We start from the raw sequence: 144,179 nt of genomic DNA on the forward strand, positions 1-144,179 counted from the left end.
GCAAATTCCAGCAGTAATCTGCAAGCATGGGGGGGCTCCACTTTCCCTTGTATCTGCTTTCCATTGTGGCAATACTCTGATAAAAGCGCTCGCCATTTTCATCATATACATCTCCATTGACAGAGAAGAAGGAAAGATGGGAATGAAGAAAGTGGAGCTTCAGCGACATGTTACAACCCAGTTGTTGATAGGATGCAATTAATCTGTCTACCAAATCAGCGTAATTTGGTGCAATATGTTTTCCAAGAAATCCCTGGCACACCCGTTTGAATGCATCCCATGCTGCAAGTTCATATTGATCCATCATTCCCGAAAATGTTTCATCCAGCATCAGTTCTCGTATTTGGGGCCCCACAAAAATGCCCTCTTTAATTTTGGCGTCACTGATTTTAGGAAATTTGGTCTGCAAATACTGAAATGCTGGTTTGTCCTAATCTAACGTCTTTACAAACTGTTTCATGATTCCAAGCTTGATGTGAAGATTGGGCAAGATGATCTTCTCTTTATCCACAAGAGGTTCATGAATGACGTTATGAGAACCAACCTCAAATGTTTCTTGTTGTGGCCAACATTTCCTCATATAATATTCTGATTTCATCCTGCTATCCCACTTGCAGAGGAAACACATGTACTTTGTAAAACCAGCCTACAATCCATTTAGTATAGCAACAACTTTCAAATCTGCACATATGGACCATCTGTGATCTCTGTATTTAATTCTGTCCATAATAAGTGGTATATTCACATAGCTTTCCCTCAGGGTTACCGAATGTGCTATGGGAATGGAAGGCAGCACATTTCCAGTATGCAGTAATACTGCCTTAATACTATAAAGTGATGCGTCAATAAACAAATTCCACATAGATGAATCGTATTGTATTCCTAGATCATCAAACAATCCACTGATGTCATTACAGAAGCAAAGTTCTTCATCCATAGAGAAGTATTGCTGCAGTTCCCGTGATTGCTTTCTAAATGACGACACTCTTGCATCACCAGCCAACAGATGCCACTCCTGGAGACGTGAAGCCAGTAATTCACTCTGTTGCTTTGTTAAATACAAATCTCAAACAAGATTTTTCAGGTCAGATCCTGTTATGAAGTGGGGTTTACGCTCTGTATCTTCTGGCAACTCGTAACTATCATCATCATCAGTATCCTTGTCTGAATCAGAACTGTCTGTGTTTCCGATGGAGGTTCAGGAACAGGGAGTTTAGCCGAATGAGGAACAGGACGAATAGCTGAAGGTAGATTTGGGTACACTATAGCTTTCTTACCCTTAGAATTGCGACCTGATATGTTAACAGAACAAAAATAGCAATCTGAGCAATGATTTTGGGGTTCACGCCACATCATTGGCACCCCAAATGTTGGTCCTCCACCAGTCCTGTTCGCCCACGATGATAGTGAACTAACGCACCTCACACAGCATGCATGAGGCGCCCAGTTCTTATCCTGGTTGCCGACTTTGCAACCAAAGTATAGTTCATACAGTTTTTTCACATGTGGTGTCAATCTTCGTCTGCATCTTTTTAAAGTCAGTTCGCCACAAATGTAGCAAAAGTTGTCGGCTTGATTTTTACAAGTTCTGGGCATTTCTTGTTTCAATATACACTGTATTATATCTATATATTACTTGGCTAACTGTAGTTTATCTAAAATAAAACAGACTTACATTTAGTCTAATACAAGGTTAAACAAATGCAAATAGGTATATGATAAAGAAATGCTAATAAATAAATCATAAACAACTGCTAATAAATATATTAAAAATCTCATTAACAACTTTCATAGTGAAAATCGAAAATTTGAAAATGAGAATTTAACCAAAATTGGTGGGTCACACAACAAAACGGACATCATTTTCGTAATCTCCAAATCAAAATACATAAGGTAGTGTCAATGGCATTTCCGTTTTTTTTTCGTTGTTGTACAGTGTTATCTTTGATGACGTTTTCTTTTTGGCACATTTAAGATTTTGAATCATGGCGGCTTTTGTATGAACATCAACGCAGGGATCAAAAAAGCCAAGCCAATCAAATGTTCTGAAAAATACCATGGGTGTCTTTTGAAGGCTGTCATTGCTGCATTTCTAACAACATTGTTGCAGGTATAATCATTCAAAAGTCTCAACAGTCTCAAGTCATTATATGGGGCTCTTTCTGCCAAGCAAGCATCATGCCAAAATTTTCCTTAGACTAGAGTCTAAGGAAAAGTCAGAACTTTTCTTTCATGAGCAGTGAGAGTCACTTGATTTTCGAAAAGAAGGATTTTGATGGAATAGATGCCCTTTGCCATCCACCTGGCGTGGTGCATTGCTCCAGGTACTCGAAATTGCTCTTCTTCTTTTGGGCAATCACTAAGAAAGATGAGGCACAATTGTCGAAGCTCACCATAGTCTTGGTGAGCTTTTTTTTCTTTCTTGGCAATAGTGATGGCTTTTTACAGCTTCTTTGTAGTATAGAACCATTTCATCATGGAGATCAGTCATGGATTCACTGAAGAGCGGTTTCATCAGCAGCATTATATTTGCTTTGGTCAAATGTTGGCCATTCTTTTTGAAATCGTATGTATAAACCAACATCAGGTCCAGTGGTATCTCCAAGATATGTGGATGCAAATACGCTGGAAAGCATAACTTCAAAAACATGGTGGCGACATGCTATCTACACAATGTCTTTCTTGAGAGTTTTTTCAATAATTGTGCAAGCTCCAGATTTTAAGCCAGTGTTTGAGGGTGTTGTATCGAACACAAGCCCACATATTTTGTCTTTGAGATCCCAATTATCCAATAGTTCAAGGCAGGCACTAACTTGCTCCTCGCCTGTTCCCCTTATGATTTTGGGAACTTCAAGTAACTTTTCTTCTCCAGCTCTAGAAACTAGGATTGCAATTCTGTCTACCATTACATTTGTCTGGACAATATCTAGTAGGAGTTTTCCATCCCAGTGCAACAGAAGTGGTACCTGGGTTGAATATGATTTTTGGTCCTTGACTGCCTTGGATTTGCATGTATCCATTCTAGAATGACAGATAATGCTGCAAGAAACTGAAATGCTATCCAGATCATATCCAAGGGTTTGAGCAGCTGTTGCAATAACATAAGTAGCTTGCCGATCACTAATGTTAATGCAATCAAGTGTGAGGTTCAAGTCTGGAGTCAGAATGTTGTTCCTTGCCCTTTTTGGAGCTGAGTTAGGTAACCTTGTGGAAATGCTCAAAAGTTCATCATCAGATACAAACTCAGTTTTAGAAGCGGAAGAGCTGGAAGAATGTTGAAGCGGCCACTTCTTTGTTTTTCCTGGCATCTTTAGCATCCCTTTCTTTTTGTTTTTCTGCTCGTTTAATTTTTTGAGATTCCTGTTGGGCTAAATGCTTATCCATACCTTCAAAACTGGAACTGGAGAGATCTTCTTGCTGGGATACCAGAAACGCTTTGTCTTCCTCATTGTGCATAATCTGCAATGCATCTGATCTTGCTACATCAAAAAGTTCATGTAAATCATTTTTGAAAACTTCCTATTTCATTCTGTATCCCTCGAAATTTTTAGTGCAATTTTTTTAATGACTTGTCGACATTATGTAACTTCAGCAATTTTTTGGCAACATATCTAACTGGCGTAGTCAGTATCCTAGCCTTTTCCCAGTAACGAAAGACGGATAACATGGTAATATTGGCACTTGAGTTTAATAATTTTTTTTCTTCCTTGTGATAGTTGAGGTTTGGCAGTACTTGTTGGTTTGAAGGAAGTCTGGAGCTTTCCAACTTTTTAGTTGATTTTCCAGTTAACCGCACACTGGCAGAACTCGTTGTTGGAGCTTTTGCCATTTTTACCTAAACAATGAACCAACAACCATTGCCTAGAGTTTACCAGTTATGTTCATGTTATAGAAAACTTCTGTTTTATGCAAACATTAAAAAAAAAAAATTAATGAATAATTGAAATAACCTAGTACTACTACTACTAGTCTACTACAGAATGATAATTTTTAGTTTAATAATAATGCAGTTTTCAGTTTGAACAATGAATATATAAATATTTAACTTAATTTTAAAAATATAATTCACTTTGGAATCTTTGTAGAATTCATATTAGAGACAACTGTGTGTGATATAATAATTAATTACTAAGTTATAATTGACTTAATCAATAATCAATAATCATATTAATAATAGTTGAGACTCATGCAGGAAATACAAACATGGGAAGAAGTGAAAGCAACTAAAAGTTGCCTTAAATTAAAATTAAGTAAGTAAGCAAAAAAGGTTGCTATACAAATAATATCTTTCTTTTTAAAATCTCATTTTACAGATTAATATATTTAATTTATTATAAAATTATTATATTTATTATATTTATTATATTTCACATGAACTAAAACTTCCATTACTTAGTACTTACTCTCACACTTAAATGTTAAAATATATAAAATGAAACCACTGAACAAAACAAAAAAAAAACTCAATATATATATATATATATATATATATATATATATATATATATATATATATATATATATATATATATATTTATGTATATATATATATATATATATATATATATATATATATATATATATATATATATATATATATATGTATTTATATATATGTATTTATATATATATATATATATATATATATATATATATATATATATATATATATATATATATATATATATATATATATATATATATATATATATATATATAGTAGCTAAATGGAATGCAAAAATATTTTTATTTATTGATGAAAATTTTTCCAAATTTCCCAAGAATCAAGCTGGAAACAGCTGCTACATATAGTCTGGTTTAAAATTTGTGGAACACAAGAAGTCCACTTTCAATGACTTGTTCCTGAAATAGTTGGAGAATACAGATAGGGAAATAAAAAATGATCATTGTAATTAGTAAGTGAGCAAGGCCCTGTCCCCAGCTAAAAATGAGACTTCTTTCAAACCCAGCCCCAGCAAAACTATAGGACTTAGCTGAATAAGAAGCTGAGCAAAATTGAGTTTTGGTTTATCGTAGTAGAGATGATAGCTCATTTGAGCATTGACCACATGGTGTTTGTAGAAAAAAAAAAAAAAAAAGCAACCTTACAACAATGGGAGAGTGGCTCAAGCTTGGCAGATAAAGCAGGTCTAATTACATTTACAATGTGCTTTTAGACTTTGTCTGAGAGTAAGAGGGTTGTTATTCATTAATATAGGAATGCCAACATTATTCAATATTTTCAGTAAATAAATGAGTTTTGTTGTCTAACAAAAGTTGTAGATTTTAAGTCCAGAATATAAATCCATAACCTACTGCGAGCATTAGACTGTAAAAGAAGAGAGATTAAAATTTTTCTTTCAAGACAAGAGTATAAAGATGATTCGTCAGGAAATAAAACTAATTAATAAAGTTATCTTTGTCAATTTAGTTCAATTGACAAGGATAATTTTATATGCCTTTTTATCACAATAGTTTATTACAGTTATTTACCTACTTTATTAAAATATTACTATGATAAATTAAATAAGTCACTTTAGATGTAATATTTTCATGAAGATTGATATTGTAGATAAGAAAAAATACAGAAACAAAGACAGAGCCTTGTGGTACCCCTAAAGTTACTTAAAATAAAGAATAGTGTAAGTCTTCAAAAATAACTTTAGTACTGCAGTTAGAAAGAAATGATTAAATAATCTCAAAACCTTTATATAAAGAAACTAATAACAGAGTAAAGACTAATCGTAAGATAGGTGGAGAGGCCAAAGTGTTTTCTAGGGTTTTTAAAAATTAGTTCTAGGGTTTTTAAAAATTAGAACCACTTATTTAGCGTTTTTTTAAAATTTAGCAAAAATTGAAGAGAGTTTTAAAGAAAACTTTTTCAAGGCTATGATGGAAATCTTGTCTGAAGCACAAACTGTAGAAGTATTTAATTGAGAATTAGCTTTAGCATTGGAAGCCAGAGGGATTTATTTGTTTAACAATGGGTTAATCTGTTTAACTGGCAGGAAGAGTATGGCCATTAGATTCAAGAGTCAAATTAGGGTAAGATTTCTTTGCAAATAACTGCTTTATTCTGGGGAGAAGTTAAAAGATCAGACCCATGAATTAGAGATTAAATGTTAGACTTATTTTAGTTAATGACATTGTTGAAGACTAACCAAAAATCTCTAGAACCTAACATCTGAGATAAGATACAAGACTTAGTAAACTGAGAATAACAGAGCTTAACATCAGACAGGACCTTTTTACATTGGCTTCTGGGAATAATAAAAGTACATTTGTTTTTAAGAGAGATGTTCTTGTAGAAAAAAATTAAAAAAAAGATTAAAGTTTAATAAAGCAACTGCTCAAGATAGTGAAAAATATGAAGTAGAATGAGGTTTGACTTAAAATTGAAGAGTGGGATTAAAAGCTTGCAAACTTTTAGTCCAGAAGGAATAAAAACTTCCGAGATTCGCTTTATGCATACATATTATGGATATAAATATATATGTTTTCTATTTATAAACATATATGTTTTCTATTTATAAACATATATATTTTCTATTTATTTAGATGCTGACATGCAATATCTTTTCATGTTTATATAAACTTTTTATATGGTGTAGTATTTATATGGTGTAGTATTTATATGGTGTAGTATTTGCCGAAAGAGAAGATGATAAGATGATCATGATCATGCTTTTAATATATCTAATAATAATGGCTAGAAAATATAACAGATAGACTTCATGCATATCTAGTAAATAGATGACATACTCAAGTTGGCAACTTTAACTTTCCTAAAGTTAAAGGAAAAGATAACAGTTTTTTTCCTGGTCAGAATTTTAATATAAAGTTTGCCAACAGTACAAGACTCTGTCAAATTTAATGGCCATAAACTTTTTCATTTAAGGTTTTGAGAAAGAAAATTGCTTTTAAAAACAAAAACTTTTTAATAAAAAAATAATTAAATAGAACAGAATAAAATAAAATAAAGAAAGGTGTAAATAAAAAAAGGTAAAAAAAAAAGACGAAGAAAAAAGCAAGCATATAAAAGAGAAAATTTAAATATTATGAAAAAAATATATTCACAAATATTTGTAAAAAAGGATAACATAAGAAAATTTGTTAAAATCTTAAAAGTAGTAATAAAAAATCAAAAAAAAATCTTTTCTCATTTTTGTAACAAATTTTTATGAAGTTCTCACTCATTTCTCATAAACTAGTATCTTATGCGGTAAAAGATAGCTACATCTGTCCAACAACATCTGTAGAGTAGTCAAAGATCATCTGTACACTTTTGTTCAAGATCATCTGTATTTTTTTTTACTCTAACAACATCTGTCTAATATCGTCTGGAAATTCGTTGACTCCTAACAACATCTTCAGGAAGATGTTACTATATCTGGTAATTTTTGTCCAAGTTTAATAACATTTGAAAAATTTTTCTCCAGATGTAACTACATCTGAAAAAAAACATATATGTAACTACATCTGATTAAATTAACACATTTATATTTATTGATTTTTTCCAGATGTAGCTACATCTGAAAAAAGCCATATATGTAACAACGTCTGGTTAAAATAATGCATTATAATTTAATAATTTTTTTTTTGATGTAATTACATTTGAAAAAAATCTTGCAGCTATTTTTAATATAACTTAAAAGATGTAACTATATCTGTAGAATTCACAGATGTAGTTGTATAGATGTAGTTATTCTTAATATAATTGAAAAGATGTAACTACATCTATAAAATCTCCAGATGTAGTTGTACAGATGTTGTTATACTCAGATAATTGAAAAGATGTAAATAAATTTGTAGTAAACAAATAATTTTTATGCAGATGTTATTAAACATCAATGAAATTTCAGATGTTGTTGAACAGATGTTACAATAACTCAGTGATTTACAGATGTTGTTGGGCAGATATAATTATACCTCATTATATTTACAGATGTTGTTGGACAGATGTTATTAGACATAGCAAAAACTGATGTTGTTATCCTGACCCTCTTATGCTGTTTGTGTAAATTTCATAAAGTTTTAAAATATTCCCTTTTCCTTGCTCGTATTCATTTTTATCTGTTGTAACGGGTGACAACTAAAAAACGAGACTGGATTTAAAGACACATAAGATTTTAAAAATAGGAAAACTGTTTTGGAAGGTATTTTTATTCTAGTTTTTAAATATTTTATGTGTTTTTATTTTTTATAGAAAAATGAATAAAAAACTAAATTCAAAACAAGAAGAGATCAGAAAACTTGTGTATGAATTTTATTTAAATTACAAAAATGCTGGTAAAAAAGTTCACTTATGACCACTTTAAAGTTGAGAATATACCTAAAAGTACTATCTACAAGATAATTAAACGTGCTGAAAGTGAATCTGGGTACCAAAGAGTTCATAGTGGAGTAAAAGCTAAAAAAATGACCAGGACAAACATTGAAAGGCTCAAACTCTGGCCATAAAGACGGAGTTTCTCAACGACAGGCAGCTAAAAAGTTCAACTGTGCTCAGCAACACATTAGTAAAACATTAAAACAAAGAACAAATATTAAATCAAGAAAAAAAATGACGATTCCAAAACACTCTGACCAGCAAAAAGCAGTAGCTAGAACTAAGTGCAGTCGATTGTGTCAGAAATTCAAAAACCAATCATTGACGATGAGTCTTATTTCACGTTAAATCACTCCAGTATCAATGGAAATGATATATTTTATACAAGTGATGTAAAATCTACTCCATCTACAGTTAAATACCAAACAAAGCAAAAGTTTCAAAAGAAATTACTTTTATGGATTGCTTTTTGTGAAAATGGAATTTCTCAACCTTGTTTTGTACCAAGTGGACTGGCTGTAAATCAAAAAATCTATTTAAACAAATGTATTAAGAAGAGACTTGTTCCATTCATCAATAAGTATCATTCAGATGGTGCATATGTATTCTGGCCAGATTTAGCATCATCTCACTATGCAAAAACAGTAATCATGTACCTAAACAAGGAAAACGTGCATTATGTTGAGAAAGCGGATAACCCTGCAAACTTCCCAGAATGTCGTCCTATCGAAAAATTCTGGAGTATTTTGAAAGACCTTGTCTACAAAAAGAATTAGCATGCAGAAAATCTTAAAAAATTACGTTCTAGAATCAAGTATTGCCTTAATAAAATTGATATTGAGCTCATACGGAGCCTAGCTTAGTCTATACCAGGCCTAGTTGATAAAGTCAGAAGAAATGGTTTAATTGAGAACAACTGATTATATATTTAAAAACTAGAATAAAAATACTTTCTAGAACATTTTCCTTTTTGTTTTATCTTACTTCTTTAAAGAGATATATATCTTTTAAATCCAGTCTTGTTTTTTAGTTGTCACACGTTAATTATAAATTTTTTCTTTGCACATTTATATCTGTTGTAAGTCTTAAAATATTATTTTTGTGAGTGAATTTATATTTATTATCTGTCAGTAATTTTTTTTTTTTTAATTATTTTTTTTTTCGAAGGATCTTTTGTTTGCAATCATTTTATTTTTTAAACCTCATTTTTTAAACTTCATTGTCTTTTTAATACTATTTAATTTCTTTCTTCCTAATAATAATTATGTCATAGTCACGTAGTAGTTATATATTTTGTATATAATTATGTCATAGTCGCCGTAGTAGTTATATTACTAAAATCTTATTAACTGTTTTTTTTTTTTTATAAACAGTTAATAAGGTTTTAGTAATTTTTCTGTAACAGGGTTGCCTATAAAAATTGTTCAGCACTCTCATGAATTTTTATGAGATTTTAATGGAGAAAAAAAAGAATTGACTGATTGCACTTTTTTTTTATTAGAAAAAGCCTGATCATCACACCCTCCACCACGCTCACGATGCCCTATTAATTAAATAAAATTTTGTGGGATGGTTTCCGCTCCCACAAATTGTAATCCTAATTATGGTTATATATAAATTATAATCAATAGAAAAAAACCTTTTTCAAAATTAAATTACCCCCAGGTAAAAAAGGTCTTGTTTAAACTTTATCGAATCTGGCCCTAGAACAAAGGAAACACGTGTGCTATATTTTGACATGCATTTTTTCTTTTTTTAAATTCTTATTTTGTAAACACAGCTGTACGACATCCCATGTTGCATTGTCCATCTTTTCTATAAGCTTTAATACTGTTTTTTGTTTTTTCAACTATATTTTATATTTTTAATATTTGAATAAGAGTTACTAATTTCGTTTTTTTTTTAATTATTTATAAGTAGGAAAATTGTATTTACTTAATAGGGTATTGTGAACGTGGTGGAGGGTGTGATGATCAGGCTTTTTCTGATAAAAAAAGCCTTTATGAGTAAAAACTATTTATAAGTAAGAAATCTCAACCTTTATGAGTAAAAACCTTTATGAGAATTAGTAACATTAATAATAAATTATGCATTAATGATAAAACTTGATAAAAACAATACTGTAAAAATTACTATAATCTGCCACTGCAAATCCGTTTAATTTCCTAAATAAGTAATCTTAAACTGATATCTATACTTCAAAATATAAATCTTTTTTATCTCATTTTAGATTGCGCATAAATACTCATTAAAGAGACTTATTTATATATGTAAAAAAATATATATATACTTGAATTGTCAATATAAAATTGAACTTTTTTACTTGTATTATTTTTTTCAAATAAATGTTTTAGTATCGCTGCAGTATTTTTTAAATTTTAAATCCAATAAAAATGTAAAACATTAAATCCTTTTCCAAAATTTAGAACCTTCATCTTATCCCAACATTTAGAACCTGCATCTTTTCCCAACATTTTAGAACCTGCACCATTTACATTTAGAACCTATAATTGCAAAATTTAGTAATTTTGTCTGCAACATTTAGAATCCCTACCTCCAAGATATTGAAACTCTACCTTCATAATTAAAGCAAGCTATATTATTTGTAGTTTCTTATGCTTACTTGCTGGCAGTTTATGCGATGATTTTGTAGTTAAAATGCTATTTTGAAAAATTTATGCGGGCAGGGTGGGGGGTTTGGGTGGAGGGATTCAGGTTTAGTTTTTAATCCTTATTGTTTTAAATAAACAATATGAAAAGCAAATAAACAACATGAAAAGCAGCTGTATTTAAATAAATATAAAGAGCAGCCGTAACGCAGTGGTAAGCGCGCCTCAGAAACTAGAGATCTGTAGTTCAGGTTTCACATCCCTACTGAAAAACTAGAGATCTGTAGTTCAATGCCACCTTTGCAGAGGTGGCATTGAACCGAGATTATAAATAAAATACGAATACTTCTAATTTTTTTTACTGGACTGAGCTATTTAAAAATGCATAAAAATAAAAGGTTTGAGTTTTTAAAAAATAGCCATGAAACAGGTTTCACATCCCTACTGAAAAAAAAGGTGCCATTGTAAACATGCAGCTTTTTACAAACTTCTTCAAATTAAGTAATCTGTTTAGGACCCATATTATCAATACTTCAAATAGTTTGATATGAAGAATAGAATTGTATTAATAAAATTACAAATAAAGGTCTAAACATTCTGCTGGAAGGGCAAGTTCCTTCTTTGAATGCCAAACATTGCCTCATTGAAGTAATGAGTCTGATGAACAAAGCAATTTTCCCATTAAATTTTCATTAGTAATTTTTCTAAAAAACTTGTAAAATGTTCTCGAAAATTTTTAACATCTTTGTTTCTACTTTCCTGGGCTTCTTCAGATAAGAGGCCAATTGGAACTGACTTGTCTCTTATAACCTGGTGTGAATGGACAATCATCTTGTGCACTCCAGCAGGCATGGGGTACCACTTAAAATGTGCTACATATATCTAAATGTATTTTTGCAATATATTTCTAGTTTATCTGGGTCAATTGGGTGCTTACAGGACAATAACTAAAAAAATAAAGAAATTAATTGCAAATAATTAAGAAGTGTTAAAATGTTTACAAACGCTAAAATGTTTAAGAAACGCTTAAACAAAAATTTTTGAATAAAAAAATAATAATATAAAATTTCATAATTAACATAATCACTAGATGAATTTTTAACATCATCACTTGAATTTCATTGATATAAATAAAGTTTTTATTTGATTGAGCTTACTTTAAAAGAAATATTTAAAGTTGGATGAATTAAAAATGAAAGGATGATTTAAGACGATTACTGCTGTTCAGATCCTGAACAGTAGTATTCATTTTGATACATTCTTAAATTGCTCTAATGTATTCTTGTTTTTGTTGACTACATCTGGGAATTTTTCCCACAAATAAGTTTCGCAGTATTTAATTGAATGGGATGTTAATTTTAAATTATATTTGAGAAAAACAAAGTTGTTATCTGAAAACTTTGTTGAAGTACTTATGATTAATTTTATTAAAACAACTTTCAAAGATTTTTGGGGAAAATCCCATTTTTGTTTTAAACATAAACAATAAAACTTGGCGTTAATTGAGTTTATACACATTTAAAGCACCTAGCGCAAGTAAAAGTGGTTTGCAAAGAGTATTTCTATAGGTTCGAAACACTATTCTGCACGTTTGTTTTTGTTTGTTGTAGATTTTCTTAAGTTTTGTATAGCCTGTACTAACGCACACAATATTACAGTAAGACAAATAACTATGAATAAAGGCAAAATATAACTTTTTCAGAAATGTTACATTTAGAAAAGGTTTAGCCTTAAACATCATTGCGATACTTTTTGAGAGTGTTGTTTTAATTCTATTTATATGTGAATACCACAGTAAAATTTCATCCAGTTTTACTCCTAAAATGTTTACCTATGTTTCCCTTTTATATAAGTATTACTAGTTATAAGGTTTAGTAATTTAAGAGGAATGTTTTCTGATTTATTTACTTTATGGAGAAGTATATATTATTTATCCTCCATTAGTGAAAGTTTTTTACTTACGAACCATTCATATATTTGAAATAGATATTTAAGGAATTTATAACAGTAACAGCTTTGTTATCATACTACAAATCATTTGGTGTTTAGTAATCATTTTAATGTTTTAAAACATGTGCCAGAAAAGATTTTTCCTGTTTTTACATGTTTTTAAAGGATATTTTTTTAACTATTGTATTTCGATAATGAATTTTATTTAAATTTTTTTGAAAGTACATATATTAATATTCTTGAATTTTATTTAAGTATGTTTATAAAATTGTGTACGAGAGAACGAGCGCACTTTGCGTTTTACACTCAGCATCAGCTTTTGCACGGTCGTTTTGGACTTTCTTGGTAGCTCTAATCCATTTATTTTTTAAGTCTTGGATATTTTTAGCTTCTTTTACATTGAACCTTAGCTTTTCTTAGACAATAGCCCAATATTTTTCGAAAGGACGTAGTTCAGGACAATTTGGTTAATGGCAAGTTTGTTTTAACGAAATCAACTTTATGTTCTCTAAGCCAGTTAAAAGTTGTTCAAGAGTAGTAACATGATGATAAATTGTGAAAATAACTCTTTAGCCAAATGAGATCTTAAAAACAGCAAAAGGCGCTTCTTGAGGCATTCTTTGATGTATATTTCGGTGTTAACTGTTCTCGTAGTCACAAAACACGAGCCTCTTTCACCTTACTCTCATATTGTTTGCCAAACTAAGAGCCTTTTACTGAATTTTTTCATTCCAAAATACGCAATATTATGCGATTTTTTGTTTCACGCAATTAATTGCTAAATAATGTCCTGGAAGCGATCGGATTTATGCAGCACAATAAGTTTCATCATTAATAATCAAACAAGATTTTTTTTTTCAAACAAGATTTTTCAGCACCTACTTTTTTATAGTGCCACTTGAGCGACGAATTGTAACATTTTATGCTTTTCTTTACGAGGAGGAACTTTTTTCTTTTTATAAGATTTATAGCCTTAATTTCTCTTTACTTATTGTATAGTGGAAGCATTTGTCTTAAATTTATTTGCTTAAGTTCGAACAGAAATATCCGGGTATCTGTCTAAGGCATCTTTTGCTTTTTAAACAAGATCTCGTCAAACTAAAACATTTTTTTCTTCCACTTCCTGATTTCCTTTTGATTGTACCAGTGTCTTTAAATTGTTTTTACAACGCTTTGAACTATTCTCAAAGCAATCTGCAACTCTTTTGAAATTGTTTTGTTTGATACACCAGGATTTTCAACGAGAAAATGCAAAACTTTTTCTCGCTTCTTACCTTAATTTGATAACATTTTGATTAAAACTAATTGTTTTGATGACAGAGCCATATAAATTTTAAATAACACTAATACAATGATATTTTAAAACAATTAGCTAATAAAAGTAATGCTCGGTATTTGTAAACACCACAAAACAAGCGCAGATTTTTTTTGGTAGATATTTGAAATTAATTGACCAAATTCGCAACTAAAGCATTTATAAATTTTCCATAAAAACTGTTATCTTTATACTTAGTATGTAGCCAACTAGATCCCAAGCCAATCTAAACCCCTAAAATTTTAACAAACTCACGAGATCAGTCTTTAATAAAAAAATTAATAAAATGGAGCAAAAGAGTAAACTACTGAAGTCTTGGTATGAATTAAAAAAAAGATTAAAAAGTAAAAAAGTCTTGGGTGTTTCATATTTTATCATTTTTGAAATTAAACTCGCGAATCGATTTATAAATTGAACATTTATATAAAAATAAGTTTAAGCAAATAAAAAGTATTAAAAAAAGAGATTATTCTACAGAATCTTCTGAAATTGGATAAAAAAAAGACGAAGACGTATCTTAGTTTTTTGAACATGCTCCTTTTATGTAATTAATATTTAACCATCATATATTATTTAAAAAAATAAAAATTTTATAGCATAATTCTTAAGGTCCCCGCAAGGCGTTTAAAACACCCAACATTTTTGCCCAAAATCGAACTGGCGGGGACCATAAAAATTATATATATACTTTTTTTTTGCTGAAACTTATTTTCATAAAAATGATCCATTTATAAATCGATTCGCAAGTTTAGTTTCAAAAATTGATAAAATATGAAACGCACTAGTCTTGGTAGCTAAAGCTTAATTTGATTTTGAAATGAAAAGTACATTGAACTGTTTTAATAGCATATTATTGTTTACTAACGTACCTGAAGCGTGTCCTAAAATTTTACTGTGTTTTATATATATATATTAAAAATCTTCACTTGTAATTGTTTATATTATAATATTTTAGCTTGTAAATTTTATGAAATATTAACGAAATGTTTTAAAATGTAATAAAGGACGATATATATACATATATATACATATATATATATATATATATATATATATATATATATATATATATATATATATATATATATATATATATATATATATATATATATATATATATATATATATATATATATATATTAGAAAATAGGTATTATACAACATTTTATTATGATTATTTTTTAATATACGCTTGTAAAAAGTTTTGACGTTAATATCAATACCGGAAGGCAGGACATTAAAAAGTATTTCTAGAATAGCTTCAAAATCTTTTTTATAATATATAGTATATATTTTTTTTTAATTTTAGAGGAACCGTGCCATTGGAGTAAAGTGGGACAGGTGTGGGGTAAAGTATATATTTTGTATATGTGTATGTATGTGTAAAAAAAAAGTACAGACGAAATTATTTTTGAGACACCAAGTATACTCTGGAGTATGAATAATTCTAATTTTAGCTATTTATCACATATGATATATGATTAATGGTTTTTCTATTTATCACATATGATATATGATTAATGGTTTTTCTATTTATCACATATGATATATGATTAATGGTTTTTCTATTTATCACATATGATATATGATTAATGGTTTTTCTATTTATCACATATGATATATGATTAATGGTTTTTCTATTTATCACATATGATTAATGGTTTTTCTATTTATCACATATGATATATGATTAATGGTTTTTCTAAAATGAGCTAAAGGTTATAAAAGAATTATTTAAATAGAATGTTATATAAATATTAAAATGTGTTATTTTCAAAAATTAGATTATAATATTTTAAATAGCCAAGATATAAATAATCAAGCTACAAGTTTTCCGTTTCTTTATTCCGCTATCTTTCTTTATTTTCTAACGATATCTTTATTTGTAAATGATATCTTTATTTATAATTAATTTAAATTAATGTAAGATAACTTATTATTTTACTTATATTTGTATAAAAACTGTAATTAAGAAGAAAAAAAAAAAGTGGGACAGGTGTGGGGTAAAGTGGGATAAGTGAGTAGTTAACAATATATTAATAAAAGTTGTTATTTAAAAATTATTAATATCGTAAACCACGTAATCTTCTTTAAAACACCTAAGAGGTTTTCACTAGTCTAAAGGACCTGACTTTCCACTAGGGGAAAGTCAGGTCTTGTACACTTAAGGAAAAAATAGATTGTACACGTGTACAAACAGAAAACAAAATGTCGAAAGGCTTTTTTAAAATAATAAACACTTATTTATTGAATTAGAAACAAAAATAGTAATTATTGCGTTCCTTAATAATATACAAAACATTAAAGAAAAACTGTTAAAAAAAAGACATGTTTCAAAATTGGAATGTAGCCACAAACATAATGTAAGCATATAGTTTAACCATGGTTTTACCTCTTTTTTACCTGTGTGACACAAATGTAATATATAATTAATTAGCATTTGAATGTTCTCAACACATTTAAAAATTTACCTATGATATATAAGGAATGAGAAGGAAAATGTCATCGTTAAGAAATATAAACAGCTTTAAGCTTTTTACTAATGAAAATAAATAAACACTTTAAAAAATCTAGATCTTTTAATTGGAATTAAATAAATTATTATTATTGGTTTGTGTATTATATTAAATGTATTACTATTTATATAAAAAAGCTTCCTAATTTTTAGTATGCAAATGGATTAAGTCGTCCGGAACCACCCTCTAAACATATGTCCAAAACCAACCGAAGTCGCCTCATTCACAAAAGTTTTAAAGCCAGTGAATAAAAGTATTAAACAAATTTTTTTTTTAATAAATATTTTAAATAAGATTCTTTAATATGATGATACATCCTTCTTCTGGTGGTGGAAATCAATACCTTGCACTCCCAGCCAATATTTTTGACATATTATGATAGATATTTTGCATATGCCATATTTTTACTCAAATAATGTTTTTATAATACTTAAAATTTTAGAAATTATAGTATTTTTGTGGTAATTTAAAGTCAAATAGCTTCTTTAGTTTAGGCTGTACATCAAACTACACAAATGTGTTGAGGGAAAAATAGGACAACAATTAATTTTCTTTGAACACTTCACCTCTTAAAAAATCTTTTTAGGGGTACTTTTCAAAAGTGGGGTTTTTACTACACGCAAGAAGACAATGAGATTTCGGCTAAATAGAAAGGGGGAAATCTCATTATTTACATTAGATAGCAGTGATTAAGAACCTTTCTTAATTGGAATTTTAGAGATGCCCCAATTCTCCCGCGTCCTTCTTCTCCCTACTTTCTCTCCTACGATCTTCTTTCAGAAACCTTGATTGTAATCAACAAATGTAATCTTAGAATTAAAAAATAATAATAAAAAATAAATATTACACATTAAAACATTCTCAAACCTTCAACCACTTGATTTATAGGCAACGCACTAGATAAACGAGCTTCACGAATTAAAGAAATTAACAAATATTGATATTCCTTAAATATTGCATAAAAAAAGCCAAATGTCATTAGAAATTAATATGCTAACATAATTCACTCTAATTAGAGTGTAATTGGCTTTAAAACCGATCTAAAGTTCAAAACCTGCTTTGGTCATATATGCATCATAGGTAAAAAAGGAGGTCTAAACCTCCTTAAATCCTATTAATTATACTATTAGCGCGGTGTTCTGTGATAAGACTGTTAGAACTACTTGGAGCACCTAAATAGTTATCTGTTATTCTTTTATATATTTATATTGAACTTAATGCTGCCACTGCTGCTGCCGTTACTCATTTGTGCGTGTTTGACACGGAACTCACGACGGTCATTGCACCTTAATTTTTTTTTAATTTTTTTTTCAATTTCTTTTAAACTTTTTAAAATACAAAATAAAACGTTTATAAAGTTGTATAGATATTATATACATAACATGTATAAGATGTTATAATCTATAATAAATGAAAGTGAGAGAATTGTTTAAAAGCTTAAATTTCTAAAAACATTAAAACATCGGGAGAAATTTGTTGTGCGTAAGTCATGATAGAAATACTTATGTTATTAATGTGCTTAGGTTATTAGTTAAGTCTGCATGTTTGACACACATTAAAGAGACAAGTTTATTTCCTAGAGGAAAAAAAATTTTACATTTCAAATTTTCTTTTCTATTTTCTGCAAAATTAAATAACGGGGCGAGGGTCCGAATAAGCTGCGAATGGTCTGAAAAATAAAGTTTAATTAAAACTTGTTTGAAAGTTAAATTAAATATCTTAAGAATTAAGAAATTTAAAAAATTAAAATTAAAAAATTCTAAAAAATTAAGAAAATTTTATTAATTGAGAAATTAATAAAGAAAAAAATTCTCAATAAAGAAAAAACTAATAAGCTCGTTCCCGTTTTTTTTATAGAAGTTTACAATTTTACACTAAGAAGTTATTGAAAATTAATAGTTAACTCAAAACAAAGATTTTAAAGATCTTTTCTACCTCTTACAAAAAAATTATTGATAATAAAGAATATTTATAGAATTGGTCGGTGTGGAATTGACTTACCATAAATCATGGGTACTATAATTACACGGTTTGTTGGTTTTTACGGCAAAAAATTAGGAGGCCAGTTTTTTTTAAAAAAATTATTGAATTTTTCATAAAAAACGCTGGAATTATAAAAATAGAAATTATTAAAATAAATAAACAATTGTTTAAAACTCTTTTTTTTTTAAAGTGATATAAACATAAAATCACAATAAAATTTTAAAATATTGTGAAATTAACAACAACAAATAAATTAATCATTATGCCTTTATTTGGTTCTTTTGGATTTAAAAGAAGCGATCTCGTCTTTTCTTTTTCCACCATTAATAATCTTTTTCTTGTTGTTGAAATATATGCTTATAATTATATTATTAATAAATATTATAGCATTTATAAAATGCTGAGGACACATTAGATGTGTCATTTTTTTGCTGTTTGTTTGCTAAAAGTAAACTTTCCACGTGCTTTTAACTGCATTATTTTACATTCATTAATCCACTTCGAAAAACAATTTAAGATTTCTTTTTTTTTTATCTTCCATCACAACTACATAAACAATATAGTTATTTGAATATTTTGACTTTGAATTCGATATTAATCACCAACTATTACCAAGGTGTAAAAATTCAGTGCAGATAAACCTTGTGGAAAATAAATTTTATTGGCAGCTAACGTAGTCTCATGAAAAACATTCAAAGCAAGAAGAACACTTCCTGGAAGTGTTTTTTTTGCTTATCATTTCCTGGAAGTAAAGTTTGAAATGTGAGTTTATGTGTCTTACGTAAATTACCACTAAATTTTTCATCCTTTTCGTAAATTTTAAGAAGAAGTTATTTCACCAGCAGTAGCTGAAATAGAATCAATAAATCAACGCCAATGGAACACAGGGAGTACAAATCGCTTAGAAATGAAAAGATTATTTCGAATATTTTTTAAGAGATGAACACTATCATACATAAGGTTAATTTTTTTTCTTATAAAATGATCTCCTTCAGATTAACCAGTTTCGAAGCATTTAATTAACTACCCTTAATCTGATACATTTGTCGAATGATTGTCAGCAACTATTGAACGTACATTAAATCCTGCTAATTTTAAAACTGACAAACTTTCTTTAGTTTCAAGGAAAACTGTATTTCCATTTATTTCTGTTGTTGGACAAGACTTTATGACATAAGGGATAGATTATTTTTAACTTACAAGTATAAAAACAAGGATACTTTTTAAAAAGTTGCAATTTTTATTCAAACCAACATACCTACCGCCACTATACTCACTACATTTCTGTACATTTCATCCAACATTAAAATACAGTCTTAAAACAGACAATGACGGTAGAGGTCTTTTTTCTTGTAATTGAATGTATAGCACTGCAGTAATGAAAAACAAAGAACTTCAGATAAATATGGTTTTCTGCCTTTCAGTTTATAATATTGGTTACTATGAATTTCATCTAAAATAGTGTTGGTTTTTTCTGCAACAAAAATCCACATAAATGATGCAAGGCTTTCTAATATGCTAATATTTTAAGTAAATATTGGTTTTGCTTAAACCACTTTGGAAGAGGAATTTGACATCCATTGTGATGCAACTTTACATCAAAGTAATATCAACTTGTATTGGTTCAATACAGAGAGCATTATCAATAGATACCACATTAAAAGTATGATAATATAAAACATGGGAGTCAAATTTTTGGAAAATAAAGCCAACAGGACTTGAAGATGAATCTAATATATTTAGGTTTTTGATAGAATCTTTTCCAATAAAAATATCTAATTCATCTTGAATGCTTTTGACACATCTAGTGGGAGATTTTTTAGATGGACCTGGAATAGATAATAACAAAGAAGGTAAAATTTTTTTATTGCATCATTTTTATAAATAGTCGGTATTGGATTAAGATCATAAATAAGAGTCATTCTAACACCGTGCTTTAGAAATTTTGGATCAAAGTGTGCACTACAAACACCTGAATGCTCTGTAGAAAACCAATTTTTTCTATTAACAAACTTAATTCATTTTTTTCTCAATTCAGGTTTTTTTACAGCATCAGGAAACGCAAAAACACTATTTTCTTTGTTATAAATACTTGGTTCTAAAGTCAATTTAAGAGGATTCGCATTTGTATTTGATTATTTACTTTTGTACCCCCTGCAACAGTATATCACTGCACACTTGTTTGGCGTTGTATTAAGAACTCTTGGTATGAAAATGAAATTTCTTATTTTTTGAAGCACAATAAAAAAAATCTCAAGAGCATAAACGAGTTATAAATGCATCTAATTTAAATATTGTATTTAAGTTATATTACCTGTATTATTTATATTACTTGTACTATTTATATTACTGTAATATTCATATAATTATTACTTAATTAAAATCTTATTTAAAGCATCAAAATTAATAAGTTCCTCGTAATTTAATTCATAACAAAATTCATAAATAATCAAAAAGTATTATATATAACAAGAAAATCAAAGCCTTCTGTTTAAAAATATCGTTTATTAAAACAAATAAAACAAATAAATCCTAATTTTTTGCCGTAAAAATCAACAAACCCAGCCGTGTAATTATAGTAGGCCCGTACTATACGTGTCATGGTAAGTCCATTAATCTACACAATTTTTATATCGATTGTAATTAATCAACACATTTCAAGCGGGTATTCTAAATATTATTTAGACTGGTACTAATATCTGAACAGTTGGTAAATAGCGCAGTGTTTAAAGTTTTTTAAAGTTAATCTTATAAACTTTTTTTTTTCATAACTTTTAAATGTAGACAATATGTATAGTTATTCTATATATATTGCTATTTTTCTTCTATTTTTCTACCGCTTTCTATAAAGTATTGAAGTAAGGAATAAGTATAGAAACGGTCGCTGTCGATAATTGGTAAAATTAGATAAAATAAAAGTTCCGTCAAAAAGTGCATGCGCAAATGCTCAAAATCGGCTTACAATATTCTTAACATTTTGAGTGATTCTGCTTTCACAACAACGTCCTAAAAAAGGTCACGGACTATCACCTCCAATTTTCCAGAATTGAAGATATTTTTACGCCCTATTGGCTAGTGGAGGAGTTTTGTTTCAAAAAATTATTGATCACTTTTTCTTAATGCTATATCCGCTCTTGTTATAACAGTTACAAAATTGCAATATATTTTTTTGGCGCTTGGTGATTATGTTGCTCAGATATCATTTTATATTGATTTTTTCAACTTGCTGTTTAATAAGTATGCCATTTTAAAATTACTTTTTATATCACTATAGAGAAAAAATTATCACAGAACAATATCATGTTATTTTATAGAGAAAATTTATAACTAAATCATATTATATTATGACGCGTTAATTACATAGTATGTGACTTTATTAAAACTGTCAAAATATTGCTCATACTGTTAAAAAAAATTTTTTTAGTTGAGTTGTTTCCCGAGAAGCTTATTCAAAGTTGTTTGCGCTTGTAAATAACACTGCGTAAAAATGCAAATGATTCCCGAGAACGATTTGGGAGTTAGTAATGACGGATACACCGAAATGGAAAGTGGATTTTACACAATAAATAATGGATATACTCCGATGCAATTTACGGTTTTGCAAAATTCAACTAAAATTCAAGCTAGAAACAGTGTAACTTCATTAGTAATTAAAGGAAATTCTTCTGTTACTACTATAAATCAACAAAATACCGAAGCAGATGGAATAACGTTTTATACAACAACTTCTAATGATGGCAGATACAGAGCAAAAAGTCGTCAATATAGAGTTTCAATAACTCCGGCTGACGACGTTTTACCACCCTATACTGCATTATCAGTTAAACCACCTACTTATGAAAAAAAGGTTTACATCGAGGAGGAAGATGAGGTGAGTTAAAAAAACATTTAAAAAATTTATAATAATACTTTTAAAATATTGAAACAAATGGTAATTTACCATAAGTCCTTGGTTTAATGAATTAAACTTTGGTGAATTTAATTATGCGTCTGTTATTTGAATTGGAACTTGGTTTAATTAGTTAAATCTCGGTTTAGTTAATTAAAGTTAGGTTTACTTAGTTAAATTTTGGTTTACATAATTAAACCTATGTTTACTTAATAAAAAGCTCGGTTTACTTAATTAAATCTCGATTTACATAATTAAACCTCTATTTACTTAATTAAATATTTTATTGATTAGTTTTCTGTTTAGTTTTCAACCCTCTTTTGGTAAGTTAGACTTTAGTTTTGTTAATTTAACTTAAGTTTACACAATTAAAATTTAGTTTAATTACTTAGCCATCTGTTTAATTAGTTAAACCTCAGTGTAGTTAGTCAAACCTCGGTTTAGTTAATTAAAATTCAGTTTAATTATAAAATCTCTTGTTTAATTGATTAAATCTCAGTTATCTCGTTACTTTATCCGTTTTATTTGAATTTTTTTTTTTTTTTTAAACCGGTTCAATGAAAAAGTTCCTTTAACAACAAAAGGTATTTTTAATAAGTCTTTATTATATTTAATAAGCTCTTTTTTGTAATGTTATAAATTATTAAAATATATAATAAGCTCCATTTTGGAGTTGAGATTCTCTTAAATTAAATTTGTTTAATTAAAAGAATAAAAAAGTTAAATTGAGCTTAAATCATTTTGTGTTATCATTTAAGTAATATCATTATTTTTATTATTAAATTTAATCTACAACGAAAAAATCCGTGAAACTGGGAAAGCAACCCCCTGGTATGGTAGATTCAGTATAAAAGATTACCAAACAAAAATAAATAAAAATAATCGGTACATAGAGTTAATAACATTCCCAAACGAGAAACAGAGTACGATTATAAATTTTTTTTGAAAGTGAGCCAAATAATCTGTCAAGTTTCTTTTTGAAAGTGTAAATGTTGACAATTTCTGGCACATTTCTATTGAAGGTAATGAGATCAGGTGGTAGTGCACTCCAATCGGCTGCTATACCGTAGCCTAAAAAGGGTTTGCGAGCTACTCATTTAATAATTCCTGGTGCCCGAAAGCGATGGGAAAAACCCCCGAAGATCACCAACTGATCCAGATTGTGCAAGTGCAGGAGCTGGAGATGGTGATTCAATCCACTTGACTTTGCTTATGTCGCGGTAAATCTTAAAATATTGTATAAGATCGTTTAGGCGCTGTCAATTTTTAGGTGATTGGTTACCGATGGCCGAGCAGCGGTCCTTGGCTTTATGACACGAAAATATGGGACAAGTTTTGTGGTTCAATTTTGAACAGCTTCAAGAGCGTTTATATTTTCAATTAAAAAAGGTCCTCATGCTACTAAGCAATACTCAAAAGGCCTTACATAAGAGCTGTAAAGGACGCGGAATAATGTCTAATGTTTGAATGTGCGTTTAAGAATTCCAAGAACATCGATAGATTGTATATACTTTGATATAATTGTATACAATATTGGTTGGAAAACAAACTAACAGATGTAAGAATGGGTTCTATCTCCCGTTTTTTCGTAATTTTGATTTAAGTTTATTATTACTTTTTATACAACTTTTAAAATTGTTTGTTAAGTTCGACTTTATAAAGTTGGAATTAACAGTTGATTTATAAAAAAAAACAATTTTAAAAATTATATAAATAATAATATAAGGTTAATCATAAGACATAAATAACATGAAAAATATATTTTTAATCAGTATAAACAAAACAACTGTAAAACATTTAAATAATGAAAATTGATCTTGATTTTTGATGATATACCCAGTAAAATACTTGTTGCAAATAAAAAAAGTATTAGTAAACCGTTGTTTTATATAGTAAAATTTTCTTTAGATCAAGGGGTATTTCCTGATGTAATAAAATTAGCAAAAGTATTTCCAATATATAAAAATGATGATCATTCTAACGTTTCCAACTACCTGTCCATATTAATGCTTTCAATTTATATTTATTTTATTTTCAAAAATATTCAAAGGTATAATTTACAATAGAATCTTTGATCATTTTACTAAAAACAATTTTTTTTTATTCAAAACAATTTAGATTTCAGAAAAACCATTCAACTGAACTCGCTTGTATTGAATTGTTGTTCAAAATGTTGATCAAATAAATAATGGTTTTAACGAAAACAAATTTACTTCAGGTATATTTTTCGACCTCTCAAAAGCTTTTGACACGGTTGATCATTGTATTTTGTTAGAATAGTTGAAGCATTATGGAGTCTACTGTAGTCTACTATCTACTATTAAATTAAAAGTTACCTCACTGATAGAAAACAATATGTTCTAAATTAGAAACATTGAATACTTTAAATCTCGTGTGGAGTACTGCAAGGATCGATGCTTGGTCCTCTCTTATTCTTAGTTTATGTAAATGACTTAAATAATGCATCAGTAAAGTTAAACCCAATTATGTTTGCAGATAATACAAACCTATTTCTTTCCAACAATAGGATCAAACAACTTTTTGAAGACATGAATTTTGAAAAACAAAGTATACCTTATTTCATAAAAAAATGCAAGAAGAAAATCTTCCCCTTAAATTACCAGACTTATTTTTAAATAACATACAAATAAAAAAGCAAGACAATATTAAGTTTTTAGGAATACTTGTTGACAATAATTTATCTTGGCTTCCCCATATTAAATATGTACAATCAAAAGTTAGCAAAACCATTGATCTTATGTACTGAGTTCGTCCATATGTAAATACAGTTTGTTTAAAGTTAATATACTTTTCTTTAATTCATTGTTTCATTAACTATGCTAATATGACATGGGGTAGTACACAAACAACACAACTTAATAAAATACTTACTTTGCAAAAACATGCATGTAGAATTATTTACGGGAAAAAAAAGAGGGGAGCATACTAAATCCTTAATAAAAAATATAAAAATGATGAATGTATACGAAATAAATGTTTATTAGCACCTAATTTTCATATATAATTATATTAATAACCTAACTCCAGCAAATTTTATTTGTAAGTTTAAGAAAAATGTAAGTCAAAAGTATTTCTTAAAAACAAACCTATCAAGTTGCTTCAAACTCCCAAGAAAATTAAATAAATATACAGAATATTCAATAGCATATCGAGGCCCTAAGTTATGGAATTCTTTTCAAAAAATAATGCAAATATGGTAAAATCATTAAACTCATTTAAGTTTCAAGCAAAAAAACGCATTTTTATTTTGCGAAACAATAATTCCAAAAAATTTTTTTAAATTTATTCAAATGAATTTTACTTATTATTCTTAGTAGTTACTTAAGATATATATGTGTCTTTTAATGTATTAATTATTAAATCTTTGTGTACATGTTTGTATATATTTCTAAATCTTTGAATACCTAAATTTGCAATATAGTTTATTGCAAAATATCTTATATATAAATTGTAAAAAATTTGTTTGCTTTCTTATTATGCCTTTTATTTTATATTTTTTGAGTTTATTTTTGTATTTTTAATAGATTTCTATATATAACTCTTTTTGAAAATATTTTATTATATTAAGGGCTCTATAAAAAGATTGAGGTGGTATTGCATCAACCATACCTTCTTTGAGTCCCCGTCTGTTTTTAAAATGTTTTATTTATTAATATTTACCATTTAAAGCTCATCTGTAATTTATTATAAAATGAACTGAAAAAAGAAAAATTAAAAACCGAAAGTTAAATTCTCTCAACATTATAAAAGGGAGATATCTCCTTGGTATCTCCTTGTGAGGTTTTCAGCTGTAAAAATACCGAAAAAGTGTATAGTTTTTACTCTTTTTATTAGATATTATCGATAAATATAAAAAGGGGTTTCATATGATACCAGTTTTTTTAGGAAAGTGGAAAAAAATCCATTTAGTTTTTTCAATATTTACTATAAAAAAAAAATGTGTCGTCAGCAAATATAAATAAGAAGAGGTCCAAGTAAAGGTCTAACCTTGTGAAACCTTGTGAAACGCCGCAAGTAATATTTAATAAAGTTTAGTGTTTTTAGGTTTCAACGTTTCTGCTTTGTATGCGGCGTCCCTTGAACAAACTATTCCTTTTACCCCTCCCCCGCCTCTATTCGGCACCCCTGATAATGAGCACGATTACTTAAACAACATTTTATCCATTATAAGACGTTTCTCTTAATTCCATATAGTTTGAGCGCTTTCATATGAATTTGGCAATTAGCGGTATTAAATGCTTTAAAAAAGGTGATTCTGTTGATTCTGTGCTATATGTCGCATCCATTAATTTACGCTAACAATTTTGTAAAAAAAAAGATTATATATTATATCGTATCCTTTAAACAACTTAAGTATAAATTTAACAATTTTATCAAAATTCAAAGAAAATTCCTTTTCTAACAGAAGATGAAAAGGTTTTAAACAGAACATTTTCAAATAAATTTGTATGAATTAGTAATGAAGTTTCCATTGATATCATTCAAATGCTTTACTTGGTTTATCTATTTAAATCACTTAAAATAATACATAAAAGGAATTAAGATTTGTTGTTTTTAAAGATGCAAACTCAAAATAACCATTTCTATGTGAAATATTTTTTGCTAGGGTTTTGTCCAGTAGAGATAATGTTTTAAAGATTTTTGCTGTCTATTGGTAATCGATGGGAAAGTCATTTTTTTATGTTTTCAATTTTGGGAAAATTTACTTTATAAACACTATATAATGTTTATAGAAAAGTGTTATAAGCCAAAATTACGTCATTTAAATGGTTACAGGTTGCCGTTGGAGCAAGCGATGAATTTGCTGTATTTTAAATGTGCTTATATAATTTTTTTTGATTTGGTGTTACTTAAGAGTCTACAATTATGAAGGAAAAAAGAGAAGAAAAAATAGGAAAATGATCAGAGACATAGCTTTTTATAATTCTTTTTTCAAGAGACAGGTTAAAAATATCTTTCTTATAACATCAATTAATTAAATTGTCAATTCAGTAAATCCTGTCAGTTTAGCTATGAGCGGAAAAGCTCTGTTTTTAAACAAGCCACAATACGTTTTAACGTTGTATTTAACGCGATACTGCAAACAATACAAATTAAAATCACCGATTAAATAATTTTGTTTGTTTCCGCGGTTACCTTTTTTTTTAAACTGTTTTTTTAAGTAACAAAATATTCAATTATTAAAGATGGTGGGCGATAACAGTAACTTAATAATGTTTTTTGTTATTTTTTTTTGTTCATATTTCGATTGTCGCCGTCAGTAATAGTTAAGTAAAAGTCTTATACAAATGCATATTTTAAAAAATGTAAACAAAAGCTCCTCCTCCCAGCTTTGTTTCTGTTTCTTGCTTCTGCGGAATTATCGTAAAACTAGGCAAAAGTAAATTTGAGTTTAAATTAACGACGACAGAATTAAACCAAGTTTCTGTTATATAACGTCAAAAATATTGAAAGTTTCATATTAGTTTAGTTTAATTCAGTAATCAATATTGTAACACAATATTGTTGTAAGATGTTAATACATTATTATTATATAGAAAACTTTATATTTTGTTAACTTTTGACAAAGCTTAGCGCCAAGCCTTACTATGTTTGATTTGTGTAATTGCCTTATTTGTATATGGGCTGATATTGTAATCAAGGTTTGAAAAAGCTGATCGATTTCGAGTCGGCGGTGTTGCTAGGAAGCGTATTTCATGGTGCACAAGTTCAATTTGTGAAAAAGTCTCTCGATACAACTTGTGGCTGGTTGTGAAATATATAAGCGTGGTTTTGTCTTAGGTGGGGATAACATTGTGGTGATAACAATGCGAGATTTAGAAATTTACTTTTTCAAGGATTTTGATTGATTTGAATTGTTCTATAAGATTATTCTATCTGTTTCCCGTTTCTTCAAAAGTTGTCAATCTAACTGCTTCCAGTCTTATTTCATAAATATGTTGTCTCAGAAAGGTTATCATTTTGTTTGCACCAAGGACATAAGAAGATAAACGTTTAACGCTTAATTATAGATCAGAGGCGCCGTCAATTACTAAAATTCTATTTTTTTAAATAATTTTACAAAATAAACCGATCTTTTTGCTTTGCTAACTTCATTCAGTAAATATTTTATTACCTGTAAAACACCAACTTTTGGGAAATATAATTGCACTTTATGTAATTGAGAATGTCTCATCTGTTTAAAAATATTTTAACTAATATGTAAGCTTTGTTTAAAATATTGAAGAGGTGAGCTTATTTTATCTGGTTCTTAAACTGATGTTCATTTAAGCTCTCAAGATTATCTGAAGTCTTCTTTTATCTTGTTGTGATCGTTTTGCTTTTTTTTAAAATAACTAGCGGTATATCATCATCTTCATTATCGTCATCATCAACATCATCATCAGCAGCAGTACAATTGTCAGTGTTGTCAGTCTCATTGACTAAAAAATCATCTAATAAAACAGATAAAAAAGACAAATCTCCATTAGTTGCAAAATTTATCACATCAGAATATTGACTGACAAATAGCTTGACTCGGAGTGCTGCTACATCGACTGAGGGTTTGGCACGGGGCAGCAATCTTTTCATTCATTATTCTTCGTTTTTTTCTTCTTTTTCTCAAAAATCTGTATCGATTTAGATAAGCAAAAAAAGTGAGTAAGTGCTCACATAAATATAGTATAGTAGATTATATATATATATATATATATATATATATATATATATATATATATATATATATATATATATATATATATATATATATATATATATACATATATATATATATACATATATATATATAGATATAGATATATATATATATATATATATATATATATACTATAAATTTACTTTTACTCAGTCCTATAAATTCAATATTTATGTTTAGTAATCACTGTAATAAAAATTACATCTTTCCTCTACTACTATATTAATCCTCGTGTTTACTTTTTACACAGTATGTTCTACCATTATGCATAGTTTTAGCGTGTGTACACCTTGGTGTTGAATAACAAACAAAAGCATTCTCCTTCTTATAGAATTAAGTAAACTATAGAAGAACTCTTACACCTTATGGCAACACTGGTCCATAAAGGGTTTATAAAAACTTATTTGTAAAAAAACTTTGACGTTAAAAGTAATTTTTTTTTTTTCAAAATGCAACATTTGATATATACATATATAGGGTGAGTACTATAAATAGTAATGAATTTTCTACGTATTGTTGGTCATACCATAGATCATTTATAGATCGAACTAATATATATATATATATATATATATATATATATATATATATATATATATATATATATATATATATATATATATATATATATATAATCTGTAATATATTACTGTAATACATATCTGTAATATATATTACTGTAATATATACCTATAATATATAACTGTAATATATAATATATATATATATATATATATATATATATATATATATATATATATATAATCTGTAATATATTACTGTAATACATATCTGTAATATATATTACTGTAATATATACCTATAATATATAACTGTAATATATAATATATATATATATATATATATATATATATATATATATATATATATATATATAAATATATATATATATATATATATATATATATATATATATATATATATATATATATATATATATATATATATATATATATATATATATATATATATATATATATATATATATATATATATATTGATTCTAAGATATTTTGAAGAAACATAAATTATTTTTTGGGCAGTCTGAAGTTTACGTGTTTACAGATTTTAGACTTGATTTAAAAATGTTGATAGGTTGACTTGATTTAAAAATGATGAGTTCAGTTGCGCTGGTATTAGTACTTAATTAATTAATGTTAATTTTTTTTTAATGATTTGTTCGTTAGGAGTAAGTTGGTGTTGTTAGCGAAACGGTAAGCAATTAAAAACTTTTAAGAAATATTAAGATCCTTTATAAAAATAAGGAAAAGCAATGGCACTAATACAGAACTTCGAGGTGCACTGGCGGAGCATTTTATTGGCAAAGATTTGACATCATGACGGAGATATCAATCTATTAAGAAGGTATGATGATAACAGTTGGAGAGCAATAGCTCGAATACAGTGTTTCAATTTACTTAGGAGGATGGAGTGATCAACAAATTCGTAGTAAGTGTAACTCTTTAAGTCAAGAAACATACTTGACTTAAAGAAGTCATTTGACTCTTTAAGTCAAATATGTTTCTTGACTTAGAGAGTAAAATGACTTCTTTAAGTAAAGAAACATACCACATGCAAAAAGTTTATTAAAACTTAGTCTAGAGCTTTTCTAACAGTCTCAGTTATTTTAATAAGTACATGAGTTGTGGAATGTTTCCTGCGAAAATCATACTGAGGCTTGTAGAGACATTGATTTTTCTCAAAAAAGTTATAAACTCTGTTGTACAATGGTTTTTTTCATATATTTTACTAACTTTAAACAGAAGAAAATTTGGTTGGTACTTAGTGTGGTCTATTAAAGACCCAGTAGGCACAGGACCGTAAAAAAGAGAGCCTTTTAAATAACGTGAGGAATAAGTTAAAGAACACACGAGGAAACACTATTTGGGTATAAAGCTTTATTATTTTGCAGAGTAAATCAGACACTTCTTTTTCAGTCACGGGAATAAAAAAATAGAATTCTTTGAATACTCTGAAAAAACGATTATTATACTTAAGGGTTGACGTATCTTTATAATAGTTGTTAAATATGTTAGCAACAGCTATACTTTCTAAAGCAGTGTTACTATTAGATTTGATGTAAGATTTGTTTGGTTTGATGTTAATGATTTCTTTTATTCTTTTCTATGTACTTTTTGTATGGTTGAAGTTTTTATTAAAGAGGTAGATGTAGTAATGACTTTTTGGAATTAACAATCAATGATTGTTAACTGAGAAAAGAAATTAACAATCAACTGAAGAAAAGAAAGTTATTATGATCTCAATAAAAAAACTCTACCACTAACATGTGAAATGCAAAAACAAGATGAAACAAGTAAAGTTGCAATTTAAAAAATAGTCATAATACTTTCAGGTTTGTGTTACGTTTAGGTTCTTAAACATATTATATTTAAAAAATGACAAGGCTAAAACAAATTCCTTAGGAATTGCAAAACTTTTAATAAAGATGAATTTATTGTATCAAAAAAAAAAGAGAGTCTTAACTGCAATAAAATTCTGGTGGAAGGTTGGTCCTAAATCGAAGGTTAATAAATATTAATTTATTAGTTGTAAACACATCATTCAAAGAAGAGTTATCTGTGTGGTGTGCGTTCTAATTGCATTATGTCTTGGAACATGAAATACCAATTTACTCCTAAAATTTTGATGAAGTACAAAACGTTATTGGTATATCAAGCTGAAGAAAAGATATTTTTTAAAAGATGAGGCAATTTTTATAACAATTTAAAAAATCTTAGCGTCAGTAATGCAGTCCAAAATTTTTAACGTCAGTAATGCAGTCAAAAAATCTAGAGCTATTTATAAAATAAAAACAAGTTTGTGTTGGAATTTACTTTTGGTTTGAATTAACTAATGCACAAGTTCATATAACCGTTTAAACTGTCTTAAAACAGGAACTTTTTAAAAAAAATGTAAATCTATAACTGTTAGCTCATATAAAATTTTAGATATACTCCGGTTTTCTACAGAATTTTTTAAATATATTTTGGTTTTCTACAGAATTTTTTAAATATACACCGGTTTTCTACAGAATTTTTTAAATATACTCCGGCTTTCTACAGAATTTTTTACATTCTAAGCTAGTATAGCTAAACAATCTTTTTGAAGTTTTTTAAAAATTTAATCTTGAGTATAAAGTTTTTTGTTTCTACTCAAAATCTGACTTAATTACTTAGATAATTTAGTAGCTTTTTATTTATATTAGATCTCCATTAGACTATTATTTGTAAGACCAATATTGCATAACAATTTTGACTTTGTTTCATATTTATTTATTTTATTTTAACAGCGATTTTATTTAGAATGTCGATGGAGAAACGTCTACTCAAAAAGACGAAAGACCAAGCAATGAAAGAAAAAAAAAAAGCTATCGAGGAAAAAAAAACAAAAAATGTTGCATTATAATGTGCATTATTCTGTTGTTATTGATTATTTTAATTGGAGGTATACTACTTGTAGTTTACAGCGCAAAATCAATTTTGAGATAATTGTGAAATATTGCAAAAACTTTTTCAAGTATGAATAACATACCTTCTAATATAATGACATTTAATTTGTTGTATAATATAATGGCATCTAACATTATCTAAATAATAAAACCAACAGCTTCAGCGTAATTTAAATAGAGTTCAATCTAGCGTTTCTACGTGATTTTTATCAAGTACTTATTTGCCATTTTTTAAGTAACACTTTGTTTTTTATTTTGGCGCCTATTTATCTTTAGTTAAAAATGTCTGACTTATAACAATGATAATTTTAATACAATTTTTGTAATTTAGAAATCATGGTCTATGATAACAAATTATTAATTTTATCAAACGCCTTTTGTAGCCTGTTCTTATTTATGTATTATTATTAAATATATATATATATGCTTAATATATTAATATATATATTAATACCTATACGTTAAGCGAGATAAAAACTTTTATAGTACAATAAATAACCTTTTACTCGCCCCCTTAATTTAATAATGTTTCTAGAAGAATAAAATTTATTATGCACCCTACTTTTATTTAGAAATTTTTTTTTTTTTTTAGTTTGTTTGTTTTGTTTTGTTCAACAAATTTTTTTTAGTTTTTAAAATAAAGTCAATTTTGTTTTAAAAAAAAAAAAAAGATTAGGTAAAACTTTTCATAATAAAGTACTCCAAAAAGATCTATTGATCTTGGCACAGAGCACTCCAGTATAGCATTTAATGAGGAAGCTTCCTGTTACCTCACGATTCAGGAATCAAAGAAGAGTTTCAATAAACTTAAAAAAATTGTAATCCAAGATCATTTCTCATTTATTGTCTTGTTTTAATAAAATTGCCAAATTAGTTTAAACATTTGTTTCAGATTTTGTTGAATTAGGATATTTTGTTAAGAAAGCATCACACTGTAATGTTTTTTTCTGTATTAATGATTTATTTCTTATCTCGCATATAATCCGAAAAAAAGGTAAAAGATTACATCTGTCCAACAACATCTGTGGAGTAGTCTAATATCATTTGCACACTTTTGTCCAAGATCATCTGTATTTTTTTTTACTCTAACAACATCTGTCCAATATCATCTGAAAATTAGACGACCCCTAATAACATCTTTAGGAAGATGTAACTACATCTGGTAATTTTTTTCCAAGTCCAATAACATCTGGAAGAATTTCAACATCTGGTTAAAATAATGCGTTAATAGTTAATATTTTTTTTCCAGATATAGTTACATCTGAAAAAATTCCTATATGTAACAACATATGGTTAAAATTTAATGCGTTATAAGTTAATATTTTTCTCCCAGATGTAGTCATATATGAAAAAATTCCTATATGTAACTTCATAACGTCGTAACGTCATATTCTAAATAAAATGATAAATAAAATATTAACTTATGTAGTAAGAAATATAAAACTTAAAAAATTAAAAAAGTTAAAAATTAAATGAAAACAAGAATACTTTGTTTTTATTAATATTTTTATTATGTTTGTAACAGTCGTCGATAAGCAATTAAAAACTACAAATTTCTGTCAGATTTAAAAAAATCTTTTTTAAAAGTCTCAATTTCCCTCTTCTCAAAAGTCTCAGTTTCCCCTCCCGCAGTTCCAACCCCTTTTCCCTCTTATGTCACATTCTTTCGCAATTCACTCCACTTTCTAAATGAAATTTAATGACGTCCCTTCGTATAGATTTTTTTAAAATTGCTAATAGTTGCACAAATATCGTTGCAACCGTTACAATCGTATAAAAAACGTTTTTTATTATAAAATTTAACTACACGCTGTAACACTGATGTTTTTACTGTATGTTCAGTGTATTTATATTTTTTTTAAATTTGAATACTTAGTTTTCGTAAGTTTAAACTTTTGTAATTACTTTACTTTTTAATTATCATAAAATTTTTGCAAATAATTGCTTAAACTATGGCATCAAACTGATTTATTTATTATAAAAATAAAACTTCTTTCTAAGTTTTCACTTTCACTTTTTACTTCTTTCTAAGTTTTCATTTTTCAATTCTTCCTAAGCTTTCCATTTTTACTTTTTCTAAGTTTTCTTTATTCACATCTTTTTAAGTTTTCACTTTTCACTTGTACAACAAAATTTATAACCATCTTCCTATAAATAGTATACAGCAATTAATACGGCTTACCAGCTTAGCGATACACGCAGTTCTTCAATTCACTAGAAATTATTTTGACTAGTATTTAATGTCTCAATTTACATTAGGCATTTTAAGTGATCTAATGAAAGCTTTCTGGACTATAGATCACAAAGATCCTTTTAAAAATTAGAGTGGTATAGTAATTTTATCATAAAATTCCTAAATAATCGAACGCAATTTGTTTCGGAAGCATATCATCTGATTTTTTGAATATTACATGTGGAGTTCCTTAATGATCCATATTAGGACTTCTCCTTTTTTAAATTTATATTGATGGTCAATTAAAATATTGACAGCTAACAACATTTATGTTTGTTGATGGTTCTGACTTATTTAATTTTCATTATAGCATTGTGATATTATTTAACAACGTGAACTAATATAAATTTCTGATTGGTTTATATTAAATAGATTATCATTAAACATTGGTAAAACTAAATGGATTCCTTTTTCATTCTTATGGTAAAAAACGATCTACTACCAAGTAATTTTCTAATTTTATCAATGATAATACGTTTTTAAATGAGTTTTAGTGGCATGATTATTTATCAACAAAAAACATGAAAAAACCACATTGTTAACTTATCCTGAAAAATTTCAAAGAGTATAGATATTTTGGTCGATAGAGTACAAATATTAAGGTCGATAAAAACACCTATTGTATATTTAGACGTACAAATTGGATAACTGCATGTTCTGTGGAATTATTATATTTAAAGTTTGATAGTTGTATAAAAAATTATTAGAATGAAGATAATTGTATAATCTATTTTACATAATACGTTCTAGTATTTTTGAAAATGTTGAGAGGACAGAGAGAGGACAGAGATTAACGTCAAAAGCACTGACAGGGATTCTATACATGCTCAACACTGGTAATAATCTGATATTTTAGAGCTGAAGATGGGTTCAGTCTTTTTAAGAGCTACTACAATAAAAAGTCGGGAAACCTTAGTACCAGTCGCCCGCAAAACCATTCATTTGAGGTTTAGAGCTGTACCCTTAATAGGAGAAAACAGAAACAGTTGCGTACCCACTACTAAAGAAGCACAAGCAAAAACTCTACCATTAAGTGGTGTGAAGAAAATCCAGCATTCATTTTCTAGACAGATAGCAAAATAAGAAAGCTTTATATATGCGTCAGCCTACTAGATGCCGAAATCATATATATAGCTTTAAGTAAGAATTTTTTAAAGGATAAAAGCAATATAAAAAAATTTTATTGCAACTATATTAAAGTTTTATTTTTAAAACGTAAAATCTTTGTCTCGATAAAAAGTGAAAATAACCAAATTTTTGTGAAATAATTACTCAAAATATACCGTCATTTTAACACAAAATTTGGAAAATATTTTAAACAAAGTAATTAAATTCATTTGAGAGAAAATAAATGAGATTAAAAGAATATTATAAAAATGGTGCATAAAAAACAAACTAAAAAATTAGGTGAACCAAACAAAATAATAAAACTTCAAGATGAGTTGAAAAAAAAACCTTTTCTCAAATAAATTTTGTTAATAGGAAAAACAAAACTTCAAAATTTCAGCTCTTTTGCATAATTTTTTTAAAAGTAATCGTTTCATAAACAAATTTTACAAATCGTTTCATAAACAAGTTTTACAAATGTTATTTTATATATCGGTTGCTATGGCGTTGTTACGGAAAAATACGTATTTTTAAACGCTAAATCCATACATAAGGTCTGTTTTTGTTTGCAAGCTCTAGTTTTTTTGCAATAACCAATTTATCAATTTTTTAAAAGTTATGGTTTTTATAGGTATTTTTATTCAATAGTTATAAAAAAAAGGTAACCATGCCATTGTTTTTATTAGATCAAATATATAGTGTGATGGCTTCTTCAAATCGACATAGGCGTAAGTATAATCCTAACTCATTCTGTTATATCTGTTGCTGCTATACTCTTGTTCGACAAAGATAAAACATGACTAATTTTGTAAAACTAGCATATAAATCGTATTTTGGTATTAAACTTAGCGACCAAGACAAAAAGTGGGCTTCACATACTTTGTGCCATATTTGTGAAGAAAGTCTTCAAGGTTGGACAAAAGGAAAAAGAAAAAATTTACCTTTTGGAGTCCCCATGGTTTGAAGAGAAACACCAAATCACATTGGCGACTGCTATTTTTGTCTTATTGATATTACTGGTATCGTCAAAATAAAGAGGCAAAAAATAGCTTATCCCAACATTCCCTCTGCTATTAGACCAATTCAACATTCTAACGAAATCCTTTTCCAATTTTTAAAGGTTTATTTTTGTCAGAAGATGAACAAATCATGTCTGCTTCAGAAACAAAAGAATAATTACCAGATTTGGAAGACAATCAATCTAAACAGTTCAATTTGCCTCAGTGTTTTAGTCAGATAGAACTGAATAACTTAGTTTGTGATTTAGGACTTTCTAAGCAAACAGCAGAAATAATTACGTGACGTTTAAAGGAAAAAAAGCCTACTCGATAGCTTTGCAAAAGTTTCTTAATTTAGAACTAGAGATGAAACCTTTATTAAATTTTTTTCAGAAGTCAATTTATTTGTTTACTGCCATGATAGTTCAGGTCTCCTATTACAGTTGAGTATTTCTGTATATAATCCCAACAGAATGAAGACTAATTATCGATAACTCAAAGCGAAGTCTCAAATGCGTCATATTCCACAATGAAAATATTTTTGGTTCTGTACCAATCGGTCATTACGTTTATTTAAAAGAAACTTACGATGACATTAAAATAGTGTTTAAGTTGATTAGGTATCATGAAAATGACTGTATTAGTTGTGTAGATCTAAAAATGGTTAACTTTCTACTTGGTCAGTAGTTTTACAAATTACATGTTATCATCTTTATGTGGGACAGTCAAGAAAGAAATCAACACTTGATACAAAAAGAATGGCCCATTCGCACGACTCTCACAGCGGACATGCACAATATTGTGATTGAACACATTATTGTCGAAATAAAATAGTTTTTCCACCACTCCATCTTAAACTTGGATTCATAAAACAATTTGTTAAAGCACTGAAAACTGATAGTGATTGTTTTCGGTATATAGTTTCATCATTACCAGGTTTGTCAATAAAATAAAAAAAGACAGGAGTTTTTAATGGGCCACAAACTTGCTATCTTATAAAAGATACAGAATTCATTAAAACAATGAATATCAAAGAGAAAACGGCTTGATTGTCATTTGTGGTTGTTGTAAAAAAACTTTCTCGGAAATAAAAAAGCAAAAAAATATTCATATTTAGTTGATAAAATGTTGAAAGCTTTTGTGATCTTGGATGCGAAATGAGTATTAAACTTCATTATATAAATAGTTATCTTGACCAGTTTCCAAATCTTGGAGATGTGAGTGAAGAGCAAAGAAAGCGATTCCATCAAGATCTTAAGAAAATCGAAGATTGTTACCAAGGACTTTGGGACATGCACATGATGGCAGACTACTGTTGGAGCATCAAGCGAGAAAACTCAGGAAATGTTTATAAACGAAAGAGCAACAAGCAAATGTTTCTTCCTGATTAAACAGTTGTAATTAAACATGTAATCTGCTATCTTTTTTAAAACTAAAGTAAAACATGATTTTGTTACTAGTCAATAAAAAGTTGATAACTTTGCTATGACTTGGATATTTATAAAATGTTCATTTTAAACAGTTTCTATTTTATTTTCATCTGTTTTCTGCTTTTGTTTTAGTTTTGTAAACAACTTTTATTGTAAAAAATATATCCTAGCATTCCGAATGAGTTTCAAACCTGTATTTTAGAACTATTTAATGTTTTAAAATAAAAAAAAACATTTGTTGCAAAATTATGTAAGAACAAGTGTCAAATTTAATGCAATAAATTTTTTGTAGACCTGTGTAATACTTGATGTTAAAATGTTAAATTGAAAGCTTTTTTTAACCTGAAAACAAAAGAATGAACTAAATTTAACAAATTTTTTTTTCAAAATTGACTTTAATTTTGGCGTACCACCTTAAGCAGAATATTTTAGCTAGATGCATAATGAATTTCCAACTAATTTATCTAATATGCATAGAATAAACAAAGAAACGAAATAAGAAATGTAAAAAAAAAATAAAGAATTTACCAATAAAGGTAAAGCAAAATAAAAAATCGACTGATAAAACAATAAGCAAGTTAAGAAATAATGATTTTTCGTAAAAAAAAATTGACAACAGCTTTCTTTCTCAGATGATTTTGAACTTCGACTATTTGTTTATTTTTAACTCCATTTTATTTGTCGCCCAAAAAAAAAAAAAAAAAGGAAGAGAAAACAACAACGTATTATAAAAACGCTAGTAAATTTATTAATTCTAGATATAAATAATTTATTTGTACATTCTATATATTCTATTTACAAATAGAAAAAACTAAAAGATTCAAAATAAATATTTGTATATAAATATGAGTATTTGATGTTTATGTAGAAAGATTTCCCAAATTTCTGTTACATATATAAAACGAATTTTTACTGAATATCTTTGGGAAAGAAGCTTGTAATAAAAATGCGGTAAAAAAAGATATAAATTTTATGAAGATTTTGATACTAGATTTAGCTTTATCGTCACAGGATGTATTCAATTTGTGCCGCTCACTTGAACTTCATTAAAAGTTTTCAATTATTAATTGATAGCATCATCTATATACATTTCACCTAACTTATGCAATACCATTAAACAGTATTGGAGACGTTCGTTAATTTCTTCACTACAACCTCTTTTTGAAACATTGTTTAACGTAGTCACGTAGCTTTCACGGCTTTGATTAATATATGTTACAATGTCATTGTTAAGTTCAGGGTTTAAAATAATTTTAGTATGATCCGCTAGAAAGTTTACCTAAAAGAGTTTTGTAAATGTGCTATCACAAAAAGAGTAAGAGTATTGAATGTCTTTCAATTTAATTTATTACCTATGAAATAAAAAATTAAATTTTAACATACTTGAAGTGTGCCATCACTTAAATACATAACCATTGCTTTATCTGTTCGAAACCAAATATCTATAACTGACATTTCTGAAAACACATCATGCGTTTTTGAAGGATCGTCTAAATCGCCGCCCTGTCATAAAAATAAGGATAAAAATTTTTCACGTAGTTATTTTTTGATACTTTTTTTAAAATTGCTACACTTTTTTGGTAAAAAATGTAACAACTTTATGTATTTATTCATCCTTAGTATTGATGTATACTTTTGTTTATTGTAATTTTACTATTATGTATTTATGTATACTCGTAAAAAATGAAACAATTTTATGTTAAAAATTCAAAAATAACTTCTCTTAAAATAACTTAACTTAGTCCATAAGATTGTAAAGTTTATACTTTATTAGTATTTTTTTAATTTTTATAGGTAAGCATATATGTTTTTGACAGAAATTTAAAATGACCGCAATGTTGTAATACATTACTTGCTTTTTCTATTTTATGAAACTTGGTGAACAAGATACAAACCAAAAAATAGTTATGTGAAATTATTAGAAAATATTACAAAAAACTGTGAAGTTTTAAACACTAATAAAATAAATCCTAATGAAATAAGCACAAAATTTGCAACAGTTAAAACCGTCACTACAATATGCAAAATTTAAAAAAAATTTAAGGTGTAACATTTTATCCATAAACTTGCAAGATTCAGAGTAACAGATTTTCGGATCGGAGGTGAATATGTTGCTCAGTATTGTCCTTCATTAATAGGATCAAATCTGACATTATGTCCTTTATTAATAGGATCAAATCTGACATAAGTTTTTAATTAAACAACCATATCATTTGCAAATACATTGCTCACATGACTGCTCAACTTGTTTACAGTTCTTGTTTCCAAGAACTTAGAATTTTATTTTATAGCATATATTTTATTTTATAGCATGTATAAACACTACATAAAAATTATTTCTAGTAAATTTGATTAAAAATTCAAAAATTTTATAATAATTAATATCAATATAATCAAAATGGAACAATTCAACTAAAAAGATTTGTTCTATATTGTAAGATTATTTTCTTTAAGAGGATTGGTTACTGTATTGCAACTTTTTTGTCTGTATTCTGCATTATACTTGATGAAGATACTTTAGATCATAACAAAATTTTAAGTGAATAAATAGTGTTTTTATTAATACTTTAAGTTAAAACTTGTCTCTTAAGGATTAAGGTCAGGGTCTAATCAATGTATTTTCAGGTTCCTCTGCCAATGCTCTTTTAGGGTTAGGATTATTTAAAGTTTCTGTTTAGAAAATCATTTTAATGTTTGAAGTTTTTTATCTTATTTATACCTCCACAAGCCTCGAATTAAGTGATTGTGAATTGTGATATCTAGAAATATTTCTGGTCATCAAATTCTCAGTTTATTAAAAACAGTGAACACTGTTTTAATGAAACGGCCAATTTATCGTATTGCAAAAATTAATGAAAAATAAAAACTATAAATTTACTACTGTAAAAATAATAACAGTCAAAACTTACATATTATTAGTATAATTATATTATATAAAAATTATATATTTATATTATATATAAAAGTTATATTAAAATTATATAAAGTATTGTTTGTTTAAACCAGATAATTTAAGCATAATAAATAAAAGATTTTAGGAAAAAAATTAAAATTACTTAAGGTCCGAAAAATTTGCGCTGAAATTAAAAATTAACCAATATAAAACTATGCTGAAGCTATTTGCGCATTGTATTAAACATTAAAATAAATTTTTGTTCTAAGGGAATTTTAAAGGAATAGACCTCTTCGCAGTTCCAATAATTTTGTGTGCGTGCATATTTAATAGTATGTCATGGTTCCTTATACGCAGAATTGCATGAAAAAAAAAGGTAATATACAGATATATAAAAAAAAGCATTTGTGAAAAAAGACAGTGGTTTTATGAGATTTCCTTTCTTTTTATCATAATAAAGATCTTGCTTTATATAATTGTGCTTTAACCATTTTAAGTCTAAAATTTATACTTTTTATATGTTTGTGTTATTGAATATAAAAGCTCTTAAAAAGTGTGAAAATGCACAATGATAATTTTATATATATATATATATATATATATATATATATATATATATATATATATATATATATATATATATATATATATATATATAATATATCTGATATATATATAATATATCTGATATATATATACAATATATCTGATATATATATATAATAAATATATAATATATATATGTTTTAAAACTCCTAATTATTTTTGTATACATATCATTGATCGGTTATATTTGATTTATAAGAAAATATCAAGTAAAATTTAAATATAGTATAAAAGTATTTTATATCTTATTTCAGAATTTCTTTTATTTAATATATTTGATCACTGCTAAATTTTTTAGATTATTGCGATTTGTGGTTGTTTTTTAATATTACATTGTGCTGTATACTTTATTTTTCTAGTTTCTGCTGATGATTTATCAAATGAATCAAAATATTAAAGTTTAAATCATAATTATTAATAATAAAAATAATAATAATAATAGTAATAAAAATAGTAATAATATGGTTTCATAATAAGATTTTATATCATAATTTCAAGATCAATATAAATATTTTTTGTTGAATAGCAACTACTGAGTTTAGTCATAAAAACAGAGTTCACGGTTTTTAAAAAACTAAAAATTTTAAGACCATAAGCATTTCCAGATATTGCAATTTTGATCACTTAATTGAAGCCTTGCTTCATGGAATAATTGTAGTGAAAGTACAAATCCGGTAAACATAAGATAACAAAACCATGAAAGGGGTCATCCATAAATTAAATGAATGATAAATGGGAATGGTAAGTGGTTTTGTGACGACTTGTACAGGATGTGTTTCAAAAGAGTTATGTTGTGACGAGGGGGTAGGGAATCAAAAATGGTAAAATATTGGGTGAACAACAATTTTTGGACAACAATTTATTAAATTTGTAGACACCAAAACTAAATTGTACTATTTATAAGTTTGTAACATAACTTAAAACATTTATTTAGGTTTATGATCGAATGATAATTTACAAATGGATAAATTGCCACTTACTTTTAGCAAATGTTTATCCATATAGTTTGCAAAGTAGTTTAATAAAGTGACTTTTCGACTTAGATCTTCTGGAATATTGTTTACACTGAAGCGGAATATGTTCTTCTCTTCATCAAAGTACTGTAAACGCCTGTAAAACATCCCATAAACGTTAAGCTCAAAAGTAAAGTGAAATATCTAAAGATTTACATGAAACACATACCTTTTATGGGCATCAACTGCTAGTGTTGTTCCATCATTATATCGAATTACAATACATCCATTAGAGAGTTGAGCCCCGAATCCATATTTATTACTATAATCTACCCATTTAGTAATCCACAAGCGATTATTTTCTACAACTCCTTCACTTATGCTATCCTCTTCAGAATCAGAGGTACCAGTAGAAATTGGATCTGAACAAGCAGTTGTGTGGCAGTCAGGCACAGTATTCAAGCATTTACTTAGTCGATCACACATACTTTGAGGATTATTGTAACTATAGGTGATATCATTAGCATCTATAAAAAAATTAGAGTGGTATATAAAATAATTTTTTATCAAAATCATTTTCAAACATAATTAAATTAGAATGAAAAATACTCCTACCAACTCGAAAGATACCTTCTTCTTCATTACCATTTGAATCTTGACTATCAATTCCACTTTCATGCTGCTCCTCATCAGGCCGTTCATGAATATTAATTTTTGAAAGCGCATCTTTTACAGAACTAACATTGTCCTCATTTTTATTGGATTTATAAATATTATGGTTCACATAATCACATTTCTTATTACGATTTTTTATTGATGTAAATTTAGGAGGTGCAACACAGCATATAGATGGTAATGATTTTGGGAAAAAACCCCTCGTAAAAAATTCATCATTTAACACACGTTCTAAACTTGGCCTATCTTCAGGCCTTTCACTTAAAAGTTTTTGTATCAGTTTTGCTGCTGGACGTGTAACTCTTGATGGAATTGCATATTCATTATTTCTGATCCGCATATATGTATCTTTTAAACAACTCGTTTCAAATGGTGGACGACCAACAAGAAGCGTGTACCTGAAGTAGCATAATGGTACAAAATAATAAAATCAAATAGTTAATAAACAAAAATTTAAAATAATTCTTAAAACTTATTCAAGTCAAAATAATTTATTATATAAAAAGAGCCAACAAATTCAAATGAAATAAATATCTACAAACCAGAAAGTTGCACATTATTTTTTAAAACCTGGAAAAACATCTGTCATTTGGTGAGGTTTAGTGTCAGTCACTGTAAGTACTTCTTCAACAAATCACACTAAATTTTATCCATACAAGCCATCCATATTATAAAAAAGGTTCACAAAAATGCACAAAATAACATAACTCACAACAATTTTTCAAAATAACATTAACTTTTGCTTTTAAGTTCACATTTTTTTATGCAAAAAAAAAAAAAAAAACATTTTATCATTACACCACTAACGCATAATACAAAATAAACAAACAAAACATTTACATACCTTATGATGGTGGAAATAACAAAAACAACATTCAGGACGTACACATGTAAAAAGACATGAAAATACCTGCTAAGAATACTAAAACAGACATTGTCATTGTCAAATACATTCAGTAAATTCAGTTAAAATCTACATTGAGTCAAAAGCAAACTGCATTGTATTTTTTAATGGATTCAAATAAAATTATTTAACAGATTTCTATTATAATCATGAGAATATCAGTAAGAAACCAGATATAATAAAATTGCAAACAGCAAAATTATAAGTTTGTTGAGCTTTTATACAACACTATATTATTAACTTAAAAGCAACAATGTTGGTTTATAATTAACTTTAGTAAAAATTAAGTGAACAATGTTTAAAACAAAATAAAAATAAAAAAATGTTATAAATTTTTTATATTATACTTCTATAATTTATTAAAGAAAGTTTTCTATAAAACAAGTGTGACAAAAACTTTAAACACATTTTGAAAGTTAATTTTGAAAGAAAGCAAAAATAATGAATTGACTTGATTAAACTTTGAAAAAACCAGACAAGAAAATATATTTGGCACCACATGGGAAGGCCACTCAATTTATGGGATGACATATATGTGGGCCATATATGGTTAAGGTATTTTTAATACTTAAGTGGTATAAGTATTATAGCCACATGTGCACCGTACTTGGCTACCACCTATGTGGTATAATTACCATAGCCACACAAGGCCCATATTATGGTCATCCCATAAATCAAGTGTGACTATCATTCTTGTGCTACTCTACTTGGAATTTATGGTTTAGATAAAGCTTATAAAATCACCCAATACAAACAATTACAAATTTAAAAAACTTATTTTTGTCTGTATTAGACGAAAAAAAATAGGTTATTTGAAATAAGGGTAAGATACCATTTGGCATAATCAATATAAAGTCTTTATAAATAAAAAACTTAATACATATATATATATATATTTATATATATATATATATATATATATATATATATATATATATATATATTTATATATATATATATATATATATATATATATTTATATATATATATATATATATTTATATTTATATATATTTATATATATATATTTATATATATATATATATATTTATATATATATATATATATATATTTATATATATATATATTTATATATATATATATATATATATTTATAACATGTATGTATGTATATGTATATATATATATATATGTATATATTTATATATATATATATGTATATATATATATATATATATATATTTATATATATATATATATATATATATATATATATATATATATATATATATATATATATATATATATATATATATATATATATATATATATATATATATATATATATATATACATATATATATATAAAACACCCCTTGCCTTGGGGCTCGTGGTTGAGTAAAGGCTAGAATGTCTCAATAAAAATACTCATCTTGGGCAGATGTTAAATGCATCCGGCTACTGTCTTGCAAAAAGGCCCCTAGGCAAAGACTTAAGGGGTAAACAGATTCTAGTGTTTTATTGGATTAGATGTATTTATAATAAATTGTTTCCAGTTTAGGATGTTAAATGCTGGAACTTCTTGACTCAATGCATGGGTTTTGCTTGTGTCATTGTTTTTATGACTAGGCAACTCATTCTATGATTTCCTAATGAGGATAAAGACTCACTTTTCTCCATGGTTTTCCTCTCATTGTGTTGCTGCAATTTCCATTATTAGCCATTACTTTCATATCTATCAGCAAAACAATTATCCAGAAAACAGAGGTCTGTTTAATATTGCTAGAAACCATTGTAAAAAGGTTTTGTTTAACCCCTAAGCCCGCTATTCCCAGGTCACAAAATCTTGTATTTTTTCTCAAAAATTAGACTCTTGTGATTTCTGGAGAATCTTTAACAGCATTTATAATAAAGGCAAATCTGTTAATTCACCTCTCTTGTATGGTTCAGATTTTTTCACCTCATCTATAGACAAAGCTGAATTGTTTGCTAAGAACTTCTCATAAATATCATCTCTTGATTTCACTAGTCGCATTCTACCTGATATAGCCAAAAAACAGGTTGATCCATTGTTTGAGGCTCATATCACTCAAGCTTCTGTATCTAAAGTGATTTCCTGTTTAGACTCTTCTACAGCTTGTAGTCTAGACATTATAACTGTTATAGTCTTGCAAAAGCATTCTCCGGAGCTGTCAAAACTATTTAACAAGTGCTTGTCAGAGTCTTGTTTTCCAACCTGCTGGAAAACAGCATCTGTTATCCCTGTTTTCGTAAATTCTGGAGAGCAATCTGACTCCTCTAAATACTGCCCCATTAGTCTTCTTCCTATCATAAGCAAGGTTTTTGAGCCTTTAAATAATAAACACTTAATCTCTCATCTTGAATCTAACAACTTGCTTTCTAATCATCAATATGGATTTCATTCTTCTTGTTCTACTACTGATTAGTTAACAATAATAATTGATAGGTTTTATTGTGCATTAGATAGATGCAGAGAGGTTAAGGTTATTGCTCTCCACATTTCTAAAAACTTTGATAAAGTTTAGCATGCTGGTCTTCTCCATAAACTCTCTTCTTACGGTGTATCAGGCAACATCTTTAAGACAATTGAATCCTATAATTCATACTCAGTAACTTCAGAATTTCTCAAGGTTCTATCCTTGGCCCTAAACTCTTTTTAACTTAAATTAACGACCTCCAATAAATTCTCACATTTAAGGTGCCATTGTTTGCTGATGATACTACCAATTATTCTAGTCTTGATAAGAAGCCAACACTCTTTGATTGATTTGCAGGGCATTTGAGCTTGAAAAGGATCTCACTTCTGCTACAGCATGGGGCTCTCAGTGGCTAAAAAAAGTCAGTTTCTTCAGCCAATCTTTTTTGCAATAGTCTAGATCTTCCTATATTTATGAACAATAATGTACTTGATGAGTCATCTATCCTTCGTTTCCTAGGATTAACTTTTACTTCCGATCTTTATTGGAAACCATATATCAAATCGATTGCAAAATTAGCATCTGCTAAGGTTGAATCTCTTTATCCTGCTTGCCACTTTTTTACTCAGGATTCTATTCTTTATCTCTATAAATCTCAAACCCATCCTTGCATAGAACACTATTGCCATATCTAGGGCGGATCTTCCAATGATGTCCTTTCTCTTTTAGACAAGGTGCAAAAAGGCATTGTAAATATAGTTGGACCTGCTCTTGCAACTAACCTACAACCATTATTATTTTGCTGTAATCTTCTCTTTCAATTTTCTATAAATATTATAATGGGCACTGCTCTAAAGACCTTGTGCCTCTTGTGCTATCAACTAAAATTTATTCTCGTGTTACTCGTCATTCAATTTAGTCTCATTCTTTTTCTGTGACTTTTTCTAAGTGCTCCAAAAACTCTAATTTGTCTAGCTTTTTTCCTTAAACATCAGTTCTTTGGAATTTGCTTCCTTCAACTTGTTTTAATGATTCATACAATTTGCAATCTTTTAAGTCGCCTGTTAATCGTTATCTTCCTCTATAAACTTCATCTCTTCTCTTCCACTAACTTCCAACTCTAATAGTGGCTGCTTGCAGCCTTGTTGGAAGTGAAGATGTTAAAGATTTTTAAATAAAGACAAATTAATTACTAGGAATTTTAAAACTTTTTAAGGATTAATAAAAAAGACTTTTCAAAAGGTTAAGGATAAGAAAACTAAGAAAAGGTATAACCTATTAGTCTTTCTTTTTTCTCTAGTGTTATTAATCAAGTTTTACTAGATAATCTTCAAACAAAAGTAATACTCATGTGTATATTGTTTAACTTAATCTGTGATAGTCTAAACATGCTACCATCTTTATTAGGTTTTTCTGTTTCTAATGTCACTGGATTGTGGTATATTGACAACATCTAAACAACTTTCTGCTTGTTGCCTGATTTTTTTGGTTTCACAATATTTGCAGGCTAACATTTTATTGTTTCAATGCAAGTTTGGTAGAATTCAGCAGTGCTTTTCCATATTGCTTGTTCAATATCTTCTTGCTTTGAACTTTTGATTCATGCATATTGTTCTACAGATATAAGTCTTCTTGGACAAAAGATGGCTAACAAAAGAGCTTGTATAGTAACACCTAGTGAACAATATATGCTCTTAAGCTAGAAAAATATCAGTTCTGTAGGTATGCACTGGTTCAAAGGTATTACAGGACTTCTGTCATCATTATACATGCTATTCTGACAGTACATTAGGAAATCAAGTGTAATATCATTAACTATATTCTCGTACAACTATATTCTAAATCATGCTTTTTTAGGTTTTACATTTTGAAAAAATGCAACCCACTTTTGATTGAAAGATATTTGCAAATGTCAACACTGATCATTTTGAGTAATTGCTAACCCCATTGCAATCTTCATTAGGTTCATCAAGATTACAAGCAGAATTATTATTTTTGTTAAAATATAGAAACTTGGAAATAACCTTGAACTTAATGTTTTTTGAAAAGATTGGTGCCCAATATGCAATTGATTAACTACTGTTAAACATTTTAATAATTCACATAGGAATTATTGGCTTTTTTAGGTGACTGCTCATAAATTTGTTGCAGAATTGATCACCTTCAACTAAAACAAGTTCTAAAATATCATTAGTTAAGTAAGCTTCTAAATTGTTAAGAGTAGTGTCTTCTCCCAATCTAACATTTAAACCTTTAGTGAAAAAACTTAAAAGTATAAACCTCTTCATTCTCATTACGTTTGGTTTTCGTATGTTTTTGTGGCTGTAAAATATCGGTAACTGATAAATTTCATAATGTTTTTACTATAACATTTCGTATTCATGTCTCTTGATGTGTACTCATAAATTTCCTTGTCAGTCTTAGATTCAATACTCAGGGCATTATCTGCTTGCTCTTCAGATGCAGAATTATCAATGATCAAACTTTGAGTTTTAGGAGCAATAATGCAATAATTGCTATATATTTCCAAAGTATTTTGAAATATATAGCAATTATTAACCTATATATTCCAATATACTTTTAGAGTTATAGTCACTAAAATCAATATCACTTTCTTCACCACTAACATCAAACAAAAAATCAAGAGCCTTATTTATATTTTTCAAATTAATTTTTGATCTAAAAATGCAATTAACAAGTGGTTTAAAATATCAACTTAATATACTTTTTTTTCTATTTTAGATGCATATGTTAAGTTCTTCCCAACCCCTAATAAAGTTAGGAAAAATTCATAATTATCGATCATCCTAGCACTCACTCAACATTTAGAACCAGATTTTATGTACTGCAGTATGGATCAGTTATTAAAAAAAGTTAATTCAAAAGTGTCATTTAAATATTTGTCATTTCTTTAACTAAACAAAATACAATAATTTATCAAAATACTTAATTTAACCTAATAAGATTTTATTACAAGTATTTAAGGTTATGTATTTATTCATAATTAAAATCTTGTCAAGTGTGACTCTTCATTAAAGTTAGATTGAGACCTTTCTGCAGTTGTTCAAATATTTAAGGTTATGTATTTATTCATAATTAAAATCTTGTCAAGTGTGACTCTTCATTAAAGTTAGATTGAGACCTTTCTGCAGTTGTTCCTACTTGCTTAAAGCTAATACAATTATACATTTTTTGATTTGAACACATATTTCGCTGATTGCTTCTTATTTTGATTACATTTTTACTAACAAAATATGAAACTGTTTTACTATTATCTCAAAAAGATATATATTTCCTCTGAAGCTTCAAGGTTTTTCCAGTGTTAGTGAAAAACAAGATTAAAGAAAAGAGAATATTAGGTGAGATTATATTAGGTATTTATGTGCTTGTAATAAAAATTTAAAGAGTTTACAGAGAGTATATTGCTAGAACAGTATTTATAAATCTTGTACTAAATAAAGCAAAGTAGATAAAACAATTTTATAATTCAAAAATATTTTACAACAAATTAGAAAATGTAAACATTTTATTTTGAGATATTAAAAGTTAAATTATTCTATGACAATAAAAGCAAGAGAAATATATTGCTTTAAAAAATGACAATGGAAAGACATAATTACATGTAAAGTGTAAAAAAACTTTATTGCATTAAATTTATCATATTTCATAGCTAAGTTATAATCACATTATAACTCATCTATAAAAACAATTTTTGCTTTCATAATTAAGTTCGAGAAAATGAAGATCAGTAAAATATTAAAAAAATAGGGTAACATTGGACTAATCAGAACGTGGGGCTAATCTAAAAAGTTTATTTTTTGGGACCTATTTTATGTATTAATCAAAAACTAAGTATCGAATTCTGATTAAACTTGTACTATATAAAGTATAATCGTAGAATCACAATATATAATAATTGTTCTTTCAAAAACACCACAGTTTCACAAAATACTTCCATTTTCTCATAACTGCTAAATTTTGAATTTTTTTAAACGTTTCAACTTTTAAAAAACAACATATTTTTTTATTTTGTATTTTTTTACAAAGATTGCTTTTAATATAGAATTTGCTGGAGTATTCCTTTTTGTAGTATTCTAAACTTTTCCATCGGAATTTTGATATTGAAAAAATGGGGCTAAAAACATTTGCAGAGCTAACCCAAACATTGTTTTAATTGGTCGGTATTCCTATATTTTAGCATTTATTTAATAAGCTATAAGTAAAGTTATAAGTAATTAATTTAATTAAGTTAATTAAACCTCATTCATGTTATAACATAATGATTGTGGTTTCTGCTTGAATAACTTGGCTTCATTTGTTTAGTTGAGAAGATTTCTTGATTTTACTTTTTAACTTTTACTGTATCACTTTTATACTGCGATTGATGGTGATTAACTGTGTTTAAATATGCATTTTACATGGGTTTTTTTATGAATTTTTATTGTTTTCATAATGGTTCATCATTATAAGAAAAGAAAAAACCATCTGCTTCATACATTTCAGAAGATATTGTGCTCGTCATATCAGAAATTCAAGTGGGTCCTTCAATACATGTGGCGTAACCTTTAAGTTTATCATTTTACCCTTTCAATCGTGTAGATAGATATTTTAAGATAAAGCCTGTTACATTGTTGGCTTTATCTTAAAAAACCCAACAATGTAACAGGCTTTATCTTAAATTACTTTTTATTTTATTAAATACTTTCTGCAATTTAGATTTCACTCATTTGCCTACTCTCAAATAGCAGTCACGCTTTACAACCTTTAGACATCGGTTAATTTAAACCAATGAAGCAAATTTGGAGAGACAATTTGGCTGAAAATAAAAAGAAAAATATAGATTCTGGTTTTAGAGTCTCAGATCTATATCCTTTAGATCCATCAAAAGCTGACAAAAAAGTACTGGTGACAACACTGGTTTACTTGACACATAAAATGTAAAACAAAGTTATTGCTAAAGCTAATAAGAAAAAAATTACAAAGCTTTAAACAATGTTTTTATTTGGATTAGCCTTGTGCTACCCTATATATCAAAACCAAAATATGTATAAAAAAAAGTTTATAGGCAACTGTATTTAAGGAGTTCTACCCATTATTTTGTTGTATAACAAGAAAATAACTTTTAAAGACTTTTAAAGTGATTTTTGTATTAAAAAAAAAAAGAAAAGAAATTTATATATATATATATATATATATATATATATATATATATATATATATATATATATATATATATATATATATATGTATACATATATACATATATACATATGTATATATATATATACATATATATAAATATGTTTATATATATATATATATATATATATATATATATATATATATATATATATATATATATATATATTAAATTTCATATTAAATATTGTGTCACAGACTTACATAACACAACCTAAAGCCCAAGTATCAACTTCAAATGAATGACCTGCTTTACTTAAAACTTCTGGAGCAATATAGTTAGGTGTACCACATACTGACCTATATAAAAAAAATTCTATGCATTAGATAGAGCAATAACTTTTCAAAAATGTAAATATAAATATACAAAATAAATAGTGCAATAAACAGTTACATTTCCTTTTTTCCATCTTTATCTGCTTGAACTGCAAGCCCAAAGTCACCAATTCTTATTTCCATGTCATTGTTTATAAATAAATTTCCTAGTTTTATATCTCTATGTATAACACTTTCCTGATGTAGATATTGAACACCTTGAACAGCCTGATGCATAAAATAACGAACTTCTGGTTCCGTTAAAGTTCGTCGCTGTTTAAGGAGTTGAACCATTGACTAAACAAAATAAATTAAAAAAATAATTAGATTTTCAAAATTTATAAATTAGTAAAAAATTCAATGACTTTATGCAAATTCATTTTATCTTAAATGTAATTTAATACAAAATATTATAACAAAATATACCATATAAAATATATCTTAATTAGATTACTAAATGTAGAACTAAATAAACCTTTTTTTATTTATACAATATATAAATAATATTTAAATAAAAATATCCTTTTAAGCTAAAAATATTTTACTATATTATTTAATTTATCAAAGATATTAAAGATATATTTAAGATATCAAAGGATACAAGGTAAGCAGAGTAAAAAGAAATAAGTTAAGCAGAGTGAAAAGAAAATCTCTAATGCCTGTCAAAATGCATTGTAAGTCTAAAACAATAAAATAGATCAAGTTCAATAAAACAATACGATAGATCAAGAACCAATACAATAGGTTCAGGGTGAGGGGGTCATTGCTAGAGTCAGATTGAGAGTCATGGTCTGAATAGGGTCAAGGTAAGGGTCAGATTGTTCTATTTCCAAAATTAACCCTCAAAGCTAAGCCTGACCCACAAATAAATGATTTTTTTTAATCTGTGAAAAAGTGCACTACATCTGACATATTTATTAGAGATATATCAACCCATATGCAAATGTATCTGTTACAAGCCCAAAAAAGAAAATAATTTTATTTTACCTTGCTTAACTGAAGGATTACTGGATACAAAACTTATAGAATTTACTAATAAAAATAAGTTTTTAAAATTTAAGCCTTTTAAAATTTCTTTTGTGCAAAAACTTACATGACTTATTATTTATCAAATAATAACATACTTATTATATATATGAAGTCTGTAGCATATCAAGGGTAAGCTGCTGAGAAATCCCTGCCCTCTTTTTTTCTTAACAAATCCCATAATGAAACAATGTTACAAATTTTTTCAAAATGTAATTTTTTTATTTAATTAATTTTCCCTGCTAATTCTAAAAATGTAAAGATTTTTTGTGCAATTTTAAGTTAAAAGGTTTTTAGCAGCAAACGGCAACCAAAAGCCCATACATTGTCAGTGACTCACAAAACATTTCAAGGGAGGTTGTTAGTGTGCATCTCTCACAGCCTAAGCTTGAATGAGGAAAGAAAAAAGTAGGTTAAAAGACAGATAATAGTATTTATACTGTAAATGAAAAATTATGATATTATTAGGTACTCTAAATAAGGCTTTCCATTTCTGTTTTGTTACTTCCTTTCAAAAAAAATTATAAATAAACATTTAAAGTTTTGCTCAAGACCAAAGAAAATTGTTTTGAAAACATTTTAGGATGTTTTTAAAACAAATTTATGTGTATTTGTTTGTAATGTATTTGTGCTAATTGGGTAAGTTCTGTTCTTCTCATAATGGCTACGAGGCAATGTCAAAACTCTCCTATGTGGATATTATATTGGCAAAAAGCATATAATACATAAACGTGAAAAGTACCTTATTGTGGATAGCATAAGCAAAATATTTTGGAATAATATATGAAAATTCTGCTAAATATTTTGGAATAATATATAGAAATATGCGGAACCAACCAAATTACTCTAGAAGGAAAGTTACAAGGTAGAAGAAAAGCAATGCCTTTTGCTGTTTCCAGAATACGGAGAGAGCTGAAGAACCATTACAACAACTGTTACTTCTGTATGACTGGCATTACAGAAAAGCTAAAGGGAGACAAGCTCTTTAATATCCAGACATAACACCATCTATAACACCTATCCCACATGAAGACTGCAGGACATGTGTGTACTTGAAACAACATAAAGAATTTCAAATTTACTATGACTTCTATAATGATCAAAGTTATTGTAAAGATGTGACTGATTTGACTTCTCTTAGATTTAAACATCCTACACCATGGCTATTGTTTATAGGTAGCTCAAAAGAGAGTCTTAAAACAGTGTTGCTAAACAATGGAAATAAAATTTATTCTCATTGTGGAGCAACACTGCTTTGATATCCATCTTTGAACACTAGGTACAGAAGAAAGAAGACAATGATAATTTCAAAAGAACTTCTTGAACAATTAATTATATATGATAAGAAAAGAAAGAGTAAATAGTAAAAAATTGTATCTAATTGTAAGTTTAAAAATATTTATAGTAAAAAATTGTAATGTTTCTTTTTGTTTTCACTAATGTTTTACCTCCTAAATATCTTTCAATATTTGAAAAAGTGTTGTATGCTAAGTAATTATTTTCAGAATATAAGAATAGATTAATACAATATACTGACTTATAGAAACTTGCACTTATATCAAGAAAATATGAAATTAGGCATAAATAAAGAACTATTGATGTTACATCAAAACAAATAAAATTTTTGAATTCATTGCCAAAAAAAATGCATAAATAAACATTGAAAAATCTAGGTGGGCAAGACCTCTGTTACATTGTGTGAACTATTTGAATGATGAATGCATTGTTATTAATTAGATTTTCAAAAAAAATATGTTTAATGAGCAGGGACACGCACAGGATTTTTTTATGTTTCAGTTATGACACTTTCACATATTTTGCTAACTCTAAACTCAAGTATGCTATTGCCTATGCCAAATGAGGAGGCTTTTAAAAATTGCGATGATAGACACCCAGGAACAAAAATATCCCAAAATTTGTAACCCCTACCCAAATATGAGGGCAGTTATGTAGTAAACTTTACTATCTTATACTAAACTTAAATTCATCAAGGGTCATTCCATGCCAAGTGGTGCAAATTTTAATGAGGTCCCTCATGGACCATCTCAGATTTTATTGAAATTTTTTGATTTTGTACATATATATGTTAAAAGCATGTTTTGAAAATTTTAGATCAATATCTAATATGGTTCTTGAGAAAACGCTATTTAAGTAGTGGGCTATTTTGCATAAAATTTCACTCTACAAGAAAAAAGAGTTTTTTCATCATTTTTAACAGCCAATAACTTTTGAACAAGTTAGTTTTATACTTCAATTATTATAAGATAGCAAGTGTGCTGTGGATACTTTGAAAAAAGAAAAAAATATTATTTCTGGCATCTTAACTTTTTCCATAATGGCGGGCTAAAGTTGATTTTTTTGTTTTAAGAATAAGTTTTTTTGTGATTTTTAAGACCTTAATCTTAAAAACTAGTTACAAAGTTAATACAAATCAAATTGCCTGCTGATCTACATGTGGTGGATAAACATTTTTAAAAAAATCAGTTGATTAAAGAGCTGCATTCAAAAGTTATAGGTCTCCAAAATGAGTCAGATCGAGATTTTCGTAAAATTGATCTGTGATGCAAAGCATCTGTTACCTAAGATGGCACTTTTTTTTTTTTATAAAATTTTTTATACGCATCAATTAAAGACTGTTAATTAATAAAAACCAAAAAAATTAATGGGCGCTTATTTATAACCCCCAAAAGGTAGTCTCTAAAAGTCAGGTAAATTTTCCATAAAAAATTATTACTTTTTAAAAGTTTAGTTATTGTTTCATTTAATTCTATATTACTAGTATGTCAATCTAAAAAGTACTAATAAAACCAAATAAATTGTTGTATTTTAGAACTAATTAATAATAAGTAATATGCCTGAGCTTTCTACTCGCTGTATTGGTAAAGCATTAAATGAACAGTGCTATCTATCTAATAAAAGTAAACGCTACCAAGAACTGTCTAAACTAAACCAAGAGCTTATTTCTTTGAGAAGCAAAATAAATCCCATAGATTTTATTTGTAGCTATCACGAGAAAGTTTACTTGTCGAGGTATGAGAATGAACATCGCAGGTATTGTTGTAATCCGTTGAACAAGCACGCAAAAAATGTGAAAAGTAAGTTTCAATATTTAATATCTTAATTTAATAAAAATACCTTAATAACACTAAATAAATTAAAAAAAATATATTTAATAATTATTTCCGTTATTTTTTAGATTCTCTTAGAGTTATCAGTCTTTCATATGCCAAAGATTTTGGTTTAATACCTGGTCAAAAAATTTGCACTAGTTGCAGAAAAGTTCTGAATTGCAAACATAATACAAAAGAAAATGAACTCCAAGAAAAAGAAATTTATGTTGACAACCATACATTAAAAGAAGATCTTAATTCAAGTATTGCAAGTTTTGAATGCTCACCTCTAAAACTTGTTTCAAAAAAAGATAGAGTTGCATATGGAAAGCGTAAAATTGATGGCGTAAGAGCTCATACACAAAAGGCTGTTGCCAATGTGCTAGGTTTAGAAATAGCTGCACTTTGTGGAATTGAATCACCCTCAAAAAAATGTTCGAAAAAAACAAACACAGATTTAGACAATATTATGACTCAAATTAAGTCAAAATTTGAAAAAACATTGTCAAATTCTGAAAAAATCACACTTCTTACACTCACTCCAGACAGTTGGTCAATAGAGAAAACTCAGAAGTTTTTTTTTACTTCAAAAAGATCTGTAGTACAAGCCAGAAAATTAAGTAAAAAAAGTGGAATACTATCAAAACCATCTCCAAAATCTGGTAGAAAACTAAGCGAAGATGTAATTACAGAGGTTGTTCATTTCTACGAATGCGATGAATATTCAAGGGTTTGTCCAGGAAAAAAAGAGTTTGTTTCAGTTAAAGTAGATAGTAAAAAGCAACATATCCAAAAGCGCCTTCTACTAGTCAATATGAAAGAGCTACATATTGAGTTTAAAAAGAAATATAATTATCTTAAAGTTGGATTTTCAAAATTTTGTGAGCTAAGGCCCAAGTGGTGCATTCCTGTGGGTGGTGCTTCTGGTCTGCATGCAGTTTGTGTTTGCCAGTACCATCAAAATGTAAAGCTCCTTGTACAGAAAATTCCTGGAATTTCTGATTACAAAATCTTATTAAAATTAATGGTTTGTAGCATTGAAAATAGAGATTGTATGCTGCATAGCTGCGATAAATGTCCTGCTAAAAAGGTTTTGTTAGACTACATTGACACTTTGTTTACAGAAAAAGAAATTAGTGAAGTTAACTTTTATCAATGGCAAAAATCAAATTACCAATGTACTTTAGATTGACATGACTGCAGAGTGGCACTTTTTTGCAACATCGCATGGTAAAAGCCCTTGTGATGGTGTTGGTGGAACAGTGAAACGTCTTGTTGCACGAGCCAGTCTACAATCACTAAACGATCCTATTGATACACCAAGCAAAATGTACAGCTGGTGTGTTCAACACGTCAAAGGAATATCTTTTTTTTTTGTTGACAAAGTTTCAATAGAAACACATACTACAAACTTCAATTTGGAAGAGAGATATCGTTCTTGTTCGACAATACCTGGGACACGAAACCACCACAGTTTTATCCCAATGTCACTTACCTCAATAAAAATAAGAAGAGTTTTATTTGATATTATTTGCACTAATGTGGATTTTTCTACTTGCAGAATTTATATTAATAAAATTTCCAGTTACTCACCAGGAGAATATGTGGCCTGCGTTTACAATGCTCAATGGTATTTAGGAAATATTCTTAGTATTTCAGAAGAGCATCAAGATCTTAATATGAAATTCATGAAAAAGTCTTTATGTAACAAGTTTACGTGGCCATGCAGAGATGATCTTTGTTGGGTACCTCTAATGCATATTTTATGCAAAGTGCAATCTCTTAAAGTCCAGTCAAACAGTGGAAGATTTTATAGTATTGACTTAAAAGAAATCAATGAGATTATTTTATTATTTGAGAAATTTAACTTTTTGTAAATTTTATTATTTTTGTTTATTTTCTTAAAAACATTTTGTTTGTTTTTCATTAAAAAAATTATTGTATTATAAAGAGGGGAGGGGACAGAGGGGAGGGGACTTTATCTATTGGGATTTAAAAGTTCTTTATCTAAAGGGATTAAAAGGCTTTAAGCATTGATATTTTTTAATTGATATTTCATAATAAATAACATTATATAATTCAATGCATTTATTTATTATGTCAATTTCAGAATTTTATGGAAAATTTACCTGACTTTTAGAGACTACCTTTTGGGGGTTATAAATAAGCGCCCATTAATTTTTTTGGTTTTTATTAATTAACAGTCTTTAATTGATGCGTATAAAAAATTTTATAAAAAAAAAAAAGTGCCATCTTAGGTAACAGATGCTTTGCATCACAGATCAATTTTACGAAAATCTCGATCTGACTCATTTTGGAGACCTATAACTTTTGAATGCAGCTCTTTAATCAACTGATTTTTTTAAAAATGTTTATCCACCACATGTAGATCAGCAGGCAATTTGATTTGTATTAACTTTGTAACTAGTTTTTAAGATTAAGGTCTTAAAAATCACAAAAAAACTTATTCTTAAAACAAAAAAATCAACTTTAGCCCGCCATTATGGAAAAAGTTAAGATGCCAGAAATAATATTTTTTTCTTTTTTCAAAGTATCCACAGCACACTTGCTATCTTATAATAATTGAAGTATAAAACTAACTTGTTCAAAAGTTATTGGCTGTTAAAAATGATGAAAAAACTCTTTTTTCTTGTAGAGTGAAATTTTATGCAAAATAGCCCACTACTTAAATAGCGTTTTCTCAAGAACCATATTAGATATTGATCTAAAATTTTCAAAACATGCTTTTAACATATATATGTACAAAATCAAAAAATTTCAATAAAATCTGAGATGGTCCATGAGGGACCTCATTAAAATTTGCACCACTTGGCATGGAATGACCCTCAACAGGTTTTAAATTTTATTTAAAAAGATTGTGAATTACAAAAGTTATGACCATGCAAAATTTCCAACCCTCAAAATGAGGAGGCTTCTTATTCAACAAGTTGCATTCTTTTACTGTATTCCTTCATGCTATAAAAATTTTTTATTAATCCAGTTTTTTTTTCTCGCACATCAAAAAAACCTTATAATCTTAACCCAAAAAAATCTAACCCCTCTTCATGCTTTCTTTTTTTAAACAACCTACAACTTTTTAAGTCTTCCATTAACCGTTTCCTAGCTTTTTGACCTATCCTCTATTTTAAAGTAACTCATAACTTAATAGTGGTTGTTTGCAACCTTGCTGGAAGTAAATTAGAGCTTAAAAATATATAAATATATGCCAGTATTTAACAAATAGTAAATGTAAGTATAAAACTATAATATATAAAGAACTATAAAACTTTTTCTAGCTTGGCTATCAACCCCTGCTAAATCTTATAATTTTGCCAGAGCCGGGTTTGCAAAAAGTCTCATTTTTAGCCGGAGTCGGGGCCAAATTTTGGGGTACTTTTAATCCTAGGTCTCCATCATCACAATTTTTTGCTAAGCCTCCTTATTTGGCATAGGCATGAACATACTTAAGTTTGGAGTTAACATCAAAAACTCCTGTGTGCGCCCCTGAGAAATTTTTTGTAAAAAAACTATACCAAAATCCTGAAATTTAAACTTCATTGTGCTATTAAAAAAAAATGTTCTAAATATTCTTAAAATTACCTTACGATTACAAAGTTCCAGAAGTATATATACATTGTCATCATCTTCAAAATAACCATAAAAGCGTACAATAAAACGACCATTAAAACTTTTGTGCAATTCTACTTCATTTGCAATCTAAAATATTATAAAGTATAGAAAAATATAAAATATGTATAACCTGAATTTTTATTCAATGTCTCTAGTGATTACTATTTTAAAAAATACTATTAATTACATAATTAAAATGAAATTGCCAATTAACAACGTTTGATTGGCAATTTTCAAAAAACAAATTTGTATAAAAAATTACTCTGTGCAGATTTTTTTTAACCTATTTATTTACCTTGGCCATTTTTAATTTATCTAAGAGCAGTGAAATATATAGCTAGAAAAATTCAGCTTAGAATGAAATTAAACTTCCACTCCAGAATGAAAGTGACATTTGCTTCCAGCCCCATTTCCACCTAGAATTTTTGCTCTTTTTAACTTTATTCTTAATTTTTTTGTAACTCAGTTTGAGTAAAATTATAACTTAACCTTTTAACAAAAAAAAAATAATTAAAAAAGCATTTAAAAATAAATCCTTAACAAAAAAAAATATATATTTAAACTAAGTTATATACTTTAACTCATATTAAACAGAAAGTCAATAGAGGACTTTGTGTGCAACACCATACCTTTTTGTAAACAACATGCACGCACATACTTGTAGGCAGAAAACATTAAAACTTTACAAGTATACATTCATAAGTTTTATTATATAAATACACTTTATAAGTGTTTTTTGCATTTCTTTTATATCCTTAAATAAAATTTTGTCTTCTTTTTGAAAAATGATTGAAATAATTGGATTCATTAAAATTTTGTTTTCTTTTTGAAAAATTATTGAAATAATTGGTTGCATTAAAATTTTGTTTTCTTTTTGAAAAATGATTGAAATAATTAGTTACATAAGAAATGTAACTAATTACATAAATAATTAGTTACATTATTTTATTTATATTGTAAAAATAAAAGTTTTTTTTATTATTTTTATAAACTTTGACTGCTAGATTTTATGTATATATTTTATGTTCTTCTGCAAATTCTTTTATTCAGGTTGATCTCATAAAACAACAACAATAAAAATTCTTATAAGCTTTTTCAATTCATTTTGCTTTTAAAAACTTTTTGAAAATTGATAAATAACAACATCATAAATGAATATTTTTAAATAGTAATTTAGAATCCGAGGTGCTTTTTTAGAGATACCTAATATTGCCTATATGAAATTTTTTGTTGCTTTGTATGTTAAAGTTATAGGGAAAAATCATGGAAAATAAACATGTAAATTTCCTAACCATCCTGATTATATACATTTACATTAATCAACTACACTCATATTAAAATGACCAAAGGTATCCATAGCATGGTATTATTAAACAAATTGTTGATCCTCGCAGTCATATAATTATTAGGAAACATTTTATACATCAAATTCCTCTATTCATGAACATTATGTGTAGAAAAATTAGGAAGCTGTTTAGATTTTGCATTCAGATAATTGTAGTCTTTTGTAAAAGCTATGATTTTTAATGTTTGAATTAATAATAGTAAATTAAAACTCAAGCTTGAATAGAAGGCTTTATTCAGCAAATTACTAAATATATAACTTAAAGGTACAATCATATTATTTTACATCAAAAAACACAATAGTTATCGAATAACAGCAGTAAGTGATAAGAATCAGCACTATGTCAGCAAGAATATAGCCACCAGGCTTAAGTTTCTGATAAAAGTTTATTCTGATATAGTAATCTGCCAGATACACAATCTTTGCTGGAAAATTTCTGCTTGTTTGTTTTTTTCTGCCCGCATGTTTTTTTGAAAATGAGAATGTAAACATTAGCAAATCTCCATCTTCTTAAAACAAAGTCTTTAAGTCGGCCTGAAAAATTACAACCTTATGAAAATGTACTAAAATGCGATTTAATTGATTCCTGACCAGATACAGTCAGTAAAACATTAAGGCAATTAATAGAAATAAAGATGGTTGTTGTCAATTTAAAAAAATAAATTTCGGCCTCGGACGTTTTAATTAGGTTTCATTTTAAATTGTTTTTAATGCTTAAAGATCTGAAGTAAAAAAACTCTAAAAGAATATAGATATACTTCTCCAGTAAATTTGCGTTAAATTTTAGCTTGACATGAAGTTGAAAATATTGTCAGAATTGGAGGTGGAGCTTGAGAAAAAAATAGAACTGTTGCACAAGCCTCATGAATAATTTAATAATCATAAATTCACAACTAAGATTTTCAATTCACAAGATGTGAACAACTTTCCATAAATGTTTTAGTTTAACTTTTTAATACTAAAAAAATTGTCTTCAATTACAACTTAAAAGTTCAATGCGTTCTAAATTTAGATCTTTATTATAATTACTTAAGTAAAATTATCGGTACGGGAGGTGGAAATTAACCGGAACTACCGGGCCGGAGTCGAAGTTCCGCAACATTTCTAACCTCGTGTTTCATCTCTGATCATCTATCTGTATAGAGATACAACAGAGATAACTCTCTAGAGAAATCTATATAAAGATAACCTCTTATGTTTTCAATTTACTTATAAACATGTAAAAATTACAACTTATATAATTAATCAAAAAATCACATTTAAAATAACTTTTAAGTATTATCAAAATGTTATTTGTTGACAAAATGTTATATGTTGTCAAAATGTTATATGTTGTTGTTTGTATTATCAAAATGTTATTTGTTATTCACTCTAATGCTAGAAAATACTAAGATCTCAGCCATTATAAATAAGAAAAAGAAAATGGGAGAGAATAATTTAACAAACACTGACTAAACAATTCCTTATTACCAAGAAACACTAAAGATATTTCTAACAATAATTTCTTTTCCTACCCCAAAAAAGTTTTCCCAAAAAATTTAACAATATTTCTGGGTTGTAAAATGTTTACGGAGAGAATTCGGAGAAATACAAAGAAATTCAGCAGAGTGAATGTGTTGCATAAACGTCGGCTTACTTTGTGTAACGTGGGGCTATACGTTCAATTTTAAAAAATGACGTTAAATATTTGGCGCCTGATTCAAACGTTAACCTATTCATACGCGTGGTAGCATTTTTGTATTTTTAAGCTTTTTGTTTTTATTTCTATAATATGAATTGCAAATTCAGTTCGCGATTCATATTATTCAAATAGAGGTTATGTTATTTTTTTTTCTTTTGAATATTGAAAGTTTGAAAGTAAAGTCTTTTTTAGAAACAAAAACTATCAAAATTGTTTAAACTATATAAAACCTAACATAAAGCTATAATATTGATATCAAGCCTTACCCAACCTATAGCGACAAAAGATTTCGAGCAAAAAATTATCCAAAAGAAGGTTCAATTTATTAATTTTGAAAAAAATGGTTTATCTAATTTTGTCTTGAGTTGATTAAATAGAGCAGCCGTGGCGCAGTGGTAACGCACTTGCCTCAGAAACAAAGGATCTCTGGTTCAACCCTACCTCTGGGCAAGTTTTTCGACATCGGTTAGGAAGTAGGCGTGAACTCCCGTTTAAATGCTCATCCGCGGTGCTCTGTGATAGGACCGTAAGGACTTCTTGGGGCACCTAAATAAAATTAAAAAAAAAAAAATACATAGGGCTAACGGAGGGTGAGGGTGGGGTTACTATTGTCAATTTCTTAAAAAAAGGTCATCTATATCTTCAAATTTCTAAATTAAAAAATGTACTTAAAAAAAAGGGGGTGGGGGACACAAGTTCTTCTACTCACCCCCCCCCCCTTTCTCCTTCCCATCACTTTTGAGTTACAATACACGTTTAAAAAAATCTATAAAACTTAACAAAAAAAAAAAAAAAAGTCATTTGTAATCTCTTCATTATGTATTAAATATATATAATAACTTTAAATGATATATTAAAAAAAATATAATAATAAAAAATGAGGCTATACTCGGTGTAGTTAAGGCGATTTACAAATTATTCGAATTCTTTTATTTGGACTTTATCAGCGTATTATGTCCAAACAAGAACTTTAAATTGTATGATTTTTTTTGCTTCAGATTTTTTATATATCTAAAGAAACTTTTTTTTATAATTTTCAAAACCTTTTTATAACCCTAATAGTGAATTTAAAGAACATCATTTAGAGTCTTTAGATCACTTTTGCTCATTGGCGTTAAGATGAATTTAATTAAAACCTTTTGAAAAAGTGCCTTAACTTACTATAGATCCTAGTTCTAATCGGTTCTGACGTACATTTACTATTTATAGTTGTCAAAAAACAATATGTATTTAATATTATATTAATATAACAATATATACTTATAAATATTTCTATCAATTTTCATAAAAAAATACAAGAATTCCGAGCAAGAAAGAGCTTATAATTAAGAAAAATTGCCAATAAACGATGAGAACAGATTATATTTTTAAACTATGATGTTCATTTTACCTAAACAAAGTATTTATTTTAAATCTTATTCAAATTTGATTTTAAGAAGATTTTTTTTTTAAAAAAAAAGAATCTTTGGTCTGGGTTTTTTCGCTATAAACATTTATATTTTATGATATCGCAAAGTTCATCATTTTCATAATTCTTAATTTTTCATAATTTTTTTTCGTCTTTTCAAATTCATAATTTTTTTTTGTCTTTTCATAATTCACAGACCTGATCATTTAACGATAATATGTCTTAGTCAACAAAATATCATACAGACGATATAATATTTTAAAAACTGCCTTAACTACACGGAGTACGTTCAATATTGTAAAGTAAAGTTAAACTTTCGGCGCAAAATGTCGTTTGTAATCTATTCATTTAGCGTTAAATAATTTTTTTAATAATTTAATAATTTATGGTACGTGCAAATATTATTGCTGCGCCATGGCTCCCGTTGTTTGTCCTTACTGATTGCGCGAAGTATGTTCAGAGCTCGTTTCAAACCCTGGATTCTCTAGTTTCTAAAGCAAGCCTTCTAACCACTGCGCCACGGTTCCCGTTAAATCCATAAAAGCATTTTTCACTAATTTAATTTAAAGAACTTGTAAAAAGAAAGAACTTAAAGAATGAAAGATAAAGATATCGATTGTTAGTGGTTTGCAAACAAATACATAGCTGTTTCGTATAATACATAGCTATTTAGAAGACTTTAAATAACTTTAACTTAATTCATTCAAGTTATTTAAAGTTTTCAATCTTTTTTCGATTTTCAGAAATTACTACACATTGTTATTTCTTAATCGGACGTCAATTAAATAACATTTTTTATACTAAATAATAAAAGTTAAAATAATAATCAAGCTTCATATTGATAATTTGCTATGTAATTTTTTTATACTTTGCCACGTGGAATGACATTTTACATCGTGAATTTTGTTGTTTTGCATTGCAAATGATAATTAACAACAATAATAATTTCAGTCAACATATAAATTTTAAATTAAATAAAACTTATTAAAACAAATCTATTTTTTCTAATTGGTGATGACTAAAAATTTTCTACTAAAAGTAATGGAATAAAAACTAACAAAATGGCTTAAAGTTTGAAGGGAAAAAAAAAGAACAAAAAGACATTAAAAACAAAGAAGTTAGAGCATGTCTTTTTACATTTTACTGCAAAATGTAAAAATATTTTAAAAAAGTGTCATACATAACTTTATTACTGCAACTTGTCTAATTTAAATTATGTAAACTTTTTAAACAAAGTATGCCTTTTTAATAAATTAACACTTTTAAAGAAAGTAAATCTTTTAAACAAAATAAGCCTTTTGAACAAAGTAATAACTTTTAAACAAAGTAACCCTTTTAAACAAAGTAACACTTTTAAACAAAAAGTAATTAATGGTGTATGATTTATATTACGAGTTATATCAGGTACAATTATGTTTGTGTTTAAACGATGAAACGCTTTTTAAAAGGTGAAATGCTATTTTAATCATTTTTTCAATTAATCCCATAAGGATCTAACCAAAGAAATCAAAAAATTATGCTTTTTCTTGATAGTATTTGCAACTGATATTCGACCGCAAATTATGACCAATAATGTTTAAAACTAAATATTAGCTGTGACCATCTTATATGGATTTACAAGCTTATGCATCGACTGATGTGGAAAAAAAACATAAAGTTATAAAAAAGTAAATGTGCACTATATATTCGTACTATGAAGAAACATTTGATTATTATAACAAATTTTGGTGTGTGAACTAATATAGTTATTTATTTTCAATTTATTTATAGCTTAGGTTACGAATTGGTACAAACACAGGCTTTATTTACTTATACTTGATTATGAATTTGAACAAACACAGACAATTATCTATGAACAATTGTGGAGATATTTCATATCTAATGATCGTTTCCAGAAAAACTTAAAACACTTTTTGTAGATTTTTATAAAAAAAATACCCATTATTGTTTCAAAAAATATCTATCACTATTTCAAAAAAAATTACCCATCAGTATTTCGAAAAAAATTACTCATCAGTATTTCAAAAAAAATTAACCATCAGTATTTCAAAAAAAATTACCCATCAGTATTTCAAAAAAAATTAACCATCAGTATTTCAAAGAAAATTACCCATCAGTATTTCGAAAATAATCACCCATCACTATTTCAAAAAAAATTATCCATCAGTATTTCGAAAAATATTACCCATCAGTATTTCAAAAAAATTACCCATCAGTATTTCGAAAATAATCACCCATCACTATTTCGAAAAAAAATTCTTTAGTATGGCAAGATATCAGTGCACCTAATATTCAAAACAATATGGTTTCCTTAAAACTGATAATTAAAAGATAAAGTGTCACTAGAAATTGAACCTATTAACTAAATCTTTTTGAAAATTTACTAAAAAAGAGATCAAGTAATGGATTATAAAGTCTCTCACATAATATACAGTAATATACAGTGGACTATACACACATTTTTATATGATATACACAGTAATAGATTACTAAAACAAGAGATATCATATGATAGACTACGAACACATTCACGCATGATATGCACACAGTAATAATTGAAGAGCAATTGTGATGAAAATTCAATTCATACTAAAGTATATGAATAAATAATTTGTTTATGAAAACTGAAATGATTCATCTCCGACATGACTAAGATGCAAATGAGCAATCCGTTACTAAGGAACAAAATAATTTTTTACGTATTATTTTTTAAATTGTTCTCAAATAATATTTCCTCAATTTAATTAAGTTATTTAAATTAACTTTTTAATGCTTTTCAAAATTTTACTTTTAATATTACCTGCATTACGTTTGGAATTATTGAAAAAATAACTTGCAAAAAAAATAAATAATACTTTTTGTTGTTGATGTGGTTTAGATATTCTTGCTTTAGAAATAGCCTTGCAAGCAAACTTCTTATCGGTTTGCACATCTGTGACTTCATAGCAGCGAGCGAATCCACCCTAAGCAAAAACACGTCTAATATAAAAACAATGCTAAGAAATAAATTGCAAGACTGTAGAAAAAATATTGAAATACATTACAGATCCGTAAAAAAATGTTATAGTGCCATGAAAAAGTTTCAAAAATAAAAGGTAGGGGAAAAAGTCATGAAAAATATAAAAAAATATAGCTATTAAAAACGCCTATTTTTCTATGCCTGTTTTTTGTTGCGGTTTTTCAATTTCAAAAGTTGTTTTGCGTAATTTTTAAACGATACCTTAAAAATAGACAATCCATTCATATATTTTTTTAAAACGTAAATGCCATTTGTCATTTAAAACATAAATAAATGTCAAATTTTACAGTTTATTTTTTCCTAACACATTTTACATTTTTCTTTAACACATTTTACCAGTACATTGTATTTATACTTTTTAGGTTTTTTTAAAATTCTGAAACAATTTCACAATAAACTGTAAGAAACTAAAATAAAAGAATATAAAACTATAAATAGAAAGATAATAAAGAAATAGATAGAAAGAATAAATAGCAAAAACGAAAATAAAATGATAAAAAAAAACTATTAATCGAAAACTTTATATAAAAAGCCTTCGTTAAAATATTTTTTACCTTTCCCATTAATTTTCCTCTGATATATTTTTTACCGGATTTAGGATCTATAACAAGTTGTGCTACTTCAGGAAGTATTGGTTGACTTTTTCCATGATCTTTATTTTTACTGTCTGATTTTACAGTCGCAACTTTAGCCGTGCTCATTGTTCTGTAGCTGGCTAGCATTCTTCGAAGATGCAACTTTTCAATCTAATAAAAAGTAATGGCGTTTAAATATGCTGAAAATAAGCTTTCAAACTCTTTTAAATCGATCTAATCTCAAAAATAATTTTCGGATATTCTTCTTCTATTAATAAACTATCATAGTGAAGCGTCTTTCAAAACTACTAAATGAGCATTTTGGCAATTCATTGGTTAATTTAAATGAATCTCACACTTTTCATTGGTGGATAGAAACTAGAAATGCGCATGAAAGTTAGTGTTTCAAGCCAGTTTCCGATTGAATACAGATGTTTCTATTAAATTAATGAACGCGCAAAACGGTACATTAAAAATTCACCGTATCATCATTGACACAGTATTCAACGGCACACAGATGCTTTCTCGCAAAAATAAAATCTCTAACTTTAAAAAACAGTTTCACTCTTAAATTTTTATAAAGATTCATTAAATTTTCGATTTATTTGATATTAAATTTAAAAAAAAACAATTAACTTTAATTTTGAATAACGGCACAAAAAGACTAATTATGGACTCATTTTAGGCGCATTATGTTTGTTTTTGCATACATAATTTATGTTATTCACCCAAAAAAACTCTACCGATTTTAAACCAACACTAAGTTTTAGGGATTATTTGAATTTATTCAAATTTTATTTCCTTGTTACATAAAAAGATTTTTTTTTAAAAAAAAAAAAAAAAGAACGTGACATAACAAGATCCGCCAAAGACAGATTTTAGAAGCCAACATTTTTTCTTGAAACAGTATAAGAATTAGTTACCAAGTAACTTAAAATTTTACAGTTATTAATTACAAAAAAAAAGTAAAACTAATCTTAAAAACAAAAATGGATAAGATTAAAAAAAACACACACACAACAAGTTTTATAAATTAGAATGAAAAAATAGTTTTTTAAGTAATAAAAAAGTGTTACCGGCAATTAAATGGACGCTGCTGTCATGTTTCAACGTACTGAAAACTATTAAGAAAACATTACAGCGTAGTTGTAACGTCTTCTTAACTAGCGATAGATTAACTTAAAAGGCGTAAATTTAATGAAATATTAAGTACGGCAAAAAAAAAAAAATAAATTAGATCCGATTGTTTCAATTTTCTTTCAAGCCTGAACCTGTTTCAATTGTCGTATTGCAAGAACTTAATTAGTAGTAAACTTAAAAAAATAAATACAAACTACGTTGATACTCAAGCCAATATTTAACTTGTTAAAAAAATTATGTTATTAATAATTTTTTTTAATGAAATACTTTTTAATTTTAACATTTTGCAAATCTAAAAGTTATGCTATTTAGATATTCCATAATAATTACGTATTTTAACATTACAAAGATACGTTTTTTTATAGTATGAATGAAGTTATATAAAAGTACTCCTTTGTAGAGAGCGACTTGGGGACGGGTTTTTGTCCCCATCCCCACCCCGTTCATCGAATTATGTCCCCATCCCCACCCCGCTACCGCAGAGGTAGTCCCCATGCCCAACCCATTACCGCAGAAGTTGTCTCTATCGCCAACCCGTTCCCGCATTCCTTTTAGGTTTCCCCGCACTGTCCCGCAAGCTAAACTATTATTTCTACTAAATATTGTAACATATTGTAATATTCCTTTTAATACTAATATACATTTTTATTTTTTTTAAACATTTTATAACACATACAGAAGACAAATATAAATGTATTAATAAAAAATGTAGAAGACAAAATTTTTTCCCTGTTTGATGATAGGCCTATTCCAGAAAAATATCCAGGCATACTTGAAAGACTTCTAGCCCTATCATCTTTATATCTAATGCAGGCCTTCATGTGAGCCTTTAAGCCACTATTGCCGTCACGAGATTTCCACTTTAAAAGTGAATTACAGTTTATACATTTAACATGTGAACCAAACATGCCGTTGACTTTAACCTTTAGAAAATTAGGTCAGATATCACTTGTTCCAGAATTTTTAACAAAAGTTATTCTAGTTGATTTTGAAATTATTAGTTTTTCTATGTCACGTTTGTCAGAAGGCAAAGAAGTCATATTGAAAAATAATCTTAAATATGTATAAAAAAAATCATTATCGTTACCGCGGTATTTCCGCAAACATTGTCCCTATTACCACGGTATACTTTAAAAAACAGTTTCACTCTTGAATTTTTATAAAGATTCATTAAATTTTCGATTTATTTGATATTAAATTAAAAAAAAAACAATTAACTTTAATTTTGAATAGCGGCACAAAACGACTAATTATGGACTCATTTTAGGCGCATTATGTTTGTTTTTGCATACATAATTTATTTTTCAGCAAAAAGAAGCAACTAATACCATTGCCTGGTTTAAGTTTAACTCGATGGTTGCCAACCCTGATAAATTCCAACTACTTTTAGTTGGTTTAAAAAACACAAAAAATCAATACCTAAAAATAGGTAATATAACTGTTTTTGCCTCTGATAGGGTGAAACTACTTGGTGTTACAATTGATAAGAATCTAAATTTTGGAGAACACATTAAATACTTATGCAGTAAAGCTAATGGCAAATGTTTTGCTCTTTCACGCATAAGAAGTTTTTTATCCCGTAATAAAGCTACATTGTTGTTTAACGCCTTCATAATGTCAAATTTTTCTTATTGTCCCCTAATATGGATGTTTTGTTCTAAATACTATGACAACCTTATAAATAAAATTCATAAAAAAGCTCTTTGTATTGCCCATAAAAGGTTTGACTTATCTCTTGATGAATTGTTAAGTTTTGATAATAGTCCGAGGATCCACTTAAGAAATTTGCGCTTTCTTATGATAGAAGTTTTTAAATCAATTAGTTGTCTAAATCCACAATTTATGAAGGATTTATTCAATACAAAAAGACTTACTTTTAAACTTCGTTGTAGCAAAAAAATGATTCTACCTTCAAATTGCTCCAAATATAAGGATACATGTTGTACTATATTTAGAGCCATCTCGTTATGGAACACTCTAGATAACAAGACTATGTCTTCTAAAAGTTCTGAGGTGTTCAAAAAACATATTAAAAATTTGTATGCAAAAAATTGTTATTGTAAAACCTGTCGTTTTTAATTACTATTTTTATTTATCCTGACATTATAATACAATATTTACTCATTTTTCTGTAATGAAACGGTTGTAATTTGAATTTGAATTTGAATATTTTTAATGTTATTTGTAATTTATATTATAATTTTGTAAATTGTAGTTTGTTTTTTGTTTTTAAATTTTAAAAGTTTATAGTCAATTTTCGATTAATCTTTTTAAAAGATTAATCGAAAATTGACTATAAATATGTGGATATATATATAGTCAATTTATTTATTTGACTTTTTTTGGTTTATTTATTATTTATTGCTTTTTACGATTTTCATGTGAGTGTGTATTGTCTATAATTGTTAAATGTGTTGATTTTAATTAGTTTATTCTTGTTAAAACTATTGTAACCATCAACAAAAAATAAAGTTTTTAAATTAAATTAAAAATTAACGCAAACATCGTCCCCATTACCGCGATTACCCTAATTTATTTTAAAACTTGTCCCCATTACCGCGGTAAAAACCGCAATTTACCGCGGTAATGGGGACATTACCGCGGTAAATTGCGGTTTTTACCGCGGTAATTGGGACAAGTTTTAAAATAAGTTAGGGTAATCGCGGTAATGGGGACGATGTTTGCGTTAATACCGTGGTAATGGGGACAATTTACCGTATTACCGCAGTAACCGTCCCCATGTCAGTGTCTACTGCTTTGTATGTCCTGGCCGACAACACGTGTAAATTACATAATTACAAGCTTATTACTTAATTACAAGCCCATATTTTAGACACAATATAAAGACTAAAAGCGTCCTAATATTGTGTCTAAATATTGAAGTAAAGTAAAAGCTAGTTTAATTCATTTATTTTACTTTTGATTTTAATTTTTTTTTATTTGAATTTCAGGCATGTGTATTTTGTATTTTATTACAAAACAATGGAATCATATCCAAAGATATTGATGACTAAGCATAGAAACAAATAATCATAATCAGTGCCCCCCTCCCCCCCTACCGCCCCCTCCTCCTTTGAACACTTGAAATCAAATAAATTAAAGTATTTGAAATAGTAAATCTTTCCACCTTGATTTTAAATTGTCAAAACCTGTAATCACGTTATATTTCCATAGTTTTGGCTGTTTTTCCTTCGATTCCTAATATAGAAAGATTATGCAAACGTTCTTTGCTTGTAGAATTGCGTAAATAATCTTTTATTACCTTTAATTTTCAAAATGACTTTTCTGTCGTAGCCACAGTGACAGGTAACGCCATGAACAACACCAGTGCGGCAATGGCGTCTGAAAAACTTGCAGTTATTGTAGCGTATTTAATCATTAAGAGCTCTGCAAATTCTTTCATGCTTATAATTTTAACAATTTCTTATCTAAACATAGCAGATGTCATTACAGTTTGTAGTGGAAATTTTGTTGTAAGGTCACCTTATACTTTAATTAAATTGCTTCAGCTGATTTTATAACTTCACGTTCTTCTTTTTTCTGTTATGTCGCGTTATTTATTTTGTGTTATGTTTATGTGTTCATCCATTTGTTTTCTAATGTATCCATCAATTTGTTTATATTATATATATATATATATATATATATATATATATATATATATATATATATATATATATATATATATATATATATATATATATATATATATATATATATATATATATATATATATATATATATAAACCGTAGCGGTGTAGTGTTAGTGTAAGAGCGCTCGCCTTATAAGCGAGAAGTTCCGAGTTTGATATATATATATATATAAATTCAATTATTTTTGTTTGTTTGTTTTAGTTGTGTTAATATATATTTTTTGTAATCACTGCTTTTTATCCGTTTGTTTTTGTTTTATATTTTATTTCTTGTAATTTTTGGACGGACTTGTACTTTTTAAAAAAGATTAAATTTTCAAAAGTTGAGAATAGTTTTAAACACTGCAGTTTCTTCAAAATATTTAAGCCCCCTACAGCTCAGGGCCACCGACTGATGAAGACTAACCTAAAGTAGCGTCCGCTATTCAACTAATTTTTTACATACCAATGTACAACTAAGCACTGAATTGGCAGTGACCGGTTATAACATTCTGTTTAAATAATATCATTCAGACCATGTACTTACATAAGTATTTTTTGTTTGCAGAGCAGACTAATCGAGAAAAACTTTGAAAAAGAAATAGTATTACAAGTAAATATCTTGCGTGTGCTTATTTAGTTCTGTATGCTGCGAAGTGGTGTAGTGAGAGAGCGCTTGTCTCATAAGCGAGAAGTTCCGAGTTTGATCCCTAACACGGCCCTAGTAGTACCGCGCTCAATTTGTTTCTGCGCACAGCGGTCTTGTTCGTCAAGGTTCGTGTTTCAAAGTTATTGAGTTAAGAGAGGGTTGTAACCACAACTAAAAAAAGTAACCTCCTCGACTGTAGTGGTCTTCATAGCCTTAAGGAGATGAATTGAATTTAAAAAAGAAATGTGTAGGGTCTTTTTAAAGCACAACACGGTTTTTAAAAAGTAGGAGATAAATAGGTTATCAGAACTACTGAGCGACGATAACAAGTGTTTTTAACGGCAACTTTAATCCGTTAGAGTTTATTGCCAACCTTTTTAAACTTAATTGATTAAAACATGTTTTTCACATTTTAAATTATACATTTTTTTTTAATATTGAAATGTGAGAAATCGCGCGTTTTAATACTTGCTATTACTATTTTGAAATCAGTACCCCAAACAATATTCTTGTGCTCAGTAAATTTATTTAATTATAAGGCACAACGTGTAAAAAAAACTTAAATTTAAATTAGGTACTTTAACATAAATAATATAATTTAAAAAAAAATTTTACTATTCAAAAAATCTTCGCTTTTAAAATTATTTTAACGTTAATAAATTTTAATAAAACTTGATATCAGTTGATATATACTAAAAAAGTTGATCATTCCAGAAAAGTGCAAAAATGTGTGGGGGTATTGTTCTCAGTTTTCAATAATAATGATTTTCTGCAAAGCTTCTATATTTGATGGACAGATGAACACAAAAATGTTTTATCAAAATATTAAATGAGAATATCGATCGCACAAAAATAGTTAATATAAATAATTTTTTAGCGTTGCACTAGCTTTTGGTTGTTTGGTTGAAAGTATATATTTCAATATATACTTTCTAACCCGCTTTCTATATATAAACCTGTACAGTAATAGTAAACACATTGTCTGTGAAATGTTCTCAAAGAACGTTACTGTCATAGCAATTTAAAAATTATTTGACTATGACAAGAAAACCAGTAGTAATGAGAATGAATATTATTCTAATGAAACTGCTATGAGACATATCTTTGCTATGAGACAGAGGTGATATCGTATTAAATGTCAACGGTAAAGACTCAAATAATGATATTATTTACCGTTGACAAAAAATTTTATATCTACAAGTGTCCGTTGGCTATTTTAGAGATTATTATACATTCTTTGTTTATACTTGAGTTATTTCTCATATTATACATTTCTTGTGTATACTTGAGTTATTTCTTATATTATACGTTTCTTGTATATACTTGAGTTTTTTCATTCTCTTGTATATACTTGAGTTATATACTTAAATTATTATAATGGAGACCAGATTTTCCACTTGAGCATTTTTTTGATACCAAGTTAAGCAAATAAAGATTATAGAACAGCCAATAAAAAATTTTTTTCATCGGTAAGCTCATATACCTAATTGATCAAAGTCTTATCTTAATCAGTCAAGGACATCAGATTTTAAAACCTGCGCGTTATTTTGCGTAACACTGTAAAATAAGGCTATTGATTTGGATAAATAAGGTTAAGGTTTGGATAAATACGGTTAAGATTTAGACAAATAAGGTTAAGATTTGAATAAATAAGGTTAATCCGCCCGAAGATTAATCAGTTTAATCTGCAAGAAGTTTGGTCGATCAATAATTTGTTGTTCTTTTTCATAAGTTAAAAATTAAAAATAAAACAAAACAAAAAAAAAGAGCGTAATATAACATGCTTAATAAACTTAAAAATTGTAAGAAACATTTTGTTATATTAATTTTATTAACTAATTAAAATTAAATAATCAAAATTTTATTGAAACGTTGACTTTTTTTCATTTTCTAATAACTAACTATTTTAAACCTCTTATATTTTCTAATAACTCAAATTATTAATTTATTTACTCTTTTTAAAAAACATTTTGCATAATGAAACTTTTTCTTTTAAAAAAAATGTCTTCCACACCCATTTGATGAGAAAGAACATTCTGTAAAGAAATGTTAGTAAATCCAATATTTTAGAAAAATATTATAAAACTATATTAAACTTGTAAATGTTACTATTCTAAGGTTATTTAAAATAAATATAAGTTCAAATTTATTTTTAAAACGTTTAAGTTTTACCCAGCCAATCAGATTTATAAGTTTTACTTAAACATCCAAAGTAATTCTGAAAAAACCCATAAAGATATAAATAAAATGTTACGATTATTTCGACTGTCAGGAAACTGTGAAGTGTATGGCGTGCTCTTATATTTTTATTGCGTCAAATCGCAAATTGGTTGAAATAGGAAAATATTCAAAAAATTGGTTTTCATCTTTTATCTTAATTTGTCATAAACTCTGCACCATGATGACATGAATCCTGTCATTGCATCTTGTCATCTCTAACGCATTGAATCCTGCGAGTCAAAAAAACCTAACGTGCAAAAAAGTAGGTTTTGAAATATTTGCTAAAAACTGTTTAATTTTAGGTGTAAATATTTTTTTACATAACAATTTCTTGATATCTTTACTTCAATACTTAACTAAAAACATTTACTTAGGGTGTTCTTTATTGTCAGGGCACTCTGTTAAAGAAAACACTTTGCAATATTTTCCAGTTACTGAACAAAGTGTTACGAAAAACGTAATTATTAAATACATTTTATGACATTTTAAAAGATCAAAGATCAAATATAAATTAAAAACATTATTTATAAAGTAGAAAAAAGGTAAAGTCAAATTTGAATACTTATACGAAGATAAATAAAATGCTTTCCAAAAAGAAGTTAAGTTTAAAAAAATAAAATTCATTTATTGATCTTACACACAACCGCACTTTATTAAGTTTGGGCGATTAGTTAAAAGCGTGATAATTCTATTTTTACATTAAACATAAACTTAGAGTGATAAGTGTGTTAAATGGTGGTTAACTATTTCTGCAGAAAATAAAGTAGGAAAAAAATAATTTATTCTTAAAATTTCAAAAAAAGTTCAATTGAAATTTAAAGTAAGAAAGTCAAAGGACATCCTTACCCGCTTCTCAACAACTTTTACAAAACATTTTACTTCAACAAACATATTTTACTCCAATATAGATTTAGAGAAATTTATAATAGAAACTATATGAATCTAAAAGTATAAATACAATTGAACAGGTTCTAAAACAAAAAGACTTAACTTTTTTTTCTGTCGTTGCACATGCGTTCTTTGTTTAGATTTAACATCTTATTATTTTGTTACTGCACGTGCAAATTTCTTTAACATAAATGTTATGTTCTTTTAATGGCTTTTTTCCCATGAGAGTTTTGATATAAAAATTATAAAGATTTAAAAATTATATTATTTAAATCAATTTTTGTAGAACTGTCATAGCTAATGATAGTTATGTATAAAAAAAAATACATCTCAGCAAAGAAAATTTTAAATTGATGTATTTAATAAAACGGATTATTAAAAATGGATGCCCAGGAGAAATCGGGAATCATTAGCGAAGCGGATTAGGTTAATAACAAATAGTTTCTCAGCCAAACATAGCACAAGTAATTAACTCAGTACCAATTATTATTTTATTTTAAGTTATAATTATAAGTTATAATTATATATCATGGTAAAGTCCTTTTTTGAAGCCCTTACAATTCTATTTAATATGATTTTTATAATTTGGTTATAATAACGTTTCTTCAAGATAAGATTCTTCAAGTTTTATAATAAAATAAGATTTTATAATAAAATAAGATAATTATAATAAAATATGATTCTTCAAGTTTTCGTTCATAATAAATCTTAAATTAGACAAAATTTAATAGACTAAATATTCCGTATGACATATTTTTAGTCACCTCAATTTTAATCACTTTTTTCCTACCGATAATTTTGTCAATATACAATTAATAATTTTGTCTATTAAAATTTAAGATAAAATTAAAATGCCTAATATAAATTACTAAAAAATAAAAGGTCCTTATTTTAATAAAGTTTTTTACTTTTGGGTAATAATTAGCCCCCTTTTCCGATAGATTCCCTGTATAAATATTAGTTTTTGCTTGTAGTAATAATAGAAGTGAAAACTAATGGAAAATATTGAGGCTTGTTTTTTTGTTTTTTTGTTTTAATTATTTTTATTTATTTTTCCAATAGATAATACTTACGATTGCATTTTGAATAAAAAAATTTTCAAAATTTCAAACAATTTTAATCCATAGTTTCAGAAAAACTTAATTTGTAACATAGGCGCCTATAAGATATTTTTCACGGGTAAGGAGGGCTTGGTCCCAACTCTAAAATATTGCTTGAAGTTAGGAATAATTTAGGGAGGGGGGGCGGACTATTTGCGCCTTTTTCCCTTCTTTAAGCTTCTTTATAAGAATAAATAAGAAAAAAATACAATAAATAAGTTTTTTTTGTGTGTGTAAATATTAATGAAGTTATTTGTGTTTTTCAAACAAAAATTTTTGCTTTATTATAATTTTTAATTCTAATTATCATCAAACCTGCAAACAAAATTACCCTATAAGATTGACCCCCTAGCCAAAAAGAATAACCCCTTAGCCCATAAGATTGTAAATTTTACATGGTCATAAATTATGAGTTACATAAATTGGTGATAAATTGGAGTTTAATAGAAGAAAGGCAGTAGATTAAAACATTTTACTCATTGCTCTAGAATTTAGGCTATCGGCAGTTGATCTGTTGTCGTTAAATACTTTTGTTCCAATCACCTTATTTTTTTGAAAAATATTCTTATTCAAAATAAGCATGAACTTAAATTTGGAGTTTTGAAAATGTCTCAAATGAAATGTCAAAATTCTTGAATCAGCCTCATATTACAGATGCAGAAAAGACATTATACATCGACCTTACATTACTAAAAAACAATTATTTTAAAAAAGTTCTTAAAAGTGCGGCAACATCTTTGAAGAAATTTTTTAAGATCATAGTTAGCATCAATAAATGCTGATGTCACCATGTAAACAGTTGTATATCAGTTTTCCAACTCCATTAAAGTTAAAATACAGAATTATTTTTCAACATTTTTTCATATTTTCATATAGCCCTACTTTTACTAATACATTCAAAACTTAAAAAAAAAAAAATAGTCTCATAGACCTATCACTTTTTTTATATATAAAATAATGCCTAAAATTATTTTAAAAGCAAGTTATAATCAAAAGAAAGTAATATTATCACATTTGTTATTTGATCAAAACGCAATTATAAGTTAGATTAAAATTTAAAGTCAAAACTTAATTAAGTTAAACTTAGTAAATTTATGATCTACTTAAAGCATATATGGCTTCCTTAAAATATATATTGCTTACTTAAAGTATGCATACATAGCCTACTTAAATCTTTACGTTAAAGTAATGCGAAATATAAAATCGTCTTATATTCCGCCTTTTCACCGAAAAAATAGAAGGTGATTAGAAAAAATAACTATGCTATAAAAGCAAAACAAATAAACCAACAAAAAAAGTTTTATTCTTGAAAAATCTTTTTATTCAACTACGTTTTTTGTGTGTGCGTTAAGAAAAATAGATTTTGAAGTTGCTTTCAAATGATGTCATACTGTTTATTCTACTTCTATTTAAACCATCTTTTATTGTTACTTTTATAATTATGATGAATATTCTTTATTGCTTTGTTTTTCTTTAAAACTATGTTACCCATATAAATGCTTTCAGTAACCATTTTTCTTATACTAATTATAATAAGAGGAGGCCCGCAAAGTGCTTTTATGATGCCTAGATCCAATAGTTTATTGGATGCCCCAACCATTTTCTGAGTCTTCAAATAATACAAGTTAGTATACTTATTTTTTTATTTATTATCATAGAAAATCTAATAAGTTCCTTCAGAATATGCTATTGGCTAAATCTGGTTTAATGCTATTGGCTAAATCTGATTTAATGGATTTAAGGATCATCAAAGTAGCATAACTGCTTCTGATCAGTTAGGGAATAAAGATAATCTTTGAGGATAGCCAGCTTGCTGAAGGATTTTTCTCCTTTAGAGGTTGAAACAGGTGATGTTAGAAAGATTCAAAGTGAAACATACACAAAGGGAAAAATTGAATGCAGTCTCTTTTCATTTATTTCATTTAGAAGCTCAACAGGCTTTTCTCTTGCAAGAATGGTTCTTTTAACGGAAAAAAATGACAAACTTCCTCAGAAAATTCATTTCTACTTACATCTGCTGGGTAGAGTTTAGCATGATTCTTAGATTTTAAACATCGTTTTTCGTCTGTTAGAGATTTTTGTTAAGACCAAAGGAAAAAAGGCTTATAACATCTCTCTTGAATTTCTATAAATATTGTTCTCATTTGAATAGTAAGATTGTCTGGTTCAAAACTTAATACATTACGTTAAAATCTTTTGGATTCTTCCTCGTGGTTGTAGCACGCAGGGAAGAATTTTTTATCAGGGAATATGTTTTTTTTTTTTTTAACAAACATAATTTCATTAAATTGAAAATTTTTTGCAACTTCTGTTTCCTCTAAATCAAGCCCTATGATAAACAGATTCAATCCAGAGCTGTCAGAAAAGTCTATTTAGTATCTTCATTTAATCATTGATTTTTGTTAAATAGATTGAAGAAGTTGAGTGGATTGAAGAAGTTGACTCTGGTTGTTAATTGTCAGCAAACATTAACCAAAAAGTTGTAAAAATAGTAAACTCAAAGGAATTCATTTACTTAATTAGGTGATGCACTTGATTATTACTTTCATCCGGAAGATCTAACTCTTTTAGACAATGTAATGCTTTCGTGATCTCTCTGAACAAACGGTTTTTCATTATTTCCAAAAAAGGATTTCTTAGGAACAAATAATTTAATGTAATTAAGCCTTACTTTTTTTGAAAAGTGAGGTAGTTTATAGTAAATAAATATTTGATTTTTATAGCAAAATATATGCGAAACAAAAGGTAATTGGTGCGAAAAGCGGCGTTGATTGCACCTATCAACCCCACCTGCAATACGAGCGTGTAATATTTTGTGAACATTTTAATGATTATTGTAATAATTGTTAAGAGAGAAAAAAATATTTTATTGATGAAAAGATTTTTTGCATGATTTTAAGCAAAAACGCACGATACAAAACAAAATAGATATATATTTTTTCTTTTTTTTTTTTGTAAATTTTTAGAACTTTGTAACATGATAAACTTAAAATTTAGGTTAAAATTAAATTTCACAATTGTGAAAAAAACTCACAATTTTTATTTTTTTCAGCGTGGAAAGAGTTGGCTCCAAATTAAATGTAACTAAATTTTTTTTTTGTAAAAGAAGAGGAGTTGATTAAAGAAATCCACGATCTCGATTTTTTCAAGAAATCAAATTCTTTTGAATCAATAGAATCCCTTTCTTCTAGAGCCAGGGAAGCGCCAGCCCCCCCCCCCTACCCCATACACACACTTTTTTCTATACAACCTTATTTATTTTTTCTTTTAAGAAATTTCTAGATATAGAGGACTTTTTTTAGAAATTGACGATTGTGTCCCTCCATTTCGAAACCCGTGTCGTTGCCCCAGTCTTCCATCAAATTGTTCAACGGAACCTACTAGAAATGTCTTCAGTCAATATTTTCTTCCACCTGCATTTTGCTTCGCCTATTTAATACAATCCCGTTTCAGTTGCTTAAGGAGAGCGCTCTTTTAGAAACCTTGCTCTCATCAAACCTAAACTGCAATTAACTATGACTGAAGAACACTTAACTAACTTTTTAAGTGAGTTGTCTTCCGTTTGAGATAATAATTATGTTGAATATCGCATTTTTAGATAATGGTGAATATCGCATTGTTAATTCGTTTTAATTCAATCCCAAAATTTTCTCTTACTTTTATGTATACCTTCATTTTATGTATATCTCCATTCCAAGACAACAAGCTGGATTAAACAGCAAGACTAGTTAAATTAAACAATTCGAAAAGGAGGAAAGTAAAAGATCAATGCTACAGTTTTACTCCAAATAAGTCAATCTCTAATCTTATCTCCGTTTCGTTGTTCCTCTATAAAGATGGAGATAATTTGCCTTCTTTTTGATCTCTTGGAAAACTTCAAGGAATTGAAGAGGTTCGCATCAAAAATATTGTCGTTTGAAAAGTGTCTGATATTGATTTCCAGAAACAAGATTGTTAGAAAATGGTCTAGTTTTTGTATTAAGATCAAATGTATATATTTGTTGGTCACTGTGATAAAAAACTTAAAAGTCTAACTGAGTTTTATGGGAGTCTTCATTTTTACGGATGTCTTTAAAATTCCCAGATATCTTGCAACTCTTTGGAATTATTGATATTGATCTCTATGCCATCAAACTATAAAAAAATATAGATTAACAGAATCATTTTAATTTTTCTTTTATGAAACACAAGTTTTAAAAAAAACAAGATTTAAAAATAAATAAACTCCCTGGTCACGTTTACTTTTATTTTTGTCCAACAAACGCAATCTAAAAGTTTTAGCATGCTTTTCTTTTCATTTGCTGATTTTTCTTCCGACCGCTCCGGATAACTGGTTCAATCATAACGGCCTTATTTCTTATGCCAACAAATGTATAAATAAAACCCGCGTTTAAATTGTAAATGAAAATCTGTAGTATATTAATAATTTATTTGTATTTCTATTTTAAATGTAAAACGCAAACAAAACTATTACACGAAAATTTGGAAATTATCAAGTTATCAACTAAACTTTTTACTTAAAAAAAATTTTTTAATATTTTATTTGGCTACAAATAAATGTTTGTGATAACGTTTCAGAATGAGAATTTAATGCTGCAATCTCACATAGTTTTTTATATACTTTTTGTACATTTTTTATCTTAAAGTTAGTTAGGGTGGGTTGGTTCATGATGTGTCGCTTCTAACCAACTTCCCTTGATTTAGAACCACAAAGAAAAGTAAACTGATACAAAAAACCTAACAACTTATTTTAGATTTTTTAGGTAATCTCTTTTTAATCCATACTTGTATACTCATAATAAAACAACCTGTCTAAAGATATTGTCGATTCTGGCCCCCTCCCCCTCAGTCTTGTCAGCACTTCATTCTAATTTACTATTAGAACGCTCTTCTTTATCTTTACATTTTTCTAAAAACTCGTTATTTGTTCTTTTTAAGATGTTTATCACCTTCTTTTTTTTGAATTTCCTCAAATCGTAATTTTAATTTTTCACTCAATTCACTTCAATTGCTTTTTTATATCTCTATAATTTCCATTAGAATTTAAGCAAAATACAAAAATTTCTAACACAAAAATAAAGCGAAACAGATAGGATTAATATTAGGCTAAATTAATATTATAATATTAGATAGACGCGGAAAATTCAACTTTAAATTAATATTTCTCTTAGACCATAAAAGCTTTTTATTTTGAACTTTTTCATGGGTGTACAATAATTAGGGTTTCAACTTCAATTTTAAAGGACGTGGTAGGTTCCTTAGCAAGAGATTGAATTTTTGAGGCAGGTTGATGCAATCATTTTGCGGCTTTTTCTTCTTTCACCTTATTGATCGCATTAATCCATTTTTACTGGAAGTCTTTTTCATTTTTGTTACTACCTGTCTTACGAAGAACTCAGTGGCGAATTTAGCATAGGGCGTGGGGGTAAACTGCTTCCCCGCACTCTCTAAGCCTGTGAACTGGCGCTCCTTAAAATATAAGTTTCTCATTACAAAATTCTGCTTTTATTTTAAGCAGATATAGAAAGCTAGGTAACAAAAAACCATCATTTATATACCTACATTACAAGTTTGCACGCATTTATGGTTGAAAACAAAACGGAGACGTTTTTTATAAAGAAAATATCTCTGAAAATCATAATGTGCACAGTCAACGCTAAACCTCTATCCTCCCACCCCACCCCCCACCTTCACCCCACAACGCGAAACCTCTATCCGCCACTGGAAAAGTTCCTAAAAAACTTCTGATTGCCCAAAAATAAAAAAAATCATCAAAATAATCAAGATTTGCGTCCTCAGGAACAATTGGCACATTATTATCTTTGCACCACTTTAGAACCTTTTGAAAATAGAAGAAGCAGCTAGATTGGGCCAAAAAAAATTTATATTTTTGCTTTTTTATATATAGCAAAAAATTTTTTGGAGGCATTCTTTGATACAGAAATTGCCAGATCTTTTTAGCAACGAAACAAGAGTATTACATACCGCAGCTTTAAATGGCTTACTACACAAGAAACTTGAATACAAGTTTTTCTCGCCGAATACATTTAAATTGATTATCGACATTTTTATCTTTGTTCTCATAGTAAAATTGTTGATTGAGAAGTATTTTATTTTAAGTTCCTCCCGAATATTTTTTGGGTTAAAAGTTACTAAACTTAAAAAAAGTTTAAATATTTTGATAAAAAATTAATAAATCAAAAAAGAAATACTGTTAACCAACGCTATATACAGTGTCGGTCAAATTAATTGAAATCAGTCACAAATAAGTAAATTTTTGACAAATCATTTTTATTCATTCCCAAAGTTACATAAAATTACATTCAAAAACGCTGTTCATATAAAATTCAGTACAGAGATTGCTATCTAGCACTTGGTGAAGGAACTTTCTAGCATAGATTGAACCAGAGATATGCAGTTGCCAGTCAGTTAACATTTCTTGCTTATGGGTTAATAATCTCTTTCTCATGTTAGCTTTAAAAATTGACCACAAATTCTCGAGAGGATTTATGTCTGGGCTATACCCGGTCATGGTAAACGTCAATACCCTCAGAAGTCAGATACTGGGCGACTCAATGCCCTTTATGGCAAGGTGGTCAATCATGCATTAAAATTAAGTCTCAAACGCCCTGCAATCTTTTCCTTGCATCCCACTCCTTCAAATGTGGAATAAGATGCTACTCCAACACTTTCACTTTTCACGAAGCACTTTCGCCCAGTTAAGATATTTAGTATTCATGTGAGGAGTTAGTTTCTGCTTTTTCAATGGACAGCAATTCTTCATACCCTGTAATTTCTATCTGTAAGATTCTATCCTTGGCCCTATACTCTTTTAAATTTACATTTACGATTTTCCAGATATTCTAACATCTGAGATGGCATTGTTCGCTGATGATACTACCATTTATTCTTGTCTTAATAAGAAGCTAACACTCTCTGATTGCTTGGAGGGGCATTTGAGCTTGAAAAGGATCTCACTTCTGCTACAGCATGGGGTTCAAAGTGGCACTTGCAATCAAACTCCAACCATTATAACATCGTCGTAATGTTGCTTCTCTACCTTTATCTACAAATATTATAACAGGCACTGCTCGAAAGAGCTAGCGTCTCTTGTGCCATCAACTAAAATTCATTCTCGTGTTACTCGTCATTCAATTAAGTTTTATCCTTTTTCTGTGACTTTTTCTAAGTGCTCCAAAAACTCTAATTTGTCTAGCTTTTTTCCTTAAACATCAGTTCTTTGGAATTTGCTTCCTTCAACTTGCTTTAATGATTCAATTTGCAACCTTTTAAGTTGTCTGTCAATCGTTATATTGCTCTATAAACTTTATCTTTTCTCTTCCAGTAACTCTCAACTCTAATAGTGGCTGCTTGCAGCCTTGTTGGAAGCGAAGATGTTGAAAAAAAAAAAAAATTTGCAAACGCTTCACTAACACAAACTTTGCTAGCAATATCCTTCCTCTGGTGTCCTTGTTTTAGAAGAATTTCAACTTTAACCTTATATCTTGGAGTGAAACTATCCCTATTTACCATTACAACTAATTCAATAAAAACTATCAAAATCACGCTTGTGTCTTGATTTATCAATAAACTTTGTTTATCTTTTAGTCATGACGTCATAGTTACGAACCAAAAGATTATTTAGAATACTTTTTGTGGCTTATATTTAATTTATTGACATATGTGCAAAACACTGTTGTTGTATGCAATTCCAATTAATTTGGCTAACACTGTAATATAAACGTACCAATAAAGATCCGATGAAAAAAGTTATTTGTAATGTGGCATAGTTCACCTATGTCCTAACAGTCCTCCAGGTATGGTTTCTAAAAGCAGATTCCTTATCACACAAAAAATAAACAATGATGAGGAGGTACCATTTAATCAGTGGCAGAGTACAGACAGCACAACGTTGATCAAAAAACAATTAAAAAAATATAAATTTATACACTGCTAAAGGTCAACCAAAATATTTAAAGCATCCAAAAAATATTTGTCAAAAGAATTCTGTATTCGGTGACTTTGCAAAAAACTAAGTAAAATTTTTTAATAGTTTGAAATTATAGTTTCAATTCAAAGTTCAATTCAAATTCAAAGTTCTCAGAGCAAAAGTCTATGTACATTACATCTATTTGCTCTCAATCAGTTAAACCAAAATAAACAACCCTAAAGTAAAATCTTGAACTTGGTACAGATTGAAACCTTTTTGCTACAAGTAATGGTATTGGTGGTGTCGAAAAACGAAAATAACAAACAAATTATAACAATGTTTGACTTGTGTATAAACAATATTAATAAGGTTTTCAGCTTTTTTTATTTTTAATTTTGGAAAAAAAAAAGAAATTTAAACAGTTAGAAGTGTGCATAACTTTGAAAACATGTTTTCAGTTAAGTAATTAACTTCTTGAACTACGAGTTTCCATTAACTTAATTAAGAGTTATCATTAACTGAAAACCTGTATAATAGATACCAATAGTTTTATAAGCCAGTAAAGATGTAACTGAAATTTTTTGTTTTTTTACTCATAGAACTTAGCCTAAGCAACAAACTATTAAATCGAAAATCAAGTGTGAAAAATGAATGAGCTTAAAAAAGTCAGTGAGTTTATTCTGTGTAAATATAATACGTTGGCATGATTAATGATATTGTATATAGGCAAGACGTTATGATAAGGTTTATCTACACTCACACAGTCCTTCAAAGAAATTTTTGTTATTATTTAGAGCAGAAAAGTGTTAATTCCGATAACCAACATAATTTTTATCATTAAGGCTCCCGTAACAACAACCGCAAGGATGTACAGTTTGACTGTTAACGCGTCTAAGTAACATAAACATAACATAAACTTAAAACTTAATTTTTGTATTTGTTCTGTAAATATTTATCTTTGTATTTATCACATTATACAACAATAATTCAGTAAATAAAGTATTTTGCAAAAAAAAAAAAATTTAATGTATGCTTTTGATTGGAAACCGTGGTTTATACTTGCAGATAATGATCCTCATGTTTTATGAAAGATTATGAAGCTTAGAATGATATAGATCTTTTTTTTTTGATATTGCCATAACCACATGTGTTTCTTGCGCATATATATATATATATATATATATATATATATATATATATATATATATATATATATATATATATATATATATATATATATATACATATTTATTTTGGAAATGACTAAGGTTATTCGGATATACTTATAACCACTTTGAGACAACTTTTGCTTGACTAAAATTTTCTCGATAAGGTTGTTTTTTTTTTGCACTTTGGGATTGAATTGATAACTTTGGTTTGTATTTTATTTTATCTTGACCTCCTGTTTAAAGGTTCTTTCGGTAAAAACACAACGAACTTCAGTCAGATACTTTATTTGTATTAAAATTTTTGTATAGACTTGAATTTATTGAAGTCAATTACTTATATTTAAAAAGTTTTTATTATGTATTACTTCATACAAAAGAAACAAGTTACATATATGTAACTTGTATATATATATATATATATATATATATATATATATATATATATATATATATATATATATATATATATATATATATATATATATATATATATATATATATATATATATATATATATATATATAATTTAGTTATGTTTACCACTATTAAAATCCATTTGCACTATCTTAAAATCCTATACATTTCTTACGGACGTGTGATGTCCGTGCGTTATTGTATAAAAGCCTTAAAGATGTTCCCAAAGTGAGAGATCCACCAATGTTTATTGCGAAATATTTTTGCGGTGTGCTTCTTATTTTGAATGAACTACTTTTTTAGCTTAAAAAAGTTCATATTATGAGAAAATAATCGGTGTTATTATTCATTTATTTATATATTATTCGTTTTGCTTAGAAAATGTCGATATTGTTCCATTTTTGGAACGACGTCTAGTCTTTTTTTTTAGAGTGCTTCGTGCAACATAAATAAAATCATTGAATGGTATTATAACTTTTCATGTGAGTTTAACATTTTAACTAAGGATTCTCAAAATTTAAATTATGTATTTAATCTAATATAAATTGTTATTTATGATATTAGTTATATTTCTTTTGATTTTATTAATAATATTTTCTGATTTTGAAATTTAAAGCATAACAAGCTAAAAAAAATTATTAAAACATAACCTCTTTTTGTAAGTCGATCTCCAGTTTTTCTCGTATATTTTTAAGGACTTCATAATCTTTTTGTTGAGTTATACAGGACATAGTCTTCTTTAAAAATTGGATTCAATTCCTAATATGTAAAAACGTGTTTGTCAAGTACTTTCAATTAATTTTATCTTTATCTCCATTATTATTGTCCGATAACGTTAGAATATTAAATGAGTGAGATAAAACCACTGTAAACAATGAGCTTTTAATTATCTTTTAATAAACTATTTGATATCTTTCTTATTTACTGATCAAAGGATCAAACTAGTTTCAAACGGTACTTCCTCTCAAATTGCATGTGACAATACGCATGCGCCAAACACGCGTATTGAAGCGTAATAAATATTTCACGCTAGGCCTGTTAAACCATTTTCACGTTGTTCAAAATCAATCATGTCTAATTGCCATGAAATAGCGCGCTATAAACGGCGACTATAAAATATATACAGATTAGGCTTACTGCGTATTTATTTCAATTAAACCCGAGTTTACGTTTAACTTGTCAATTTGTATCTGAAGTAAAACGCAAGCAACTAGAAAGCTGACTACGTTGTAACAAGTAAATAAGCGTTAGAAGTAAATAAAGGGCTTATATGTAATGCGTCTAAACAAGATTTCAAAGTTAGTTTGTCGTTTAAAAAAATGCTCAAAGTTTAAAATTCAAGTATTGTTTAAGTGAAAATTAAGAATATTGAATAGCTGAAACAACGACAATATTTTTAATGCTTAAGAAATATATAAATACATGTGTATATGTAAGTATGTAAATATATGCAAGTATATAAATATATAAAAACAAAAGGTTATTATATTAAAGTCACAAGATATGTACAATAATGACTAATAAATATCCTTTAACGAATAAACAGCTATGAAAAATTGAAAAGAAAAAGGAAACGATTAAATCGTAAACAAAGCAAATATTATATTAGATATGACAAAGCATACATACCTTTATCCGAGTACAATGAAACTATTGTGTACGTTTTTGGTAAACCACATTTGGAATACGCATTTCAAGTATGGAATCCATATTTCACAATTAAAATAAGTTTATTTGAAAAAATACAACGTAAAACATCCGAAATGTTCTTCAGAAAAAAAAAATGATTACAGCAAACACTTTCAAATGCTTAACAAAGTTTGTCAACAATAAAAAAGAAGTTAGATGTACAGGTTTATCAAAAAAATAGACAAAAATTGGCAGTGCTCACAAAAAGCAATAATATATTTAAACAAGAAACCGCAAACAAAAAATTCAACTACATAAGGTTGCCAATTCAGGCAACCTAATTTAAAGGTCTTTCAATTTTTTCACTAATTATGTAGTCAAACATTGGACCAGATTGTTTTTTTATTTTATCAGATTATTTTACTAAAGATCAGATAAAGATTCAACAAAGACTTAAAAAACTAAATTGTCAAGAGCAGCCGTGGCGCAGTGGTAGCGTAATTGCCTCAGAACCAAAAGATCCGTGGTTCTAACCCCACCTCAAGCAAGTTTTGCGACATCGGTTAGGAAGGAGGCGTGAACTTCCTATTATATGCTCATTCACGGTGCTCTGTGATAGACCATAAGGACTTCTTGGGGCACCTAATAAAGTTAAAAAAAAAAAAAAGTTTCGTCTAGATTTTAAAATTTCAAAAATACATTTGTTTAGAAAATAAAGTTTGCAAACTACACATTAACATTTTAAGTACTAATTTTAAGTTCTAATTTTTAGTACACATTAACTTTTTAAGTACATTTTAAGTACATTAAATTATAAAAAAAAAAAAAGTTTCGTTTAGTTTTTAAAATTTCGAAAATACAACATTTGTTTCGAAAAAAAAGTTTGCAAGTTACACATCAACATTTTAAGCACTGGAACCTTTATGGTCTTGACGTAGTTTTGTGCATTTTTACATAGAATAAAAATACTTTTAATGTTGCGTGCAGTTTAATATACTCAGGACCGTAAGTTAAATCTACTACAGCTGAACGAGGAGTTGAGCACATAACCGTGATGTTAAAAAATTTGAAAGTGAATTTTACAAAGATTTTTATATTTGTACATTTTAACACAAAATAATAAAAGTCAGATCAAATATCAAGCCGCCCCCGCCCCCCTCCGCCCCCGCCTCCTCCTCAGATCAAATATCAAGCATAAACTATTGTGTTTCAATTTTTGAGCAATGCCAATATTACTAAATTCAAAATTAATTTCTAACGCTGTAAACGTTGTTCAACTGCTCAAACTCAAATTAAATTAGTAAGTGAAGCAAACTTATAGGTAGAGAGGAATGGAAATAAAACACATTTTATTAGGCCAAATGTGAGTACACCTACATGATAAGATTTTGAAAAACTAAAATTTTTTTAATAGTAATAAACGAGTTGAAATGAACATTAATTTTTTTGTAATTGTGGATTTACGGTTGTGACATATTATTATTATTATTATTACTATTATTATATATATATATATATATATATATATATATATATATATATATATATATATATATATATATATATATATATATATATATATATATATATATATATATATATATATATATATATATATATATATATATATATATATATATATATATATATATATATATATATAGTTCAGTACAGCTCGGCATTACTTTTACACCTCCTTAATTAAAATTTAAAATCTTAATTAAACTAAATTTAATTAAATATTGAGATATAAAAAGGGGCGTCTATACCCCTCCTTAAGCCTCATAATGCAAATCTCACCCCCCCCCCTCCTCCAGTTTTAGGTTAAACATTTTTTGGTACGGCGAAGCGTTTTGTACAAAGCACGTATATGTTAGAGGTGTGCCAGATATGATTTTTTACATATCCGGATTCAGATAAGCCTGATATACATTTTATTAACCGGATATGCCGGATATATTGAATATAGTAGGGGAAAAAGTGAGCGGGGTCTAGAGGTGCCCCCTCTTTCCTAGAGATAAGCTGCTACCGTGACCGATATTCTTAAATATCACTTATGTTTAAGTTTACCCAGTTAAGTTTTATCTGAACTTAAGGAGTTATTTTTAAATGATGTTTCTTTGTAAAAGGCGTTTTTAAAATACACGAATTTCGATATGGGTGAAGCTAAAGTAGCGTACGCTACTTTAGTTAAGCATAAAAAACTTTTTTATTAAAAACGGTTTTATTTAAGATTTTAATAAGTTTTAGGATACACTTTTTTTTTCTTTGCAAAGTTTTAGTTACCGATACTGTGTATTGCTGATAAGCTAGAATTTAATTCTCTTCCCTTTAGGTCATTAACAACCTTTGCAGTTTGGTTGAACACACAGCAAATCAATCAATAATGTCTTTTGATTACAAAAACTCCAGTATGTCTCTCTCGCTCGCTAAAACTGTCAGAGGTGAAAACCAATCATCGATCATTATGCTTCGTAATCGATTTTTTATAATTTTCACCCGACTCATTGTACGCTCAACACTGCAGCTTGGTACCGCTGTAATTGTCAATATTTTTACAAAACAAAGTAAATTAGGAAATAACGACAGTACTGCTAGAGCTCGCAATGGCTTAACGAAACTATAGTTAATCCACTTGTTAGAAGTTTGATCGTCATCATTGATTTTGATCAACATCACATTTGTCATCATTTTCACAATCCTCGTCATTACTTAGTTCTCTAGATTCGTTTGTACGTAGTGTTTCAGGCCGCTGTTGCTGTAATTTTTCCTTTTTGCCGGAATATATATCCTATATACTAAAAGTCAACCATTGAGTGAAAAACTGGCAAAAAATAATTTCTTTCATTTGCAATGTCTTTTGCATTCAAATCATAAAAGTTACAAATGTTTTGTATTTGAGACGGACTGATTATTTCAGATGATATCAAACTTTTAGTTGTGAAATAATGCATTTCTTCTAAAAAAAGAAGTATCGCTATCACTGAATCTTTGTTTCATTTCTTGCAAAATGACATCCAATCCACGAATTACAAACCCCACTTTAAATGCTTGGTCAGGATCATTGATAGGTTCATCAGCAGCTGTCACCCCTAGCATGAGTTTTGTCTCTCTGTTTCTTTTTGGTTTGAAGTTGGTGTCAATATTGCGAAAGATTCAAAATTCTAATGCAGATTTTATAATGTCACGTAGAGGTCATCAACATTATTTCTCATATTTGTCAGTTTTTTTATACAAATATTAATAAGTGAATCTGTAATTGAGAGATCTGCTGCCTTGGGCTGCAAAATACGAGAAACTTGCCCAGTTACACCAAAGATTGATTTCAAAAATTACATATACATTATACAGCTTATATTGTCTACTTTACATAACAGCCCACTTGCTGAACTCGTTGTCTCTGAACTCTGAACTCTGTCTCTGAACTCTGAACGTTGTCTCTGAACTCTGAACTCGTTGTCTCTGTCGTTGTCATGAAAAAGCATCCACAATACAGTCATAACAATCATGCACGGTTTTAATGCTGTCTTCTGCTGATCTTCACTATCGGGTTGTATCAAAAACGCTTTTCAACGATTTCGTATAACGATTCCTAAAACATTGGTTATTTCGGAACAACATTTTAAAAAGGATTCAATTACTAGATTTAATCGATGTGCACTGCACCAAACATACATGGCTTTTGGATCCTTTTCAAGAAATAATAATCGAAACCATGAATATTGAATTAGAAAGTTTTAACCACTGGTTTAGGGCCAATAAACTGTCTTTGAAAAGTGAAAAAACCAGCTTTACTCTGTTTTATAAAACAAGCTGTAAACCTTCCGTTTAAGTTACAAAAATTTTTTATCAATTAGAAAAAAATACTTAGAGAAAATTATCCAAAGTTTTTAGGAATTTTACTTGATGAACATTTATCATGGAAATATTGATCTTATAGAAACAAAAATATCGTCTGCAATAGGTGTGCTATATAAATCAAAATTTTTTCTCGATATAATATCACGAAAAATGCTGTGCTTTAGCTTTGCTCATAGCCATTTTTTATACGCTAATATATATATATATTTTTTAATTTTTATTTAGGTACCCCAAGACGTCCTTACGGTCTTATCACAGAACACCGCGGACGAGTATTTAATTGGAAGTTCACACCTCCTTCTTAACCGATGTCGCAAAACTTGCCCGTAGGTGGGGTTTGAACCAGGGATCCTTTGTTTCTGAGGTAAGTGCGCTACCACTGCGCCACGGCTGCTCAAATATTATATGGACAAGTTTTCACAAAACAAAATTAAACAAATTACAAAGCCTTTACAAACCATTTATGTGAAACAATAAATTATTTAAGTAAATTAGATAATGCTACCCATGTAATGAAAATTATGAAGGTCATAGGTATAGTTAAATTAAACTCTTTACATATCCTAATACTTATATTATGTAAAAGTACAAAAATAACTTACTATCAAGCGTTTTTTCCTATATTTTATCGTTAAAATTTTCTCAAAAGTTAGGTCAAATACTAAAACTATTGTTAAGATTCGAAAAGTTCTAAAAAGTCAAATTTTTCTATAATGATGCAAGGTCCTTTATTATAGAATCAAATGAAAAATACTAGCATAAAAGACTTAAATAACATGTCCTCGTTTCAACGGCAAACAAAATTGCATCTTCTCAATTCCTGACATACATTATTTAGCGATCTTTCCCGCTTATTTTAAATACTTATTTTTCTTCTCTTCTTTCTCTTTATTTGTTTTTATTTTTATTTTGCAGTTACAAATTCTTAAATAAAAACTTTAATGTATTACGGAAACACATTTTTAAGTTAACCAAACTTATGTTTTCCCAGTGAGTACGCGAGAATACAGACACAATAGTGTCTATATTCTTGCCGAATTCTTGATTCAAAACCAAAATCTTGATTTAAAATAAACTTTTTTTTTTAAAACTTGTAATTATATAAAATTTAAACTGACTTCGAAACTAAAGTTAAATTTAAAGTATGAATTTTCAAAACTGCAAAAGAGCATACATCACTGTGTATTTAAAGCAAATATTTGTAAAAATTAATAAATTTATTTAAGGCTATTTAAACAAGATGATTGAAGTAGTCTGTCAAATTTCTAGAAAGATTGACTATCAATTTAGTTATTGAAAACATATTAATTATTGTGGTTTATCCTCCTCCAGCAAATTGCCATATAGAGACCACATACCCGGGCCAGCAAAGAAAAGTTCAGCTCACTAAAGAGCATCATCACCCACTTCGCTGAACAAGATTAAGTGAGTTTAGGAAGAACAAAGAAAGCCAGAGCGCAAGTCAGAAGAAGTCGAATTAGAAAGACAGCATAGAGAAAGCGGACAGATAATTGCACTAGATACTAGAATGTGCAATTCATACTATTATTTAGATTACCTAATTAATATACTGGTATTAACGCGGTCATCATTGCTAATGACGCTTGTTTATGAAAACATATTGATACTATTACTTCCTCTTCAAAACTCACGAGTAGTGATTGGTAAGTACACTAGAGTGGGAATATCAATTGCGGTTTTCGCATAAGTTTTTGAAAAATTTTTGAAAAATATTTATTTGAAAATATTACTTTTTTTTTTTTTTTCCTGCCCCATGCTATATTAGTATACATGAGATAGCTATGTATGAATGAAAGTAAAAAAGTTTTAGACTGTTTTGTGACAAAAATGGTCTTGCCTTGTAAAGTAAACTGTAAATTTAGTTTTGAAAAAAGTTCTTGACCGGCAAAAAATAGTTATAGTAATATATATATATATATATATATATATATATATATATATATATATATATATATATATATATATATATATATATATATATATATATATATATATATATATATATATATATATATTGTCGGGGATAGTGCAAAACCGCATAACTATATATAACATTGGATAATACTGCGTATCTACAGTAGTTTTTTTACTGGAAAAGTATAAAATTTAGAATTTTTTTTATTTCAACAGATTTTGGTTTCATTTTAGTATAAAGAGTATTCGTGTTTTTTGTAATGTTAACAATAAATATTTGTTGTTAAAATTATTAACATTCAAATATAGTAGCCAATGCTAGTTACGCGGATTTGCACTATCCCCGACGATATATACAAATGGCGATCTTTCAAAATTAGGGAAAAAAATTTGTGGCCGAAAAATTAACAATTTCTAGAAAAAAAAAATTTTTTAAACTCAAAATTTGCTTTTATTTTATTCAAAATAAAATTTTCAACAACAAAAAATATTTAAAATTTGTTTTAATCTGTTATTTCTTCTCTACTCGACTTATGTCTTGTTTCTGATCCAAGTCGGTGCTCAGTTTCTCCACATTTACCCTTAGATGCTTCTGATCACAGTTTGATCTCTCTAAAACTAATATCTCATTCTTCTTCATCACCTGAATCCCCATATTATCGAACCTCTTACAACTACAGTAAAGCTGACTGGGATTCTTTCCGTGATTTTCTTTGTGATGGCCCTTGGGTAGAAATCTTTTGTCTTCCTGTCGACAAATGTGCTTCTTACATAACTTCGTGGATTCAGGCTGGCATGGAATCTTTTGTTTCCTCTCGACGATTCCAGGTCAAGCCTCACTCTCCTCCATGGTTTTCCTCACACTGTGCTGCTGCGATTGCCAATCGAAACCATTACTTCCATATTTATCAGCAAAACAATTCTCCAGAAAACAGACGCCTGTTTATTACTGCCAGAAACAATTGTAAAAAGGTTTTGTCTAACGCCAAAACCCGCTATTCTCAGGTCATGAAATCTCGTATCTCATCTCAAAAATTAGGCTCTCGTGACTACTGGAGAATCTTTAATAATATCAATAATAAGGGCAAATCTATAATTCCACCTCTCTTGTATGGTTCAGACTTTGTCACCTCACCTAAAGGCAAAGCTGAATTGTTTGCTAAAAACATTTCATCAATATCATCTCTTGATTCCACTAGTTGCGTTCTAGCTGATATGACCAACAAACAGGTTGATCCATTGTTTGACATTCATATCACTCCAGCTTCTGTATCTAAAGTGATTTCCTGCCTAGACTTTTCTACAGCTTGTGGCCCGGACAACATACCTGTTATTGTCTTGCAGAAGTGTTCTCCGGAGCTGTCGTCTATACTCTCAAAACTATTCAACAAGTGCTTATCAGAGTCTTGTTTTCCAGCCTGCTAGAAAGCGACATCTGTTATCCCGATCTTCAAAAATTCTGGAGAGCGATCTGATTCGTCTAACTACCGTCCCATTAGTCTTCTTCCTATCATAAGCAAGGTTTTTGAATCTTTAATTAACAAACACTTAATTTCTCATCTTGAATCTAATAACTTGCTTTCTGACCATCAATATGGATTTCGATCTTCTCGTTCTACAGCTGATTTGCTAACAGTAATAACTGATAGGTTTTATCGTGCATTAGATAAAGGGGAAGAGGTTAAGGCCATCGCTCTTGACATTTCAAAAGCTTTTGATAAAGTTTGGCATGCTGGTCTTCTCCATAAGCTTTCTTCTTATGGTGTATCCGGCAACACCTTTAAGATTATTGAATCCTTCCTTTCCAATCGTAGTATAAAAGTTGTCCTTGATGGACAGCACTCTTTTTCTTATTCTGTAACTTCAAGGGTTCCTCAAGGTTCTATCCTTGGCCCTATACTCTTTTTAATTTACATTAACGATCTTCCAGATATTCTCACATCTAAGGTGGCATTGTTTGCTGATGATACTACCATTTATTCTTGTCGTGATAAGAAACCAACACCCTCTGATTGCTTGGAGGGGGCATTTGAGCTTGAAAAGGATCTCACTTCTGCTACAGCATGGGTCTCACAGTGGCTGGTGAACTTTAATTCAGATAAAACTCAATTTTTTTCAGCCTATTGTTACCGCAATAATTTAGATCTGTCTATATTTATGAACGGTGATGTACTCCATGAGTCATCCACTCTTCATCTTCTAGGGTTAACTCTTACTTCCAATCTTTCTTGGAAACCATATACCAAATCAGTTGCAAAATTAGCATTTGCTAAGGTTGCATCTCTTTATTGAGCTCGTCACTTTCTTACTTTGGATTCTATTCTCTATCTCTATAAATCTCAAATCCGGCCTTATATGGAATACTGTTGCCAAATCTGGGGCGGATCTTCTAATGATGCCCTTTCTCTTTTAGACAAGGTGCAAAAACGCATTGTATACATAGTTGGACCTGCTCTAGTAGCCAACCTCCAACCATTATCACATCGTTGTAATGTTGCTTCTCTTTCTCTTTTCTACAAATACTTTAATGGGCATTGCTCTAAAGAGCTAGCGTCTCTTGTGCCATCTACTAAAATTCACTCTCGTGTTACTCGTCATTCAATTAAGTGTCATCCTTTTTCTGTAACTGTTCCTAAGTGCTCCAAAAGCGCTCATTCGTCTAGTTTTTTTCCTCGAACATCAGCTCTTTGGAATTCGCTTCCTTCATCTTGCTTTCCTGATTCATTTAATTTGCAATCCTTTAAGTCGTCTGTCAATCGTTTCCTTTCAGTAACTTCCAACTTTAATTAGTAGCTGCTTGCAGCCTTGTTGGAAGCGAAGATGTTTAAAAAAAAAAAATAAAAAATCTTTATATTACCATTAAGTTATACAGTATAATCATTATATTACGCAATATTACCATTATATTATGCAATATTACCGTTATATTATGCAATATTACACACAATTTCAAACAGCAAACAAAAAATAAACTACTTTCGCAAAATAATTTCTTTAAAAACGTTGATTAGAAAAAAAGCTTCTCAAAGAAAAGGAATCAAATATAAGGATACTGCCATGAAAGTTGACATACATATGAAACTGGCGGTTTGGTTTCTATGCTTTCAAAACGTCACAATGATGATAGAATGAAGTTTAAAACTGTTTTTTCTTTTTGTACCTTTTTAATAAATATTAAAAATTTATGTTGTCAGAATTAATAGTAGTTAAGTATTAATATTTTTTAACAAAATTTACAAATTTTTAACAAACATTATAATGTTTGTAACAAACTTTTTAATATTATAAAGTTGTTAGAAAAATTTTTTTTATTAACTTACAACACTTACAATAAAGTTTTGAAATTATTTTCTTTTGAGTTTTTTCTCAAAATTATGATTTCATCCGAAAGTTTGTCAAAATATCTATAACTACGTCATTTATGAGGAAATAAAAATGATTTTTTTTTTAAACTTTGTAGCTTTCTTTCCTTTATCAGCTCCAGTTATGATTTCATTTCTAAGAATCGATACTTTTTTGTGTTTTATGCTGCAAGTGTGACATTGTCAAGCGATAAGTGACATTATCGCTTAATAATGTCAAAGTTTTAGAAATTTTTTTGTTTTTGTTCAAAACTTCAATGAATATATGGACTTCACCATAAATTTATATTCCTTTTAACAGTCATTCCATAATTTAGGTCCTCGATGCAATGTATAATATTCTGAAAGTTTATTACATTTCCAAGGCAATTTATAGTTGTTTTTTCCATTTAATTTTAGATTATAGTTTTTAGATTGTAGTTTTTATAGTTTTCATTTCAATTTAATAAACTTTAGATTTAATTAACCTACTTTTATTTTAGATTTAATTAAAACTTGTTTTGTTGTTGTTGACTTTTTTGCTGCCAAGAGGTTGCTGTTATACCTCTACATAAAAATTAAATGTTGATAGATATTTATTTCAAGTATTTTCATATCTTTCATTTATAATTGCTTTTTTTACAATTATTGTATCATTTAAATAAAGTTTAGACAAACATATATATAAGAAATTTTTAATTTTTGTGTTTTTCTATAGAATAGAGTATAGTTCGTTTCCTCAACATTTTATAGTTATATAATTTCATTCTCAACAAGTGAGAGTTTGTTTGCCCCAAACCAAATATTCACTTTATTTGATTCCATATTCATATCTATTTATAGGTGCTTGATATCGTTATGTCTCATAAATTGCATCGTCTGCATACATTACTGAACTCAGTTTTAATGATACAATGGTTTAAATAAATCTATAAATACTACTTTGCTATTGTGAAAACCATCAGTTATTTGGTTGGCTATTTCAATAATTGCACGCTCAGTTAAGTAATTTTTTTGAAATCGTATTGTTTTGGATAGAATAAGTTGTTTTTAGTTGCGATTAATTCATCCACGGATTAAAAATTGCTTTTGCCTCAATTCTTCTGTCCTCTTATGGGCAGGTTTCTTAAAGATGCTCTAATAATGTACTTGAAAAAGTTCTAAAAGCTCTCTAAGTATTCTGACATTTATATTTCTCCACGCTTCTTGTTTTAATTTACATGATAGTTCATTAGTATTAAGGTGGTACATAGGTATATAAAACTGAAAAAATCAATTTTTGGAAACTATACTTATTCTATTCAAAATTTACTCTAGATTCTATTTATCGTAATATCTTTTAATAAAACCCTCTGTAAAGGCTTAAAAATTTGAATTTTATACTAGTACTTTATTTTAAAATCATAACAACGCCCTTAGCAACAACATTTTACCCTTACATTAACCTTATAAAAAGTAGTTTATTTTATTGATTCTGTATTTATTATCCTTTATAAAAACGTAGTGTGTATGTAGCTTTATATAAAGTTATTACATAATGACTAAACGATATAATTTCAAACCACTAATCACGTTTGTTAGTTTTAGAGAAGCATTATTTCTTAAGAACTATTTTTTCTTGGAATAATATTTTTATATGGGTTCTTCTAAAAGAAGAGAAAAAAAAAGATCGTCTGTTCGAAAGTATTGGGGACGTAAAAAATCAATAGATATATCTTCTTCAGAAACAGGATTGTCTCTAGATGTAAACAAAACATCAACACAAATAACAGCACCACTCATCATATCCGCTTCAGCATCAGCCAGGAAGCTGCATTCAGATTCGTCAATTATAAAAGAAACTGAAACTGTAGATGACATTGAATGTTATGTTTTAATTAACACAGATATATTGCGAACAATTGTTAATTTGGTTGGAATATGTCCCAGTTGTCAATCAAAAGTGTATCTTGCTCATGAAATTGAATCTAAAAAAGGGTTGTCACATTTATTTGTTTTGCATTGTGTTGTATGTAAATGGTCAAAAAACTTGTATAGCTCTAAAGAGATTGCTAATCCTGATTCAAAGAGAGGAAGAAAAACCTTTGATGTTAATATTAGATCAATTGTAGCTTTTCGAGAGATTGGTAAAGGACATAGTGCCATAGAGACATTTTGTAATGTCATGAATATTCCACCACCAATGAGTTTACCAACATATAATGATCGAGGTGAACATGTAAAGTATCGAGGTGATGGAGATAGCAAATCCTATAAAGCTATTGTAGATGCTAATCCATATCCAGGTTATAAAATTGAAAAGACTGAGTGTGTCGGACATGTACAAAAACGAGTTGGTGCACGGTTAAGAGCACTTAAGGTTTCATATAAAGGAAAGTTGTTGAGTGATGGCAAGAAATTGACAGGTAAAGGTAGAATGACTGACAAAGTTATTAACAGTCTTCAAAATTATTATGGAATATGCATAAGACAGAACAAAGGTAATCTTTATGGTATGAAAAAATCAATTGCAGCACTAATCCATCATTGTTCAGAAAACAATAATGATGACGACCGGCACAAATACTGCCCAAGGGATAACAACACTTGGTGTAAATATCAGTTAGATAAACTAATGAAAACATCTAAATATAAAAAATCAATAAACATACCAAAAGCTGTGAGTGAATTAATTAAGCCAATTTTCTCGTGGAAGGATTTAGGTGCTGACAGTTTACTTGAACGATGTCTAGATGGAGAAACACAAAATGCAAATGAATCGCTAAATAACCTAGTGTGGATGCGAGCCCCAAAAAATGTTTATGTTGGTAAGACCATTATTGAAATAGCAGTTGCATCAGCTGTTTTGGCATTCAATGATGGAGGAGTTGGTATTTTGTCAGTTTTAAAAAACTTAAACGTCTCTGAAGGAGTTTTTTCAACTCGCGGTTTGATTCAGAAAAATAAAACCCGCATTCAGAAAATGAATATTAAAGCTAGTGACAAAGGTAAAAAACAAAGAAAGAGATTGAAAGCAACTAGAAAAGGTTTTGATGACAAAATTAAGGACAAAGAAGGCAAAGTTTATGGACAAGGAGAATTTTAAATTTAATATAATTTGTTTTTTGACTTTACATTTGATTTTCTCCACTCAAGGTTTTTGGATCTTCTGGCAAGGATTCTGAAATAAGTACTTGAGCTTTTTCTATCAAATTTGGACTAAGTGTTCCCTGATATATGTAGAATGTGCTGAAATTCAGAAAATGTTTAATATTTTATTTTAAAGATATAAATTTTATATTATTCAATGAAAATTTTTGTCGTATTTATTGTGTACATCTGCGGTGGAGTAGTGTGAAGTAAATATTTTGAGAACCTTTTTATTTTTAATTTCAGCACATAAAGTACCATATAAACTTAACTTTGTGAAAATTTCAGATGCTAACTCTTTTTCGTTTTTTAGTAATCTTTGCCAGAATATAGTTCAATTTTAGCTAAAATTGGCTTTAATTAGTCCTAATTAGGTACTTAATTTTTTTTTTTTTTTATATCATTTTAAATGTCCAATAACAATTTAGAAACATAAAATATCAAAAAAATACTATAATAAACAAATTCGTTTATTTACCTATGTACCACCTTAATAATTTTTAAGTTACGTTTTTTCAAATTAATAACATTTGGTTGACAATGATATGCAGTTTTTAAATAACTTACTTTTAAGAAGATAGGAAAGTGATCACTGATATCTGTCTGAAATGTTCCGGTTTCAAATTTTGTTTCTAGGTAGTTATTAATAAAAATACTGTCAATTGCAGTTGCTGAATATTTTGTAATACGTGTGGGTTTATTAATAACTGATTAGACAAAAACTTATTTATTTATATTATTTAAATATTATTTAGATAATTTATAAAACTTATTTATTTGATTTTAAAAGAAAATCAAAGAAAGATTACCCCTGCCCTCCACCTTTTTTTCTGCTGGCTCTTGGTTGACTAACTAACTTATAATAAAACTATAGTTTGAATTTAACTCAACAGAACTTTCTGCATCAATTGCTATGACATCGAAAGCGAGATTTAAAATGCTTAAAAATGCTTTTAACTTTTCACTATTTTTCTGCATGCTTTTAATGTTTACGTGTAATACTGAAAATGATCTTTTGTTACTTTGAAGTCAAGTGATAAAATATGGTGTGTTAATTAAGTTCGTTTGAGTTTCTTGAAAAATATTTAAGTTTTCAAGAGTAAGTTATTAATAATTTTTTCCCCGAAAAGGATCAAAGCAAAAGGAAAAAAGTTAATTAAATGTAAATGTAGAAATGTAAAAACTAAATGTACGATAAAGTTTATTTTTAGATACAAACAACCATCAATGAAACTAAAACAAAAATAATTTCAAAATGTAAATATTAAAATAAAAATCAAATAATAAGTTTTTAAATAAAATATATATATTATATAAACCCTAGTTAATTACTAGCAATTGGATAAGAGCCTAGCTAATGCAGCTCTAAACACATTTCGGAATAACGGAAGACTTTATTCATCAGCATTCAACCAAGTCGGACATAAATGATGATTGAGAATTGCAGAGTGAAAAAAGGGGGTAACTTCGAACATAATGTAAAATTTACATTATGTGCAAAGTTACTCTTGGTTTTTCATACATTTATTGTAAAAGGTTAAAATGTTTTAAAATGGTTGAAAAAATTTATTTTTTTCTTTGGCATAAAGAAGAAATTGAAAAAAAAAAAAAATAAAAAAAATCTTTTATCTTTTAACAAACTTTCCATTATTGAAAATAAAATATTTGTTCGAAATGCAAAGTTTAAATATATTTGTTCGTAACGCGAGTTTAAAATAACAAAAAAATAATTATAAAAAATATTTTTAGCGCTCTAACCACTGCACCACGGCTGCGTTAGAGTGCAGTGCATCACCGCGCAGTGGTTAGAGCGTTTGCTTTAAAAGCAAAATATTCAGGGTTTAAAGCGAGATCTGGACGTATTTTGTTCCATTGATAAAGAAAAAGGCGTGAACTTCCTAGTTAAATGTTCTTTCGCGGTGCTCAGTGACAATACCGTTAGGTCTTCTTGAGGCAACTGAAACAATAATTAAAAAATAGTTTTTATAAGTCAAATACAAAAATTATGTTTTCTTATTATATAGGTCAGTCTCCTTACCCTCTTTCGGAAATTTGTTTTAGAGGAGACTCAGGTGGCAATGTATTTTATCGCAATTCATCGAATGGATTACAGTGAGCACTCTATAACTAAAACCTCCAAGGGACTGAAAAAATAGTTTGAGTTAGCGAATGTTCAAGTTATCGGGACATTCTATAGCACAAATTTTTGCTGAGAAGTTAAAATAATTCGAGTTATCAAAAGTTTTGATATCAAAGGTAAAAATAATACATTATAAATTGAAAAAAGTTCAAATGTCACTCTGTCTTAGTTTTGAAGAAACGTCTCTATCGAATATAATTGAGATTGTATTGACTTTGTTGAAAATCCTCACCACTAAGACTGAAGGACATTTAATCATACAAAACTTGCAGTGTTTATTAAATATCAGAACGTTTGGGCAAACTGGATCGATCGCATAATTATTATAATTATATTCCTCGTCATCAGCATCATGTTTATTCGCTGTATTTTTTTCTTCTTCTATCAACAGTTGATCTGTTAGTAAAGGTACTGTGCTCATTAAGTTTTCATCAACAGAAATGCTGTCTTCTCCTAAATGGGCAGATTTCTGCTGAACTTCCGAAATCCTTGATTTTGAAAAACAATTAATGACGGTGAAAGTCTTCACTTTTTTCCATGCAAGATCAACCATTATTATTGCAGCTAAAATAAAAAAAATAGGAAGACCTTTTCTTTTATTGATAACTACGACCAGTCTTTGTAATGCCAAAGATCTGTAATAAACTTTCAAAGAGCGAATAACGCCCTGATCCATTGGTTTAGACATTGTATTCGGTGGTAAAAAAATGAGCTCAATAGATTTTAGATTATCAATAGCCAAGTGTGCTGGGCAATTATCTGTTATAAACGCTACTTTCTTTTTTTCTTTTGAAAACTTTGTACCCATTTCGCGTATTGACTCATGGAATAGTACGCTATCTCTCCAATATTTATTTTGATTTCCGTATTTGCAAGGTAAGTGCTTAACTCGTTTGAAACAACGAGGTGATTTTGATTTACTTATTACAAACACAAGATTTTTATCATCCGTTACATTTGTTGCGGCCATCCCAGTAAGACAAGTTTTACTGTGCTATTCCTCTATTCAAGCCTCAGATTGAAGATTTACTGACTTATTAGGTTGCATACGAACTATAATCCAAATTCATCTGCATTATAAATTTCATCAACTTTATACCTGGATAAAACTGTAGGGAGATTTTTTTCTTCCGTGACGTAGTTATATCAGCTGAACATGAGTTACCGTTTCCACATACTGTCTTGAAAGAAACATTATATCTATTTTTCCAACAATCAAGCCAACCAGGCGCTTAAAATGCTTTGATGTCAATCTTTTCAGCATCTATTCTATTCTCTTGCTTTTGTTTTTAGAATTGATACTAATAATACTACGTTTCTAATCCTTACATTTAAAAGCCATTTAAAAACGGTATTATCTAAATCTGAAAATGTTCCTTCTTTGATTCTCATACGTTTTGACTTGTTCCCTTGCGTCTTAACAAATTCGAAAATTTTATCTTTATTTTTGATCCATTCTGACAGCGTATTTTTTTGGAGCGCCTTATTTCATTGCAGCCTGAGAATTTGACAATTCTTCTCCGATTTCCCTTAAAGAAGCGTTCTTTTCCTTGATTGATTTTGTGTTAATTTTTCTCTTTACAGCGACAGCAGCCATTGTAAAATGTAAACGCAATACACAACTTTTGTTATAATATTCCAACGTACGTTAGCATAACTTATACTTTAATTTATAGTATAAACTATCCTAACATCAATACTGTTGATATTGTTTACGTTGCAATACAAGGCCTTCATCTCAGTTTAAATAAATTTCTTCGAACTTAGAAGGGAAACTTAACTGCGCTTGAGGGCAAAAATTTCAAATTAATTAAAAAAAAAAAAAATAACTTTTACTAAGATTTTGTTTTAATTTTTCTTCTATAGTTCTTAAGGAAGAATATTAACCACGGGAACAGATAAAATAATTTGGTTTACGAATGTTCGAACTAACAAGGGTTCGAGTTAACAAGTGATTATAATGAGATAATATTAGTGAGGGTTCAAAGGAAACTTTAAAGTACTTTGAATTATTGGAAGTACAAGTTATACGGTGTTTGAGAAATCGGAAGTAAAGTATTATTAAAAATAAACTAGCAGAAAGCAACCTGTAATATGGGTTATTAGTAATTAAACCATTAATAACAATATAACTTGATATATTATTTGAAAAATATAATTAAATACAAATTTATCTATAAATAATATCTTAGGTTCAGCTCCCTATCAGCAATGTCATTGTTTATAGTTAACGACATAAAAAGACTACATTAACATCAGTTAAGTTCTTTTTAAAGACTGTTACAACAGAGGACAGCACAGAGGAGGAAAGTCAAGTAAGGCCTGTCAAAACCTAAATTATTGAATGAAAAAAAAATTATAATTTGCAATTACAAAAGTATTATTTTCATTTTATTGCTCATAGAGTTAGAATAATAATATAATAGAAAATGTAAGGAATAAAAAAATAGCTTTCACAACGTAGGTCTATCAACGCAAAACACAGTTTAGTAGCGCAAAACACAGTTTAGTAGCGCAAAACACAGTTTAGTAGCGCAAAGCACAGTTTAGTAACGCATAGCATAAAATATTTGTAAGCACACATTACAGACACTACCATGTGTCACCAGAAAATTATAAAAAGGCTAGACATCGCGACTTAATAACACTACTTGGTGCTGGTAAATAATACCACAACTTAATAAGATGTTTTATTAACTAAAATACTCAAACTAAAGATATTTTGTTTATAAAATTTATGAAAATTTTAAAATCATTTAAGTTAAAGACTGTTCTTTATATGCGAATATAAATATATATATATATATATATATATATATATATATATATATATATATATATATATATATATATATATATATATATATATATATATATATATATATATATATATATATAAATATATATTCACAAAAATTGTTTCAAAAGTATGTCAACCTGGTACTCAAAAAAAGCGAAATATATAATATTTTCAAATATAGTCGTTATTTTTTATAAAATTTTTATTTAAAATATTTATAAAAAAAACCTTGAAAAACTTTTTTCAAAATTGTTAAAAAACAATCATTTTTATGCCATCAAATCTAAAAGTTATATTTATAAAAAATAACAACTATTTTTGAAAATTTTATAAAATTTCGCTTTTTTTGAGTACCAGGTTGACATACTTTTGAAATAATTTTTGTAAGATAATATTGGGGCCCATTAATAATAATGGGGCCCATTAAATATTCAAGGGTCAGTTGGGACCACTAAAAATATTCCTTATTCAAAAATTTTTATACTATCTTATTCAGGAAATGGAGGAGCACCTTTTTTAGTATGTTTGATTTGTGCAGCTAAAACTTTATACTTTTTGATCCACCCTAATATATATATATATATAAATATATATATATATATATATATATATATATATATATATATATATATATATATATATATATATATATATATATATATACATGTCAAGCACTTTAGCTCTATCCAAATGCTCTAAAAAAATCTAATTAATCTGACTTGGTTGCTTAGTTCTTTAGAATCTGTAAACAGATAAGTAAAAAAACCAAGAAAAACAAACATTTTTTTATTAAAACTACTCCATTTTAACAAATTGAATTAAACAAAAAACAACATCAATTCTCTTTAAAAGCTAAGAAAAATTTTTCAGCTCAAATTTGCTTGCAGGCCTTACTAGTAAAACCGCGTGAATAATAAGAAATCTGTTGTTAAAATTTTTTAAAATTCTGTTGAACATTCTGACCCCTCCAATTATTGTCCAATCAGTCTTTTTTCTGTTATTAGCAAGGTCTTTGAGTCTTTGATAAACAAATTTTTCACATCTCATCTTGAGTCAAATAACTTACTGTCAGACAATCAACAAGATTTTCGATTCTCTTGCCAGCTTCCCAGCTGCTGTGACTGAAAATTTTATCGTGCATTCGACGGAGTCGGAGAGGCTAAGGCATTTGACATATCTAAGGCTTTTGACAAAGTTTGACATGTTGGTCTTCTCCATAAGCTTGTTTTATATGGTGTATCTGGGAAAGTTTTTGAGATTATCAAGTTGTTTTTTTCTAACCGCTTAAATTAAAGTCATCCTCAAAGGCCAACACTCTTCTTTATTTCCAACAACCTCTGAGGTAACTCAAGGGACTATCCTTGGCCCTATTTTGTTTTTTATCTACATCAATAATCTTCCCGACAACTTTACATCTAAAGTAGCTCTTTTTGCTGATGACTCAACTTTATACTCCTGTCTTGACAAAAAGTCTTCTCTTTTCCATCTCTTAGAACAGGCAGCCGATCTTGAATCAGATCTCACTAACTGATTGGGGCTCACAGTGGCATGTGAATTTTAACTCCAACAAAAATCAGCAATTTACTGCAAACAACTATTGCAGTACTGTCAACATTCCTATATTGATGAATGGCAACCCTCTCACTGAGTCCTCTTCTATACGTATTCTTGGATTATTGTTTACGACTGACCTTTCATGGAAACCATATATAAAATTGATTGCTAAATTAGCAACTGCTAAGATTGCTTCGCTTTGTTGGGCTCGCCATTTTCTCTCTCCTAGTTCCATTCTCTACTTCTACAAATTTCTCATTCGTCCCTGTATGGAATACTGTTGTCATATTTGCGCTGGTTCTTTTAATTATGCTCTTTCTCTTCAAGAAAAGGTCCAAAACGCATTGTAAACGTAGTTGGACCTGGTCTATCTTTTAAGCTTGAGCCTCTTTCCTATCGTTGTAAAATTGCATCTCTTTCTCTTTTCTACAAATACTATCATGGCCACTGCTTAATGGAGCTTTCATCTCTAGTTCCATCAACTAAAACTCATTCTTGCTTGACTTGTTATTCATCAAAGTCTCATTCTTTTACTGTATCTGTCCTTGCATGCTTCAAAAACTTTTATTCGTCTAGCTTTTTCCCCGAACTTCAGCACTTTGAAACTCTCTTCCATTCTTCATGTTTTCCTGACTCAACCTTCAACTTTTTAAGTCTTCTGTCAGCCGTTTTTTTGCTCTATAACTCTATTCTTTTTTTCTCGTAACTCCCAACTTAATAGTGGTTCCTTGCAGCCTTGTTGGGATTGAATCAAATTTTAAAAAAAAACGCGTTTAGAAAAGCTTAGAAACTACTTAAAAATGATGTATGCAACGTTGACTGGATTAAATATTAGTTGGCGCTTTTGAAAAATTCACAAAAACTTAAAATACTTTTGTTCAATATTCTAAAAATCGAACAAAATAGTTAATAGCATCACAGAAATGTCAATAAAATAATAATCAGCATAATAAAATAAGCAAGGTATGAAATGATACCATTCGATGTATATTGAGTTATATTAATTTGGTACTTTTAAAAACTTTTTTTTTTTAATAATAAATAAATTTAAAAGTAGTAATAAGCAATTTTAAGAAAAAGTATTAGTGTAACTCTTTTAGTGCAAAAAAGTGCATAAAAAATGGTCAGGCCTCATCCATATCCCCAAAGTTTGTCAATTTCGGCCCTAACTCTCAAATTGAGGAGCAAATAAATGAAAATGAAAATCTGGTTAGAGAGATAATTGAGTTTGAAGTTAGAAATAAAGATAGTTTAAAATTTTTCTTAAACCTTTCAGTCTTTGGTTTTTGTACCTGTAATTGTATTTTTTTGCTTAATAAAATCATAAGGATACAAAAATAAGGGAAAATGAAAACTTGGGGTGCCTTCTGCTTTATTTATTTCTTTTTTAAATAACAGGTTTGTAGACAATAAAACAGATAATAATACAGACCACATGATAACTACTTATATAACGAATAATTCTGCTCCATCACTGATACTGTCTACACATTACACTTACGTATCTCGACTATTGTTTATTGTTATTGTTTATTTTTACAACATTATACTTATCATTTTTTAGTAATTTTCTACTTTGAGGCTCTTTGTTTTCCACTGGACATCTGTCCTTTTGTACTTTTATCTCACTCTGCTCAACTCTTTTTAACTTATTATTCATCCCTAAGGCGTTCACTGCTCGGTGCAGCTTCACTAAAATGCTTTGCATTTACAATAAAAATTTGAGTCATAGTAAAGCATCATGAAAAGTTTTATTTTTTTTTTCTGATCATAAATTATTCCAAAAATACATGAAAAAATCTTTTTTATCTTTTTTATTTATTTCTTTTTATTTTCTTAACTCTCTTCATTTTTATCTAATTTTTTTTAAAAACTTCCATTAACTTTTTATTAAAAACTTCCATTAATTTTTATTAAAAACTTCCATTAATTTTTATTAAAAACTTCCATTAATTTTCGAAAACTCTTTTTTATCTTTTTTTTTTAATGTAATTTATTTATAAAAACGTGTCCGCCGTTTCGTAAGTATCTGTACCGCTGTTCTAATTCTAAGTACTCTAAAGTGTGTTTGCTACCGATTTCGGCAATTAAAAAGTTGTACAAGTTAACTTAAAACCAAAAGTGCTTTAAAAATTTAGAAAACGCCTCCAGTGCCTGCGACGTATTGTACGACAAGACGCCGTAGTATCGCACTTTATCTGACCTCCTAACCCTAAATTTTTAAATGAAGTTTTAAGCTTAGCGTTAAGAATAATGGATTATTACTTTATAAAGAAAAAATAAGAACTACGTTGCATTTATTATTTGTAGTTGCTTTGAGAGAGAGAGTTCTACTTCAACATATGGCCGCATCCACCACAAGCAACGAAGAAACGTGTCTAAACGTGTCTTGTAGAAAGTGAACATTTTTGGCAATACAATAATTTTCTTGATCCTTAGTGCTCAACTATTAGTCGTCCTGCCGAAAAAACCTATTTAGAGAAAACGTACATAGATGCAATGGAAAACTTAACTAAAAATTTATGTAAGGCTGCAAGCATTTCCCTAACACTTGATATTTGGTCAGATAGTAAAATAATGAGTCACCTTGGTATAACTATCACTGTAACACAAGACTGTTAGCATGCGATAGGTTCTTAGGTGCTCAAATTGGGGATAACATAGCAGAAAATTTTGAATCCATTTTTAAAACATATAAAATACTTGACAAAGTTGTGTATGTTGTGACCGACAATGTCTCAAACATGTGGAAAGCATTCACCACAAATTTTCCAGAAGAACTCAAAGGTGGTGGTGATACACCTGCAGAGGAACTTAACAACTTTTGATAAAACGTTTGGCTCCGAGCAGGGTATTCCTCGAGTAAACGCAACAAGATAAAATTGCACATTCCGTCATACAAAAAGCATTATCACTTTGGATGAAAAGAAATTGAAATACCTACATGATGATTTAAGTTACCGCAATCTAATACTAAAAGAAAGAGAATACGTGTAACTTAGAGAACTCGTTGATGTATTGCAACCATTTTTTAAAGCCACCGATATGACTCAAAGTGAAAAAAATATTACATTTTCATCAGCAGTTTCCTCTATTGTTGGGCTGTATAGTCACTTGGAACAATTTAATACAACTTATCTGTCCGGTATGAAACAGGCATTGCGAAATATTCTTCAAAAAAGATTTTCTGAAATATTTGCAAATGTTGACTTTATCTCATAAATAGGTAAGAAAATAGCCTTTGATGACTTAGTTTATGTTACCGCCACAGTTTTGGATTCCAACTTTTGCTTCTTTCGGACTGAGAAGCTATGTTATGTCAATCCAGGCCAAATAGATAACTTAAAGACAAATAAACTTTCAAAAATTCGTTAGTTCTGCAACAAGTAGTTTAACCATACCCATGCAGCCATCGACGGAAAAGTCTTACTAGAAAACCTTCTCCTTAAGAACCCAAGGATTAATTCATCTTTTTATTTATTTTGTTGAACCACACCAGTCAGTCAGACTGGAACTACATCACAACCTGTTAAAAGTTTTATTGCTATAAGGAACTAATCAATGAAGTGTTTGCATCTGATTCTAACACTCTAGAATAGACAGTCTCCAATTTTGGAAAAGGAAAAAATTACCAATTCTCAAAAGTGCTGCCATGTATGCTTTTTTTGTAGCTGCAAGCAGTGCTCAAGTTGAAAGGGCATTCAGTCAGGGTGGCCTGATTATGAGGCTTAAGCGTGCGAATTTAATTTCTGACACTGTCAGTTAGTGTTTTTAAAATGTAACACAGATAAATCACTATGATGTTTTTTTGAAAATTAGTAATAGTAATCTTTGTTTAAAATTAATGAAAGAATGACAATTTTTAAGTGAAATGACAATACGGTGAAAGTGTTATTTCACCGTATTGTGTATTACGACTCCTTAACTACTATATTACAGAAGCTGTAATATAGTAGTTAAGGAGATTTAATACACAATATAGATTTTACTTATACAGCGTTGAAGTATTACTTTAACATAATAGAGTATAAACTTATAATTATTATCATGCCCATGCTGTATTTTATAATTGCAACTTGACTGCTAGAATGTAGCTACTGATTGTCAGACAAACTTTTAACTTAATTAAAGATAATATTTTAAATCCCCTTAATAATTGGGGAGTTTAATCAAAATTTAAATGGTCATAATTTTTGAACTCTAAGAGGTAATTGCATGACATGAGAGAAAATTTAAACTAAATTTAAGTTCATTAACAACATTGAGAGTGGTTAATGAACTTAAATTTAGTTTAAAATATTTAAAAAAATGTATATATAAATGTTATAAACTCGTCACTCTCACGCTAATGGTATGAAAGGGAGGTAAACATTTTAGGGGTTTATTGTTAACAGACTCCAATTATCGCAATACTTTTGAAAAGCTTTACATAAACATGAATATATAAATGTTTGAAGTTTGCTCCATGTCGTTACATGAAGTTAGATTTTCAAAGAGAAACAAAAAGCTTTCTTCGGGCCTGCTTTTAAATATGTGATTGGAATCTGGTTGTGTAAATATTGAGATTTGCATTTTTGTTAATTTTTTTACTTTTAATTTTTGAAAATTCAAAGTAAAAAAAGTAACAAAAACTTACTGAAAAAAAAAAAGAACTTGATGTTATTTCATCTGTATGATGAAATAACATCAAGACATTTTTCTTCGCAATCGACCATATAATTTAAATTTGAAAGTGAATTTTAAATTTGAATAATTGTTGTCTGAAATAGACTAAATTGAAATTAGTTCATTGCAGACAACAGTTTTATGAATAGCTATTAATAAATAAACAAAACAAAAAAAATTAATTTTCATTTCTGTTAGAGTGGTTGTTAGGACCCCAAACTATTATATATGCATTTGAGTTAGCCCATTTGTGCATTTAGCATTTCAGCTGGCAAGTTTTGAAGTATAGTTGGCAAATGTCAAATATCGAAGACCTTTTTCGAAAAGGCAAATACAAAGAAAAAAACTGGAGAAAAAGCGCGCTCTAACGAACAGTGACTTAGTCAAGGTTTACACATGCATGAATTACCCATAGCTCAGAAATTATGCCCCTTCCTTCCTTCCTCCCCCGACAAAATTTCATTATGGTCACTAACCTACTTCTGCTCAACAAAAAAAAGATAAATAAAAAATCAATGATTATTTAGCAGCCCCTATTAGCACTCATGCGGCAGGAAGACCGTCTCTACACTACTGGTGTACCTGCATGCTGACTACACTTGCCCCTAATTATAATAGAACTACCGTTTATGACATACGTGAAAAAAGACCCTTTGTCCCACCACAAGCACTGCCCTCATACATTAGAGTATTACCTGAAGTATTACCCAATAGTGCCCTCAAACAGACAATGGATTTGAATACGCTAACTATCTCAAAATTTATGTTAAATCAACATGTAATGACTGTTCTTTGAGAAAGTAAATAATAAAACTTACATTTTACTTACTTACAAAGTAAAGTATAAAATTTCAAAGATAAAATTTACTTTTATTTGTAAAAGTAAATGACAATTTTTTTCAAATTACTTTTATGTAAGCTGTTTTTGCTAATTAGTTACTTTTACACGTAAAAGTAATTTGTTGTTATGATGTAGTTTTATTTTACTTTGTAAAGTAAGTGTAATGTTTTTTAAATATTGTATTTACGTAAGTTTGCTTCATAAATAGCAATTTTTACATTTAAAAAATAAATTGTATTTCGATGTAAATTTTTTACATAATTATAACCAAAATTAATTTTCAAAGTAATTTACTTTACACGACTTACCATCAAAAGCAAGTTACATTTACAAGTAAAAGTAAAAATGCAAATAACTTGTACTTGTAAAAGTATATTATTCTTTCCAGTAAAGTTACTCTTTTAAAAAATTTAACTTAAGTTTTTAAGTTTTACACGTTATATAATTTATGTAAATTATAAAATATAATACACGTTATATAATTTATGTAAAAAGAAACGAATTTCTTTTAAGTGTGAGTAAATTATATATTTTTATATGAGTTATGTAAAGTAATTTACACGTAAAAGTAATTCGCGTTTTTACATTAAAATAAGTAAAAGTGCCATCCCTAGCTACCAGAGCCATGGCTAGGCTCCCACCCCCGCCCTAATGTGGGAGGCATTTTGAAGAACTCTGTGGTTCTTATGACTAGTTTTTAAAGGGGCCTCCAAACTCCTAGCCACAGTACTAACAGCCACCACACGCACTGGAATCTTTTATTGTAGTACAACTTGACTTGACATGTCACTAAATTACTAAAGACTTGACTTGAGACTTGACCTTAGTGATTTGAGACTTGACTTAAGACTTGCTCAAAAGTAACTTTTAAACAGCTCTGCAGATTGTTTCTAAACCAAAAATGAACAACAATTCAAAGTTGTTTGAAAGCCTTGACGAAATTCATGGCAGGAGCAACTTGATTTTTAGTTAAAAGCTCACTCAAAAGATCTGTATTTTTGAGTAGCTATTCAAAAATACATATCTTTTGAGTGAGTTTGTGACTCACTGTTGAGAGTTTGCTAGAAATGACTGCATAAAGCTATGCAGTCATTTCTAGCATACTCTCAACTGTGGTAGGGTTGAATGTTAAAGTGCAATTTTGTAGGCTTTTCACTGGCTTCTTCCCAGATTCTCTGAAGACCCAGGTAAAGATGATTTATTACCCCAAGTAAAAGGTGGGATTGTATTGGAGGAATAATTTTCAAAACAGCTTTGGAAGCATCCTTTACTAGAATGAAAGGCTCATAAATCACATTCAAGTACTTCTTTGCCTGCAATTTGCTTTTTCTTGAATGTGAATTGTAGAGGTAGAATTGAGTTCTTATTGATTCGATTGTTCTTGGTTTTCCTTTTTAAGTTTTCCATCCTGAAGTTTAATTTCACCAACCTTGCTTCAAATGACTTGTTGAGAGTTGATACAAGTCCTCTGATTATGTTGTTGGAAATACCAGTGTTGATTTTTGTTTACTAGTTTGTTCTGCAAGAGTTGCAAACTCCTGATGAAATATTTTGATAATTCAAATCAATTTCTTTGTTTTCTTTTTGATTCTCTCCTTCATGAAAACTGTAACTTTTCTTATGCACAGTCACATTTTCTTATGCCCAGAAAGCAGACAGTTCTTTTGCAGTCTTCATGAGTTTTTGGAAAGTTGGGCATTTTCCCTGTAATGGAGTACAAAAACTATTCAATACAATGCATTTGCTAGGACTAACAAAGGTATGTAACTTTTTAAAGATACTTAAACATATTCTAATTGCTAAATTTAGTGTTAATTTAGTCTACTGATAAAGTTAACCAATAATAATTCATCAGAACTTATGATTATGATAACTAAGATTAGATAAAAGCTTCCAAACTTTTTCCAAAAAGATGATCAACTTTTTTTTTTATCAATTTACCCAGTTGGATAATTGGATTTGAAAAGGTTCAATTTAGTGTTGCAGTAAAATTTTAGTGTATTGAGTTTTTTAATTTTTTTAAATTGATTAAATTTTATTCCTAAAAGACCTAAAAGTCACAAATTTTAAATAGTATAAGATGCCTAATACAATAAATATTTCAATTTTAACCTAAATTAAAAAATAGAAAACAAAGAAATAGTTTTAAGTATAAGTACTATGCTGATAAAAACCTTCAATAAATAAAATTATAAAAATCAAATTGATGTAATAGGTTATATATATTATAGGTTATAAATATAGGGAATAGGCGCCTATGATGGCATGGCGCTTATGATGGCATACTGGTCATATTTCCATAAATATTGGTTTTGGTGAAAAACTGATTACACTTACATTTATATATTGGCTTTACAATAATTTAAATGAAAATTTGTACCTTTTGCACAAATATTGTTTTTATAATTAATAAAAATCAATTTTGGTATATCATGAAGTAATTTTAATCATTTTATATTTTTAAGAATAAAATTTTAATATTAAAAGTAAAAAAAAAAATTGTTTTAGATTTCATCTACATGTTTTGTACATTAATTAGAACACTTATTTTCGTGGTCTCCTTTGAACAAGGCAGACACAGCTAGTTTAAATGAAAATGGTGTCTTTTTCCTATGATGGCATATTAACTAGTTGCGCATGTTGGCATAAATATGCTATCATTGGACTTGGTATTTAAATTACACGGCGCCTAATATTACAAATACAAATACAAAACGCATAACTTTTTAACTTGTAAAATAATTATAATATTATATAAATGTATTTTATTGTATATGGTATATTATATTTATATAATATATATATATATATATATATATATATATATATATATATATATATATATATATATATATATATATCTGTATATATCTATATAGGTACGTGGACTGATTTTTTTAAATTGAACATATACTAGAATGTTATATATCATTCGAAATCCCTTCAATGCAGTATTTTAATTGGTGAAAAATTATTAAAAACGAACAATTTAAAAAAAAGTTATGACGTTTTAAGTAGCAAATTTTCGATACCTTAGTATCAAAAGATAAATGTAAGAGTAGGTTACAAGTTCACATAATTCTATAAATAAAAGGGGTGTCTAGAGAGCCAGAGGGGGTACCGGAACACCATCGTAACCTTAAAAAAATACAAGTTTTTCACGCGAAATAGTGTTTTTCTGATAAAATATGTTATCTTTATACATAAAAAGTTAATCTAATTTGCTTCCACTCCATTTACAAATATAGCGGTCTATTTTAGATTAAAGGGTGTCTTTGTCACGTTTTAATACCCTCGTAGTGAAATGTTACTTTCGTATAAATATTTTAACCTAAAAAACATTGATTGTATTTTGTGTTAAAAAGTTTAAGTTACATTTTTACAGCATATACAAGTGGTGTATAAATTGACATTAGAGGTGGGACTTATGCCACGCCCAACACCCCCCACCCCACCCGCCCAGTCTTATCCAACCTAAAAAAAAAAAAATTTAAAAGATATTTGAAAATACGGTTTTAAATTGAGTTTATTGAAAAAGAGAAATAAGTATTCAAAATTATTTTACTAGGGGAGGGGCGTGTGCCACGCCCTATGACCCCCCCCCCCCCCCTCACTCCTTCTTATTCAACCTTGAAAAAAATGTCAATAAAAATTTGAAATTTTTTTTTAAACTGTGTTTATTTGAAAAGGGAGAAATAACTTTACAAATCTTACCACATTACAAGATGCATGCTGGAGTATCCACCCTAAAATGCCTCTAAAAAGTATATATAAAGACTTATATATTATAGTTTCAATTCAATTTGCCTAAACAAAGAAATAATATATAATAATTTATTAGAAATTAATAACATTATAAATAATTTAAAAAAATGTAATAAATTATATAAACCAAAAAAAATTTCAAATAACTTAAAAATCTCATACCTTCTATAAACAAGTAACGGTTACAAGAAACAAGTATTTCAACATCAATAATGCAAATATAATTTTAAGGAACTGTAAACATAAGGTAAACTAGTTCAGAATCAAATAACTATTAACAAAGTCAAACAAACAGTTTAAATAAACTAAAACAAGAATAGTAAATAAGTATGCAAAATACTCTTCACATTTATCAACATTCGAAATATTCTATATGCTATAATCATTAACATATACAAACTGATACAAACTTACCAGTGATAAGCTGTGTAGATTCGACTAAAAATAACAAAAAAATTGTGCATAAAATAATTTGAAACTGTCAACAGTAAGTTACAAATTTAAAAATCGTCAAAGCTGTTCTGCTTTAAAATATAATATAAAACAATTATATATAAAACAACTTTATATAAGACAATTTAATATTATTATTTTGTTTTTTGTTTTTTTGTTAATTCACCTCCCCAAGGCCCAGAAGGCCATTACAAACGAGGAGGCTACTTAATTGTGGTTATAACCTTCTCTCAACTCTATAACTCCGAAACACGAAACTTAACGAACAAGGCTGCGCGGAGAAACAAGTTGAGCGCGGTACTACCAGGGACATGGTGGGGATTGAACTCGGAACTTCTCGCTTATAAAGCGAGCGCTCTACCACGACACCATTACCGCATTAAAATTTACCACGACACCACTACCGCATATAAAATTCAATATAAAACAATTTATTGTGAAAGCGATAGACTGAATAATATTATTACTTAATAATATTAATAATTAATATGAACAACGTATTAATCAATGATAGCTTAAAAAATATTAACGAGAGTAAAAATTTCGTTCTACTGCACTTTGAGGGATAACACAATAATAATGCATTAAATTGTGTATATAAATGGAAACATAAATTCAATAATCATTCAGAAACATTTCTAAATCATAAATTTACCAGCAGAAGGTTGTGCACATGGAACTATTGATAAAAAAAGTTTTAATAAAAATTTTCAACTGATAAGAAAGGAGTGTACATATTTGCAAATAATAGTTTTTAAACTTACTAGTCATAGTAGTCGCTGAAGAAGTAACTAATGGTTTCAATGTTGTAATTAAAAATAAATACTGTAATTGTCGTCGAAAATATATACACAAATTAAAAAGTAATAGGTAAACTTACGATTCGTTGAAGACAAAGATGTAACTAAAATTCAAAATTTGCAATAAAAAATAAATATTGCAAATAATGACTTTGAAATTAGTAATCTTTAAAATCTATTCACAGATTAAAAAGTTTTAGCAAATTTTATAATCATTAAGATATACAAAATGATACAAACTTACCAGCGATAGGCTGTGTAGACTTGACTAAATGTAACAAAAAAAATTGTACATAAAATAATTTGAAATTATCTACAGTAAGTTACAAATGTAACAATCGTCAAAGCTGTTCTGCTTAAGGTGCAACAACAATACTAACAAAATGAAAATAAAATATAACTATTAAAATATCAAGATAATATATTTATAAGCAACAAGATAACATTAGGAAGAGTTATAAACTTATGTAAACAATAAGCACAGATAAAGATAGTATACAATAAATAAAAAACATTACCTTAAGTTTTTTAAGTGTTTCTATATTAGGAAGATATTATAAATGTTTCTTACCATTTACTTATTGTATACTATTTTCTCTTTGTGATTATGCAAATGCTTTTTTAATGAATAAACCCAAAGTTTATGTGATTTATACTTATGAAATCTTAAAAAATCTACAAAAAGCCGGGTAGGATCTAAACAAGAAATAAATATTAGACATGCTTTTATAATGATTTAAACACTAATCCACAGATAAAGAAGTGTATAATCCAAATATGATAATAGACAATATATATATATATATATATATATATATATATATATATATATATATATATATATATATATATATATATATATATATATATATATATATATATGTATATATGTATATATATATATATATATATATATATATATATATATATATATATATATATATATATATATATATATATATATATATATATATATGTATATATATCAAAATGTTTATAATTTTTTGTAGTAAATTTTTTTCATTTAAGTATAATGGCTGTAAATAAACCAAAAAGACACCAATGGGAAGAAATAGCAATGGAAAATGCTTTAAGAAGTATTAAGGAAAAAGAAATGGGATGGTCATTAGCTGCCAAAACTTTCAATGTCCCAGTCACAACATTGCGTCGAAGATACAAAGAAGACCAAGGTTCTAAAAAAATAGGCTTGGGAGGTCATATAACAATTTTAAGTCATTCTATCGAAAAATTAAATTGTTATGGAGACAAGGTTTTTTAGTCTTACAACAAAAGATCTACGGTGACTGGTGTTCGAAGTAGCTGAAAAAAAATAATACAAAGCATAGTTTTAGTAAATGTTTTAGAATGGCAGGTAAAAAATAGTTGACTGGATATTTACAACGTAACACAAAAATCTCACTTAGAACACCAGAAAATACGTCATTCGCTAGAGCACAGGCGTTTAATAAAAATAATATAAACTGTTATTTCACTGCACTTACAAAATTTATGGAACAGCACAAATTTTTTCATGAAAATATTTACAACGTTGACAAATCAGGACTAAGTACTGTGTAAAAAAAAACCACAGAAGATATTAACTACTAAAGAAAGAAAACAAATTGGAACACTCAGTAGTGCTGAGCGTGGTCGGCAATTGACTGTAGTTTGTTGTACGACTGCAATAGGAACTTTTATGCCACCAGCATTCATATTTCCTAGAAAAAGATTAAAAAAGGAGTTGATGGATAGCGCTCCATTAGGCAGTAAAGCATTTTGCCAGGAAAAAGGGTGGATGACTAGTGAGATTTTCTTAAAATGGCTGGAACATTCTGTGCACAACTCTAGCGCGTCGAAAACTAAAAAAAAGCTTCTTCTATTAGATGGCCACGTTACTCATAAAAGCTTGGGAGTTTTGGAGTATGCAAAAGAAAAAGTGCAATTTTAGAAAATTCTGTGCATACTTTTGCCAAAATTGGAATATATCCTTTCAATGCCAATATTTTTGAAGACTGGATGTTTGCACCTTCATTAACAACAGAAAAAGCTGAACAAGTTAAGAGCAATGAGAAAACACAAGAACTTCTGAAAGCAACATATTTTGAAATAAGCTTTTCCACGTTAGATTTAACACAAAAACTTAAAAAATCAATTCATTTTGAAATGAGCTCACCCACATTAGAAAAAACACAAGAACTTGAGAATCCAACACACTCAGAAGTAAGCTCTTTCACATCAGATAAAACACATGAACCTTAGAAATCAACACATTTAGATATAAACTCTCCTGCATCAAATATGTCTGGCTGCGCTGAAACTTCTGTGTCGACACAAGGACTAAAATTTAGTATACAAAATTTGTCTTCTTTGCCTTTAGCAACTCCTAAAAATGAATTTAAACGCACAATAAAACGTGGGAAAAACTGGGCATCTGAATTCTACTCCAAAGATCCAAGAATTAAAAGATAAAGCAATAGAAAATGATAATAAGAAAAAAGAAAAAAAAACGAGTATAGTTAAAAAGGAAAAAACTGTTGGAAAAAGTAAAAGAAAAATGTTACTTGAAAAAAAGGCTGCAGTCATGCAAGTAATACAAGTACTAATAAAAATGATTTTGTATCTGATACAGCTTGTTTGTTTTGCGAAGAACTTTATTCACAATCTTACTCTAAAAACCTTGGATTTGCTGTCAAAAATGCAATTCTTGGTGCCATTGTTTATGTGCAGGCGTAGATAAAAAAAGAAAAAAAATTATATGTGAACTTTATTTATAAATTTTAAAAGAATATACTGTTTTGTTATTGATAAAAAAACAAAAAATAAGCACTGTTTGAGTAATTTATTAAAAGTATGCCATCATAGGAGCAGTTGGTTGCCTATGATGGCATACTTGTACTTTTTTAAATGTTGGAAATAACTTTCAAAAAAGTTATACTGTTAAAAATTCTGAGGGTTATTATTGTTCTACTTGTTACTAGGAATGTACTTATATAAATTTTTTGATTTTTGGTCTTCAGGATACTGTATAATAAAGCTTCAAAGTTAAGTCCATGCCATCATAGGCGCCTTTCCCCGACATTATATAGCCACGATGCAGAGGTTCAGGTTTTCACTTTCAATCTTGAATGTGAAAACCTGCACCTCTGCATCTGCCGGAATTCCAGCCGGAATTTAAAATTTCCAGTACACCCGTAGCACATATCAAAAACACCTGTTTTAAAAAGTCTCAATACACTACTAGTTTATTTTAATCAGAACGGAAAAACTTGGTTGCTCTTATTTTTGTATCCTTATGACTTTATTAAGCAAAAGATTCAATTACAGGTACAAAAATTATCATAGGCTAAAAGATTTAAGAAAAATTTCTTCAAAAACAGTAAAAACGGTTCCTTTAGCAGCCTCATTTTAAAGCCCCATAAATCAGCTAAATGAAAAGATAACTGTTTCATTCGTTTTTCTACTGAAAGCTCTTTAGATACTGTTTTAAAACTTGTAATGCTGTTTGCATCATTTTGATGGAAACTAACAGTGCTAAAAATGGCGTATAAAATTTTACTTTCTAGTTGGTATGTTTGAGCCTTAATTAGGAACAAAAGACTTTGAACAAAAACCCTCAAAATGGTTTTATTTTAACAAGAACATATAAAATCTATAGAAAATCACTTTTTTTTTCAGTTTATTATGTTAGTCGTGATACAATAAAATAAACTATTAAAATTACTTTACAAATATATATATATATATATATATATATATATATATATATATATATATATATATATATATATATATATATATATATATATATATATATATATATATATGCATATATACAAATAGTGTAAACTAGGTTTCCAAAAGAAGATCACTAAGATCTTATCTTCGGAAAAAAAAAAAAAAAAATAAATTTACAAATACTTTGTAAAGTATACGTTACAATAAAGTAGAATTTATATATAGAATCTTTTATGTAAGTTAGATTGTAAACAATATAAGCAACATATATAAATATAAAAACGATATAAATGGTTGTAAACAACAAAACTTCAGAGAAAAATAATAAAAATCCAAAATAAAGTGAAATAATAGATAAATCAATTAGTAATACTATAAAATGTTATCGAGGGAAAGAATTAAATTTTTTATTTTGTTTTTAAAAAGACAAAAAGAATTTGTTCGATCAAAATCGAAATTTGGTAATAAAAAGTTTATTCCATAGGTGCGGTGCACGATAGGCAAGATAAAATTCACCAAAATTTGTTAGAAAAAAAGGTTCGTTAAAATTTTTTTTTTTTTAAGAGTGTATTTGTTGATGGGTTTTAAACTGAAAAGATCTTTAAAGACTGGAAGGATAGATTGTTTTTCCACATATAAACAAAGCATAAAATTTTCAGTACGTTGAGTTCAAATATGTTTAAAATTTCAATAAAATAAATTTCACTTCAATAAAATAAAGTTTACAATGAGAAAAATGATCAGCAAAATTAATTATGCGAATTGCTCGATTTTTAATTAATGGGTAAAACGAGCAATTTCTTTCTCGTTTAATCAGATTTGAAAAGCTAAAACAATCAAAATGCAAACGATTTAAAAATTTGAAGGAGTGACCTTCAAATTTTTAAATCGTTTGAATTTTTAATTTCTGCCTCAAGGTTCGGTCTTGGGCTCAAAGCTCAATGTAATTTTCATTAATGGCCTGCCGGACAGCATCACTCATCGTATAAAACTGTATGCTGACGACAGTAAAACTATTGGCATAATTAAAATCCCGGCTCTAGCCCAATAAGCGACATTGGTAAGGAAGGAGGCGTGAACTTCTAGTTAAATGCTCTCCCGCAGTGCTCCGTGATAAGACCGTAAGGACTTCTGGGAGCACCAAAAAAAAAAAAAAAAAAAAAAAAAAAGAAACGAGTCGGACAGCATCACTTCTCAAGCTAACATTGACAGAGCAGTGGAATGGTCACATATTTCGCACATGCATTTCAATATTGAGAAATGCAAAGTAATGCATGTTGGCTGCGCATGTAACAAGTCGACGCGCAAATACTCAATGGCCGACGTTGATAGCACGCGTTATCTACTCAAAAAGACTGTAGTTAAACAAGGCTTTGATGTGATAGCCTCCAATGATCTTAACGTCAGACTATAAGTAGAGTCAGTTGCATCAATAGCGAATAAAATGCTAGGGCAACTCAAAAAAATATTTCGCAGTCACAGTTATCTATGGCGCCCACTGTATCTAATTTACTTTCGTCCCCACCTTGAGTTTGCTGTGCAAGCATTTAAAGTCCGACATTGCTATCCTCGACCAAGTTCATCATCAATCAACAAAAAGAATATCATCTATTAAACACTTGTCCTATGAAAATCAACAGCTCGATCAACACTTGAAGAACGCCGGTAAAGAGCAGACCTTATCGAGTATTTTAATATCACGCCGCAACTCGAACTAGTCAGTTTTTTCCTCCCGAAAAAACTTTGAAACACTAAAGCTAAGTATATTTTGAGAGAGCATATCCAAAAACTAGAACGCCAGCTTGTACAAAATTTTAAAGAACGATATAATTTTTTTTCAAATTGAGTTGTTGTCACATGGAATGCGCTCCCAGACAGCAGTAAACGCTCGATCAATCAATGCTTTCAAAGACAGCATAATATAGTAACTTTTAGAGACACAATTGCTGCTTTGGGTGTAGCTTGTGTTTTTATTTTGGTCAGCATAGAGGGGCCTGGTTTAGCAACTCTTCATCAAGCTATAAATAGATATATTGTATTTGTTTTGTTGATTACTGAATGAATGAAAAAAAAAGTACTTTTTTTTTAAAATTATTCCTTATGCTACGGTATAGAAAAAAAATTCGGTATAGAAAAAATACGGTATAGAAAAATAATATCCCTAAACTCGGCGAAATCTGAAATTAGAGATTTTTATAAATCATAATTCATTACAACAGATTATTTTGCGATTTCATTTTATTGAGATTTTTTATTTGAAATATTTCAAGATAAGGTTTTTGTAGATTCACTCTCCCTCCATCGTTTGCCCTGAAATGGGTAGATACGAGTTGGTAAATCCTTTTCTCTATATATTTACATACATTTGATGGGTTTTGATCATCCAACTTTTCTAGATGCTTAAGACACAGCTAATTTTATTTGAACTTTATTAAAGATTAAACACTTGACCTTTTACTAAGACTTGCGAATTGTTTTAAATTTATACTTTGACATATAAAATGCCACAAAATCACTTTTATTCTTGCGAAGTTATACACATCTAGTTAAATATAATCATCGGTATGAACAGTAGTATGATTAGATTAATATAAATAATAACAATAGGTACTATTTTAATTAATTGGAAGGCGCGCACGAATAATAATTACTCATATGGACATATTTAACTATAAACACTATTTCGCCTAAAAATCTTGTGTAATTTAATTTAAGAAGTAAATAAAGCCCTATTTATTGCGTTTAACTAAAAGAATGCGGCCTAAAACACAGACCTTCAAAAATCAAAAAAAACTTTTAGAAGTCTCGTTAATAGTTAGTTTATAAAAGGCAGCCAAAAAAAATTGAGAATTTATTATATATAACAAAACCAAATTTTAGGATCGGGGTCAGTAAAACATGACTATTTGGTACTTGGGGCTGGAGGTCTAAAACTGTTAAAAATTGAGTGACGGACAACCTCAAAGACAAAAAAAACAACCAATTATTGTTACTTTTTTTTTTTTGAAGGGCAAATAATTTACAATAGAAGCGGACGTTCGCAGACTATAAAAAACAACAAACAAGACACACAGATCTATTTAAGACCAGAAGTCTTATTGCAGCAGTATAAATAAATTCATAAAAGAATTATCATTTAACAATTTGATGCTGCATAAATTATTATATTCTAAAATTGATAGGAAAAATAGACTAAAATTTTAAGAAGACTACAGTTCATCTTTGACTGTATCATCAGTTGAATCTTCTGCAGCTGGCTTTTCTCCTTCTTTAGTATCTTCTTTTGTATCTTCATCATCCTCTTCCTCCTATAGATAATATTTAAACAACCATTGTATTAAATGCATTTTTAAAACAAAAAACCTAAGGTAGCGCTTAAGAACTTATTTTTCCTTTTCTCAAGATCGTTTCAGATTTTCAAAATGACAGTATGTGATATAAAAATTTAAAATAGATTGAATGTATAACAGATATACAAATGACAAAATGACGATATATCTGTTAAATAGATAAATATTTCACAACAATTGAAGCAATAAAAATAGCAACTTACCTCTTCTTTTTCATCCTTTTTCTTTTCTTCTTCATCTTTTTTAGTTCTAGCTTCTTCTTCCTCTCGTTTTTTCCTTTCTTCTTCTTCAATTTTATCTTTCATTTGTTTTTCTTCAACTTTTGTTTTTTCAAATGTTTCTTTTGCAAATTTCTCAGCTTCCTCAATGTCATCAGTAACAATAATATTATCAAAAATTGTACCAGATTTTACCTGAAAAAATAAGATTTATTTACATTGCACCAAATATTTCTTAAAAAGTTTACTTAAAAAAGTACAACTTAACAGACTTTACCTGCCAAATTTCAAATCCAATATAACCAATATCATCATATTTATATAAACTATCATCGCTTTTATATTCTGGATTATCGATTTCTGGGTGAACCCATTCCCCTTTGTATGCAGGATTGTCAATTTTTCGTGGTTTCCAATCACCCTATTTTAATTTGCAAATTAATTTAAACTAAACATACTTCTTTTGAACAAAACAAAGTTAAAAGAGTAAAATAAAAAAATAAAATTACCTTGTATTCTGGGTTGTTAATCATTGGTGGTTCCCACTCACCATCTTCTTCAGCATCCCAATCTTCTGGTTTAGTTGCATCTTTATCAGGAATCAACTCAGGTTTATCATAACCTTCTGGTTTTTTATCCTCAGGATCATCAATCTTGGCTTCATCAACCCAATCAGCAGGTTTTGATAAACTAGGATCTTTGATTCTTTTAGGTGGCAAGAAGTCCCAATCACCTTCAAGAGTTCCTGATTCAACTTTAGAGCCATCGATTCTAACTTCATAGGTGTTGTCAGGTTTTACAATCAGTGTATATAAATGGGTCATCTCATCATCTTTGCATCTAAATAAAATGTTAATGTGAATAAATTGAACTAATTGTTATGAACCAATTCAATAAAAATAATTGTTCAAGCTTTAAAAAATCTTCTGCAATACTTAGTTGTTATAAAAATAATGAAATTTTGAAAAAGTTTCAAAATTACAAAGTTTAAAAAAATTATTTATACTAGTATATAAAATTGCAATACCTGATATCCTTCTTTGTAAGCAAATTTTTTCCTTTATATGTAAAGATAACATGGACTTTTTTAGTTCCTGGTCCACAAATATCAGGTCCAAACATTATGTGATATGGCGAATCTCCGTTCATAGTTTCAGGAGTAATTGTTGAAGGAAACAGTTTAATGTACCCACCTCCACAATCAATGTTTTGTTCATGTTTCACTTGGTACTGTAAAACTAAAGTTTTACCTTCATTTGAAAAAGGGTTTGGTACTTTAGTTGAAACTTGATAAAATTTGGCATCTTGTGAAGTTTGGATTCCTTGATCACGGGCTTTGTCTCCATAGAACTTTCCAGATGTTAACTTAAACTTGCCGGCATCACCACCTTTGCTTTTAGAATGAATCCACCTTTTCTCCCATGTCTCATCTAGAGAAAGTAATCTCTTAGATACAACATGGTTTCATAATTTAAAACATCAAGAAAAAAAAATCAAACTTTTCGTTTTCACAGAACACATAAACCGACATTACTTTGACGACGGCTGCCCTTTTCGTGCCTTGCATAGTAAAATATACTATATTTTCAAAATAGCGAATCAACTAAGAAATATACCCACCATCAAAAGTATCCTTGAAATAAACAGTACATTGGGCGAATGCAATAAATGCTAAGACAAAAATGGTAACAGACATCATATTTGAAGCACAAATATGCTACAAAAAGTGTCCACGTTTACGCAGCCTATTCTACAAGTAAATTGTTGTGAAGTTCACTGGTTGAAGTACGATTTGTTCAAATACAGATAAATCTTAGTGCGTGGTTTCGCCCTATTGGCTAGAGCATTCACTAACCAATCATATTATGCAAGCACATGACGGTAAACCAATCGCGTTTGAACAACAAAACTTTTGTCTCCCGTCCGACTTTTGGGATTTATTTACAATTGAAAAGAATTATTTGTTTTTAAATAATATATTTAATAAATATGATAATAAAGTTTACTCTTTTTAAAAACTATGTTGTTATATCTATCTAAAAAACTGTTTGCTATGTTAAAAGTCTGTCGTAGTCCGAAATGTTGAACTAAATATAAGCAATGTGAGTTTAAAAGATCCAAACTTTAATTATTTTTTTTTACTTGCCTTAGTATCAAAGCGTCTTTATAAGTAAGGAAAGTTACACGATATTTTTTCGTGTAGTTTTTTTCATGAAAACATCAGTTAAAATTATTTTATTCTTTTTCGATGCTGCGTGGTATTAAGTATTGGCAGCCGCTTCGGAACCGGGGTGTTTGGAAAGGCCATTTTTTACAAGATAAAAGTAAAATAAAGTTTTATTTTTATTTTAAATCTATTTTTTTTTTTTTTAAAAAAAAAAACAACATAAAAAACTAATATTTTTTTTTGTATAATGATAATAAAGTAATTATAAGATTTTCAGAATAGAATTTAGAAGAAAACTATTTTCACTGTGACATAAAACATTAGTGAACCTAGCAAGAAAAAGTTTGGAGGCATAATAAAAAAATAGGCTGGTTTGTTGCGTCCATACTAAACTTGACAAGATTGTTTTTAAAAATAACGTATAAAAATACAGGTGGTTGGTTGAGTCCTGACCATAGAGAAGTTTTCTCCGGACTTATTGATCGGTGATGAAGATTTTAATGAAGACTCCAAAAGTGTTGTTAGCGAAAAATTAGCTCCGAATGTAACTTCTACCGACCTTGCCAACACAAAGAAGTTTTGCACATCTACCTGGGCTGTACTGTCTCATGTACGTTTTCTTATACAACGTATTTTTAGATTTAGGACAAAGCGTTCCAACAAAATACTTAGAAAATTTTAACGAGACACAAGAAAACCAGATAATACTCTTACTACTAGCTAAAAGATTAATTTTAGCATAAACATTTTACATTTAGCGTATACATTCTACATTTAATATATTTGCGCATTAACATACCATCAGCTATGAACTGAATAACAATGAACACGTTTTAAACATTTTTACATGAAAACTGTTAGCTTAATTGCTGCCTTTTTTTAACAGAATATTATTCTATCTAGTTTCCTAAAAAAGGCCTAGGCCTGATCAACCAATGCAGTAAATACCTTAATTTTCTGATATTTATATGAGCATATTCATATTATAAAACCAGATGAGAATGACAAACAGCCAATTTGGGGTGACTGAACACTACATGTTATTTTTATTTCTTAGATAATGTATATATTAACTCATTATAAAGGGAGGAGGAAGGTGAGGGAAGGGGGGTTAAAATACTGTTGAAGATCAAACAGATAACAGAAAGTTGTTTTAAGTAGAATCTTTTATTTCAATTTGATTTGGTGTGAAAAAATTTACATAATAAGTTTAAAACTTTGTTTTTTAACACATTTACATCTATCGCAAAGTTTATGAAACTATTCACATAAAACCATTATTGTCATTTAAGTCCTCAAATGGCTCACATATGCTGCATATGGAGTCAACTTTTTCAATGTCGAGCTCATAATAATCATCTTTTTCATAAATGCAGCTACAACACTGAAGGTGTTAAAGTTTGCTGCATTTGTCGTATTGAATCCTACGTCGTTGCTTAACTCTTAAAGTCTTAACTCTTTTTTTTTTTTTTACAGAAAGCACAGTACAAAAGCTCTCCAACAGCATTTCCAGAAAACTTTATTTTCAGACAACTTTTAATGTTTCTGTTTTTTTTTCAATATGGTGCTCATGGCTACAACAAATAATAACAGATTTGGACCCAGGATTATTTGCTGTATTGGTCTCACCATAATTATCAATGTTTTCTGAAGATATGTCCTTAAAATTTAGGTATAAATTATTAAAATAACTGTTATGTTGACTTAGTTCAACATAACAGTTATTTTAATAATTTATACCTAAATTATTAGCCTTTATGAAAGTCTGAATCCAATCTACTTCTGGCATATTATTTTTTAATTAAGAGTCAGTTTTCTTCTTTTTATTTCAATTACATTTAACTTAAAGTTGAATATTCTAAGGAATCAAGAGGTACCCTCCAGTTGGTCATATAAACAATGTATATATATACATATATATATATACATATATATATATATACATACATATATATATACATACATATATATATATATATATATATATATATATATAGATATATATATAGATATATATATATATATATATATATATATATATATATATATATATATATATATATATATATATATATATATATATATATATATATATATAGATATATATATATATATATATATATATATATATATATATATATATATATATATATATATATATATATATATATATATATAGATATAGATAAAGATATATGAGCTCATGAGATGCATAATGGTATAAGTCACTTTTTTCAATATTTTGAGTTATTGCCACCAATGGTTAGCATTTTGTTATGCTCCTCACTAAACAGCTGTTTTTGTTCACACCATAGTGATATTAGTCAGACTTATACCAAACTAGATATGAGTGACTTATACCACTATGCATCTCAGGGGCTCATGTGTATATATATATATATATATATATATATATATATATATATATATATATATATATATATATATATATATATATATATATATATATAGACGTCTCAGACGCCTAATTTTTTGACGTCTTGAAGACTTACAATTTATGGTTTGTTAAAAATCATACTTTTTACGTCTAGAATTTATATATCTTGAATACATCTACCTGGTTGCTTGTCTCAAATGATACATCTTGAAGACATTTTCCAGACTGTTTGTCTCTACCTAGCTAACACAAAACGTTCAAGTACGTTCAATGAACGTTGCAAACGTTCATTGAACGTAGTTGAACATTAAAAATGTAAAAAAAAATCAATTTTTGAGTTTGCAGTTTAACAAATGAAAATTTAATTCTGGTTTCAAATATTTATAACTTTATTATGGTTTTGCAGTCATACTATGAGATATAAGGGTTTAAAACTTAAATATGATTTCATTTCCTTAGCAACGTTTTAGCAACGCCAAACATGTTTTGGTTTTTCCCCAATATCTTGCATTCAACGAATATTTTTGGACAAAAAAACAATATTTTAATTTAATGATGGTGCTACTGGTGTTTGCAAAGTTATTTTAAGGTTTAAAAATTCTTGTCGGACATTTTTTGAGGAAAGGATTTCTTGAAAAATACAATCGAATCAGAAAAAAAGTAATGCAACAAAGAAAAAATTCTTAGTAATATATAAAATCTGTAACTCAATCACTGAAAATGAATCAGAAATACAATCAACTTACTTTATTGGTATTTGGTAGTTGACTGTCAAAGTTTATAAAATTAAAAACTTTTTTTTTTTTTGTCGCTTGTATATTTTAATTTTTTTTTTTTATTTCTATTTGTTTTTTGTTTCTTTGCTTTTTAAATATATTCAACAACGCAAAATAAAAAAATAAAATCTCAAGATTTTAAAGAGCAATAACTATATGCAGGAGATATACTACTTTTTGTTCTAGTGTAAATTAGTTCATGAAATATTTTCTGATATGCCCACAACCTAAAACCCGCAGCTGATTGTAAATTTAATAATATGTATTCATTATTATGAATCTAGTACAGCTCCTACATCAGTATAGGATTTTTGTAATGATAAAGGTTTGAAAAAAATAATGACTCTATCATGAGATATTGCGTTCTGCGAATATTTATATTTTTGTGTTTTAGGATTTGGATAAACGAGACAAAAATTTTATTTTTTCAAATTCTTTTAAAAATTGTAAATTTTTGTACACCAAGTTTTCAATTTTTTTTATGACTAATTATTTATTTAACTAAAGCTTTAACACCGCCTTAAGTCGTTTTTTAGACGTCTGATTGTCTCACGTCTTTAGACACACGTCGTATGTCTAAACGTCTATTTTTGAACTGACCGGTTGTGCAGACGGTTCAGTTTTTCAACCGTGTTTAAATCATCCTGGTATTTCAGGATGATTTAAACACGGTTGATAAACTGAAACACGGTTGATAAGCAGCAAAATAGATATGTAATAGCTGTTTTGTGCCGGCTAGGAGGGTATTTAACATGTTTTTTTAGGCATGATTTTGAATCTTAATTTAAAGTATTCGACTTTACATTAGCTTTCAAAAGTTTTTGAGTTTTTTCTGGTTTTAGTTAAAAAATTGTTAAAGTAAGCTTTAAATTCTTTTTAAATTTCCAGCTGGTTGTCTAAAAATACAATTTATGAAAATATTTTCATTTTATTTATTGTTTTAATGCATAAAAACTAACAGTCTGTTTCATTCACGCTATGATCAAAACGTTGAATAAAGTTCATTGAGTTATGAATAAAAATACCAGGATGATTTAAACACGGTTGATAAACTGAACCGTCAGCATAACCAGTCAGTTCAAAACACGCGATTTTTCCATCGTTTTTGAGTCACGTTTTAGTAGGGAAAATTCTTTTAAAATATTGATTAAGATTATGCTGTTAAGGTATAATTTTTGTTACAGCAGAAGTTTTTATTTTTATGATTACTTGTTGTTCCATATAAAGTCGTATTTGCTAGTCGCTCGGTCCGTTTTCATTTGTTCTTTTAAATCTTTTCTAATTTGGATGGTTTCTCTACAATCATCTTCGTTAAAATAAATGAAAATATTTTAATTAAATATCAATTTTAACATTTTTAGCACCTAATTAGTCTTATTTTTCAGCAACTAAATAATAATCAAAGCATGCGTACTTTTTTAAAAAATATTTAGTAAATATATATTTCCTGTTGTTTTTGTTGTTGCTGCTGCTGTTGTTGTTTTTATTTTTGTTGTTGTTATTGTTGTTGTTCTTGATGCGGTTCTGATTGTTGTTGTTGTTGTTGTTTTGTTATTGTTGTTGTTGTTGTTGTTACTTTTGTTGTTCTTGCTGTTTAATTAATACAAATATATATAACAAAATTATTTACAAAGTATATAGTAACAAAATAATCACAATTATTGTATTACGTAAAAAATAAACTTGCAGAAGTCTAATCATCTTGTCATCAAAAAACTGTTAAACATTACTTGTGATACTTTTTGTATACAGTCGACTCTCGATACTTCGAACTCATAGGGGACGTTTTCGAAGCGTCTTTTAATTTAATATCAGATGGGCGTGGTGGAGTTTCAGCGTCTATATCTTTGTTAACGCTATCTTCAAATTAATCATTGTTGTTTTCAAAGTTAGGGTCTAAAATTTGAGCAGCAATTTTAAAATCAGTAACTGGTGAACATATGGTTACAACATCTCAATCTAAACCAATAAAAGATTCCTCTGCGATCTTTTCATGGACGGCACTAAAATCTAGCTCTCGCTAACAGTCAAGTTCTTTTGTCAAAGATTTGAATAAAATTATCATCATTAGCTTCCTGTTGGTTTTTTTTTATATCAGATTTTTAAGAACGTATGAAAGTCTCCTTTGACACAGCATTCTAACAAGAAATAAGATCTTTCATTGGTTAAAAGATATAAATTTTCTGCTATGGTTCGTTATTATACACAAACGCACAATTTTGCGAGGATAATGATCTTTAAGGTTTCGTACAACGCATTGATCCACAAGGTCCGGCTTCTTAACCCTTAAAAATTTTTGACCATTCTATATAATATAAAGGTCTATCACGGAGAAAACTGTCCGTTGGAGTAAACTACCCGATAGGATATTTTACTCCGGAGTAGATTGTCCTACATTAGAGTAAGTTATCCGCTTTGAGTAAAGAAAAGTTTCATCAGACAAAATATCTTATAAAAAATTGCGGACGTTCTTAAGTAAGAAAAGTTAAGAAAGACTTAAAGCTTAAAGAGTAACATTAGTTTAAAGAGTTATTACTTGCATAATAATTAATATAACTATTTATGATTATACTAATTTTGTCTATAATTTTATTTATGCTTGGAGCCGTATTTATTTATTTGGATTTTTTTATTTAGTATTTATATTTATGATTAGAGCTTTATTTATTTATTTATGCTTGGAGTTTAAAGTAGATTTTTGTTGAAGTTTTTGATTACTTATTATTATATTATTATTATTAAATAATTATATTTAAAAATAATGATTCTTTGTTATTTCTTTATTTCATTGGTTTTTATGCTTGGAGTTTAAAGAAGATTTTTGTTATAAAGTTTCAAAGATTTGAAGTTTTTGATTTCTTATTATTATATTATTATTTAATAATAAATTTAAAAATAATGATTCTTTTTTATTTCTTTATTTCATTGGCTACTCTGCCACTATTTTACTTTAGTTTGCCTACTGTTGAAATATGGTTTTAATTTAGTAAACTTCCATGAGTTTAGGTTTACTTTATTAATCATTTGCCAACAGTTAGGGAAAAATTGAATTCAACTCAATTAAGGTAGGATTAGTTTTATTTTCAGGTAACATTGCAAAATACGATTTAACTTTTAAATTATATCTTATTGCTGTTTGTGGCACTATACATACAGTAATAACTTTTGTTATCGGTAATGTTATTGTGATAATTTGTTGTGTGCTTCTGTTGTAGATTTTAACTACTTTTAATGTGCTCTTAAAAATAGTGCACAGCCCTACTATAATAGGGCTGTTTTACTATTTCTTAAACCCAACAAAATAACCCTTATCTAACCAAATAAACATATCAATATTGCAATTGTGTTTCATTAATGGAATGGTTTTTCAATATAATAGTAACAATTAATGGAATGGTTTTTCAATATAATATTAGGCTAAGTATAAAAAGTTTTTATCTTAAAGCCCGCAGAATAATGCGTGAGTTCTCAAACCATAGTTTAAAAACACGCTAAAACATATTGCTTAAGTAGTCCGAAGTAAATAATCCCCTAACGTAGGACAGTTCGCTCCGGAGTAAATTGTTCTAGACGGACGGATAGGACACAGACGTTCTACTCCGGAGTAAAATGTCCGACCGGACATTTTACTCCGTGTCCTATTATGTTCCAGTGAGTTGATTAATATAAAACAAAAATAATTAAAAATAATCAATTTATTGTTTAAAGGAATTGCTTTTCAGAAGTTCAAATTATTAAAAAATTTTAAAGGAATACTTTTTAAAAATTGGATTTTTCAAAAATTGAACATTATCAAAACATTTATAGTAAAAAGAAATTGTTGGAAAATAAAGAGATAACGAGAAAAAACTGGCCCGGAAACCAAAAATATTGTTTGAGATTAGGTTGGGAATCCTGGTTTTTTCAATCCTGAAATCCCGGGGTTAATCATTTAAGGCTGTTTTCCACAAGACGAAAATATTCGTCTTGTGAAAATTATGACAAAAGCCTTCACGTTTGGGCAGGGGGAGGCAAACGTTTTAGGGCTTTTTTGTTCCCAGGCCTCTGCCATCCCAAATTTTTGCAAGGCCTCCTCATTTGCCATAGGTATAAACATACTTGAGTTTGGAGTTTGCACAATGTGTGAAAGTGTCCAATCTAAAACATCAAAAAATCCTGCGGCGCCTATGACTACACGGTGGGCCAGTACTGGACAAAAGTATAAAAACCAAAATTAGAACTTTGATGTCTAAATGGTTTCAAACCATTAGAAAGATATTATAAAACAATAAAACCGTTTATATACACTTAAAGTTTTAATGAATATACTGCAGGGTTGTTATCTGTCAAATATGTCTGAGACATATTTTCTGCCGACATAAAATATGTCCCACATATTTTCTATCGACATATTTTGACATAATTTTATGTCTGAATTATTTTCTGCTGACATAAAATATGTCAGACATATTTTCTATCGACATATTTTGACATAATTTTATGTCTGAATTATTTTCTGCTGACATAAAATATGTCAGACATATTTTCTATCGACATATTTTGACATAATTTTATGTCTGAATTATATTCTGCTGACATAAAATATGTCAGAAATATTTTCTGTCGACATAATTTGACATAATTTTATGTCTGAATTATTTTCTGCTGACATAAAATATGTCAGACATATTTTCTGTCAACATATTTTAACATAATTTTATGTCTGAATTATTTTCTGCTGACATAAAATATGTCAGACATATTTTCTATCGACATATTTTGACATAATTTTATGTCTGAATTATTTTCTGCTGACATAAAATATGTCAGACATATTTTCTATCGACATATTTTGACATAATTTTATGTCTGAATTATTTTCTGCTGACATAAAATATGTCAGACATATTTTCTGTCGACATATTTTGACATAATTTTATGTCTGAATTATTTTCTGCTGACATAAAATATGTTAGACATATTTTCTGTCGACATATTTTGACATAATTTTATGTCTTTGCAATCAATTATGCTTCATAAAACTTTTACTTTAAACCCTATAAGCAAACATCCGTTGTTTCAAAATGGTCTTTTTCTGCTCTTTTTAGCGATGTATCATTTGATAGTATTGACTAATATTGGCATTTATTGACTTATTTATTGATTATGACTTATTTATTGATTATGACTAATATTGACATTGATAGTATTGACTAATATTGACTATTAATTAGTATTGGCGCTTTCCCTTATTAGAATGTAAAAACCATCTCAAGCTGAGTTTTTATTACTGAAAGTGGTTTTTATTAGTATGACTAAACTTAAAATATTTCTTTGATTAAAATAATAATTAAAAAAAAAACTTTTACAGTTATTTTTAATTATTAGTTGATCCTGAAATAGATTTCATTATGAAAAATTGAATTCAAAAGATTTCAAAAAAACGGTTCACAGAATTTCAAAACATTCGTGCCAAATTAAATTCATTTAAGCTGAAGAATTTGAAATATTTCACAAAGTTATATTCAGCTCATTAAATTCATATTAAGAAGACTAACCGGTAATAATTTATAACTAATTACGAATAATATACTTTTAGTTATAATAGTTATGATTTATTTAACAAAAAAATAATTGACAATTGCATTATAACAGCATAATTAACTGCCATAAACTTGCATAAAATGTTTTGAGTGAAATATATATTGGAATAATTATTTTTTTTCGTTTTCTTTACGATTTAAAGTCAAAAATGGAAAATAATTTATTGAATGAATCAACTATTAGTTAAAAATAACTAAAAATTTTTTTTTTTAAATATTACTTTAATCAAGAGAATATTTTAAGTTTAGTCATATTAATAAAAACCATTTTCAGTAATAAAAACTCAGCTTGAGATGGTTTTTACATTCTAATAAGGGAAATCGCCAATACTAATCCATACTAATTAATACTATCAAATACTATCAGATACTATTAAAATTAAGGGTATTTGGGGTAAAGTCCCTAATATTGTCGAAAAAAAAGTTGTTCAAAAGTATGTCAACCTGAGTCTCAATAGAAGCGTATTTTCATAGAGATTTTAAAGATGTTATTCGTTTGTAATAAAAATAAGTATTTTTTGTATTATTGCTGAAAAACATTTTGTTGACATTTTTTTAAGAGTCTTTAGCATTTTTTCAAATAATTTATTTGCCAAAAAATTTTAAGGAAAAACTTTTATATTTTCTAAAATCTCTATACTATCTTCTAAAATACGCTTTTTTTGAGACCCAAGTTGACATACTTTTGAACAACTTTTTTTTTGACAATATTAGGGACTTTACCCCAAATATTAAAGATCTGAACCCAAATATCTTTACAACTTGACGTGATGGTAAAAAATGAGTTGCATATTTGAAATCAAATTGTGAAATTCAACCCAAAAAACAAATTGTTTTTTGGGTTGCATTTCACATTTGTTAAACTATTTTTACTTAACTCTGTAAATTAAGTTGAAATGCGCAATAAATTTGTTAGATTGATTTTTTCTTCAAGAATATCAAACAGCAAATAATTCAGATATAAAATTATGTCAAAATATGTCCATAGAAAATATATCTTACATATTTTATGTCAGCAGAAAATAATTCAGACATAAAAATATGTCAAAATATGTCGATAGAAAATATGTCTGACATATTTTATGTCAGCAGAAAATAATTCAGACATAAAATTATGTCAAAATATGTCGACAGAAAATATGTCTGACATATTTTATGTCAGCAGAAAATAATTCAGACATAAAATTATGTCAAAATATGTCGATAGAAAATATGTCTGACATATTTTATGTCAGCAGAAAATAATTCAGACATAAAATTATGTCAAAATATGTCAATGGAAAATATGTCTGACATATTTTATGTCAGCAGAAAATAATTCAGACATAAAATTATGTCAAAATATGTCGATAGAAAATATGTCTGACATATTTTATGTCAGCAGAAAATAATTCAGACATAAAATTATGTCAAAATATGTCAATGGAAAATACGTCTGACATATTTTATGTTAGCAGATAATAATTCAGACATAAAATTATGTCAAAATATGTCGATAGAAAATATGTCTGACATATTTTATGTCAGCAGAAAATAATTCAGACATAAAATTATGTCAAAATATGTCAATCGAAAATATGTGGGACATATTTTATGTCGGCAGAAAATATGTCTGAAAGTATGTCGACAGATCTGCCAGACATATTATGTCGTAACAACTCTGAATATACTAATGCTGTGGTTGAAGTACAGTAGTCTCTCGCTTAATTGCGCAAATTGAAACAGGCACTGCGGTGCGCAATTAACTAGGAGTGCGCAAATAAGAAAAAGAAAAGAAAAAATTTAGCAAACTAAATTATTAACTATATAAACAAATCTTTACTAAAAAATATATTATGTATGACGGAAAAAGTCATGAATTGTAGGCTGATATGCATTCTGCAACTTTTCTCGTTTAATTTTTATAACTACTGACTTACATTTTCGACTCGTTGATCTTCTGATAATCTTTTTCCTTTGCCTTTAGCCATAAGATGTAAGGATAAAAAAGTTGGAATAAGAGAACTGTGAATAGACGGCTAAATTTAAAATAAAGTTTTCTTATTAAAGTTTTTTCAATGAGACTTGACTGATAAATCGTTAAAACTTATTATTATCTGTTTTATATAAAACAAGATTTGTTTAAAACAAGATTTATCATTTACTTCGATTCGAATTCGAATTACTTATCTATTTACATTCTGATAAAATTATCTCAAAATATTTATGATAAAAACTAGTTTTTAACTTAACACAGGAAAATAATAGTTATATTTTCTGGCGTCCTATGATTCAACCGAATCGTAAATTTCAATTTAAAATCGAATATGAGAAATTTATTACACAACCGAAAATATTCACGAAAAAAATTAGAACCGAAAAAATTTCGATCGAATTATCAATCGAAATGTCATAAATAATTTTAGAACCGAAAAAATTTCGATCGAATTTTTGATCGAAAGTCGTAAAATAAAGTTTTTAAATTAAATTAAAATAAAAAAAAAGAAAAGGTTTTGCAATTCGATCAAAATTTTTTCGGTTGTAAAATTCGGTTCTAAAACTTTCGGCGCAAAAAAGAATTTTGTAATTCGATCCTGCAATGAAAGTATACTTTTCGGTTCTAAATTTTTCGGTTGTGAAATATTTCGGTGATATTTTCGTGGATAAATATTTTCGGCTCCATCATGTGACACGCGTTTTCTGATCTAATTACACTTTCAACAAAAAACTCAGTAAAAAATTGAAACATAAATATTTTGAGCCTAAACGCGCAATTAACTGGATGCGCAACTAATTGCGCAATTAAGCGAGAGACTACTGTAGACGCGAATTGTAAATTACAAAAAAAAATTATAAAGAGAAAAATGTTGTTAAAAAAATTGATGGAAATAAATAACATTTACATAAAATATTGCGCTTTTTAAAATATTATATTATAACTCTATATATTATCTATATTTAAAAAGTTGTTAGACTAAAATTGGTAAGTAATTAAAATATTTAAAGCAATTTTAAATATGCTTAATATGTTATATTTCAATGTCTAACTTTTGCTTTTAATTGACAATATATTTTTTTTATTACTACATCTTGCTTTTATATACAGATATTTTAAAGCTTATATATGTTTGCTTTAATAATTTTATAAATCTGGCTGCCACTAGGCGCCACTTTGGTTTTCTTTTACGTTTGAACTCTTTTACCTAACAAAAAATCTGTAATTGCGTTCAGAAATTTTTATTTGCACAAAAATTTAAAAGACGTCGAAAACATATTATACGGTCCTACTCATACAAAACGTACTACTGAACAATAATATATATATATATATATATATATATATATATATATATATATATATATATATATATATATATATATATATATATATATATATATATATATATATGTATATATATATATATATATATATATATATATATATATATATATATATATATATATATATATGTATATATATATATATATATAATATATATATATATATATATATATATATATATATATATATATATATATATAAATATATATATATATATATATATATAATATATATATATATATATATATATATATATATATATATATATATATATATATATATATTCTAATTTAAATTTTGTTGTTATTAATTTAGCGCTTGTCAAACCAAATGGATTTGATAATCTCTTTTGGTTGGTTTGGTTGTCGCTACTCATTTTAGATGTTGAAATGCTGTTTTTATAAAGGTTTAATGAGAGACACAAGAAACAAATTCACTAATTTATTTGACTCAACAGTCTGTCAATACATGAAAAAGAAGACAGTATGCTTGTATACTGTATACGAAAGTATACGATTTTATTAAAGAACAAGACTTGGAGTTTCAAAGCGAAAAGTTTGAAAGTCAATTTCATTTATTCATTTTGATTATGGTCAGAGATGGATTCAAAGTAAATTAACCGGTGCAAAGTTTATTAGAAAGAATCAAGCTTGGCTTGAAAATGATTTTAGTACCACATTAATGAAGGATAATAAAAATAAACAACTAGGCATACATTATCATTTCAAAAACCATCATCAATAACAAAGAAAAGAAGTTGCAACTTTTTAAGCTTCAAATTCTTGTAAGTTATTGTTTGCTAAGCTTGTACTACTTGTAGCATACATGGTCAAAGATTTTTGGTGATTGTGAATGCATGGGAACAATATAACCATACAAATTTTAAAAATTCTGTAGACGCTCGTAAAATCTGCTAATTAGAAAAACTAATTAATGAAGCTAGAAGATAATTTTTTTTACAGGGAAACTAGTTTATCTAGCAACGTGTAATAGCATGTGTAATAACACTAGTTAATCATACTTAACTTAAATAAGTTTTGCTATCGAGCAAGGATCTCATAATATCACGATCAAGGATCACGAGCAAGGATCTCATAATAAAATACGTACTAAATAGTGTACATAGCACATATAAATCATATGCAACTAATAAAAGTTAGTTGTTGCTAAGCAAAATTAGGTTTCCATAGCAACTAAATAAAAGTTTATTCACTTTTTTAAAAAGCGAGCAAGGATCTCATAATAAAATACGTACTAAATAGTGTACATATCGCAAATAAATCATATGCAACTAATAAAAGTTAGTTGTTGCTAAGCAAAACTAGGTTTCCATAGCAACTAAATAAAAATTTATTTACTTTTTTAAAAAGGGCGACTTCATATTGGCACTTATGTAAAATATGGTAAACATAGCACTCGTAAAATTATCTGCAAATACTGAAAATAGATTTTTGCTATCCGAAATTTGGTATACATAGCAACGAATTAAAAAATAACACCTTTATAAGAAGCGCAGACATCATATTATTACTCATCCTAATTTTAGTCAATATAGCCCTAATATTAAATTAGCTGTGAATTTTGTCCAGTAAAAGTGAATTCTGGCCCATAGTGGACTGGTACTAATATTCAATCCTTAGATGAATAGCAACGTATACCGAAACGTTTAAAGTTTTTTAAAATTATTTATAATGGAAATTTTTTTTTTTATAGTTTTAAAATGTAAACAATGAGTATGGTTTTTCTACTTTTATATAGTTATTTTTCTACCTCTTACTAGAAAATATTAAAGTAAGGATTAAATATATAAAAAGCCGGTGTGGAATAGATTCCCGAGACTTGTATCCTCTATAACATTTTAAAGTTACGTTCCCGAGACTTGTATCCTCTATAACATTGTAACGAAACGAGATTCGTTACGTTACGTACAAAATGTCCGTTATTTTTACGTAACCGAGACGTAACATTGTAACGTAACACCGTAACGTAACGCTACATGCAAAATGTTACGTAACAACACGTGGAAAGGGGAGTTATATAAAAAGAGAGAGAGAGTAAAATATAAAGAGAAAAAGAGCGATATGTTAAAGAGACCCATGACTTAGTTTAAAAGTTGAGTCAAGTCAGTAAGATAAATAAGAGTGTAGACATTAGCACAGAATGTGCAAATGTCTACACTCTTACACTCTTGCTTTATAGTTTGCACAAAATGTGCATACTATAAATTTATTTAGCTTTTACGAATTAATATTTCACAATATGACATCTTAATTAAAAGAATAATTGACATTTTATGTACATTTTTGCTTGTGGGTTTATAAAAACTCGTGAAGTATTACGCTTTTATAATTGACCAAAAAAAACGTCGTATAGTCGTATAGTATATAAATAGTATAATAATAGTATATAAATAATATTATATAAGTAAATAACAGTATATAAATAAATAATAGTATACTAGCAGCAAGCAACCCATAATACGGGTTTGTAATAATTAAATAACAACTTAACTTGATATATTATCTAAAAAATATAAAATACAAATTTATCTATATATAGGGCTGCCATTGTCCCGGTTTTTATTGCTAAAGAACGCTATGAAAGTTTTAATTAGTTTAGCGTTGTGCTCTCCTCCGTAAAAATCGGGACAACAGTAGCCTTATCTATATGATATGATCTTTTTGGTTTTGCTCGCTTATATTAATATTGGCATTTAGTAAAGACCACGTAACCTAAGATATTATGTACTTTTTAACAACAGCAAGGACCAGAGAAGGAAAGCCAAGAACAACTTACCAATACCTAAAAAAAAATCATCTTAAACAACAAAAGCATTATTTTACATATTTATTATTGTCATTTATATTTACATATTATTATTATATTTATTCATGAATTAGTGACTCGTAAAACATTTCTTAAACATGGACGTAATCAATTATGGTACCAAAAAATACACAAGAGCTTAGTAATAACAGAGTGTTCTAATAATACTCTCCTTTATTAATAAACTTTCATTAAACAGAGATGAGACAGACTGAGTTTCAAAGGCACTGAGTTAAAAAAAAGTTACAATAAATTATTAAATTCATAACTTAAGTTATTGTTTTTAATGACAATGGCAAAAAAATATATTAGCACAAAACAGCTATAGCACAATTAACTATTAAAAAAAAGACTTATCAATGTTACCTCAATAGTTTAGAATCCTGATTTTTTCGTAACTGTGAATAATGATTAACACAGTAAATTTCATATCATATAAATTTACTAAATTAAAACCATGATTCAACAGTAAGCAATGGCAACTAAAAAAGTATACAATTATGTTTAAACTTCAAAAAAAAAAATCATTTAATTTTAGGATAATTATAAATCAGTTATATGAAAGTTTAATAAAATTTGATTCGTAGAAAAATGCGGTGACTTATATTAGAACTAAAATATATATAACAAATCTGATAATAATCTAATTAATTACAGTCCTAACAACTAAGTTACTATAATATCATTAATTTATCAGTCGTGATATCGAAGAATATCTGAAAGTAATGAGAAACAAAAAGTTGAGTATAATAAAAAGTAGATATACGTAAAGTTGAATTTCAATTAAAATATAAATATTAGCACTTATCTGATGGGTCTAAGAAATAATATTTAGTAACTTTAAAAAAAATAAAAAATAAAAGATATGTAGCTTAACAAATTCTAGTATTTATATTTTGATACTGATTATAGTAAGATTTATATTTAGTCTTAGTTCTGAAGCGTCTTAAGTAAAAAATAATTGACGAAATTAAGACCACCTGGCACTCTGACCAATGGGATAACAATCTTGCTTTACACACTGTTAAGTAAGCTTTTAAAACATAAAAATTAAAAATAAAAACATATATAAACTTTGAATTATATTTTATAAACTATTAACATTTACTTTATTACTCATAAAAACATACTTATCATAAACTATTAATTAACAACATTTGAAAATTTGTCAATTTTTTTTACCACACACCACTGTATTGGGTTGCAGACAAAAAGTAATAAAAAGATTTGGTTTACCAGATCTTTTTTATTGCTTAAACTTTTTAATTATAACCATAGCATTTTCATAGTTTTTTTTTAAGACTTAAAAAAGACCTAGAAAAGTGAATAGAAAACTATAACGCACCCTTGTCTAACATTATGATTGTTACCAAGGTTGCTTACATCTTTATGTAAGGCATAATATTGCATGCTTCTCAGTTTGCTTTGGTTATTTCTATGAAAGACACTGCTCTTCAATTTTAACATAT

At 27.9% G+C, this 144,179-nt stretch overlaps 5 protein-coding genes across 12 annotated transcripts in view; 3 read left to right on the forward strand and 2 right to left on the reverse strand.

The window, feature by feature from the left end:
* LOC136082297 (uncharacterized) overlaps positions 1-10,693 on the forward strand; it is a 68,566-nt gene extending 57,873 nt beyond the window's left edge. For 3 of the 4 annotated variants that reach the window (XM_065801080.1, XM_065801079.1, XM_065801077.1), the window contains exon 7: positions 10,560-10,693. The gene's annotated coding sequence lies outside the window, so the exon portion shown is untranslated. Of the gene's footprint in view, positions 1-8,206; positions 8,753-10,559 lie in introns of those variants that run through there. The other variant, XM_065801078.1, reaches the window with a different exon arrangement.
* An 11,408-nt stretch (positions 10,694-22,101) lies between these two features.
* On the forward strand, positions 22,102-33,138 carry LOC124806691 (uncharacterized). The gene is made up of 2 exons (XM_065800676.1): positions 22,102-22,573; positions 32,630-33,138. Exons 1-2 carry the CDS (start codon positions 22,190-22,192, stop codon positions 32,813-32,815), a joined length of 570 nt encoding a protein of 189 aa, XP_065656748.1. The 5' UTR covers positions 22,102-22,189; the 3' UTR covers positions 32,816-33,138.
* Positions 33,139-39,268: 6,130 nt separating this feature from the next.
* LOC100199862 (serine/threonine-protein kinase PLK1) lies at positions 39,269-88,412 on the reverse strand. 4 transcript variants are annotated; one of them, XM_065801081.1, is made up of 11 exons: positions 88,074-88,412; positions 68,261-68,452; positions 67,543-67,650; positions 60,224-60,340; positions 52,567-52,784; positions 52,377-52,472; positions 43,611-44,068; positions 43,225-43,522; positions 43,023-43,152; positions 39,927-40,046; positions 39,269-39,822 (listed from the first exon to the last, which is right to left on the reverse strand). In XM_065801081.1, exons 1-11 carry the CDS (start codon positions 88,152-88,154, stop codon positions 39,607-39,609), a joined length of 2,034 nt encoding a protein of 677 aa, XP_065657153.1. In that variant the 5' UTR covers positions 88,155-88,412; the 3' UTR covers positions 39,269-39,606. The 4 variants fall into 4 exon arrangements, with proteins under 4 accessions (XP_065657153.1, XP_065657156.1, XP_065657154.1 ...); XM_065801084.1 differs by lacking the exon at positions 88,074-88,412 and adding an exon at positions 76,914-77,121; XM_065801082.1 differs by lacking the exon at positions 88,074-88,412 and adding an exon at positions 76,769-76,884.
* Positions 56,365-57,815, forward strand: LOC136082190 (uncharacterized). The gene is made up of 2 exons (XM_065800706.1): positions 56,365-56,608; positions 56,710-57,815. The coding sequence occupies exons 1-2, from the start codon at positions 56,365-56,367 to the stop codon at positions 57,813-57,815; spliced, it is 1,350 nt and encodes a 449-aa protein (XP_065656778.1).
* A 36,642-nt stretch (positions 88,413-125,054) lies between the features above and the next one.
* LOC100203010 (calreticulin) overlaps positions 125,055-144,179 on the reverse strand; it is a 67,532-nt gene continuing 48,407 nt past the window's right edge. The window contains exons 2-7 of one of the 2 annotated variants that reach the window (XM_065801085.1): positions 127,260-127,374; positions 126,667-127,069; positions 126,149-126,479; positions 125,917-126,060; positions 125,625-125,834; positions 125,055-125,379 (exon numbers count right to left, since the gene is read on the reverse strand). In XM_065801085.1, the coding sequence (XP_065657157.1) occupies positions 125,281-125,379; positions 125,625-125,834; positions 125,917-126,060; positions 126,149-126,479; positions 126,667-127,069; positions 127,260-127,338 (1,266 nt within the window). In that variant the 5' untranslated portion in view covers positions 127,339-127,374 and the 3' untranslated portion in view covers positions 125,055-125,280. Of the gene's footprint in view, positions 125,380-125,624; positions 125,835-125,916; positions 126,061-126,148; positions 126,480-126,666; positions 127,070-127,259; positions 127,423-144,179 lie in introns of those variants that run through there. The other variant, XM_065801086.1, reaches the window with a different exon arrangement.

Source organism: Hydra vulgaris, chromosome 07 (assembly GCF_038396675.1).
Source record: "Hydra vulgaris chromosome 07, alternate assembly HydraT2T_AEP".
Taxonomy (NCBI): Eukaryota; Metazoa; Cnidaria; class Hydrozoa; order Anthoathecata; family Hydridae; genus Hydra; species Hydra vulgaris.

Bases quoted from the DNA above. Each gene is read 5' to 3' on its own strand.
- LOC100199862 (XM_065801081.1), bottom strand. From the start codon at position 88,154: ATGTCCTGTATAACTCAACAAAAAGATTATGAAGTCCTTAAAAATATA. The intron at 43,153-43,224 runs GTATGTGTTTCA...GATGTTTTACAG, and splicing joins GCAGTTGATGCCCATAAAAG to GCGTTTACAGTACTTTGATG. The intron at 40,047-43,022 runs GTAAGTGGCAAT...TTTTTATGACAG, and splicing joins TGGATAAACATTTGCTAAAA to GGCGGCGATTTAGACGATCC.
- LOC124806691 (XM_065800676.1), top strand. From the start codon at position 22,190: ATGCAAATGATTCCCGAGAACGATTTGGGAGTTAGTAATGACGGATAC. The intron at 22,574-32,629 runs GTGAGTTAAAAA...GATTTTATTTAG, and splicing joins ACATCGAGGAGGAAGATGAG to AATGTCGATGGAGAAACGTC.
- LOC136082190 (XM_065800706.1), top strand. From the start codon at position 56,365: ATGCCTGAGCTTTCTACTCGCTGTATTGGTAAAGCATTAAATGAACAG. The intron at 56,609-56,709 runs GTAAGTTTCAAT...GTTATTTTTTAG, and splicing joins GCACGCAAAAAATGTGAAAA to ATTCTCTTAGAGTTATCAGT.